Source organism: Mercenaria mercenaria, chromosome 12 (assembly GCF_021730395.1).
Source record: "Mercenaria mercenaria strain notata chromosome 12, MADL_Memer_1, whole genome shotgun sequence".
NCBI classification, from domain to species: Eukaryota; Metazoa; Mollusca; class Bivalvia; order Venerida; family Veneridae; genus Mercenaria; species Mercenaria mercenaria.
In genome coordinates this window covers 28,914,871-29,023,227 of record NC_069372.1, presented here as the reverse complement: position 1 = coordinate 29,023,227, position 108,357 = coordinate 28,914,871, and the positions used below count along the sequence as shown (strand labels likewise).

Genomic DNA, 108,357 nt, shown 5'->3' with positions numbered 1-108,357 from the left:
TTGAGAAGATGTCGCACTTATGACCCAGGTCAAGGTCAAGGTCACAAAATAAAATTCTTCATACCTAAACTATTTTGGCATATATTGCGCAGACTAACATTCTTGGGCACGCTTCAGGGGGCATTTGTCACTAATAGTGACAGCTCTTGTTAGACTCACAAACCCCCAGTCCCCATCATGGCCTGTCATAGGTAACTAGTTCTGTAAGTTGTAGCCTTATCACCCAAAAAAATAGTGGAGGTCATCTACTGACCTGTTCTAATGACAAGGAATTTCTGGCCTAAAGGGCAACAATGTCGAGCCCATCATTTTTTGACACAACCTCATTGAATCAAAAATATTTCTGGAAATAGAACAAGAGTTGTCATAGGAGACAGGCACTCAACAATTTGAATGCTGGATAGTGAAACAAGGCACATATGAGGAAGCTAGAGCTATCACAGGAGTGTTTAATGAATGACTGTATTGGAAAATAGTTTCAATCCGAGTTAGTAACAGAGATAGAGTGAGTGAAAGTATCAGAACATCAACTATTGTATAAGCACACATTTTCGCTGGGTCAAAACTGAGGGATTTGAAATAATGGGGAATGTTCGCAAGGTTTTATTTTCACGAGATTGTAATAAAAGTTATCTGCCTTATTGCAACTTTTTACCTCGCCAGAACACAAAGTGCCCGGGGTGAGGTATTGTAATTGCTCTCTGTCCGGCGTCCGGCCACACTCATGTAAACAACATCTCCTAAATCACACAGCAAATTTTGATTTTCCTGGGGTCAAATAATGCCTCGTCCCTGTGGTCACATGCTTTATACAGATTTATATAGGGAAAAACTTCCAAAATCTTCTTGTCCAAAACCATAGGGCCTTGCGCTTTGATATTTGGTATGTAGCATCATCTAGTGGTCCTGTACCAAAATCGTCCAAACTATCCCCATAGGAACAAATATTGCCCGCCCTGTGGGGTCAGTTTGTTTATATGCACACTTATATAGGGAAAATCTTTGAAAATCTTCTTGTCCAAAACCATAGGGCCTAGGGATTTGGTATGTGGCATAATCTAGTGGTTCTCTACCGAGATCATTCAAATTATTCCCCTGGGGTCAAATATGGCCCCGCCCTGGGGTCACATGGATTATATAGACTTATATCTAGGGAATAACTTTGAAAATCTTCTTGTCCAAAACCATAGGGCCGAGGGCTTTGATATTTTGTATTTAGCATCTCTTCTACAAAAACACATTTGAATATTTTACTGAATAAAGGCACTGAGAGCCTTCAAGGTCAAAGCTATTTCTGTATTTAACAGTAAATAGACAATAAAAGCCTGACTGGTCCAAGGTATTAATATTTTACTGAATAAAGGCACTGAGACCCTTTAAGGTAAAAGCTATTTCTATATTTTACAGTAAATAGACAATTAAACCCTGACTGATCCAAGATATTTGAATATTTCATTGAATAAAGGCACTGAGAGCCTTTAAGGTCAAAGCTATTTCAGTAGTTTACAGTAAGTAGACAAGAAAAGCCTGACTGGTCCAAGGTATTTGTATATTTCACTGAAGAAGGCAGTGGGAGCCTTTAAAGGCAAAACTGTTTCAATATTTTACAGTAAGCAGACAATTTTCAATATTTTACTGAATAAAGGCACAGAGCCTTTAAGGTCAAAGCTATTTGAAGGTCAAAGCCATTTCGCCCCATGTGGTTCTGGGACGATCTGTGTATGAAAAGAATTGGAACCACTGCCTTACCCTTGCATGATCATAAGAGGCGACTAATAAGGTCTTAACACTTGGTTTTGCAGTAACTCTGTGATTCCAGCAGGTATGCAAATTTTGATTCCATACCTCATGTTTTTATTTCGATGTAAATGAGATGTGGAACCAAAATTTGAAGTCTTGTTTGGCACCATACAACCTATACTGTGTTGGTGCGCCGTAAAACCCAAATAAATCAATAAAGCTATTTCACTATTTTACAGTAAGTAGACATTAAAAGCCTGACTGGTCCAAGGTATTTCAATATTCTACTGAATAAAGGCACTGAGAGCCTTAATTTTAAAGGTACAGAGGGCCTTTAAGGGCAAATTCATTTCAATATTTTACAGTAAGTACACAATAAAAGCCTGACTGGTTCAAGGTATGAAAATATCTTACTGAATAAAGGCACAGAGAGCCTTTAAGAGCAGACCTTTTTCAATATTTTACAGTAAGTAGACAAATAAAGTCTGACTGGTCCAAGGTATTTGAATATCTTACTGAAAAAAGGCACTGAGAGCCTTTTAGGGCTAAGCTATTTCAGTATTGTATAGTAAGTAGACAAAAGCCTGACTGGTCCAAGGTATTTGAATATATCTCTAAGTAAGGACATTGAGAGCCTTTAAAGGCAAAGCTTTTTCAATATTTTACAGAAAGTTGACAATAAAAGCCTGACTGGTCCAAGGTATTTGAATACCTTACTGAATAAAGGCACGGAGAGCCTTTTAGGGCTAAGCTATTTCAATATTTATAGTAAATAGACAATAAAAGCCTGACTGGTCCAAGGTATTTGAATATCTTACTGAATAAAGGCACTGAGAGCCTTTTAGGGCTAAGCTATTTCAATATTTTATAGTAAGTAGACAATAAAAGCCTGACTGGTCCAAGGTATTTGAATATCTTACTCATAAAGGCACTGAGAGCCTTTTAGGGCTAAGCTATTTCAATATTTTATAGTAAGTAGACAATAAATACCTGAGTGGTCCAAGGTATTTGAATATTTCTCTGTTTAAGGACATCGAGAGCCTTTAAAGGCAAAGCTTTTTCAATATTTTACAGAAAGTAGACAATAAATGCCTGACTGGTCCGAGGTATTTGAATATTTTACTGAATCTAGACACTAAGAGCCTTTAAGGTCAAAACTATTTAGTATTTTACAGTAAATAGACAATAAAAGCCTGACTGGTCCAAGGTATTTGAATATCGTACTGAACAAAGGCACTGAGAGCTGTTAAGGGCCAATTTATTTCAATATTTTACAGTAAGTAGACAATAAAAGCCAGACTGGTCAAGGGTATTTCAATATTTTACTGAATAAAGGCACTGAGAGCCTTTTAAGGGCAATCTGTTTAATATTTTACAGTAAGCAGACAATAAAACCCTAACTAGTCCAAGGTATTTGAATTTTTTACCGAATCAAGGCACGGAGAGCCTTTAATGTCAAAGGTATTTCAATATTTTACAGTTAATAGACAATAAAAGCCAGACTGGTCCAAGGTATTTGAATATTTACCGGAATAAAGGCACTGAGAGCCTTTAAGGGCTAAGCTATTTCAGTATGTTATAGTAAGTAGACAAATAAAGCCTGACTGGTCCAAGGTTTTTGTATATTTCACTGAATAATGGCGCTGAGAGCCTTTTAAGGGAAATCTGTTTCAATATTTTTCAGTAAGCAGACAAGAAAAGCCTGACTGGTCCAAAGTATTTGAATATCTTACTGAATAAAGCCACTGAAAGCCTTTTAGGGTGAAGCTATTTCAATATTTTATAGTAAGTAGACAATAAAAACCTGACTGGTCCAAGGTATTTTAATATCTTACTGAATAAAGGCACTGAGAGCCTTTTAGGGCTATGCTATTTCAATATTTTACAGTTAGAAGACAATAAAAACCTGACTGGTCCAAGGTATTTGAATAGTTTACTGAATAAATACACTCAGAGCCTTTAAGGGCAAAGTTATTTAAATATTTTACAGTAAGTAGACAGAGCCAGACTGGTCCAAGGTATTTTAATATTTTACTGAATAAAGGTACTGAGAGCCTTTAAACGCAAACTTATTTCAATCTGACTAGTACAAGGTATTTGAATATTTTACTAATATATTTACTGAATAAAGACAGAGCCTTTAAAGTAAAAGCTATTTCAGTATTTTACAGTAAGTAGACAATAAAAGCCTGACTGGTAAAAGGTATTTAATTATTTTACTGAATAAAGGCACTGAGAGCCTTTAAAAACAAAATTATTTCAATATTTTACAGTAAGTAGACAATAAAAGCCTGACTGGTCCAAGGTATTTGAATGTCTTATTGAAGAATGGCATTGAGAGCCTTTAAGATCAAAGTTATTTCAATATTTTACAGTAAGAAAACAATAAAAGGCTGACTGGTCCAAGGTATTTGAATATTTTACTGAATAAAGGCACTGAGAGCCTTTAAGGGCAAAGCAATTTCAATATTTTACAGTAAGTGGACAATAAAAGCCTGACTGGTCAAAGGTTTTTGAATATTTCACTGATAAAAGACACAGAGTGTCTTTAAGGTTAATGCTGTTTCAATATTTTAAAGTAAGTAGACAATAAAAGCCTGTCTGGTCCAAGGTATTTGAATATCTTACTGAATAAAGGCACTGAGAGCTATTTCAATATTTTACAGTAAGTGGACAATAAAAGCCTGACTGGTCCAAGGTTTTTGAATATTTCATTGAAAAAAAGACACAAAGTTTTTAGCAATGCTCAGCTGAGTTTTTCTGATCGCTCGATGTCCGGCGTCTGTCGTCTGTCTGTCAACATTTAGCTTGTGTATGCGATAGAGGCTGTATTTTTCAACTGAACTTCATGAAACTTGGTCAGAATGATTACCTTGAAGAAATATAGGCCGAATTTGAAAGTGGGTCATCTGGGGTCAAAAACTAGGTCACTAGGTCAAATCAAAGAAAAACCTTGTGTATGCGATAGAGGCTGTATTTTTCAACTGATCTTCATGAATATTGGTCAGAATGATTACCTTGATGAAATCTAGGCCGAGTTCGAATATGGGTCATCTGGGGTCAAAAACTAGGTCAAATCTAAGAAAAACCTTGTGTATGCAATAGAGGCTGTATTTTCCAACTGATCTTCATGAATATTGGTCAGAATGATCACCTTGATGAAATCTAGGCCGAGTTCTTAAAGGGGTCAGCTGGGGTCAAAAACTAGGTCACTAGGTCAAATCAAGGAAAAACCTTGTGTATGCGATAGAGGCTGTATTTTTCAATTAATCTTCATGAATTTTTGTCAGGATGATTGCCTTGATGAAATTTAGGAGAAGTTCGAATATGGGTCATCTGGGATCAAAAAGTAGGTCACTAGGTCAAATCAAAGGAAAAGTTTGTATTTGCCATAGAGGCTGTATTTTTCAATAGATCTTCCTTAAATTAAGTCAAAATGATAACTTTAATGGAATCTAGGCCGAGTTCGAAAAGGGGTCATTTAGGGTCAAAAACTAGGTCACTAGGTCAAATCAATGGAAAACCTTGTGTATGCGATAGAGGCTATATTTTTCAACTGATCTTCATGAATATTGGTCAGAATGATTACCTTGATGAAATCCAGGCCGAGTTCGAAATGGGGTCATCTGGGGTCAAAAACTAGGTCACTAGGTCAAATCAAAGGAAAAACTTGTATATGCCATAGAGGCTGTAATTTTCAATAGATCTTCCTGAAATTAAGTCAAAATGATAACTTTAATGAATTCTAGGCCGAGTTCGAAAATGGGTCATCTGAGGTCAAAAACTAGGTTACTAGGTCAAATCAAGGAAAAAACTTGTGTGTGCGATAGAGGCTGTATTTTTCAATTGATCTTCATGAATATTGGTCAGAATGATTGCTTTGATGAAATCTAGGCCGAGTTCGAAAATGGGTCATCTGGGGTCAAAAACTAGGTCACTAGGTCATATCTAAGAAAATACTTCTTTAAACTCAAGAGACCACATTTTTAGTCCAATCTTAATGAAAATTGACCAAAATATTCGTTTTCATGAAATCACTAGCCTAGTGACACTAGGTTAAACATGTTTACACTGTTATAGTGTTTCTCAGGTGAGCGACCTAGGGCCATCTTGGCCCTCTTGTTGAGGTCAATGCTATTTCAATATTTTGAAGTAAGTATACAATAAAAGCCTGACTGGTCCAAGATATTTGAATATCTTACTGAAGAATGGCATTGAGAGCCTTTAAGGCAAAAGCTATTTCAGTATTTTACAGTGAGTAAATAAAAGCCTGACTGGTCGAAGGTATTTGAAAATTTTACTGAATAAAAGCACAGAGCCTTTAAAAACAAAGTTATTTCAATATTTTACAGTAAGTAGACAATAAAAGCCTGACTGGTCCAAGGTATTTGAATGTCTTATTGAAGAATGGCATTGAGAGCCTTTAAGGTCAAAGTTATTTCAATATTTTACAGTAAGAAAACAATAAAAGGCTGACTTGTCCATGGTATTTGAATATTTTACTGAATAAAGGCACTGCATGAGAGCCTTTAAGGTCAAAATTATTTCAATAATTTACAGTTACTAGACAATAAGAGCCTGACTGGTCTGAGTTATTTGAATATTTCACTGAATATAGACATTGAGAGCTTTCTAAGGTCAAACAATTTCAATTTTTACAGTAAGTAGACAAAAACAACCTTAATGGTCCAAGGTATTTGAATATTTTACTGAATAAAGGCATTGTGGGCTTTTAAGGTTAAAGATATGTCAATATTTTATGGTATATAGACAATAAATGCCTCTCTGGTCCAAGGTATTTGAATATCTTACAGAATAAAGGCACTGAAAGCCTTTAAGGGCAAAGCTTTTTCAATATTTTACAGTAAGTAGACAATAAAAGCCTGACTGGTACAACGTATTTGAATATTTTATAGAATTAAGGCACTGAAAGCCTTTATAGGCAAAGTTATTTCAATATTTTACTGTAAGTAGACAATAAAAGCCTGTCTGGTCCAAGCTATTTGAATATTTTACTGATTTAAGGCACTGCGAGCCTTTAAGGGCAAAGCAATTTCAATATTTTACAGTAAGTGGACAATAAAAGCCTGACTGGTCCAAGGTATTTGAATATCTTACTGAAGAATGGCATTTCGAGCCTTTAAGGCCATAGATATTTCAATATTTCACAGTAAATAGACAATAAAAGCTTGACTGATCGAAAATATTTGAATATTTTTCTCAAAAAAAGGCACCCAGAGCTTTTAAGGGCAAAGTTCTTTGAATATTTACAGTAAGTAGACAATAAAAGCCTGACTGGTCCAAGGTATTTGAATATTTCACTGATAAAAGAAACTGAGAGTCTTTAAGTTCAATGCTATTTCAATATTTTAAAGTAAGTAGACAATAAAAGCCTGTCTGGTCCAAGGTATTTGAATATTTTACTGAATAAAGGCACTGAGAGCCATTAAGGCAAAAGTTATTTCAATATTTTTCAGGAAGTGGACTATAAACGCCCGCGAGTCGAAGATATTTGAATATTTTACTAAGAAAAAGCACTGAGAGCCTTAAAGTCAAAATTTATTTCAATATTTTACGGTAAATAATATAAAAGCCGCTGTAGTCAGAGATATTTAAATATTGAAAAAAAAGACAAGAATGCATGAGAGCCTTTAAGGCCATGATATTTCTCAAGTATTTGAATAAATTTTCTGGAGAAAAGAAGCACTCAGAGCTTTAAGGGCAAAGTTTTTTGAATATTTACATAAAAGACAAAAAAGAGTAGAGCTGGTACAAGGTATTTGAATATATTACTGAAAGAAAGCACTGAGAGCCTTTAAGGTCAAAGTAATTACAATAAAACTGACTGGTCTAAGGTATTTGAATATTTCACTAAATATAGACACTGAAAGCCTTTAAGTTAAAACAATTTCAATTGTTACAGAAGGTAACAAACAGCCTTAATGGTTCAAGGTATTTGAATATATTACTGAATAAAGGCATTCAGATCTTTTAAGGTAACAGATATTTCAATATTTTACAGTAAATAGACAATAAATGCCTGACTGGTCCAAGGTATTTGAATATCTTACTGAATAAAGGCACTGAGAGCCTTTAAGGGCAAAGCAATTTCAATATTTTACAGTAAGTAGACAATAAAAGCCTGACTGGTCCAAGATATTTGAATATTTTACTGACTTAAGGCACTGAGAGCCTTTAAGGGCAAAGCTTTTTCAATATTTTACAGTAAGTAGACAATAAAAGCCTGACTGGTCCAAGATATTTGAATATTTTACTGACTTAAGGCACTGAGAGCCTTTAAGGTCTAAGTTTTTTCAATATTTTACAGTATGTACACGATAAAAGCCTAACTGGTCCAAGTTATTTAAATGTTTTACAGAATAAAGGCACTGAGAGCCTTTAAGGGCAAAGCTATTTCAATATTTTACAGTAAGTAGACAATAAAAGCCTGACTGGTCCAAGGTATTTGAATATTTTATAGAATAAAGGCACTGAAAGCCTTTATAGGTTAAGTTATTTCAATATTTTACAGTAAGTAGACAATAAAATCCTCACTGGTGCAAGGTATTTAAATATTTTACTAAATATAGGCACTGAGAGCCTTTAAGGGCAAAGCTTTGTCAATATTTTACAGTAAGTAGACAGTAAAAGCCTGACTGGTCCAAGGTATTTGAATATTTCACTGATAAAAGACACTGAGAGTCTTTAAGGTCAATGCTATTTCAATATTTTAAAGTAAGTAGACAATAAAAGCCTGTCTGGTCCAAGGTATTTGAATATTTTACTGAATAAAGGCACTGAGAGCCATTAAGGGAAAAAGTTATTTCAATATTTTTCAGGAAGTGGACTTTAAACGCCTGCGTAGTCGAAGATATTTGAATATTTTACTAAGTAAACACACTGAGAGCCTTTAAGGTCAAATTTTTTTTCAATATATTACGGTAAATAAATATGAAAAGCCTGACTGTGTCAGAGGTTTTTAAATATGAAAAAAAAGACAAGAATGGCATTGAGAGCCTTTAAGGCCATGGATATTTCTAAGGTATTTGAATATTTTTCTGGAGAAAAGAAGGCACTCAGAGCTTTTAAGGGCAAAGTTTTTTGAATATTTACAGTAAGTAGACAATAAAAGGTAGACTGGTCAAAGGTATTTGAATATATTACTGAATGAAAGCACTGAGAGCCTTTAAGGTCAAAGTAATTACAATAAGAGCCTGACTGGTCTGAGGTATTTGAATATTTCACTAAATATAGACACTGAAAGCTTTTAAGTTCAAACAATTTCAATTTTTACAGAAGGTAGACAAAAACAGCCTTAATGGTTCAAGGTATTTGAATATTTTACTGAATAAAGGCATTGAGAGCTTTTAAGGTAAAAGATATTTCAATATTTTACAGTAAATAGACAATAAATGCCTGACTGGTCCAAGGTATTTGAATCTCTTACTGAATTAAGGCACCGAGAGCCTTTAAGGCCAAAGCTTTTTCAATATTTTACAGTAAGTAGACAATAAAAGCCTGACTGGTCCAAGATATTTGAATATTTTACTGACTTAAGGCACTGAGAGCCTTTAAGGTCTAAGTTTTTTCAATATTTTACAGTATGTACACGATAAAAGCCTAACTGGTCCAAGTTATTTAAATATTTTACAGAATAAAGGCACTGAGAGCCTTTAAGGGCAAAGCTATTTCAATATTATACAGTAAGTAGACAATAAAAGCCTGACTGGTCCAAGGTATTTGAATATTTTATAGAATAAAGGCACTGAAAGCCTTTATAGGTTAAGTTATTTCAATATTTTACAGTAAGTAGACAATAAAATCCTCACTGGTGCAAGGTATTTAAATATTTTACTAAATATAGGCACTGAGAGCCTTTAAGGGCAAAGCTTTGTCAATATTTTACAGTAAGTAGACAGTAAAAGCCTGTTTGGTCCAAGGTATTTGAATATTTTACTGAATAAAGGCAATGAGAGCCATTAAGTGAAGACTTATTTCAATATTTTCCAGTAAGTGGACTATCAGTCGAAGGTATTTGAATATTCTACTGAATAAATTCACTGAGAGCCTTTAAGGTCAATTTTTTTTCTCAATATTTTTCAGTAACTAGACAAAAAAGCCTGACTGTGTCCGAGGTTTTTGAATATTTCATTGAAAAATTCCACAGAGAGTCTTTAAGGTCAAGGCTATTTCAATATTTTACAGTAAGTGGACAATAAAGCCTGACTGGTCCAAGGTATTTGAATATCTTACTGAAGAATCGCATTGAGAGCCTTTAAGGCCATAGATGTTCCAATATTTTACAGTAAATAGACAATAAAAGCCTGACTGATCGAAGGTATGTGAATATTTTTCTGAAAAAAAGGCTTTTACGGGCAAAGTCATTTGAATATTTACAGTAAGTAGACAGTAAAAGCCAGGATGGTCAAAGGTATTTGAATATATTACTGAAGAATGGCATTGACAGCCTTTAAGGTCAAAGTTATATCAATATATTACAGTTAATAGACAATAAAACCTGATTTGTCGAATGTACTTGAATATCTTACTGAATAAAGGCACTGAAAGCCTTTAAGGTCAAAACTATTTCAATAATTGACAGTTCAGAGACAATAAGAGCCTGATTGCTCTCTGGTATTTGAATATTTCACTGAATATAAATAATGAGAGCCTTTAAGGTCAAACTATTTCTACATTTTACAGTTATTACACAATAAAAGCCTCACTGGTCCAAGGTACTTGAATATTTTAATGAATAAAGGCATTGAGAGCTTTTAAGGTCAAAGCTATCAATATTTTACAGTAAGTAGACAATAAAATCTTGACTGGTCCAAGGTATTTGAATATCTTACTGAATAAAGACACTGAGAGCCTTTAAGGGCAAACTTTTATCAGTATTTTACAGTAAGTAGAGAATAAAAACCTGACTGGTGCAAGGCACTGAGAGCCTTTAAGGGCAAATTGATTTCAATGTTTTACAGTAAGTAGACAATAACAGCCTTTCTGGTCCAAGGTATTTGAATATTTTACTGAATAAAGCTCTAAGAGTCATTAAGGGAAAACTTATTTCAATATTTTTCAGTAAGTGGACTACAAACGCCTTACTAGTCGAAGGTATTTGAATATTCTACTGAATAGATACACTGAGAGCCTTTAAGGTCAATTTATTTTCTCAATATTTTACAGTAAATAGACAAAAATGCCTGACTGTGTCCGAGGTTTTTGAATATTTCATTGAAAAATTCCACAGAGAGTCTTTAAGGTCAAGGCTATTTCAATATTTTACAGTAAGTAGACAATAAAAGCCTGGCTGGTCTAAGATATTTGAATATTTTACTGATTTAAGGCACTGAGAGCTTTTTCTGGTCTAAGTTTTTTCAATATTTTACAGTATGTACACGATAAAAGCCTTACTGGTCCAAGTTATTTGAATATTTTACAGAATAAAGGCACTGAGAGCCTTTAAGGGCAAAGCTATTTCAATATTTTATAGTAAGTAGACAATTAAAGCCTGACTGGTACAACGTATTTGAATATTTTATAGAATAAAGGCACTGAAAGCCTTTATAGGCAAAGTTATTTCAATATTTTACTGTAAGTAGACAATAAAAACCTCACTGGTCCAAGGTATTTAAATATTTTACTAAATATAGGCACTGGGAGCCTTTAAGGGCAAAGCTTTGTCAATATTGTACAGTAAGTAGACAGTAAAAGCCTGACTGGTCCAAGGTATTTGAATATTTTACTGAATAAAGGCACTGAGAGCCATTACGGGAAAACTTATTTCAATATTTTTCAGTAAGTGGACTATAAACGCCTTACTAGTCGAAGGAATTTGAATATTCTACTGAATAAATACACTGAGAGCCTTTAATGTCAATTTTTTTCCAATATTTACAGTAAATAGACAAGAAAGCCTGACTGTGTCCGAGGTTTTTGAATATTTCACTGAAAAAAGACACTGAGAGTCTTTAAGGTCAATGCTATTTCAATATTTTACAGTAAATGGACAATAAAAGCCTGACTGGTCTAAGGTATTTGAATACCTTACTGAAGAATCGCATTGAGAGCCTTTAAGGCCATAGATGTTCCAATATTTTACAGTAAATAGACACTGAAAGCTTTTAAGTTCAAACAATTTCAATTTTTACAGAAGGTAGGAAAAAAAACAGCCTTAATGGTTCAAGGTATTTGAATATTTTACTGAATAAAGGTATTGAGAGCTTTTAAGGTAAAAGATATTTAACAATAAACAATAAATGCCTGACTGGTCCAAGGTATTTGAATATCTTACTGAATAAAGGCACTGAGAGCCTTTAAGGCCAAAGCTTTTGCAATATTTTACAGTAAGTAGACAATAAAAGCCTGACTGGTCCAAGATATTTGAATATTTTACTGATTTAAGGCACTGAGAGCTTTTAAGGTCTAAGTTATTTCAATATTTTACAGTATGTACACGATAAAAGCCTAACTGGTCAAAGTTATTTAAATATTTTACAGAATAAAGGCACCGAGAGCCTTTAAGGGTAAAGCTATTTCAATATTTTATAGTAAGTAGACAATAAAAGCCTGGTCCAAGGTATTTAAATATTTTACTAAATATAGGCACTGGGAGCCTTTAAGGGCAAAGCTTTGTCAATATTTTACAGTAAGTAGACAGTAAAAGCCTGACTGGTCCAAGATATTTGAATATTTTACTGAATAAAGGCACTGAGTGCCATTAACGGAAAACTTATTTCAATATTTTTCAGTAAGTGGACTATAAACGCCTTACTAGTCGAAGGTATTTGAATGTTCTACTGATATTTTACAGTAAGTAGACAATAAAAGCCTGTCTGGTCCAAGATATTTGAATATTTTACTGACTTAAGGCACTGAGAGCCTTTAAGGTCTAAGTTTTTTCAATATTTTACAGTATGTACACGATAAGAGCCTAACTGGTCCAAGTTATTTAAATATTTTACAGAATAAAGGCACTGAGAGCCTTTAAGGGCAAAGCTATTTCAATATTTTACAGTAAGTAGACAATAAAAGCCTGACTGGTCCAAGGTATTTGAATATTTTATAGAATAAAGGCACTGAAAGCCTTTATAGGTTAAGTTATTTCAATATTTTACAGTAAGTAGACAATAAAATCCTCACTGGTGCAAGGTATTTAAATATTTTACTAAATATAGGCACTGAGAGCCTTTAAGGGCAAAGCTTTGTCAATATTTTACAGTAAGTAGACAATAAAAGCCTCACTGGTCCAAGGTATTTGAATATTTTACTGAATAATGGCATTGAGAAGCTTTTAAGGTCAAAGATATTTCAATATTTTACAGTAAGTAGACAATAAAAGCCTGATTGGTCCAAGGTATTTGAATAATATTATCTTACTGAATACAGACACTGACCCAGCCACATGACTATATCGGCCCGATGTAGGTATAATGTCGGAATGTCGGCAAAATATGCCGATGTAGAGACGACGTCGGGTCGTTGTAGTGTCGCAAAGTATTGAAATCGGTAGATTTTTTTTTTGGTTGGATTTAACGTCACACCGACACAAGATAGGTCATATGGCGACTTTCCAGCTTTAATGGTGGAGGAAGACCCCAGGTGACCATCCGTGCATTATTTCATCACGAGCGGGCTCCTGGATAGAACCACCGACCTTCCGTAAGCCAGCTGGATGGTTTACTCACATGAAGAATTCAAAGCCCCGAGTGAGGCTCGAACCCACATCGATTAGGGGCAAGTGATTTGAAGTCAGCGACCTTAACCACTCGGCCACGGAGAGCCCTGAAATCGGTAGATCGACATCAATCAGTGTAACTATTTCGTACGTCGGATTGACATCGGGCCGATATTGGATTCTCCGATATAACTATATTTTTCAAACTACTACTGATAAACCTGAAAAAGTAATCTTATTGTTTGTATGTGCTAATTTATTAAGCAAATATGATGTATGCCAGAATAAATCAAATTAGGTTCCAAACAAAATTTGTAGACGGTATTTATCAAAACTTTATATGTAATAAAGGGAGGTAACAAATCAGATGCATTTTTATTTTTATGTAAAATGCCGCCAAAGAAATATTTATTTTTACAAAAAATTGAAAATATAAATATGTTTAAAATTCTAATTGAGCAATTTTGATAGTGTTAAGAATATACAGAAAGCTTACATAATTGTATAAAACATGCAAGATAAAGTTGTGATAAATATTATATCAATAAAATCAAATAAGCATCATACGCATGATGCGATACACATTAGTTCTCAAGAAAATTACTCTGAAAATCTAAAAAGTGTATATTTTAAGAAAACTTTGATAAAGCACTGCGTGTCACACAATTTCGCGACCACGATATGATCTGCCAATATCGGGCTGATATAATTTTGATGTTGGCCAAATATCGTTTGCCAATATCGGACCAATGTCATTATGATGTCGGCCCGATATCGTCTTCCAATGAAGACGAATGCTGGCTGGGGAGAGCCTTTAAGGTCAAAGTTATATCAATATTTTACAGTAAGTAGAAAATAAAAACCTGACTGGTCCAAGGTATTTGAATAATATTATCTTACTGAATACAGACACTGATCGAGAGCCTTTAAGGTCAAAGTTTTATCAATATTTTACAGTAAGTAGAAAATAAAAACCTGACTGGTCCAAGGTATTTGAATATCGTACTGAATAAAGGCACTAAGAGCCTTTAAAGGAAAATTGATTTCAATGTTTTACAGTAAGTAGACAATAAAAGCCTGTCTGTACCAAGGTATTTGAATATTTTACTGAATAAAGGCACTGAGAGCCATTAAGGGAAAAGTTTTTTCAATATTATTCAGTAAGTGGACTATAAACGCCTGACTAGTCGAAGGTATTTGAATATTTTACTGAAAAATACACTAAGAGCCTTTAAGGTCAATTCTTTTTCAATATTTTACAGTAAATGAGACAAAAAAAACCCTCACTGTGTCCGAGATTTTGAATATTTCATTGAAAAAAGACATTGAGAGCCTTTAAGGCCATAGATGTTTCATTATGTTAGATTTATAGACAAAAAACCTGACTGATCGAAAGGTATTTGAATATTTTTCTGAAAAACAAAAGGCATTCAAAGCTTTTACGGGCAAAAGTCCTTTTAATATTTACAGTAAGTAGACAATAAAAGCCAGATTGGTCAAAGGTATTTGAATATATTACTGAAGAAATGGCAATGACAGCCTTTAAGTCAAAGTTATTTCAATATTTTACAGTAAGAAAACTATTAAAGCCTGACTGGTCCAAGGTATTTGAATATTCTACTGATTAAAGGGACAGAGACCTTTTTAAGGTCAAACTATTTCAATAAATACAGTTACAGACAATAAAGCCTTACGGGTTTCTGATGTATTTGAATATTTCACTGAATATAGGACACTGAGAGCTTTCAAGGTCAAACAATTTCAAATTTTACAGTAAAGCAGACGAAAACAGCCTTAATGGTCCAAGGTATTTGAATACTTACTAATAAAGGCACTGAGAGCCTTTAAGGCAAAGCTTTTTCAATATTTTACAGAAAATAGACAATAAAAGCCTGAGTGTCAAGATATTTGAAAAATTGTACTGATTTAAGGCACTGAGAGCCTTTAAGGTCTAAGTTATTTCAATATTTTACAGTATGTACACGATAAAAGCCTGATGGTCCATGTTATTTGAATATTTACTGAATAAGGCACTGAGAGCCATTAAGGGAAAAGTTATTTCAATATTTTTCAGTAAGTGGACTATAAACGCCTTACTAGTCGAAGGTTTTGAATATCTACTGAATAAATACACTAGTCCTTTAAGGTCAATTTTTTCAATATTTTACAGTAATAGACACAAAAAAACCTCACTGTGTCCAGAGTTTTGAATATTCATTGAAAAAGACATTGAGAGCCTTTAAGGCCATTAGATGTTTTCATATGGTTAGAGTTTTAGACAATAAAGCCTGACTGATCGGAAGGTATTTGAATATTTTTCTGAATAAAAGCAGTCAAAGCTTTTACGGGCAAAGTCCTTTGAATATTTACGTAAGTAACAATAAAAGCCTGATTGGTCAAGGTATTTGAATATTTACTGAAAAATGGCATTGACAGCCTTTAAGTCAAAGTTATTTCAATATTTTACAGTAAAAACTATTAAGCCTGACTGGTCCAAGGTATTTGAATATTTCTACTGATTAAAGGACAGAGACCCTTTAAGGTCAAAACAATTTCAATAATTTTACAGTTACTAGACAATAAAGCCTTACTGGTCTGATGTATTTGAATATTTCACTGAATATAGACACTGAGAGCTTTCAAGGTCAGACAATTTCAATTTTACAGTAAGCAGACAAACAGCCATATGGTCCAAGGTATTTGAATATCTTACTAATAAAGGCACTAGAGCATTTAAGGCAAGCTTTTTCAATATTTTACAGTAAGTAGACAATAAAAGCCTGAGTTGGTCTAAGTATATGAATATTGTACTGATTTAAGGCACTGAGAGCCTTTAAGGTCTAAGTTATTTCAATATTTTACAGTATGTACACGATAAAAGCCTGATTGGTCCATGTATTTGAATATTTTACTGAATAAAGGCACTGAGACCATTAAGGGAAAGTTATTTCAATATTTTTCAGTAAGTGGACTATAAACGCCTTACTAGTCGAAGGTATTTGAATATTCTACTGAATAAATACACTAAGAGCCTTTAAGGTCAATTCTTTTTCAATATTTTACAGTAAATAGACAAAAAAAACCCTCACTGTGTCCGAGATTTTTGAATATTTCATTGAAAAAAGACATTGAGAGCCTTTAAGGCCATAGATGTTTCATTATGTTAGAGTTTATAGACAATAAAAGCCTGACTGATCGAAGGTATTTGAATATTTTTCTGAAAAACAAAAGGCAGTCAAAGCTTTTACGGGCAAAGTCCTTTGAATATTTACAGTAAGTAGACAATAAAAGCCAGATTGGTCAAAGGTATTTGAATATATTACTGAAGAATGGCATTGACAGCCTTTAAGGTCAAAGTTATTTCAATATTTTACAGTAAGAAAACTATTAAAGCCTGACTGGTCCAAGGTATTTGAATATTCTACTGATTAAAGGGACAGAGACCCTTTAAGGTCAAAACTATTTCAATAATTTACAGTTACTAGACAATAAGAGCCTTACTGGTCTGATGTATTTGAATATTTCACTGAATATAGACACTGAGAGCTTTCAAGGTCAAACAATTTCAATTTTACAGTAAGCAGACGAAAACAGCCTTAATGGTCCAAGGTATTTGAATATCTTACTAAATAAAGGCACTGAGAGCCTTTAAGGGCAAAGCTTTTTCAATATTTTACAGAAAATAGACAATAAAAGCCTGAGTTGTCTAAGATATTTGAATATTGTACTGATTTAAGGCACTGAGAGCCTTTAAGGTCTAAGTTATTTCAATATTTTACAGTATGTACACGATAAAAGCCTGATTGGTCCATGTTATTTGAATATTTTACTGAATAAAGGCACTGAGAGCCATTAAGGGAAAAGTTATTTCAATATTTTTCAGTAAGTGGACTATAAACGCCTTACTAGTCGAAGGTATTTGAATATGCTACTGAATAAATACACTAAGAACCTTTAAGGTCAAATTTTTTTCAATTTTTTACAGTAAATAGACAAAAAAAAAAAACCTCACTGTGTCCGAGATTTTTGAATATTTCATTGAAAAAAGACATTGAGAGCCTTTAAGGCCATAGATGTTTCATTATGTTAGAGTTTATAGACAATAAAAGCCTGACTGATCGAAGGTATTTGAATATTTTTCTGAAAAAAAGCAGTCAAAGCTTTTACGGGCAAAGTCCTTTGAATATTTACAGTAAGTAGACAATAAAAGCCAGATTGGTCAAAGGTATTTGAATATATTACTGAAGAATGGCATTGACAGCCTTTAAGGTCAAAGTTATTTCATTATTTTACAGTAAGAAAACTATTAAAGCCTGACTGGTCCAAGGTATTTGAATATTTTACTGATTAAAGGGACAGAGACCCTTTAAGGTCAAAACTATTTCAATAATTTTCAGTTACTAGACAATAAGAGCCTTACTGGTCTGATGTATTTGAATATTTCACTGAATATAGACACTGAGAGCTTTCAAAGTCAGACAATTTCAATTTTACAGTAAGCAGACGAAAACAGCCAAAATGGTCCAAGGTATTTGAATATCTTACTAAATAAAGGCACTGAGAGCCTTTAAGGGCAAAGCTTTTTCAATATTTTACAGTAAGTAGACAATAAAAGCCTGAGTTGTCTAAGATATTTGAATATTGTACTGATTTAAGGCACTGAGAGCCTTTAAGGTCTAAGTTATTTCAATATTTTACAGTATGTACACGATAAAAGCCTGATTGGTCCATGTTATTTGAATATTTTACTGAATAAAGGCACTGAGACCCTTAAGGGCAAAGCTATTTAATATTTTTACAGTAAGTAGAGAATAAAAGCCTGACTGGTCCAAGGTATTTCAATATTTTATAGAATAAAGGCACTGAAAGCCTTTTTAGGCAAAGCTATTTCAATATTTTACAATAAGTAGACAATAAAAGCCTGACTGGTCTAAGGCATTTGAATATTTTACTGAATAAAGGCACTGAGAGCGTTTAAGAGCGAAGTTATTTCAATATTTTACAGTAAGTAGACAATAAAAGCCTGAGTGGCCCAAGGTATTTGAATATTTCACTGAATAAACGCACTGAGGGCCCTTAAACGCAAAGCTATTTCATTATTTTACAGTAACCAAACAATAAAAGCCTGACTTGTCCAAGGTATTTGAATATTTTACAGAATTTTATAGACAAAGCTATTTCAATATTTTACAGTAAGTAGACAATAAAAGCCTGACTGGTCTAAGGCATTTGAATATTTTACTGAATAAAGGCACGGAGAGCCTTTAAGGGCAAAGTCATTTCAATATTTTACAGTATGTAGACAATAAAAGCCTGACTGGCCCAAGGTATTTGAATATCTTCCTTAATAAAGGCACTGAAAGCCTTTAAGATCAAAGCGTTTTCAATATGTTTCAGCTAATACGCAATAAAATCTTGACTGGTTCAAGGTATTTGAATATTTTACTGAATAAAGACACTGAGAACCTTTACGGGCAAAGCTTTTTCAGTATTTTACAGTAACAAGAAAATAAAAGCCTGACTGGTCCAAGGTATTTGCATATTTCACTGAATATAGTAACAGAGCCTTTAAGATCAAAAGTTATTTCAATATTTTACAGTAAGTATGAAATAAAAGCCCGACTGGTCCAAGGTATTTAAATATTTCACTGAATATATACACGGAGAGCCTTTAATGTCAATGTTATTTCAGTATATTACAGTAAATAGACAATAAAGCCTGATTTGTCGAATGTATTTGAATATCTTACTGAATAAAGGCAATGAAAGTCTTTAAGGTCAAAACTATTTGAATAATTTACAGTTCATAGACAATAAGAGCATGACTCGTCCCTGGTATTTGAATATTTCACTGAATAAAGACAATGAGAGCCTTTAAGGTCAAACTATTTCAAAATTTTACAGTTATTACACAATAAAAGCCTCACTGGTCCAAGGTATTTGAATATTTTACTGAATAAAGGCATTGAGAGTTTTTAAGGTCAAAGCTATTTCAATATTTTACAGTAAGAAGACAATAAAAGCCTGAGTGGCACAAGGTATTTGAATATCTTACTAAATACAGACACAGAGCCTTTAAGGACAAACTTATTTCAATATTTTACAGTGACAATAAAAGCCTGACTGATCGAAGGTATTTGAATATCTTACTGAATAAAGGCACTCAGAGCCTTTAAGATCAAAGCTTTTTCAAAATGTTTCAGTTAATACACAATCAAAGCCTGACTGGTCCAGGGTGTTTGAAAATTTTACTGAATAAAGGCACTGAGAGCTTTTAAGGTCAAAGCTTTTTCAGTACTTTACAGTAAGTAGACAATAAAAGCCTGACTGGTCCAAGATATTTGAATATATCACTGAATAAAGGCACTGAGAGCCTGTAAGGTCAAAGCTTTTTCAACATTTTATAATAACTAGAAAATAAAAGCCTGACTGGTCCTAGGTATTTGGACACTGAATATGGACACTGAGAGCATTTAAGGTCAAAATTATTTCAATATTTTGCAGTAAGTAGACAATAAAAGCCTGACTGGTCCGAGGTATTTGAATATTTCACTGAATATAAACACTGAGAGCCTTTATGTTCAAAATTATTTCAATATTTTACAGTAACTAGAAAATAAAAGCCTGAATGGTCCATGGTATTTGAATATTTCACTGAATATAGACACTGGGAGACTTTAAAGTTATTTCAGCATTTTACAATAGGTAGACAAAATAAACCCTGACAGGTCCGAGGTATTTGAATATTTCACTGAATATAAGCACTTAGAGCCTTAAAGTTCAAAGTTATTTCAATATTTTACAGTAAGTAGACAATAAAAGCCTGACTGGTCCAAGGTATTTGAATATTTCATTGAATAAAGGCACTGAGAGCCTTTGAGCTGAAAACTATTTCAATATTTTACAGTCAATAGACAATAAAAGTTTGACTGGTCGAATATTTCACTGAATATAGGCACTGAGAGCCTTTTAGGGGAAAGCTGTTTCAATATTTTACAGTAAGTGAACAATAAAAGCCTGACTGGTCCAGGGTATTTAAATATTTTACTGAATAAGGCACTGAGAGCCTTTAAGGTCAAAGCTGTTTCCATATTTTACAGTAAGTAAACAATAAAAGCCTGACTGGTCCGAGGTATTTGAATATTTTAATGAATAAAGGCACTGAGAGCCTTTAAGGTCAATATTTATTTATTTATTTGGGTTTTACGGCGCACCAACACAGTATAGGTTATATGGCGCCAAACAGGACTACAGATTTTGGTTTCACATCTCATTTACATCGAAATAAAAACAGCTGTTTCAGTATTTTACAGTAAATAGACAAGAAAAGCCTGACTGGTCCAAGGTATATGAATATTTTTCTGAATAAAGGCACTGACAGCCTTTAAGGGCAAAGCTTTTTTTAATATTTTACAGTAAATAGAAAATAAAAGCTTGACTGATCCAAGGTATTTGAATATTTTACTGAATAAATGCACTGACAGCCTTTTAAGGTCAAAGTTATTTCTATATTTTACAGTAAGTAGACAATAACAGTCTGACTGGTCCAAGGTATTTGAATATTTCACTAAATATAGACACTGAGAGACTTTAAGTTCTAACTGTTCCAGGTCACTGTGACCTTAATCTTTGACCTACTGACCTCAAAATCAATAGGCTGCTGGTCATGACCAACCTCTCTACCAGCTTGCATGATCCTAGGCCAAAGCGTTCTCAAGTAATCATCCAGAATCCGTTCAACTGTTCCTCAAGATTAACGTTCTGACCCTGTTTCATTAAGATATGGTCATAAATGTGGCCTCTAGAGTGTTAACTAGCTTTTCCTTTGATATGATCTAGTGACCTTGTTTTTGACCCTACATGACCCATATTCAAACTGGACCTTGAGATCATCAAGATTAACATTCTGACCAAGTTTCATGAAGATATAGTCATAAATGGGACCTCTACGGTGTTAACAAACTTTTACTTTGATTTGACCTGGTGACCTAGTTTTTGACCCCAGATGATTCAATATCAAAATCATCCAAGTTTTTATTGAGGGTAACATTCTGACCAAGTTTCATTAAGATTGGGCCAAAATTGTGACCTCTACTGTTAACAAGCTTTTCCTTTGATTTGACCTGGTGACCTAGTTTTTAACCCCACCTGACCCAGTTCTGAACTTGACCTATGGATCATCAAGATTAACATTCTGACCAAGTTTCATTAAGATATGGTCATAAATGTGGCCTCTTGAGTGTTAACTAGCTTTTCCTTGATTTGACCTAGTTTTTGACCCTACAAGACCCAGATTCAAACTGGACCTTGTGATCATCAAGATTAACATTCTGACCAAGTTTCATGAAGATACAGTCATAAATGTGACCTCTAGAGTGTTAACAAGCTTTTCCTTTGATTTGACCTGGTGACCTAGTTTTTGACCCCTGATGACCCAAAGTCAAACTCGTCCAAGAATTTATTGAGGGTAACATTCTGACCAACTTTCATTAAGATTGGGCCAAAATTGTGACCTCTAGAGTGTTAACAAGCTTTTCCTTTGATTTGACCTGGTGACCTAGTTTTTGACCCCAGATGAATCAATATCAAACTCGTCCAAGATTTAATTGAGGGTAACATTTTGACCAAGTTTCGTTAAGATTAGGTCAAAATTGTGACCTCTAGAGTGTTAACAGTCAAACTGTTGACGACGGACGGACGACGGACACAGGGTGAGCTGAAAAGCACATGTCTCCGCCAATGCATAGTCATGTAGGCAAGAAGTCAATAGGGGACAGGAGCAGAGGTCAAAGAGACGCTGATGGTTGGCTGCAATAGGGATCATCTACTTGGCATGTCCAATCACCCTACCAAGTTTCAACATTCTGGGCCTAATGGTTCTTGTTATGAAATGGAAACGGTTTTCCATGTTCGTGTTCAGGCCCCTGTGACCTTGACCTTTGCTCGAGTGACCCCAAAATCAGTAGGGGTCATGTACTCTGCATGTCCAATCATCCTGTTAAGTTTCAACATTCTGGGTAAAGTGGTTCTCAAGTTATTGATTGAAAAGTGTTTTCTATGTTCCGCCCCATGTGACCTTGACCTTTCATGGAGTGACCCCAAAAACAATACAGGTCATCAACTCTGTAAATCCTATCACCATATGAAATTTGAAGGTTCTAGGTCAAATAGTTCTCAAGTTATTGACTGGAAATGGATTTCCATGTTCTGTCTGCTGCGACTTTGACCTTTGTGACCCCAAAAACAATAGGGGTCATCTACTCTTTAAGTCCTATCACCCTATGAAGTTTCAACATTCTGGGTCAAGTGGTTCTCAATTACTGACCAGAAATGGATTTCCATGTTCTGTTCGCTGCAACCTTGACCTTTAATAGAGTGACCCCAAAATCAATTGGGGTCATCTACTCTGCATGACCAATCATCCTATGAAGTTTCAACATTCTGGGTCAAGTGGTTCTCCAGTTATTGATCGGAAATGGTTTTCCATGTTCAGGCCCCTGTGACCTTGACCTTTGATGGAATGACCCCCAAAACAATAGGGGTCGTCTACTCCATAAGCCTTGCCCCCCTATGAAGTTTGTAGGTCAAAAGGTTCTCCAGTTATTGACTGGAAATAACAGACAGGGCAAATACAAGGGGGGAGACATTATAATCCGGAACCCGTACTGTTCCTCAAAGTCAAACTTTACCTGTATCTTTTTATGTTACACCTGTTTACCAAAATTATTTTAAATCTGTCAGGCCTTTCACAATTTATTGTCCGAAAACCAACGAACCAACAAGCTCACTCCTATATACTCCCACCCTCCCCCCACCACACACACACATTCATTTTGTGGGGGTATAATGACCGGACACAGAATTGCAGTGGATAAAATGATAGACGGAAAAATGCAATCCTATAGCCTGGTTTTTAAGCTGAGCTATATGGCAGGACACACTTAATAATAAACAAAGTAGAAATTTATTTCATCTTTTATTTCAGATTTAATTGTGTATACACTTCATTAAAAAAGATAAAAAAATATTGTTAAAAATTTCATGTAACACGACACAAAAAAAACCACCAAATACAGGAAGTACCAGATATACAAAGGGAGATAATCATGCCTCAAAACAATATGCTGGGATGCAATTGTTCATGTTTAAGATCTTATTGAAAACCTGTCAGAATGTACTTGTGTAGCTAATACTTAATGATTTTCTTTCAAATTAATCTTTAAAAAAATTTTCTGTATATTACAAGGCATAAAATTAAGCAGTTAATAACCTTAAGATATTTTATTATGGTGTTGTAATCTTGTCTGTGCTAGACAGTCACTGTTCTGATAAAAAGACAATAAAACTTGGTTATCATTAATAAGTAGATTTATCAGCAAGACAGCCAAAATCCTTTGCTCTATAGTAGTGTGACCTGTCTACAGTACACGGCTGACAGGTCACTGGTTTCTATTATCTGTGATTATCATACAGAGGGACACAAACTGTGATAAATACCATCTAGTCCAACATGACTGATACATCACATCAAACAATCACAGATAAACCAACTTGGCATTCAACAAATTGTTACAGTAAAAGAAGTATCTTTTGCTCACAAGTAATTAATGAAAAGATTTAATAGTTATCAGGTGGGCCTAGCTAAGAAAAGAGATGCATTGGTCCAAAAACTTTATGCCTAAAAACCTGTGAAAGTTGTAGTCTACATTTTAGAGACCAGGGCCCAGTTGTTCGAAACTTTAACAGACTGTTAAACTAATCGCCTGTTAAATTTTGATTCAAAATACTAGTCTTGGTGGGAAACACTAGTAAGTTGTTTTAATTTTACTGTAAAGACGTTTCAGTCTTCATAATCCTTAAGTCATACATTTGTTTTTCTAAGTTTTGTAAAATGTCGAAATATTACTTTAAAAGTTAATCGACTGTTAGCTTAATCAACTATTAAGGTTTCGAACAACTGGGCCCTGCTGTTAATTTGTTGATGACAATATTTATTAAAGACTGCAGTAAAACAAGATGGACCCTGAATGCCCTGTTTCGCTCACCTGACCTAGTTTTTACCCCAGATAGCCTAGTATCTAATTTGGCCTATATTTTATAGAGACAAACGCTAACATGTTTCATGTAAATCAGGTAGATCATTGATTTTTTCAATAAATAGACATATATTTTGACTTAAGATTTCATACAGACATATATTATGACAAAGATTTATGATAATCAAGTTGAAAAAGTGGCCTCTGAAGTGTTAACGAAGTTTTTCTATGATTTTACCTAATGACCTAGTTTCTTCTCAAGCCCACCCGCTTAACTCAGTAGGGAGAGTGTTGGTCTACATATTGTGGGGTCGCGAGTTCGATCCCCGGGCGGGGCGTATGTTCTCCGTCACGATTTGATAAAAGACATTGTATCTGAAATCATTCGTCCTCCACCTCTGATAATTCATGTGGGGAAGTTGGCAGTTACTTGCGGAGAACAGGTTTGTACTGGTACAGAATCCAGGAACACTGGTTAGGTTAACTGCCCTCCATTACATGACTGAAATACTGTTGAAAAACGGCGTTATACCCAAAACAAATAAACAAACAAGTGACCCAGTTACAAATTTATCCAAGTTTTTAAACAGACAAACATTCCTACCAAGTCTTATGAAGATCAGGTAGAAAAGGTGGCCTTCTGAGTGCTTACAATGTCTTTCCATCATAAGATCTAGTGACGTAGTTTTTGACCTAGATAATCCATATTAAAACTTGACCTAGATTCCATTGAGACACACATACTGACAAAGTTTTATGAAAATCAAATAGAAAATGAAATTTCTATCAAGTTAACAAGATTCTTCTATGATCTGATCTAGTGACATAGTTTTTGACCACAAATAACCCAGTTTTAAACTTGATCTAGCTTCTATAGAGATAAACATTTTGAGAAACCTTTAAGAAGATCAAACAGAAAATGTGAAACAAGGTTTTTCAATTAAATGATGTAGTGACTTAGTTCTTGACCCCAGTTTACCCAACAAACTTGCACGAGATGGTAAAATTCAGACCAAGTTTCATTAAGATTGGGCTAAAATTGTGACCTCTAGAGTGTTAACAGTCAAATTGGACAGATGACAACTGACAAAGGGTGATCACAAAAGCTAGGACACTAGGTTAAAGGGAGAAACTTATGAGAGTATAGAGTAGAAAATGTAACATTCTGTCAGGATCAAAACAATATAAACATAAGGGTCATACCTCCACCTTGAACTGATTACTTCACTGTTTACAGCAATATAAAACAGAAAGGGTCACACTGTACTCAGTGAATTCTTGTAAAACTTCTCCCTATGATGACTGCTACCACTTTCTCTGGAAAAATGAATTTTCCTTTCACATTTTGCAAGTCATACATATTAATCAAGTTCAAAAGTTTCCCCAGAATTCACTGAATAAGTAACCAAAGTCAAGTTAATAAAAAAACTTGGTGAAAATCCTGATACATCAACATAAGGTTGGTAACAAAGTAAGTGACAGACATGGAATACGGCAAGAGATTATTAAATTACACATAGTATAATATGACTCTCTAATGCTGGTTTTATGAAGAACCATGTATCATACAAATAAGCAGTATCCATTGTCAACACTATAAATATTGCCTTGTAAGACCAAGTCATTAGGAATGAATCAATCTTGTACAATATATATATATATATATAAATAAATGTTTTGTCTTCACCTAAGCTGTTCCTCTATAATTCAATAAATTGTGACTTTTTTAGACGCAAGTTTATATCATATTGGAACAAGAGCTGTCTCCATAGGATGACACATGCCCCCGATGGCACTTTGAATGAATATATAGTTATGGCCGATGTTAGAGTTTAGGATCTTTGACCTACGGAACTGGGTCTTGCGCGCGACACATCGTCTTACTGTGTCACGCATTCATGCGTAGGTATTTTAAAATCCATATATGAATGACAAAGATATGGACCGGACACGCCTATCAATGCACTATCATGAAAAATGACCTTTAACGTCTAAGTGTGACCTTGACCTTTGACATACGGACCTGGGTCTTGCGTGCGACACGTCGTCTTACTGTGGTACACATTCATGCCAAGTTATTTGAAAATCCATCCATCGATGACAAAGATATGGACCGAACACGCCCATCAATGCACTATCTTTTAAAGTCTAAGTGTGACCTTGACCTTTGAGCTACGGACCTGGGTCTTGCGTGCGACACGTCGTCTTACTGTGGTACACATTCATGCCAAGTTATTTGAAAATCCATCCATCGATGACAAAGATATGGACCGGACACGCCCATCAATGCACTATCCTTTAACGTCTAAGTGTGACCTTGACCTTTGAGCTACGGACCTGGGTCTTTCGCGCGACACGTCGTCTTACTGTGGTACACTTTCATGCCAAGTTATTTGAAAATCCATCCATCGATGACAAAGATATGGACCGGACACGCCCATCAATGCACTATCCTTTAACGTCTAAGTGTGACCTTGAACTTTGAGCTACGGACCTGGGTCTTGCGCGCGACACGTCGTCTTACTGTGGTACACATTCATGCCAAGTTATTTGAAAATCCATCCATCGATGACAAAGATATGGACCGGACATGAAAATTGCGGACAGACTGACAGACCGACAGACAGACTGACAGACCGACAGACGGTTCAAAAACTATATGCCTCCCTTCGGGGGCATAAAAAGAGGAACAATTTTGTAAAAAGGTATGGAACATGTACAATGTAAGTCAGTTTATCACAATAAATAACTGTGTGAAGTTTCAATTCATTCACATTAGTGGTTACTAATATACTTGCTTACATACAAAAACTTAACCAAACTGGGACGCCAACAGACGGGCGAGTCCAACTGCTCTTACCTATTCTTTGAATAGTCGAGCTAAAAATATGCAGTGATTCACAATGTCATTGTTTTCAGTTACATAACTTAGAAACTAATTCCCTGGTATCAATCTATGACATTCAACTTTACTGTTTTTGGAAATTTTTCAAAAACGCATTCAGCATGCAAAAATCATAATCAAATTAAAATTTGCACTCAAAGTAAAAAAACCTCAGCAAACACAGTGTATGTTACTTTTCTATCCTCAGTCATCAGATTTTAAAATATAAGCACAAAAGTCTTGGCACAAAATGGAACTGAGAATCCCCTGTACAATTACATATAGAACAACTTGGAATGTGAAAACTACTCTTTCATATGACAGCACCAATGAGTTTCAACACTCATTGCAGCCAATAGTTTATTATAATCAAAGTAAACCATATTCTTTGGCCATATTTAAATTTGACCAGCATATTAAAATAATAAATGCTGGTTTTTATGAAATGTTTTGTCTTTTATTTATGATACAGTAAACAAAAGAAGCAAAGAAATTAAATTCAAAAAGAATGGCCTGTTGTGCTGAAAATACAACCCCAGCAGAAAACAGGTAGCTGTTTGAAGGCCAGATTCAAGTCTACTTCTACTAAAACAAGTTCAGTCCAACTTCCTCTCATTTACTGAGAAATATTCTGTCGTCATGCCACTGCAATAATGCAGGATCAGACAGATGGGCAGTTGTCTAAAAACAAAATCAACCAATATTGTAACCATGGTAAAAAAACTATGTCTAATTTTGAAAAGCACAGACATGTGTCAAAAGTGAAACAATTCTTTAATGTGCAATAAGAGAGAGGAATAATACAGAGCATGTATTGACTTTTCAGCAACTGACATAAACATTTCTGTTTGTCAATGAATAAAAACAAGATCCTCCTCTAAGTTGTCGGTAAAGATATAGAAGTTAGATAGTGTTACCATGGAAACATTACAGATAAATTTCAACAACACCAGTACAATAGTACTGAAATCGAGACTGTAACATCACATGACTTGAAATGTCAAACTTGCGCTTAACAGTTAACAACTATTCATACCACTTACACCATTTCAAAATCACAATCTTATTTTTAAAATGCAGTCCAGTTGTCACTTGGTACTAGCTCTAGCATCACCAACAAAGAGTAAAATTGGATTTCTACATTAAAAAACAAATACATATGCAACTGGGGATATTGTATGATTTAAACAAGAGTGCAAGAATGTCACAATATACGCCCGTCACAGCAAATTTCTTTACTCTAGCACCTGTATTTGCAAATGGAATTTTAATTTTGTGGTTGTTTAGTAATAACTAAGTGTTTTGTTTTTCTAAGTCCTCAAAAAAACTCCTTACCAGGTAGAGATACCTTAAAATACACCTAAAATTGGAAAGTAACATCTATGTTGTACCACAGAAAAGTGGTCTTGGTTTTTCCCTACGGTCAATTATAAAAAAGTTACAATATAAGTTATTTATAGTAACAACTAAGGGAAGTTAATCTTAAAAAAAAAAAAAAAAAAAAAGTCAAAAAAAAATATTGTAAGTCCTCACAAAAATCTTTACCAGGTAGAGACTGGTCAAAATACACCTCAAAATTGGATGTAGCATGCATGTTGTACTACAGAAAAGTGGTCTCTATTTTTCCCTACGACTAGTAATGAAAAAGTTACAATATAAGCTATTTATAGTAACAACAAAGGGAAGTAGTTCGAAAGAAGGGAACTGCGCATGACACTTCGTCTCATGATGATGTATAATTGTGTCAAGTTACATCAAAATCCCTCCATGCATGAAGAAGAAATGCTTCGGACAAAGTCATTCTTGTATCTGACCTTTGGCCTCTAAGTGTGACCTTGACCTTAGACCTAGGGACCTGGTTCTTGCGCATGACACTACGTCTCGTGGTGGTGAACATTTGTGCCAAGTTATATCAAAATCCCTCTATGCATGAAGAAGAAATGCTCCGGACAAGGTTTTCATGCTTGTATCCTTTGACCTCTAAGTGTGACCTTGACCTTAGACCTGGTTCTTGCGCATGACACTCCGCCTCATGGTGGTGAACATTTGTGCCAAGTTATATCAAAATCCCTCTATGCATGAAGAAGAAATGCTCCGGACAAAGTTTTCATTCTTGTATCCTTTGACCTCTAAGTGTGACCTTGACCTTAGACCTAGGGACCTGGTTCTTGCGCATGACACTCCGTCTCATGATGATGAACAATTGTGCCAACTTTCATCAAAATCCCTCTATGCATGAAGAAGATATGGTCCGGACAAAGTCATTCTTGAATTTGACCTTTGACCTCTAAGTGTGACCTTGACCTTAGACCTAGGGACCTGGTTCTTGCGCATGACACTACGTCTCGTGGTGGTGAACATTTGTGCCAAGTTATATCAAAATCCCTCTATGCATGAAGAAGAAATGCTCCGGACAAGGTTTTCATTCTTGTATCCTTTGACCTCTAAGTGTGACCTTGACCTTTGACCTAGAGACCTGGTTCTTGCGCATGACACTCCGCCTCATGGTGGTGAACATTTGTGCCAAGTTATATCAAAATCCCTCTATGCATGAAGAAGAAATGCTCCGGACAAAGTTTTCATTCTTGTATCCTTTGACCTCTAAGTGTGACCTTGACCTTAGACCTAGGGACCTGGTTCTTGCGCATGACACTCCGTCTCATGATGATGAACAATTGTGCCAACTTTCATCAAAATCCCTCTATGCATGAAGAAGATATGGTCCGGACAAAGTCATTCTTGAATTTGACCTTTGACCTCTAAGTGTGACCTTGACCTTAGACCTAGGGACCTGCTTCTTGCGCATGACACTCCGTCTCATGATGGTGAACAACTGTGCCAAGTTTCATCAAAATCCCTTCATGCATGTAGAAGATATGCTCCGGACAAGGTCTGTGGACGCCGCCCGCCCGCCCGCCCGCCAGGGGCGTTCCCATAATACGTCCCGTTTTTCAAACGGGCGTATAAAAGAGGAGTAATCCAGATGTAAAATGAGACTTTTTTCTTGGTCGGTAAGTACAAATAAATGCATATCTGGTGACAAACATGTACAAATGTAAGTTATGTGAACATATAAAGAAGTAAAAATACCACAAAATCCATTTAAAGTTCATTTTTGCTTGGCTGACCTGAGATGAAAATACCAGTAAAAAATCGTTTTTTGATTTAACATTTTGATGTGTTCACTAAATTACCGTAAAAACTCGAATATATGACGCAGTTTTTTTTACTATTTTTTTCATTCTCTCAAAGGGATGCGTAATATACAAATGTATACCATGGTAGAGCTTCAAACATGTTTTTCCTGCTTGAAAACCCGAAAATATCGGCAAAAATCGGACAATTTTGTCAACTGTCATGCTTTACATTTTGGGCCATGCTTTTTTAACCTCCTCTTGAAGAGCATTTTATTGGGCGGATCTAAAAACACGTACGGAACAGAATCTCTGATGCTATATGGTAAAGTTGATTTTATTTGTGAGTTGAAATTTTTTGTATTTGTAAATATAATTAATAAACATCGTACATATCCAGAGCAACGGATAATGTGTCAGTTTAATAATTAGGCAAAATACAAAATTTCGCGGTTCCGGGTTGTAGGTGTTTGATCAAAATCATTATCTTTCAAGGATGCTCAAATAAATTGCAATTAAAACCGATCGTTTGTTATTTCTTTATTTCCAGCAAATTATTACTGATCAATACAGCAGCTCGTACATTGTTAAACAAACACGCTAATTAGCCGCGATTTTCTTGTTTGATGTGCCCATAATTATGAGATGTTTGTTCGCACGTCTGTTAAAGTGTACTAAGGTGTTGACAGCTTGAGAAAGTTCTCAAATACTTTAGAATTTGTCTGTCAGTTACTGTCACTGTTGTCTGTAACCGATTATGCAGTAATTGCAATTTTCATGAGAAATCGTTTTTACGTATGCCGCTAATGGCCGATTTCGACTTTGTAAACAACATTTTTGACTGATTTTTCAGTGCGTGATATATACCGATGTAAGCATTTTTCCCAATATTTTGTTACAAGATGGGGGTGCGTAATATACATGCTAGCGTGATATATTCGAGTTTTTACGGCACACAATAATGATTTACTAATTTCACTAAAATGTGATTAAAAGTAAGTGAAATTTCTGTAAAAATTAAGCCCAGATTAATACTGTTCAACAAAATCACACAATATATAAATGGAAGCGTTGTTCAAAAAATGACAAAATCATTCTTACAGAAATCACTAGTTTTACTTAGCATGAACAATTTCGATCAGGAAAAAATCTAACATCAGTTGTATCATTTATAAACATATGCACATCACTAAATATCACAACTTCTGATTAAACATGACTTTTTCGAGTGTTTTGGGGAAAAGATCACTGGTCAAATCAGGAATTTTTACACATTAAATTGTCAAAATTGGGAAAGAAAGAATTGAAAAATAAAGTAAAAATCATTTTTCAGGTTTTTTTGTCCAACTGCTTTGTCAATGGACCTTGCAGCCCTATGTCCCTCACCTGACCTTGACCTTTGATTTTGAATATATGTATTACACACTAAATCATGAATGGTATCAACTGTATCAAGTATGCCTTTATTAGAATCTATCTTGTTCAAGTTCCATTTCCTGTTCTCTAAAAACAGGCTGTTATTACAGTTCTCATGCAGTTCCAAATTAATGATATAGAAGCACCATTTCCATATTTGTCAGCAACTTTTCAACTTATTCTTTAAAAAATAATCTTGTTATACAGAACAAGAGTGCCAGAATGTCACAATATACGCCCGTCACAGTAAATTTCTTTACTCTAGCACCTGTATTTGCAAATGGAATTTTAATTTTGTGGTTGTTTAGTAATCATTGTAATTCTTTTCTTTTTTTAAGTCCACAAAAAAACTCCTTACCAGGTAGAGATACCTTAAAATACACCTAAAATTAGAAAGTAACATCTATGTTGTACCACAGAAAAGTGGTCTTGGTTTTTCCCTACGGTTAATTATAAAAAAGTTACAATATAAGTTATTTATAGTAACAACTAAGGGAAGTTAATCTTTAAAAAAAAAAAAGAAAAATTAAAAAATTGTAAGTCCACACAAAAATCCTTACAAGGTAGAGATTGGTCAAAATACACCTCAAAATTGGATGTAACATGCATGTTGTACTACAGAAAAGTGGTCTCGATTTTTCCCTACGTCTAGTAATGAAAAAGTTACAATATAAGCTATTTATAGTAACAACAAAGGGAAGTAATTCTAAAGAAGGGAACTGCGTATGACACTTCGTCTCATGATGGTGTATAATTGTGCCAAGTTACATCAAAATCCCTCTATGCATGAAGAAGAAATGCTCCGGACAGTCTTTCTTGTATCTGACCTTTGGCCTCTAAGTGTGACCTTGACCTTACACCTAGGGACCTGGTTCTTGCGCATTACACTGCGTCTTGTGGTGGTGAACATTTGTGCCAAGTTATAATAAAATCCCTCCAAGCATGAAGAAGAAATGCTCCGGACAAAGTTTTCATTCTTGTATCCTTTGACCTCTAAGTGTGACCTTGACCTTAGACCTAGGGACCTGGTTCTTGCGCATGACACTTCGTCTCATCATGATGAACAATTGTGCCAACTTTCATCAAAATCCCTTTATGTATGAAGAAGATATGCTCCGGACAAAGTTTTCATTCTTGTATCCTTTGACCTCTAAGTGTGACCTTGACCTTAGACCTAGGGACCTGGTTCTTGCGCATGACACTCCGTCTCATGATGATAAACAATTGTGCCAACTTTCATCAAAATCCCTCTATGCATGAAGAAGATATGCTCCGGACAAAGTCATACTTGAATTTGACCTTTGACCTCTAAGTGTGACCTTGACCTTAGACCTAGGGACCTGGTTCTTGCGCATGACACTCCGTCTCATGATGGTTAACAACTATGCCAAGTTTCATCAAAATCCCTCCATGCATGTAGAAGATATGCTCCGGACAAGGTCTGTGGACGCCACCCGCCCGCCCATCCGCACCCAGGGGCTTTCCCATAATACGTCCCGTTTTTCAAACGGGCGTATAAAAAGGCAAAATCAACCCAGTTTACATATGACTGTTTTTGAGGATAAACTTTGTATTGCCTTGGGTATGGTCATGACGGAAAATAATGGAAGTACAAAGGAAATTAAGAATTTTACACACATAATCAACTTGTATACATTTCATACGTGCATAATTACTTATAGATACAAACATTTTGGTTATAAAATTGATCTTCTGAAAAACTGACTGAATATATTTCAAACTGCTTAATACTAATGCTCACAAAATAAATAATTTGAGATTCTAAGATTTTTTTTATTACTATTTGGTTATGTACAATTAATCTTCATTTTGCCACATAGGTGTGTTGACAAACTGACATTTACTAAACACTCACATTTAAAAAAAAAAAAAAAAAAGCCGATATATTACGGTCTGCAAGAGAAATACTGAACCTTTCCTCAGCTCAACTCTTTATATTAATTAACTATAATGCCAAGATAAAAATATCATCACAAGATAAAAGGGCAAAACTCGGCCATTTTATGAAACATTCTTGGCCATTAACAGATATGAAATTTGATTGGCTGATAAACTTGCAAATTAAAGAACTAGTGGGATTTTTTTTTTAAAAAAATACCAATATGGAAAAAAATACAAATAAATGAGGACGTACTAACTTGTGATTCACATTATATTATGTATATTAATTAGTTACTTTATAAAAGTGTTACCGTAGAAACTTTAATATATTACGCCAGCGTGTATATTACGCACCCCTGATCTTGTATCAAAATTTTAGGAAAACACATATATTGGAATATAATATGCATCAAAATTAGTCCGAGAATTTTGTATACAATCAGCCATTTTTGGCTCGCGTATCGACTTCGCATGAAATTCGCACTTGCATCTTACTTAACAGGTTACAGACATCTAAAAAAATGTCATCAATATTTTCAGGTACTCTGAGAACATGACACTTTCTCAAACTGTCAACACCTTCTCAGCAAGCTTTATACGTGCGAACAGCATTTCATAATTATTAGCACACCAAAGGAGTGTTTAACAATGTATGATCGACTGAACTCCTGAGTAATAACTTGCTTGGAATACAGAATTAACATACCGTTTTAATTGCATTTTATCTGAACATCCTCTGACAGAAAATGTTTTTACTGATTTTATACAAACCGCAAAAATTTCCACTTCCTAAGGTTTTATTATTTCTACTGGCCCATTATCCATCGCTGTTGGATATGTACGACAATTAACCGACTTCGTGAACACATGGCCACTTAAACGATTAATTACATCTAAAAAATTTTAAAAAAATTCGCAATTAAAAGCAACTTTATCCTAGGGCACCGTACCTGCTTTTAGACCCAGCCTAAAGCATTCTTAAAAAGTAGGTGTAAATAACGTAAACAGCAGACAACATACAAAATTACAAGAAACTGTCTGATTTTCGGCGATATTTACATGCTATGAAACTAAGAAAAAATGTATGAAGCTCTACTTTGGTGTATAATACGCACCCCTTTGTGAAAATGAAAAAAATCGAAAAAAACCTGCGTAATGTGTTCAAGTTTTTACGGTGGTAATATTAAAACAATATTGTTATCATATGGCAAATCACATATCATTTTAATACTGTGGCAAACTACAGAAGTGTAGTGTCCAAACTTACTCAAATTTTCCCTTTTCCAAAAGATGAAAGCCATATTATTACATTCCATTAGTTCTTGGCTGAGATAAATATAAAATGACAAATTTGGGTTTCCCCCCACCCCAAAAGCATATCCTTCATTCAATCAAGACACACATTCTACAGCTACTCTCCAGGTGTACTAAAAATCACAGTCTGTATTGACTTCATATCTCCTCTATAGTTCCTCCCCAACGTAACCTGTATTTTCGATGCCGCCACACAATCGCTGATGACATATGACCTTTCAATGACAGGTAGAATGAAGTACATTCTCGAAATAACCAAGCACACAGAAATTCAAACTTGCTGAATGGCAGAGGTCCATTCTGACATATGTTCAGTAATGTATAGTCTACAAGAAACCATACAAGCAAGTGCATCAGAAAAAATGCCATTGATGATATTCCAAACATGTACTCAACACACCATGATAGTATTAGACCTGAAAAATACAGAAAGCAATCACAGTTATGGGCATCAACATTTGGGCATTTAGTTTATAGGAGATCAACTGAACTGACATATTTCCCCTATAATAATGTTATCATTTTTAACCATATCAAAGACCTACATGTTAACTCTAAGCTGCAAGCAAACTAAACTAGAAGGTGCCTTTGTAGACAAGTGCATGTCTCCCCCATTGCATAGTTGTATAGGCAAGAAGTCAATAGGAGACAGGAGCGAAAGTCAAAGATCATCTACTTGGCATGTCCAATCATCCCACTAAGTTTTCAACATTTTGGGCCTAATGGTTCTCAAGTTATGAATTTGAAACAGTCTTCCATGTTCAAGCCCCTGTGACCTTGACCTTTGATTGAGTGACTCCAAAATCTGAAGGGATCATTTACTCTGCATGTCCAATCGTCCTATTAAGTTTTAACATTCTGGGTCTAGTGGTTCTCAAGTTATTGACTGGAAAGAGTTTTCTATGTTCAGGCCCCTGTGACCCTGACCTTAGCTCAAGTGAATCAGGGTCATGTAATCTTTAAATCCTATCATCCTACGAAGTTTAAAGGTTCTGGGTCAAATGGTTCTCAAGTTATTGATAGGAAATCATTTTCCATGTTCTGGTCCCTGTGAGTCATCTACTCTACATGTTCAATCATCCTATGAAGTTTCAACATTTTTGGTCATGTGATTCTGAAACTGTTTTCCATTTTCAGGTGCCTGTGACCTTGATCTTTGATATATTAACCATAAAAATAATAGTTGTCATCTTCTCTGTAAACCCTATCACACTATGAAGTTTGAAGGCTGTAGGTCAAATGGTTCTCCAGTTATTGTTTGAAAATGAAGTGTGATGGACAGATGGCCCTTGTGACCTTGACCTTTGATGTAGTGACCCCACAAAAAATAGGGGTCATCAACTCTAAGTCCTATGAAGTTTGAAGGTTCTAGGTCAAATGGTTCTAAAGTTATTGACCGGAAATGGATTTCCATGTTCTACTGTGAAATCATTAATATTCATGGGGGATTAATTTTCATTGATTTCGTGGTTGAGTCAATCCATGAAATTTAATCCTAACTAACAAGTAAAATTCCCATTAATTTTATGTTCAAAAGTTGAAATCCACGAATTCCCCCACGAAATTGCCATTTTAACCAAAACCAAGAAATTTCATGCCCATGAAATTAAATGATTTTACAGTATCCACTGTGACCTTGACCTTTGATTGATTGCATGTCCAATCATCCTATGAAGTTTCAGATTCTGGGTCAGGTGGTTCTCAAGTTATTGATTGAAACAGTTTTCTATCTTCAGCCCCCTGTGACCTTGACCTTTGATGGAGTGACCCCAAAAACAATATGGGTCATCTACTCTGCAAGTCCTATCATCCTACGAAATTTTAAGGTTATAGATTTTCAATGTTCAGGCCCCTGTGACCATGACCTTTAATACAGTGACCCCAAATCAACTCTGCATGTCCAATCATCCTATGAAGTTTAAATATTCTGGGTCAAGTGGTTCTCAAGTTATTGATCGGAAATGGTTTAATGTTCAGGCCCCTGTGACCTTGACCTTTGATGGAGTGACCCCAAAATCAATAGGGGTCATCTATACTGTATGTCTAATCATCCTATGAAGTTTCAACATTCTGGGTCAAATGGTTCTCCAGTTATTGATCGGAAATGGTTTTCCATGTTCAGGCCCCTGTGACCTTGACCTTTGATGGAGTGACACAAAAGCAATAGGGGCCATCTACTCATCCCTACTAATTCCTGCCATCCTATGAAGTTTGAAGGCTCTAGGTCAAATGGTTTTCCAGTTATTGATTGGAAATGAAGTGTGACGTATGGACAGAAGGACAGATGGACAGGGCAAAAACAATGTCTCCCTCAGAGGGGTGGAGACATAAATAAAGCTCCTAAGGGAAAATTTTCCCTAAGGGACTAAGGGAAAGGGACATAGTAGTGAAGATTATCAATAAATCTTATAAAGTTTACACTTTTCTTTTGTGCTATGTTGTTTAGGAAATTTTACACAGTTAAGGATTTTCTTAAGTTTTCTCCTTAGGAGCTTTATGAATACGGGTCCAGGTGTTGTCTGTCTAAGTCATATTGCCAAGTTTACAACAGTTTTCTAGAACTATTTCTCCCTGTACAAACCTTGTAAAATGCATTCCGAGACAGGTTCAAGAAAGAGAAGAGTTGGAACTGTAGCTACACGAAGTCGTCCCCAACGTGTCAAGCGCTGGTGAAAATGATTCACACTGTAAAAGCCAGAGTTCTGCATGGCCAGTTTATTACTCAGTTTGATCTTAAATCCTCTGTAAAAACAAACAGCAGGTATTCATCATGTTAGGCAATGTTCAAAAGGCAGATAAGGTATAGTTACTGCATCTGTGTAACCAAGCTGTAGACTTTATCATATTATCATACTACACACAGCTACAATGATTAACTGTTGTTTTCTTCTATATTCCTGACAGGGTTTTAAATCTACAGTAGTAAATGCAACTTATCTGGAGGCCCTTCAAGGATAAATTGTACAGCTGACCAAAGCACTGTCAGTCTGGTCAACTTAAACAGGGCTTATACCTTACACATAAGTTAATCTATTGTATAGTATCAAGATTAAATATTTAATTGATAGCTAACATAGAAGATACCTCATTTCATATTTGACAAACTACACAGTGCCTTTTATAAAATAGAAGATGCTTTTGTAGAATAGCGAATGTCTCCCCCAATTCACAGTCGTATAGGCAAGAAGTCAATAGGGGACAGGAGCAAAAGTCAAAGAGACACTAATGGTTGGCCGCAATATCATCTAATTGGCATGTCCAATCATCCCACTAAGTTTCAACATTCTGTGCCTAGTGGTTCTCGAATTGGAAACGGTTTTCCATGGTCAGGCCCCTGTGACCTTGACCTTTGATTGAGTGACCCCAAAATCAGTACGGGTCATCTACTCTGCATGTCCAACTATCCTATTAAGTTTCAACAATCTGGGTCAAGTGGTTGTCAAGTTATTGATTGAAACAGTTTTCTATCTTCAGCCCCCTGTGACCTTGACCTTTGATGGAGTGACCCCAAAAACAATATGGGTCATCTACTCTGTAAGTCCTATCATCCTACGAAATTTTAAGGTTCTAGGTCAAATGGTTCTCAAGTTACTGACCGGAAATGGATTTCCATGTTCTGTTTGCTGGGACCTTGACCTTTAATAGAGTGACCCCAAAATCAATAGGGGTCACCTACTCTGCATGTCCAATCATCCTATGAAGTTTTAACATTCTGGGTCAAGTGGTTCTCAAGTTATTGGTCAGAAATGGGTTTCCATGTTTGGGCCAGTGACCTTGACCTTTAAGAGTGACCCCAAAATCAATAGGGGTCATCTACTCTGCATGATCAATCATCCTATGAAGTGTCAACATTCTGGGTCAAGTGATTCTAAAGTTATTGATTGGAAATGGTTTTCCATGTTCAGGCCCTTGTGACCTTGACCTTTGATGGAGTGGCCCCAAAAACAATAGGGGTTGTCTACTCCATAAGCCCTGCCAACCTATAAAGTTTGAAGGTTCTAGGTCAAATGGTTCTCTAGTTATTGATCAGAAATAAAGTTTGACATACAGAAGGACGGACAGACAGGGCAAAAACATGTGGGGGGGGGGGGGACATAACACTTTATGATGATTATCAAAGTTGCTTCATAATAAAGTATTGATTGCTTTATGATTACTTAACATAGATGCTTTATGACAACATTGTATGGCTGTTTTATGACAACTGTAAAATGGGTGCTAATTATGATGATCCTAGCTGCTTTATGATAATATGCTTTATTATGATAACATACCTGCTTTATGATGTAACATGATTGCTTTATTATGATAACATAGCTGCTTTATGATGTAACATGATTGCTTTATTATGATAACACAGTTGCTTTATGATGATATAACATGGCAACTTTATGACGAAAATTGTAGTTACTTTATAGTAACATATAATGGCTGCTTTATGATGACATAACATGATTGATTTTTGGTGTTACATACTGCTTTATGACTGGTATTCACTTAAAGCCTTAAAAGAACTTACTGCTGAACGGTTTGTTGAGCTAGGAAAAAGTCCTCGGCAAGATATTGAGCAAAATGTTGAAGTCCTCCTGCATGTTCTATGATCTCTTTTCTCACCATGGAAGACATACCCGTGGAACAGTTTATACCCAATGCTATAGCTGTCAACATGTTACGGGCCTGCATTGTACCAAAAAATACCTGAAATACATCAATGTAATAAACATTATCAAAACTATATCAGGCATTATTTGAATGTTATATCACTTTCCCTAGAGGCTATTTTCCCATAATACTATTCTCTCTGTAAGAAATAGAATTCCAACTCACAACCCTACAACCCATAGATCTGTGCTCTCTCTATTTAGCTAACAATCTGTGTTTTGTGTAAGGCAAACAAGACGGTAATTGACCCTTTGAAAAAGGCTTCAGGCGAGTTTGTATAATGTAAATTTTTGACCCCACATGAGCCAAGTTCGAACTTCGCCTAAGAATCGTCAGGATAAACATTCTGACCAAGTTTCAAGAAGATAGGGTCATAAATGTGGCCTCTAGAGTGTTGAAAAGCTTTTCCTTTGATCTGACTGAGTGACCTAGTTTTTGACCCCTATGACCAAGATTCGAACTTGACCTGTAAGTCATCAAGATAATTATTCTGACTAATTCTCATGAGTTTCAAACTTAAAACTGTGGACTCTTAAGAGTGTTAATAATATTTTCCTTTCATCAAGCCTAGCGATCTGGTTTTAGACCCCACATGATCCAGTTTCGATCTTGACCTAGAGATCATCAAGACAAACATTCTGACTTAGTTTATCACAAATGTGACCTTCAGAGTGTTAACAAGCTTTTCCTTTGATTTGACCATGTTTCATAAAGATTAGGTCAACTGTGGCCTCTAGAGCATTCAAAAGGCAAATGTTGACAGACTATGCACAACATCGGACAATGACAGGTCACAATAGCTCACCTTGAGCACTGTGCTCAGGTGAGCTAACAAGAAATTTAACCAACGCCAACGATCAAGTGACAACAATACCTCATATATTTTTTTCAAAAATCAGAAAAACTAAAAGCAAGCAACATATGTTTCAGATCCAATCATTATAAATCCAGAATATATACATGGAGACTCATCAAGTTTCTCTCCCATATCTGAACCAAATGTACTGTTGTAGGCAGCTACAGTCTCATCTCTTATAAGCATACAGCTTCATGATTAAAACCCACACTTTTGTCAGACACCCAGAAAAATTTACCTTTTCATAGATTGCTGCAAATCCTTTACGATCACAGCAGTAAGGCATCTGTAATACAAGGCCAGTGTCTGCAGTCATGTGACCTACCATGTCCATGAGAACATCAGGTGGTGCTAAAATATACCAAGATAAAAACATGACTTAATAAGCTTAATACGTCACAAGCTTACTCTGTGTTTAGGATAAATTAAGTCTACCTCTCTACTTGCTCCCATCTGAAGTTGAGATTTATCTAAGAATATGCTCCCTCCCACCTGAAGTTGAGATTTTTCAAAAAATAGCGGCGCTTTCTCCCACCTGAAGTTGAGATTTTAAAAAAATTAGGGCTTCCTCCAACCTGAAGTTAAGATTTATCTAAGAATGTGCTTCCTCCAACCTGAAGTTAAGATTTATCTAAGAATGTGCTTCCTCCCAACCAAAGCTAAGATTTATCTAAGAATGTGCTTCTTCCCACCTGAAGCTATGATTATCTAAGAATGCGCTTCTTCCCACCTGAAGCTAAGATTTATCTAAGAATGCGCTTCCTCCAACCTGAAATTAAGATTTATCTTAGAAGAATATGCTTCCTCCCACCTGAAGCTAAGATTTATCTAAGAATGTGTTTCCTCCAACCTGAAGCTAAGATTTATCTAAGAATGCGCTTCCTCTCACCTGAAGCTAAGATTTATCTATGAATTTGCTTCCTCTCACCTGAAGCTAAGATTTATCTAATAATGCGCTTCCTCCCACCTGAAGCTAAGATTTATCTAAGAATGCGCTTCCACCCACCTGAAGCTAAGGTTTATCTAAGAATGCGCTTCCTCCCACCTGAAACTAAGATTTATCTAAGAATGCGCTTCCTCCCAACTGAAGCTAAGATCTATCTTTGAATGCGCTTCCTCCCACCTGAAGCCAAGATTTATCTAAGAATGTGCTTCCTCCCATCTGCAGCTAAGATTTATCTGTGAATGTGCTTCCACCCACCTGAAGCTAAGGTTTATCTAAGAATGTGCTTCCTCCCACCTGAAGCTAAGATTTATCTGTGAATGTGCTTACTCCAACCTGAAGCTTAGGTTTATCTTAGAAAGTGCTTCCTCCCACCTGAAGCAAAGATTTATCTGTGAATGTGCTTCCTCCCACCTGAAGCTAAGATTTATCTGTGAATGTGCTTCCACCCACATGAAGCTAAGGTTTATCTAAGAATATGCTTCCTCCCACCTGAAGCTAAGGTTTATCTAAGAATGTGCTTCCTCCCACCTGAAGTTAAGATTTATCTAAGAATGCGCTTCCTCCCACCTGAAGCTAAGATTTATCTAAGAATGCGCTTCCTCCAACCTGAAGTTAAGATTTATCTAAGAATGCGCTTCCTCCAACCTGAAGTTAAGATTTATCTAAGAATGTGCTTCCTACCACCCAAAGCTAAGATTTATCTAAGAATGCGCTTCTTCCCACCTGAAGCTATGATTTATCTAAGAATGCGCTTCCTCCAACCTGAAGTTAAGATTTATCTAAGAATGTGCTTCCTCCCACCTGAAGTTAAGATTTATCTAACAAGAGCTGTCCGTAAGACAGCGCGCTCCACTATTCGGAGATTTGACAGTAAAATGAATATATGTCTCAATAAGAGACCTCTACTTTAAAAGGAAGATATACCAAGGGGCATAATTCTGTCAAGAACACAAATTAGAGTTACTAGGGATTGTTACCACACATGCAGATGATGATGGTAAAGATATATTTTGAGTTTCAAGTCATTATCTTATATAGTACCAAAGTTATGTCCAGAAAACGAAGTTTGTTAAAAACAAGAGCTGTCAGTGGACAGCGCGCTCGACTATTCTCAGTGCTTGATAGTATAATATAAGCTATGAGTAAACAATTAGCATATTCTAAGTCGAAAAGGGGCCATAATTCAGTCAAAATGCTTGATAGAGTTGCCTCCTCCTTTTAACTGGCTGGGGTCATGATGGTAAACAAGTATGTAAAATATCAAAGCAATATCTCAATGGACTTTGAAAATGTTTGGGGTGGTATAAAAACTTTAACATTTATTCTATGTCGAAAAGGGGCCATAATTCAGTCAAAATGCTTGACAGAGTTGCCTCCTCCTTTTTACAGACTTGGGTCATGACGGTTAACAAGTATGCAAAATATCAAAGCAATATCTCAATGGACTTTGAAAATATTTTGGGTGGTAAGCACACTTTAACATTTATTCTAAGTTGAAAAGAATGTGCTTCCTCCTCCCTGAAGTTGAGATTTATCTTAAGATTGGCTTCCTCCAACCTGAAGTTTTATCTAAGAATGTGCTTCCTCCCCTCTGAGGCTGAGATTTATCTCAGAATGCCCTTCCTCCCACCTGAAGCTCAGATTTATCTAAGAATGTGCTTCCTCCCCTCTGAGGCTGAGATTTATCTCAGAATGCCCTTCCTCCTTTTATCTAGTTTCAACTTTCAAGTAATGTTATATCTAACTAGAGCTATCACTGAAGGTAATGAATGTTTCCCCCGCATGCACTGACACAGTACATTGCAATCTGACACACACAAGATTGCATAATTATGTGGACAGTATGTTTATAGTATAATAACAAATAAGAATCTGCGTTCAATAAACGCCTGATGTCCCCGGTGGCATCCTTGTCGATAAAAAAGCAGCCTAAGTCCAAAACGAGGTCAAGTTCAAGGTCAAACTGAGGTCAGGTGATGTGTGAAGATGAGGAATGGTCACCGGTTACATCTGCATTAGTATCAAGTCATTCTAGTAAGGGGTATTGATGCTAGACGAAACGGTCTCATTTGGTTAACCAAGAGATGGCCCACATAAAGCAACCTAAGTCCAAAATGAGGTCAAGATCAAGGTCAAACTGAGGTCAGGTGATGTGGGAAGATGAGGAATGGTGACAGGTTACATCTCATTAGTATATAGTCATTCTAGTAAGGGATATTGATGCTAGATGAAACGGTCCCTTTTGGTTAACCAAGAGATGGCCCAAATAAAGCAATCCAAGTCCAAAATGAGGTCACGGTCAAGGTAAAACTGAGGTCAGGTGATGTGTGAAGATGAGGAATGGTCACAGGTTACATCTGCATAAGTATCAAGTCATTCTAGTAAGGAGTATAGACTAGACGAAACGGTCCCATTTGGTTAACCTCGTACGGACGGACGAACAGACGAACGAACGGACGGACAGGACAATCACTATATGCCTCCCACATCAGTAGATGCTGGGGGCATAAAAACAAAATCCTGTAACTTTACAATTTTTTTTTCTGAAAGAACCTAACATGCACCATGCACAACTACTGTTGTTACTGATTACATAACTGTGTGAAATTTCATTAAATTGTATCAAGGGGATGAGGAGAGTTGGTACGCACAAGACTGTGTCTACTAGAGGCAAACAGATAGACAACCTGAAACCAGTCTACCCCAATTACAACTTCCTTGTTCCTCAGGGAGGTGGGATTAGGGCTGTCATTGATTGGGTCTTAGACGTATCGACGATACCGATATATCAGATGACAAATATCGACGATACATCGATATATTGATTATTAAGTTAGATTAACGACCTATTTGTTCATATAATACCATATACCTTCCTGTAAATGCTATTTTAAGTTTTATTGCCTACTTTCCATATTTCTGTTTGATTGTGTTGTATTTGTATTTATGAAATAAAAGAAATACATAAAAATTAATAACATCTTTCATTTTTATTTTGCCTTCACTCCTTTTTTGCATTCATCCAAATTTACAACTTTGTGAACTTAAGTTGTTTTTCAGGGTCTGAGTGTTTATTTGGGTAGTTTTTTCTCCCTGTAAAATATTGATTTTTGAAAATGGGAATCGATAGTCGATCGACCAAAAAAAATCGTTGATACATCGATATCGTTTCTATCGAAGACAGCCCTAGGTGGGATACAATAATGTCAGATTTACCTGAGAAACAACTATGAATTTTAAGATATACCACACATCAGTTTAATTAATTGATTAAGGAATATACAGTAACTATAAAATCTGCTTCTATATGATACAGTCCTAGGTTTATTCAAAACACAAATATCTGATTTCGTCTCATTATGGTAAACATTTATGCCAAGTTATTTCAAAGTCCTTTCATGGATGGCAGAGGTATGGAGCAGACATGAAAAGACCCTGTTAACTTTTGACCTCTAAGTGTGATCCTGACCTTGGCACTAGGGGTCTGGGTCTTGCGCATGACATGTCATCTCATTATGGTGAACATTTATGCAAAGTTATTTCAAAATCCCTTCATGGATGGCAGTTACAGCCCGTAGGTGAATTAACACAGACACACACACAGAAGAAAGGACTGATGGTTAGACAAACAGAGCAACTTAGCCATCTAACAGTAAACCTTCAATTCAGTGGGACTTCCCTGCGATTTTAATATGCCCATCTTTTGGGGCATAAAGAAAGAAAAATGCTGAAAAAACACTTTATTTATAAACATCAAACCAATCCCATGAACAGGAAGTATCATAATAGTAAGAGTTCTAACACAGGTGTCAATTTTTTCAAATTCCCTAATTTCACACATCTGCAATGTTTTCTACTGGTACTTTCTTAACAGCTGTTGTAAGGTTATACAGATATTATTTGTGTATAATTCTTCTTTATATGTGTGTAAACATTTTACGAGATAAAATATTTTGATAGAAGTAAAAACAAATAAACATTACTGTTTTTAGTAAATTTTGTGTTTCTCTTGCTTTAACCTGTTACATTTGAAAAGGTATTCCAGACAGAAAAACAAGAGCTGTCGGAGGACAGCAACACTCGACTATTCAACAGCCTTGTCAATTGAATGAATATTTAAATCCAAAAAGGGTCATGATTTCAAAAAATTGCAAACCCGTACAATGCAAATCAGCTCATGACAATGGACAATTGTGGTAAGTTTAAATGCATTCCCAATAGTGGGTACTGAGATACCAGCTTACATACAAAAACTTAACCAAAAACTGCCAAGTCGAGAAAGGGGGATAATTCAGTAAAAATGCAAAGTAGAGTTATGGTACCTGTGCAATGCCTGTCAGATCATAATCAGTAAACAAGTGTGTGAAGTTTCCATCCATTCCAAACTGTGGGTACTAAGATACCAACTTACATACAAAACTATAACCGAAAATGTCTAAGTCGAAAAGGGGCATAATTTTGTAGAAAAGCAAAACAGAGTTATGGAACCTGTGCATGTCAGATTATCACAGTGAACAAGTGTGTGAAGTTTCAATCCATTCCCAATAGTGGGTACTGAGATACCAGCTTACTTGAAAAATTTAACCAAAACTGCCAAGTAGAAAAGGGGGCATAATTGTGTAAAAATGCAAAGTAGAGAAAAAATGTAGAGTTATGAAACCTGTATAATGCCTGTCAGATCATCAAGGTGAACAAGTGTGTGAAGTTTCAATACTTTCCCATTAGTGGATACTGAGATACCAGCTTACATATAAAACCTTAACCAAAACAAATATTTCCAAGTCGAAAAAGGGCCATAATTTTGTTAAAAAGCAAAATAAGAGTTATGAAAGCCAGTTTATCACAGATAATAAGTGTGTAGTTTCAATCCATTCCCACAAGTGGTTACTGAGATACCTGCTTACATACAAGAGGGTCATGATGACCCTGGATCGCTCACCTGAGTAATATGAGCTACATGTTTCAAATGTAAAACTGATGCTAAAATATTAAGAAAGTAGGTCAGTAGGTCACATTCATGGTCACTGAGTCAGTTTTAAGAACCGTGTGCAAAACTGTATATGTCATTCAAATTTCAAGACTGTATCTTAAGAAACAAGAAAGTAGGTCAGTAGGTCAAGGTCACAGTTAAATGACCCCTAAATACTTGGGTTCATCTGGTAATTATAATTAAACAGTCTAGGAAGTATGATCAGATAATTTTTGAAGTATTTTTTCCTATATAACTCATATAAAAACTAAGTGACCCTCAGGCGGGGCCTCTTTTCATCCCAGGGGCATAATTTGAATAATCTTGTTAGAGGACCTCAAGGCAATGCTACATACCAAATATCAAAGGCCTAGGTCTTATGGTTTCGGACAAGAAGATTTTTCCTATATAAAATCTATGTGAAACTTGGGGCCACTGGGGCGGGGCCTCTTTTCACCCCAGGGGCATAATTTATAAAGGATCATTAGATGATATCACATGCCAAATATTGAGACTCTATGCCTATCCAAGAAGATTTTCAAAGTTTTCCCTATGTAAGTATATGTAAACCATGTGACCCGCAAGACGGGGCCATATTTGATCCAAGGGGGATAATTTGAACAATCTTGGTAGAGGACCACTAGACGATGCTACATACCAAATATAAAAGCCCTTTGATCTGTGGTTCTGGACAAGAAGATTTTTAAAGCTTTTCGTTTCCGTTGCCATGGCAACCAGAGTTCTGCATGGAATTCAATTCTTTGAAAAATTTTGAAAGGAGGGCACCCAAGGATCATTCCTGTGAAGTTTAGTGTAATTCTGCCCATTGGTTTTCAAGAAGAAGATTTTTTTTTATAAAATGTTGACGGCCGGACGACGCATGATTGACGATGGACACTGAGCGGTCACAAAAGCTCATCAGGTGAGCTAACAAGAGCTGTCTGATGACAGCGCGCTCGACTATTCGAAGAATTGATTGAAGAATGGGGTCAAAATATTTCCACGGATATTCAGACAAAAGAAATAAATAGATAAGACAACAATGTTCCTGTATTACTTTGATTTTGATAAGTCTTGCACTAAATGGCAATATATGAGCCAATTTCAAAGTCTAAAAAGGGCCATAATTCAGTCAAAATAGTTATGTACTCTTGCCCACAGATGTAAATCATAATGATAAGCAAGTGTTCAAAGTTTAAAAGCGATATGTCAAATAGTTTTGACAAAAATGGACTTGTATGAAAACAGAGCCAATTTCAAAGTTCAAAAAGGGCCATAATTCAGCCAAAATAGATGACAGAGTTAATATGTTCTCTTTCCTACAGATAGAGACTATTATACTAAACAAGCGATAAAAGTTTCAAAGCCATATGTCAAACACTTTACAAAAAATATGAACTTGTACGAAAAACTTAACCAAGATTTCTAAGTCAAAAGGGGCCATAATTCAGCCAAAATCCTTGAGGGAGTTATGTACTCTTGCCTATAACTGGACATGGTGATGGTAAACAGGTGTTGAAAGTTTCAAAGCTTTATCTCAAAAGACTTTGTCAAAATATGAACTGGTACGAAAAACTTAACCATGATTTCTAAGTCAAAAAGGGCCATAATTCAGCCAAAACCCTTGATGGAGTTATGTGCTCTTGCCTATAACTGGACATGGTGATGGTAAACAAGTGTTGAAAGTTTCAAAGCTTTATCTCAAAGACTTTGTCTAAATATGAACTGGTACGAAAAACTTAACCAAGATTTCTAAGTCGAAAGGGGCCATAATTCAGCCAAAATCCCTGATGGAGTTATGTACTCTTGCCTATAACTGGCCATGATGATGGTTAACAAGTGTTGAAAGTTTCAAAGCTTTATCTCAAAAGACTTTGTCAAAATGTGGACTGATACGAAAAACTTAACCAAGGTGTGACGCCAATGCCGACGCCGACGCCGTGGTGAGTAGGATAGCTCTACTTATTCTTCGAATAGTCAAGCTAAAAACTGAAGGGTTATATCAGAGGAGGACAGAAGCAAAATTTAATGGGAGGTTGGGTGGGTGTGGGTGAAAGGAAGCTGGGTGTGTTTGTTTGTGCATGTGATGGTGACAGGACACTGAAGGGTAAGAAACAAAATGATTTTTATGGGGGGTGGGGGGTGCAATGTAGATTACTGCAGTGACAGAATACAAACGGGCAAGAAACTAAATGAAACATGGGGACCATGATGGTCCTGAATTGCTCACCTGTCCCCACATGACCCAGTTTTGAACTGAGTATGATGTCGTTTTTTCTATTATTTGACATAGTGACCTAGTTTTTAAGCTCATGTAACCCAGTTTTGAACTTGACCTAGATATCATCAAGATAAAAATTCTGACCAATTTTCATGACGATCCATTGAAAAATATGGCCTTTAGAGAGGTCACAAGGTTTTTCTATCATTTGACCTAATGACCTAGTTTTTGACCACACGTGACCCAGTTCTGAACCTGACCTAGATATCATCAAGGTGAACATTTTCGCCAATTTTCATGAAGATCTCATGAAAAATATGGCCTCTAGAGAGGTCACAAGGTTTTTCTATTTTTATACCTACTGACTTAAGTTTTTGACCACACGTGACCCATGTTAAATTTTAACTAGATATCATCAAGGTGATCATTCTGACTAACTTTTATGAAGATCCATTGAAATGTATGGCCTCTAGAGAGGTCACTACGTTTTTCTATTTTTAGACCTACTGACCTAGTTTTGGACCGCACGTGACCCAGTTTAGAACTTGACCTAGATATCATCAAGATGAACATTCAGACCAATTTTCATAAAGATCCCATGAAAAATGTGACCTCTAGAGTGGTCACAAGCAAAAGTTTACAGACGCACGGATGCTGTTTATGGGTAGGAGTGGGGTGTTATGTAGATTCTTGCAGTTTGCACATCTCATCACCACCTGTCTATATTCCAAGTTTCAAGTTATGCTCTGGACACAAAAAATGATGGGGGGCAGATTTGATCCTTGCTGTGACCTTGACTTCTGACCTACCATCCTGGTTCATGCACTCTGTACATTGTCTCATCACCACCTATCTATATTCCAAGTTTGAAATCAATACCTTGAATCAGGGTTCCCACACTTTTTCGTCTATGAAATTTAAGGACTTTTCCAGGACCTTGTTGCGATTTTCAAGGACCTCTGTACGACGATCGGGTTGTACGTTCCCGTCAATTTTTCTAGATTCAGTGTAAAAATATAAGAACAAGAGGGCCATGATGGCCCGATATTGCTTAAAAATTTCTACTTAATAAATACAGGCTCTGCAAATTCTTTTTTTTTTTTTTTTTGTCTTTTTTTTTTTTATTTTGTTTCCTTACTGTCCTCAAGTTTTGTTTCTCAAGGAAACTATGAATCATTTACTTGTCTAGCATGTTGTGAAGAATTAATCAACTCCTTCATAATAACTACACCTCTGGTGCCACCTACATTATTTATATAATCTTTGATACACTTCTAGCAATTAAATTATTTTCAGTCAAGTTGTTGTTTGATCACTGAATTCAAGCGTGTCACTAATCACAATTTTCACAATTGTTCTCGAAAAATAATCGAATTTCACAGGGCTTCTTAAAAATCGACACAAAAATGACCAAAAGCCTAAAATTACTGTTTAAAAATTCAAGCATAGCTACCTATATAGGCCCATCAACCACAAAAACATCGGTATTTTCGAAAAAGGAAATTGAAAGACATCCATGTCCGCCATTTTGAATCATGAATTACTTCCCTTAGCAAAATTGGATAATTCCCGGTATTTTCCCGTACCTTTAACATTTTCTCGCCAAATTCCTGGTATTTTCACGGCCGGGAGTCAATTTTTGAAATTCACGGACTTTTCCTGTTTTCCCGGTAGCGTGGGAACCCTGTTGAATGGTTATTAAGTAATGTTCTGGACACTAAATACAACGGAAAAAATTTGAACTTTGAGCTAAATTTGTGGCCTTTTACTTAAGGAGGTAGGTTACCTTGTTACAAGGGTAAATTCAAGTTAGTTTAACCGCAGCATTTGTTTGTATTTCATGTAATATGAAGTTTTACCTGCTACAATCTCAATTTCGTTTGTCTCTGTCCCTTCAAGTTCAATTTTTATCCAGGTTTGAAGAACATGACCTTCTAAAGGTATTTCATATTGAAAGAAGAAGGAAAATACGAATATTTAACACTTTTCAATGTATTATAGTTTCATTGATATCCGTAGAAGTCTGCATAATTGATAATTTTACTAGTATGCACGTTAGCTTTCTAATATAAGCTTTAAATGTATATGTCGCGGGGCTCGTGTTTCCATGGTAACGCATTTTCTTTCATTTTTAAACAACTATGTATAAAAATAGGGTTTTTCGACGGCTTAAGTGGCATTTTGTTAATGACCAACATGGAATATTTGGGAAATATTATAAGCAAAATACCAAGCACTTTTCGTGGTACCCTATTTTTCTTAAAGTTTACAGTAACCATGGCAACAGAGATGTTTAAAATAGCTTAAATCTTGCTTTATGTCATAATTTCTTATAAAAAGTATTGAATAAGATTATCCTTCTAGTTAGTGTAGCTTTAAAACATATTATTTCTAACGTAAGATATATTTTCTTGTTATTCGCATTGATTCAAACAAATTTCACAACTTAGAATACATACGGCAGTACCCCTCATCTGGCATTTTTCATGGAAAAATCGTTCAGCATGCTGCTATTATTCTCATGGATATTGTTGAAATGAAAATAAAAAGCCGAAGCTGTGTTTCTTAAATAGACCAGTGAAATTTGAACAATTTTAGATCTTAGTTTTAGTATATAAGTAACAAATTATCAACGGAACCTGAAAAATAGGTATTACAAATCAAACTGCTAGATTTTTTATTTGAAAATGGCCGTTACAAGTAACCTTTCATCCAACTATATTCCAAATAATATTGTTTACCATCATCCATTATCTTACAATCCGCATAACGTTTCAATATAACTACATAAAAGAAACAAAATATTGATGATTATTCAGAGAAAAAGATTCATAACAAATATTTCGGCAAATATTTGTTATTTGAAGATAGTTAAGATAAAGAAAATGCACAGAATTACGTACTTTCAAGATAAAGCTATTAATTTTGCGCGGTAACTGACACGTAACGTCATGACGTCATGACGTCATTTGAAGGCAACATTGTTTTGAAGCGTTTCTGCGGCCATTGATGCATTATTTCTGCATTATTAAACCATAAAGTATCAGATCGGAGGCAGGTTCATGATTTGTTTTCTGGAGAATGAATATACAAACACATTCAGCTTGTCGTAAACGTCGTCATAAATCGTCACGTTAGCTTCCGGTTGGACATGCGCACATACAAATATTAAGGTAACCTACCTCCTTAAATCTTAAGACCAGGTTTATGTGCACATCATCTCATCGCCATCTACCTAAAAGCCAAATTTGAAATCAACACCTCGCATGGTAATTTAGTTATGCCCCAGATACGAAATATGACGGCCAATTTTGACCTTTTAGCTCAACTTGCGACCTTAACCTTTTGACCTACAGAGCCGGTTCAAGCGCTCTGCACATCCTCTCATTGCCATCTACCTACATGTATATCCAAAGGTCACAGTCAATAGCTTTAATGGTTATTAAGTTATGACCAGACACAAATTATGACGGACAGACAGACAGACAGAAAGATGCACGCACCATCACATAATACTTCAAATTTTTCCGAAACGGGTTGAACTCATCTGAATGAAGTTAATGCCTCAACTTTGTGCTCGGATAAGCAAGCTAGAAATGAAGGAGACAGCATCATTCTTTCAGGAAATGAAAACAAGTGCCAATATAGATATTTTAGTCTGTATAAATGTTGGACTTCATGGTATTGTTTTAAATTTTTTGATAATTGTTTTATATGCGATATATATATAAGGAAAAGTGAACATGCCCTCTGACGGTCATGTTTTTTGATGTATCAAAATAATTCAGTCTTGGTTAGGTAGAGGGTCAAACAAGGACCATTTGTGTGAAATCATTTTAAAATCGAGCCAGCAGATTCACACAAGAAGATTTTTAAAGTTTCCACTTTAAACGTATCGGGAAAGTGACCACGCCCTCTGGCGGCTATGTTTTTTAAATGAATCGGAATAATATTATTAATCTTGATAGAGAGTCACACAAGGAAAATTTGTGTAAAATTATTTTAAGTGACCTAGTTTTTGAGCTCATGTGACCCAGTTTTGAACTTGACCTAGATATTATCAAGATAAAAATTCTGACCAATTTTCATGAAGATCCATTGAAAAATATGGTCTCTAGAGAGGTCACAAGGCTTTTCTATTATTTGACCTATTGACCTAGTTTTCGAAGGTACGTGACCCTGTTTTGAACTTTACCTAGATATCATCAAGGTGAACATTCTCACTAATTTTCATGAAGATCTCATGAAAATATGGCCTCTACAGAGGTCACAAGGTTTTTCTATTTTTATACCTACTGGCCTAGTTTTTGATTGCACGTGACCCAGTTTCAGAACTGACCTAGATATCATCAAGGCGAACATTCAGATCAATTTTCATGAAGATCCATTGAAAAATATGGCCTCTAGAGAGGTCAAAAGATTTTAATAATTTTAGACCTACTGACCTAGTTTTTTACCTGCAGTTGACCCAGTTTCAAAATTGACCTAGATATCATCATGATGAACATTCAGACCAACTTTCATACAGATCCCATGAAAAGTATGGCCTCTGGAGAGGTCATAAGGTTTTTTTATTATTTGACCTACTGACCTAGTTTTTTAAGGCATGTGACCCAGTTTCAAACTTGACCTAGATATCATCAAGGTGAACATTCTGACCAATTTTTATGGAGATCCATTCACAAGTATGGCCTCTAGAGAGGTCACAAGGTTTTTCTATTTTTAGACCTACTAACCTAGTTTTTGACCGCACATGACCCTGTTTCAAACTTGATCTAGATATCATCAAGATGAACATTCAGACCAATTTTCATACAGATCCCATGAAAAATATGGCCTTTAGAGAGGTCACAATGTTTTTCTATTATTTGACCTACTGACCTAGTTTTTGATGGCAAGTGACCCAGTTTCGAACTTGACCTAGATATCATCAAGATAAACATTCAGACCAACTTTCATACAGATCCAATGAAAAATATGGCCTCTAGAGAGGTCACAAGGTTTTTCTATTATTTGACCTATTGACCTAGATTTGACGGCACGTGACCCACTTTCGAAATTGACCTAGCTATCATCAAGGTGAACATTCTGACAAATTTTCATGAAGATCTCATGAAATATATGGCCTCTAGAGAGGTCACAATTTTTTTCTATTTTTAGACCTACTGACCTAGTTTTGACCGCACGTGACCCAGTTTCGAACTTTACCTAGATATCATCAAGATGAACATTTAGACCAACTTTCATACAGATCCCATGAAAAATATGGCCTTTAGAGAGGTCACAAGGTTTTTCTATTATTTGACCTACTGACCTAGTTTTTGATGGCACATGACCCAGTTTCGAACTTGACCTAGATATCATTAAGGTGAATGTTCTGACCAATTTTCATGAAGATCTTGTGAAATATATGGCCTCTAGAGAGGTCACAAGGTTTTTCTATTTTTAGACCTACTGACACAGTTTTTGAAGGCACGTGACCCAGTTTCGAACTTGACCTAGATATCATCAAGGTGAACATTCTGATGAATTTCCATGAAGATCTTGTGAAATATATGGCCTCTAGAGAGGTCACAAGGTTTTTCTATTTTTAGACCTACTGACCTAGTTTTTGATGGCACGTGACCCAGTTTCGAACTTGACCTAGATACCATCAAGGTGAACATTCTGACCAATTTTCATGAAGATCTTGTGAAATATATGGCCTCTAAAGAGGTCACAAGATTTTTCTATTTTTAGACCTACTGACCTAGTTTTTGACGGCACGTGACCCAGTTTCGAACTTGACCTAGATATCATCAAGATGAACATTCTGACCAACTTTCATAAAGATCCCATGAAAAATGTGACCTCTAGAGTGATCACAAGCAAAGGTTTAAGGACGCACGCACGGACGGACGGACGACTGACACTGCACGATCACAAAAGCTCACCTTGTCACTTTGTGACAGGTGAGCTAAAAACAGAAATGTCAAGCACAGTGGCCAGATGGACGGACCAATGTATGGGCATGTGTAACTCCAATATAGCCCCAATATGTATTGTTTCTGGGAGTATGAAAATTAAAGTAAAACAAGAGCTCGTAGAACACGAAATGCCCCCCTTGATGCATTCAGTAATTGCACAAGGAACAGAAATTATTTGGTCACTGTACACAAAAGTTCTACTATTCTGGGTCAATGTGACCTTGACCTTTGACCTACTGACCTCAAAATCAATAGGGGTCATCTGCTGATAATGATCAACCTCCCTATCAACTTTCTTGATCCTAGACCCAAGCATTCTCAAGTTATCGTCCAGAAACGGTTTAACTGTTCAGGGTCACTATGACCTTGACTTTTGACCTACTGACCTCAAAATCAATAGGAGTCATCTGCTGGTCCTCCCTATCAAGTTTTGTGATCCTAGGCCCAAACATTCTCCAGTTATTGTCTGGAAACGGTTTAACTGTTCCGGGTCACTTTGACCTTGACCTTTGACCTACTGACCTCAAAATCAATAGGGGTCATCTGCTAGTCATGACCAACCTCCCTATCAACTTTCATGATCCTAGACCCAAGCATTCTTGAGTTATCATCCGGAAATCGTTTAACTGTTCCGGGTCGCTGTGACCTTGACCTTTGACCTACTGACCTCAAAATCAATAGGGGTCATCTGCTGGTCATGATCAACCTCCCTATTAAATTTCATGATCCTAGGCACAAGCATTCTTGAGTTATCATCCGGAAACTGTTTAACTGTTCCTGATCACTTTGACCTTGACCTTTGACCTAATGGCCTCAAAATCAATAGGGGTCATCTGCTGGTAATGACCAACCTCCCTATCAACTTTCATGATTCTAGGCCCAGGCACTCTTGAGTTATCATCCGGAAACCGTTTAACTGTTCAGGTCACTGTGATCTTGACCTTTGACCGACTGACCTCAAAATCATTTGGGGTCATCTGCTGGTCATGACCAACCTACGTATCAACTTTCATGATCCTAGGCTCGAGCGTTCTTGAGTTATCATCCGAAAACCAATTTGTTTACATACCGACCAACCTACATCTGCAAAACAATATACCCCTCCTTCTTCGAATAATAACTGACAAGCACTTGCTGATGAACCTATCTAGCTGATATGGTCATTATAAAAATTTACCTTTAATTGAACTGTCTGATATGTTTACAAGGTCATATTTACATGCTTCAAAAGGTTTCATCATATTATTTACTTTCCCATTCGGTCCAACATACTTCATTCCTGAAAAAAAAAAAAAATCACTGTTTAACATTCAAAGTTCAAGGCCCTAGACTGCTCACCTAAATTACTTGGCTTGCAATAACAGCTTTGGTAGACGGTTATGCAAGGCAAATGTCTGTGAAATTATACTGAACAAGAGTGCCAGAATGTCACAATATACGCCCCGGTCACAGCAGATTTCTTTACACTAGCACCTGTATTTGCAAACTTTTTTAATGGAATTTTAATTTTGTGGTTTATTGTAATTCTTTTGCTTTTTTAAGTCCACAAAAAAACTCCTCACCAGGTAGAGATACCTTAAAATACACCTAAAAGTTGAAAGTAACATTTATGTTGTACCACAGAAAAGTGGTCTTGGTTTTCCCTAGTCAATTATAAAAAAGTTACAATATAAGTTATTTATAATTACAACTAAGAGTAGTTAATCTTTAAAACAAGAGGGCCATGATGGCCCTATATCGCTCACCTGAGTACCATTGCCATTGATAAGATCAAGTTTTGGCATAGATCACATAGGCATACACATTAAATATCATCAGGATAAATATTTACATAATATTTAAAGGAGGTAATTTGTCATACATTCACTCAAAAGTTTTCTACCCTGATTGTCCCAGTCCATCTGATGGCATAAATGAAATTTCAGATCAGTATCTTCATTGGTTACTGAGATATATCCATTTTTAATTTGAAACAAAGGGAGGTAATTTGACATAAAATCAGTCCATAGTTATCTAACCAGACTGTCTCTGTCCAACTAATGACAACAATAAAATTTCAAATGAGTCCTGTAAGCACTTACTTACATTATAAATCCATTTTTATTAAAATCATGGGAGGTAATCATATATTAGTATATGCATGTAGAAGATACAGAGTACAAGCCTTTACAACAATATACTAGAAAAGTATTCATATTGATAAACGTTCAATCAAGAGTTATCTAACATGACTACTTCTTACCATGGAAGATGTACATATCATTACAAACCAATCTCATTAGAAGTTGCTAAGGTATATTCATTTATATAAACAAGAGGACCATGATGGTCCTGAATCGCTCACCTGTCCCCACGTGACCCAGTTTTGAACTGAGTATGATGTCGTTTTTTCTATTATTTGACAAAGTGACCTAGTTTTTGAGCTCATGTGACCCAGTTTTGAACTTGACCTAGATATCATCAAGATGAACACTCTCACCAATTTTCATGAAGATCTCATGAAAAATATGGCCTCTAGGGAGGTCACAAGATTTTTCTATTATTTGACCTAATGACCTAGTTTTTGACCGCATGTGACCCAGTTTCAAACTTTACCTAGATATCATCAAGATGAACATTCTGACCAACTTTCATAAAGATCCCATGAAAAATGTGACCTCTAGAGTGGTCACATGCAAAAGTTTACGGACACACGCACGGCACGGACGACGGACACCGCGCGATCACAAAAGCTCACCTTGTCACTTTGTGACAGGTGAGCTAAAAAAAACATTGGATATAATGACAATATAGATGTCCGGCACAAGTACAATGTAGTTCCAGATAGTCGATATCGTTACGTCGAACTTCGGATACGTCGATGCAATTTTTACTGTCCCTTGAATATCGAGGTAACGGTATTCGACTGTATTTTTCAGAGGCTTTTAAAGATATGTTGTACTGCAAGAATTGAGGTCTTACCAATGAAAAGTTTGGCATCTACTTTAGGGTATCTCTCAATGAGTTTCTGGACTATCATAATGGCAGGATCTTGTTCATCGTGTACCGAAAATAACAGCTCAAACTGAAATATAATAACAGCTTAAATTGAAATATAGTAACAGCTCAAACTGAAATATAACAGAAGAAAAATGAAATTTATTCAAGAACAAAATGTAGCATTTCAATTATCACATGATTAGTATAGTAATCATTCTCCATCATGCTTTATCTACTGCATATTCATTAATATTTTGTTAGGTTATAAATATATAGAATTATGACTTGTGTATCATATTATGTAATTATCTGTTACTTTTGTGGCTTAATCACAAACAAAAGCTGTCTGATGACAGCGCGCTCGACTATTCGAAGAATTGATTGAAGAATGGAGTCAAAATATTTCTACGGATATTCAGACAAAAGAAATAAATAGATTAGACAAACAATGTTCCTGTATTACTTTGATTTCGATAAGTCTTGCACTAAATGGCAATATATGAGGCAATTTCAAAGTCCAAAAAGGGCCATAATTCAGTCAAAATAGTTATGTACTCTTGCCTACAGATGGAAATCATAATGATAAACAAAAGCCATATGTCAAATAGTTTTGACAAAACATGGACTTGTATGAAAACAGAACCAATTTCAAAGTCCAAAAAGGGCCATAAATCAGCCAAAATAGATGACAGAGTTATTTTCTCTTTCCTACAGATAGAGACTATTATACTAAACAAGTGATAAAAGTTTCAAAGCCATATGTCAAACACTTTACAAAAAATATAAACTGGTACGAAAAACTTAACCAAGATTTCTAAGTCAAAAGGGGCCATAATTCAGCCAAAATCCTTGATGGAGTTATGTACTCTTGCCTATAACTGGACATGGTGATGGTAAACAGGTGTTGAAAGTTTCAAAGCTTTATCTTAAAAGACTTTGTCAAAATATGAACTGGTACGAAAAACTTAACCATGATTTCTAAGTCAAAAGGGGCCATGATTCAGCAAAAATCCTTGATGGAGTTATGTGCTCTTGCCTATAACTGGCAATGATGATGGTAAACAAGTGTTGAAAGTTTCAAAGCTTTATCTTAAAAGACTTTGTCAAAATATGAACTGATACGAAAAACTTAACCATGATTTCTAAGTCAAAAGGGGCCATAATTCAGCCAAAATCCTTGATGGAGTTATGTGCTCTTGCCTATAACTGGCCATGATGATGGTAAACAAGTGTTGAAAGTTTCAAAGCTTTATCTTAAAAGACTTTGTCAAAATATGAACTGGTACGAAAAACTTAACCATGATTTCTAAGTCAAAAGGGGCCATAATTCAGCCAAAATCCTTGACGGAGTTATGTGCTCTTGCATATAACTGGCCATGATGATGGTAAACAAGTGTTGAAAGTTTCAAAGCTTTATCTCAAAAGACTTTGTCAAAATATGGACTGGTACGAAAAACTTAACCAAGGTGTGACGCCGACGCCGACGCCGTGGTGAGTAGGATAGCTTTACTTATTCTTCGAATAGTCAGCTAAAAATGTTCCTGAAAGTCTGTAAATGGGTCAGTCAACCAAGAGACATGCTATCTAGCTTGACTTCCCACATGCCATAAATAGATTTCTGGAACCTATGTTCTATTTCTGGGACCTATGTTCTATCAGTAATTTGCTTAAAAAAAAGATTTCTTAACAATTTGTGTAATTTTGCTGCCTGGAGGCAGTCAATGAGACATAAATGTTCAAGGACTTTCACTGGAAAACCTCAAGGGGACCTTTATGTCACTGACTTCATAAATGAACAAAGACCTGATTTGTTAGTGACCAGTTGTTTTAATTATGAACTAGAGCTATCACTAAAGGTGATGAATGTACCCCCCCCCCCCCTCCCCCCCCCCAATGCACTGACACAGTACATTGCAATTTGACGCACACAAGATTGCATAATTATGTGGCCTGTATGTATATATAGACTGTATGTATACAGTATAGTAACAAAAAACAAAGTCCAATAACTATGCAGAATATCTATCTAAAAGAATGTAACATGCACCATGCACAAAAAGGGTTGGTACTGATCACTTGTGTGAAGTTTCATTAAATTGTGTGCAAGGGTTTGGTAGATTAGGCACGCACAAGATTGCATATGCAGACTGTATGTACATAGTATGTTAACAAGAAACAAAGTGCCATAACTCTGCAATTTTTGTCGCTGAAAGAACCTAACATGCCCCATGCACAACTACTCTTGTTACTGATCACTTGTGTGAAGTTCATTAAATTGTGTCAAGGGAATGAGGAGAGATGGTGCGCACAAGATTGTGTCTATGTGTATAGTATAGTAACAAAAAAACAAAGTCCCATAACTCTGCAAATTTTTTTTCTGAAAGAACCTAACATGCCCCATGCACAACTACTCTTGTTACTGATCACTTGTGTGAAGTTTCATTAAATTGTGTCAAGGGGATGAGGAGAGATGGTGCGCACAAGATTGTGTCTATGTATATAGTATAGTAACAAAAAAACAAAGTCCCATAACTCTGCCAATTTTTTTTCTGAAAGAACCTAACATGCCCCATGCACAACTACTCTTGTTACTGATCACTTGTGTGAAGTTTCATTAAATTGTGTCAAGGGGATGAGGAGAGATGGTGCGCACAAGATTGTGTCTATGTATATAGTATAGTAACAAAAAAACAAAGTCCCATAACTCTGCCAATTTTTTTTCTGAAAGAACCTAACATGCCCCATGCACAACTACTGTTGGTACTGATCACTTGTGTGAAGTTTCATTAAATTGTGTCAAGGGGATGAGGAGAGATGGTGCGCACAAGATTGTGTCTATGTATATAGTATAGTAACAAAAAAACAAAGTCCCATAACTCTGCCAATTGTTTTTCTAAAAGAACCTAACATGCCCCATGCACAACTACTGTTGGTACTGATCACTTGTGTGAAGTTTCATTAAATTCTGTCAAGGGGATAAGGAGAAATGGTGCGCACAAGATTGCGTCTACGGACAGACGGACAGATAGACAGACAGACAGACAACCTGTAACCAGTATACCCCCCTTACAACTTTGTTGTCGGGGGGTACAATAATAATGTAACTGTGGCTGTGTTTATTAAACACAGTTTAAGTTTGTTGATCCATCGAAGATTAATACGAGGTGACAAAGAGGATCAAAAGTTGTCAAACATAGCAAGCATGTTATTGTGTTGACTATCCACAAACACTACAATGTTTAAAACAATAAAAACAGACAGAAATATGTCATGTCCTAACATCTTAATAAATTTAACATATCTGCTGAAATACTCCTCGGCCAACTTAAATCAATGCTCAATCTCAAGTGAAACTATCTTTTCTTTAATGGTGGTCAATCAAATCTGAACACATTTTATGGCATTTTTTCAGTTTTCATATATTCTGTTAGAGATATAGTCTTAACAGTCCAAAAATTAACTCATATTAGTATATTTTTTTGTAGTATGCTGCCTCAAAATTATCAAAGGCTTCTATTCAGAGTAATGCACAAATATAACTGGTTCCAGCAGTACACACTTCGGCCTCAATCTTACATGGACTAGTTGTAAGCTTGCCTTATAGATACCATAATTTTTTTTATCGATAAATTTTTATCTTGACCAGTTTTTCTTGATAAATTTCAATGATGGTGGGTGTAGAAAATATGACTGTGTAAACAAGATATGACTCATGAATCTGAACCTCCATGATTAAGTTAGACTTTCATGTATCTACATAATTTATCATATTATGTATACACATCCATAACTCTTCAAACATTTTACATCAGAAGTAAAGTACACTATCTGACACTTGAAACGCATCAATATGTCATTTTAACACATTTCTGTTATATGGACAATGCCCTTTCAATTCTCCTGTCAATTTATTAACCTCTGGATACCTTAAAATGTTTGTTGGTTAAGCAATTGTTAATAAAGTAGTTTTTGATCCCAGATGACCCGATATCGAAATCGTCCAAGATTTTATTGAGGGTAACATTCTGACCAAGTTTCATTATGATTGGCTCAAAATTGTGACCGCTAGAGTGTTAACAGTCAAATTGTTGACGACGACAACGGACAACTGACGACGGACACAGGGCGATCATAAAAGCTCACCTTTGAGCACTTCGTGCTCAGGTGAGCTAAAAAGTACTTACTTTGCATGTAAGAATCATGCCATTAAATATTCAGTTATATTCTTTTAATCATAATGCCATATATCCTTAAATCCTTCCAATAGATGTCCAATGCATAATTTTCAAAGTCAAAAGTTTTACACAGAAAATCCATCATCCGAAAATTGATCCAGTCAATCTGCTACGGTGTTTCGAAGAATTTCAGGCAAATAACTGAACTATGCATTTGAAACAATATCTTTAATCACAGTATTTTCCAAATGCATAATCCAGGAAGAAACCTGTATGATACAAAGTTGTCAACTGATTCAGCCTTCTTGGAATATAGCCTTCTACACATTTATGCTCGCCATGACACAATAACTTTTATAGGCGGCACGATGTGGGCTATACGCATAGCTACCCCAACGACAATTAATTTAGTAAATTTATATTGAAGCCGAGTCCCAAATTTAAAGAGGGTAAAGTCAGCTGTCGACTGTGCCAGTCCGACTGCGTGGATAAAATTTAAGTCAAAGTCAGAATTGTTCAGTTTGCTTTAAGTTTAAGCCCAAACCTAAATCTGAGAAAAAAAGTTAACATGTTACCTTTATAACATATCGACACTGCTAATTTAAAAGAAAACGTGTAAAAGGGATTTTTCTATCACCGACAAAAACAAACAACCTTCACGTTACCGGTTACGGAAGGTGCGTTTTATTTATAAATTTGAACTTTCGACTTCTTGTAAAGTGTAGATGATTGTTAGTTAGAATACCCAAAATTATTAAGGACAGTCGAAGATCATCAAAGGATATTGGCTCACATTCAATTCATGTTTACACCGACTCACGTAATACAATTGGACAAATAAATGTCATAGATCTACAGAAAATTCAAGAATGATACAAAATGGTCTGTATTAATAGTTGTATCTCACAAAAATTTAACTATTTGAAAAATATAAACATTTATAAATACAGATCAATTCAAACTTTAGTTTCGAAGATTATTGAAATTTCATCAAATATTTTAAACGGCATTGGTGGTATAAATAAGCCACAGTGAGATTTATATGCCTTTGAATTAGAATTTTAACAGTTTGGGAGTGTATTTCAATTGGCTGCTGTTAAGGGGTCTTCTCGGCCATGTGGTTGAGGCTGCTTACTTCAAATCACTTGCACTTACACGCCGGTAGCTCGAAACATCTCTTAGTGTGTAGAATTCTTTCATGTTAGAAAGACATCCAGCTGGCTTTCAGAAGGTCTGTAGATCCGCTTCGGTTCTCGTCTGTGATGAAATAATGCCCAGTGGGAAACCTAGGGTCTTATTCCGCCATCAAAAGCTGGAAAGTCGCCAATATGACCTAAACTGTGCGAGTGTGATGTAAAACCAAGCGTAAAAGCAACAACACGAAAACCAACAAATGTATCGCTGTTATAAGCATTTGGTCAACATAAGGTCTGAAGTTTCATGAGATTCCGTGTGATATATACAATGAAAATCCATTTGGCATGTGACTATATCAAGGCATACACATGACCGCAGTGATATTCTGTGCATATTTTGCAAGCTGTGGCAATTGATACCGTCATTTTTGCCAGAGTATATTTTTGTAATGAAATGGGTAGGTCCTAGATGTATTTCATAAGCTAATTATACACTGTACGGCAAAGTTCCTGCAACTACGAAGTTTTCAACTGAATTTCTATATAAATTTTGAATTACTACAATTCATTTTTAACAGAAACAGTTTTATTTATTTATTTTTTTTTTTTTTTGCGTCGAGTTTTTGGTGGAATTTTCAACATAGCTGTGTACTGCCCCCGTTTGTAATAGAAGTAAATGTTTCGTATACATACTTTTTGGCGAGAAAAAACTCGTGTTTTTCATACCATTGAAAATGAAAGTAACTAATGCGCTTGAACATGCTTCTTTTATCTAGCTGAGGAACAAAATACCCCTTCAAAATGTCATATTTTTATTTCATCTACAGATCTACCATGCCTAACAATAGCACAAACATGTTTAAACATGCCCCACTCTACAACGGCCTAGCATGAGAAATAAAGACGCGAGGACAGAATTGATAAAATAAATATTATGTTATAATTAAGAAATAATAAGTTCCCAAACATGGTTTATCGTAGAATAACCCGAGTTTTGAGTTCTTACGCGCAAAAATATAGGCCGTAGGCCTGAGTGATATATTGTTTCACATAAGAACAAATAACTTGGGTTATTTAAGATAAATCACACTTGGGAACTTATTATTTCGATTCTAACACGACATACTTGTATCAACAATGATAGAAACAAGAGCTGTCTCCATAGGATGACACATGCCCCCGATGGCACTTCGAATGAATAGTTATGGCCGATGTTCGAGTTTAGGACCTTTGACCTACGGACCTGGGTCTTGCGCGCGACACGCCGTCTTACTGTGCCACACATTCATGCATAGTTATTTTAAAATCCATACATGAATGACAAAGATATGGACCGGACACGCCCATCATTGCACTATCATATGACCTTTAACGTCTAAGTGTGACCTTGACTTTTGAGCTACAGACCTGGGTCTTTGATATGATTGTAAACAACAGTAACCCGTAATGAAAATGAATTATATTGTACATCCGTATTGTCGCGGCAATTGACATGCCACTTAACAACATTAAACAAGAAACAACACAACAGAGTATTATTTGTCTTTACCACAATATTTAATGTCATATGCATCAATTACTGTGTGAAAATGAGTCGTATTTCATTCAAGAAACATCCATGTGCACTTTGAACAACAATAGTCAGCCATTGTCATCGTGTGACGTCACATCACCAATTTCGCGGTAAAGGTCAACAATTCTGGCAATCAAACTATCATAAGTTAAAACAAGAGGGCCATCATAGCCCTATATCGCACACCTGTTATCATTGCACATAAGGACAAGTCTTCAAGGTCAAAAGATCATAATGAAGATCAATCAAAAGAATTATGAGAAAATATAGTTGAAATTTTCTTAAAGTAACTTTAAATAAAATTATTCTCAAATCAGGCCAGAAGTTTCATACAAGAAGATTTAATTTTAAAGTTTTCTATATGGCCATATAGGGATAATGAGTGTCTCCTGCGAGCCCCCATGTTTTTCGAGGAATCAAAATTATCTCAAGGAATTTGGTAGAAGGTCAACCAAGGCACATTTGTGTAAAATTATTTTGAAAACGGACCAGTATTATTATTATTATACCAGATTGATATAGCGCCCTTTTCATGATCAATTTCACGTTCAAAGGCGCTTTACATAGTTCAAATGCACCCACACAGGGCGCATAATTCATCCTCTACTAGTACAGACACAGAGTGATCTGACCAGAGGGACAGAGTGAGACAAAGCCCCCACAACAGAGACATCAGAAATCAGATACAGGCTTGTCCGGCTAACTTGCCCAGGGTATAGCACTGATACACGCAAGGATTGCCTGGGTTCCTGACCAGTACACCTCTAGTTGGGTGGGAAACACTGAAAAGCGTTTCTGAAAATTCCCGAGTAGCTGCCGGGAATCGAACCCCCGACCTCAGGATTGGAAGGCCAGTGTGCAAACCACTGAGCTATCCGTCCACCCAGTAGCTTTTGAGAAGATTTTCAAAGTTTTCTATATAGCCATATAGGGAAAACAAGCCCCATCCCCCTATCAGGGGCCATAACTACAGAACCCATGATGGGATCTGGCCTGTTCAAGAAAGGAAGCAATATCTTGTGGTGATACAAGTTGTGTGCAAGTTTGGTTAAAATCAAATCATATGTGAAGCTGCTATTGTGCAGACAAGGTCAAAATAGCAAATTTTGGCCCTTTCAGGGGCCATAACTCTAGAACCCATTAAGGGATCTGGCCGGTTGAAGAAAGGAACCAAGATCTTATGGTGACACAAGTTTTGTGCAAGTTTGATTAAATTCAAATCATAATTGAAGCTGCTATTGTGCAGACAAGGTGAAAATAGCTGATTTTGGCCCTTTCAGGGGCCATCACTCTGGAACCCATAATGGAATCTGGCCAGTTCAAGAAAGGAACCGAGATATTACGGTTATACAAGTTGTGTGCAAGTTTGGTTAAAATAAAATCATAAATGAAGCTGCTATTTTTGCAGACAAGGTCAAAATAGCTAATTCTGGCCTTTTCGGGGGCCATAACTCTGCAAACCATAATGGAATCTGGCCGGTTCAAGAAAGGAACAAAGATCTTATGGTAGTACAAGTTGTGTGCAAGTTTGGTAAAAATCAAATCATAAATAAAGCTGCTATTGTGCAGACAAGGTCAAAATAGCTAATTTTGGCCCTTTCAGGGGCCATAACTCTTGAACCCATAACGGGATCTGGCCGGTTCAAGAAAGAAACCGAGATCTTATTGTGATACAAGTTGTGTGCAAGTTTAGTTAAAATAAAATTACAAATGAAACCACTATCGTGCAGACAAGAAATTGTTGACGCACGCACGCTCGGACGACAGACGAAGGGTGATCACAAAAGCTCACCTTGTCACTATGTGACAGGTGAGCTAAATATTATTCAAACATTGAAAAGCTATCTAAGTCAAACTAACAGGAACACTCAAACGCCATTAAACGCCAGTTTAAACATTTTATTTGAACTGTTTACATTGGCACTATCGAAAATATTCTCCTCTGTGCAGTGGACACACCAGATATTTTGCAAGTAAACCACAAGGTCATGGGCGTAGTCATAATGTATCGGAGCCTAAGAATTTTACTATTACTGAATATATTCTATCTGATACTTATCTAACATGTTCCAATTCACTGCAAAGTATCATGGGTGTATTTTGAGGAGATGGTCGCGGGGCCCCCATGCCCTCCTCCCCATTAAAATCCGTCGAGTTTAGACGTTTTGATGTTTCGTCTAATTCTGATATTTCATTCATTTTTTCTAGCTAGGGGATGTTACGTAAAATTTGGTGTTCTCTTACCTACGGGCGGGACCTAATTTAGGGATTTTTCTAGAGCGGAATAGCAGGGCGCAGCGCCCTGCCCTTTTCTAGTGCCGCCCTTCTGCCCGAAATCGCCACCCTTTTGCCTTTCTTCAGCGCCCCTTTGCCCTTTAAGCACCGCCCTTTTGACCATTAACTAATTATTTCTAAACAAACTGCCCGTCAGTCATCTGTCAAAATATCGTCCAAAATAGTTGTCAATTGATACGCAGTTAAGTATGATACGCGCCGACTATACACAGGTGCTGTGTATTTGCCCGAGGCATGTATGCAGTATATAACTTTTAGATGACCGACCGAATCATAACAAATAACAATAAGATAGGTCTGCAATTAAAGCAAACGGCAAAACAGAATAAAAAGGGAGAAAAAAATATTTTTGAACAGTCTGCTGCTTATTAAATGCTGATTAATGGCCAATTATCGGCAATTAGCTGACATCTCGTGTCAGTTTTGTTGTTCACAGTTTGATCTCAGTTATAGATAATAGTTGATTTTTAATTAGTATCAGAATATCTATAATTTTTTATATTTCTTTCATCAAAGTACTATTAAATTTATATGAAATTAATTTTGTTTAAAAGAAAATAAACCACTCGATCTTTTACAAAACGCAACGGCAATCTCAGATTTTAGTGTAGACAGTTCACGCGAAGAGTAGTTTCCCTTTACCGAAAATCGTAAACTAAGTTATTTTGAAGTTGGATAATTTTCTATACCTGTGTATAATATGCACACACAATTCGGGGGTGGTACCGGGGATAAAAAAAAAAACTGTGCATTATACATGAGTATCAACAGTATGTTCAGTAATATAATGAATGTATAATGACATTTATTAAAATATTCAGATTTGCACCAGAAAGACTTGCAATGAATTTGAATGTCAGAAAAACCATTATACCTGTGTGTCTATATAAAACGCTTATCATTAATAAATACATGCAGTTTGTTTTATGTTTACATACATTACTTTGTCTTGCAAGTTTTCTTGATTAGAAATACCATAAAATGTTAAGTTCTGCAAGATTGTAGTTTAACCTACAATGTAGTAACTTACAATGTAGACATTATAACCAAAACCATGGAAATCTACCTTATGATTTTTGTAGACACAGGTGATTTTTGTAGACACAGGTGCGCAATGCGCAAAATGCCCCCTGCCCCTTTTTAGCAGCACCCTGCCCTTTTTAGAGGTCTAGAAACATCCCTATAATTTGCATAATTACTGAGGAAAAATGCCGATCAGCTGGTAGACAAACTTGTAAACATTGCAAATATTTGTTTAAGTAATGGATTTTATTTATTTTTGCAACAGATATGTGAAAAATACGATTTTAATAAATATTGACAGATATTTAGCAAGGTATCTGCAGGTAAGAACATTTTCCGCTAGCATGCATAAAATAGGTCACTAACTTGACATGTAAACACCACGTAGGTGGTGCAACTCAAATACCGCGAAATTAGTGATGACGCGAGATTAGTGATGTTGAGAATAAATGCGTTGCGCGCATCTCTGCTGTCCCCACCTCTATTATGATATCTATGGCTGAAACAATGATACACACTTGACTTGAGACATTAATGTATTTTACGTCAAACGTGTTTTCAGAAAAAAAAGCTGAAAACCTGAAATGGAAATACAGTTGAATATTGTTACCTCGATATCGGTTAGCTCAATACTCCGGTTAGCACGATGTGTTTTAGTCGGTCCTGATTTTTCCCTATCTATCTTAATGTAGTTATTTACCATTACCTCGATATGATTAGCTCGATATTTTGTTTAGCTCGATGAGATTTTTCAGTCCCGTCAACTTACCTGTACTGTTTTTACACCTGGTTTTGTCGATATCACAGCTTGTCAAAAATATCCATCATGTTATTTGTAAGGTGTGAAAATCAACCTATTGGTGTCCGGCGATGTATTAATCATAGTCAAGTCAGTTTGTGTGTTTGTTTTGTTTGTTATTTAACCTTTAATCGAATTTAAATGTCAGGAGTTTGCATTTAATTCCCAATAATTAGTGTTATAAAACACTGTGCAAGCAGGAAAGCTGTTTTTAAATATAAAAACTAATTTGGATAAAATATTTTCTGTTTGACGGAGTAAAAATCTGCCATTTAGGATTGAGTAACAATATGCGTATTTAACTAGCAAATTTTTGTTATTGAAGCATAGTCAAAATGACTACTCAACTAAGAACGTTACGGCTGCATTCAGGCTTGTTTAGGGAAGGAATGAAAATGCTAATGTTTAAATGTATATTTTGAAAAATTAAAAAGTTGTATGTATGTATTTAATTAAGATATTTATTTGTAAATAAAATTAAAATCGTATTTACGTTTTATATTATTTCTTTCCCCTTTCAAACTCTCTGAGGAAAAAGGCACTGGATAATGACAATATAGACGTCCAACACAAGTACAAAGAAGTCTCAGATAGTAGATATCGTTATGTCGAAACTTCGGATAGGTCGATGCAATTTTTACAGTCCCTTGAATATCGAGGTAACAGTATTCGACTGTAACTGCTTAATTTGAAGCACAATGTTAATTTAGCACCTTCCGTACAAGTAAATCCTACAAGTTTTGGACAAAGTTTGTTTTAATTTTCCATGTATTTTATTCAACAATAAATATATCAGACGTCGCCAACTGTGAGCAAACCCCCAAATGACATTTGTATGGACGCCGCCATCTTGGAATGGATGTCACGTCATTTAACAACGCAAGTCTATGGGGAAAAACATAAAATCTTGATTTTTAACTTCATTTTACATTTTTTCAAAAAAATGAAAAAGGTGTCTAGAGATATTAACCTTCTGGTATTAAAGATGCCATTTTTGACAATTTTACATACAGTATAAATAAATTATCGCAGTATAAATAATCGGAGGTCCAAAATTAGGTGGGACTGACTATAGTACCATTTTTAAGTCTTTGGTATGAGGCTACCAGGGATTGAACCAACGCCCTCGGCACTCAAAGCAGGCGCTCTTCAGTGGTAGAGGCTATCATGAGGCATAATCACCTTATCTAGTGACCGGCAAAAATACAGGACTCAACTTTTTCCAGGGAGTCCAGGACTCCTACTTTAAAATATAATGAGAACCCTGATGGAACCGAAAAACAACAGGGATCCTCCTTAAGTGGTGCTTCGTCATCCTGTAAAGTTTGAAAGCTGTACCTACAATAATGTCTGACAAAAATATGGAATGATCGAAAAATCAATTTCAGTTTTCAGGTCATTTTGACCTTTGACTACTGACCTCAAAAACAGGGATCCTCCTCAAATGGTGCTTAATCATTATCTGAAGTTCAAAAGCTATTATAGTTTCCAACTTAATAGTCCTTAAACAGAAAATATTGACAAAGGAATGGACAGTGACATTCCAAAATACATCCTGTTGTTTTTATATAAAAACAACAGGGCTATGATGGCCCTATATCGCTCACCTGTTATCATTGCACTTGAGGACAAGAAGGTCCTCAGAAAAAATATCTAAGTCCAAAGGACAGGAACAACAAAGGAAAGAAATTTAACCAAAAAGAAAAACAAATTTCTTACAAGGTACAGATATGTCAAAACACACTTAAAAATTGGAGGTACCATCCATGTTGTGTCACAGAAAAGTGGATTGTTTTTCCCTACGGCCAATAATAAACAAGAGGACCATGATGGTCCTGAATCGCTCACCTCTTCCCACATGACCCAGTTTTGAGTATGACATCGTTTTTTCTATTATTTGACATAGTGACGTAGTTTTTGAGCTCATGTGACCCAGTTTTGAACTTGACCTAGATATTATCAAGATAAAAATTCTGACCAATTTTCATGAAGATCCATTGAAAAATATGGTCTCTAGAGAGGTCACAAGATTTTTCTATTATTTGACCTATTGACCTTATTTTTGAAGGTATGTGACCCTCTTTTGAACTTTACCTAGATATCATCAAGGTGAACATTCTCACTAATTTTCATGAAGATCTCATGAAAAATATGGCCTCTAGAGAGGTCACAAGGTTTTTCTATTTTTATACCTATTGGCCTAGTTTTTGACCGCACGTGACCCAGTTTCGAAATTGACCTAGATATCATGAAGGTGAATATTCAGATCAATTTTCATGAAGAGCCATTGAAAAATATGGCCTCTAGAGAGGTCAAAAGATTTGAATAATTTTAGACCTACTGACCTAGTTTTTGATCGCAGTTGATCCAGTTTCAAATTTAACCTAGATATCATCAAGATGAACATTCAGACCAACTTTCATACAGATCCCATGGAAAGTATGGCCTCTAGAGAGGTCACAAGGTTTTTTTATTATTTGACCTACTGACCTAGTTTTTGATGGCACATGACCCAGTTTCAAAATCGATCTAGATATCATCAAGCTGAACATTCTGACCAATTTTTATGGAGATCCATTCACAAGTATGGCCTCTAGAGAGGTCACAAGGTTTTTCTATTTTTAGACCTACTGACCTAGTTTTTGACCGCACATGACCCAGTTTCGAACTTGACCTAGATATCATCAAGATGAACATTCAGACCAATTTTCATACAGATCCCATGAAAAATATGGTCTTTAGAGAGGTCACAAGGTTTTTCTATTATTTGACCTACTGACCTAGTTTTTGATGGCATGTGACCCACTTTTGAATTTGACCTAGATATCATCAAGATGAACATTCAGACCAACTTTCATACAGATCCCATGAAAAATGTGGCCTCTAGAGAGGTCACAAGGTTTTTCTATTATTTGACCTACTGACCTAGTTTTTGTCGGCACGTGACCCACTTTCGATCTTGACCTAGATATCATCAAGGTGAACATTCTGACCAATTTTCATGAAGATCTCATGAAATATATGGCCTCTAGAGAGGTCACAGGGTTTTTCTATTTTTAGACCTACTGACCTAGTTTTTGACCGCACGTGACCCTGTTTCGAACTTGACCTAGATATCACCAAGATGAACATTCAGACCAACTTTCATACAGATCCCATGAAAAATATGGCCTTTAGAGAGGTCACAAGGTTTTTCTATTATTTGACCTACTGACCTAGTTTTTGACGGCACCTGACCCAGTTTCGAACTTGACCTAGATATCATCAAGGTAAACGTTCTGACCAATTTTCATGAAGATCTTGTGAAATATAAGGCCTCTAGAGAAGTCACAAGGTTTTTCTATTTTTAGACCTACTGACCTAGTTTTTGATGGAACGTGACCCAGTTTCAAACTTGACCTAGATATCATCAAGGTGAACATTCTGACCAATTTTCATGAGGACCTTTGAAATATATGGCCTCTAGAGAGGTCACAAGATTTTTCTATTTTTAGACCTACTGACCTAGTTTTTGAAGGCACGTGACCCAGTTTCGAACTTGACCTAGATATCATCAAGATGAACATTCTGACCAACTTTCATAAAGATCCCATGAAAAATGTGACCTCTAGAGTGGTCACAAGCAAAAGTTTACGGACGCACGCACGGACATGAGTATCAACAGCGCGATCACAAAAGCTCACCTTGTCACTTTGTGACAGGTGAGCTAAAAAGTTACTAAAAATAAGCTATTTATAGTAATGTAAAAAGAAAATTATTGTAAGTGAACAAAAGAAGGATCTGCCAAAAAAATCTGACATAAATGAAATTTCAGATCAGTATCTTCATTAGTTATGGAGATATACCCATTTTAATTTGAAATAAAGAGAGGTAATTTGACATAAAATCAGTCCATAGTTATCTACCATGATTGGATCAGTCCACCTAAAGACAATAATGAAATTTCAGATAAGTCCTATAAGTACTTACTGATATAAATCCATTTTGACTACAATCAGGGGAGGTAATCAGACATAAAATAACTCCGGAAACTATGATTGGATATGATTTGTCATGGAATCCAAGATTTATTGTTGTTGAAGATATTTTGGAAATTTGTATCAAATCAAACCATAAATGAAGTCTCTATATGGCTGCAAAAGCCAAAATAGCCAATTTTGGACATTTAAGGGGCCATAACTCTGGAACCCATGATGGAATCTGGCCAGTTCAAGAAAGGAACCAATATCTTGTGGTGATACAAGTTGTGTGCAAGTTTGGTTAAAATCAAATCATAAATGAAGTTGCTATTGTGCAAACAAGGTCAAAATAGCAAATTTAGGGCCTTTCAAGGGCCATAACTCTGCAACCCATTAGGGGATCTGGCCTGTTCAACAAAGGAACTGAGATCTTATGGCAACACAAGTTTTGTGCAAGTTTGATTTAATTCAAATCATAAACAAGAAACGCGGCAATGCCACGAAACCAGGTTTTCAACACTTTTCATAAGAATAAACAAGAGTGCCAGAATGTCACAATATACGCCCGTCACAGCAAATTTCTTTACTCTAGCACCTGTATTTGCAGATGTAATTTTAATTTTGTGGTTGTTTAGTAATCATTGTAATTCTTTTGTTTTTCTAAGTCCACAAAAAAACTCCTTACCAGGTAGAGATACCTTAAAATACACCTAAAATTAGAAAGTAACAACTATGTAGTACCACAGAAAAGTGGTCTTGGTTTTTCCCTACGGTCAATTATAAAAAAGTTACAATATAAGTTATTTATAGTAACAACTAAGGGAAGTTAATCTTAAAAAAAAAAAAAAAAAAAAAAAAAATACAAAAAAAAAAAAATTGTAAGTCCACACAGAAATCCTTACCAGGTAGAGATTGGTCAAAATTCACCTCAAAATTGGATGTAACATGCATGTTGTACTACGGAAAAGTGGTCTCGATTTTTCCCTACGTCTAGTAATGAAAAAGTTACAATATAAGCTATTTATAGTAACAACAAAGGGAAGTAATTCTAAACAAGGGAACTGCGCAAGACACTTCGTCTCATGATGGTGTATAATTGTGCCAAGTTACATCAAAATGCCTCTATGCATGAAGAAGATATGCACCAGACAAAGTTTTCATTCTTGTATCCTTTGACCTCTAAGTGTGACCTTGACCTTAGACCTAGGGACCTGGTTCTTGCTCATGACAATCTGTCTCATGATGGTGAACAATTGTGCCAACTTTCATCAAAATCCCTCCATGCATGTAAAAGATATGCTAACCCTAACCCTAACCTAACCCTATTTTTAGTAACAATGACCTTGACCTTGATCCCAGAAACCCCAAAATCAATCCCAAGCTACAACTTTATATAAGTTTTCTATACACCAAGTTTCATCATGATAGCTCATTCCTAAGTTAAGTTATTGAGCGGAAACCCTTTTTCTATTTTAAGTAACAGTGACCTTGACCTTGACCCCAGAAACCCCAAAATCAATCCCAGCCTTTGTCTTGATATAAGCTACATACATACCAAGTTTTATTCAAATATCTTTACTGAAACAAAAGTTATTGACCGGAAACCCTTTTTCTATTTTAAGTAACAGTGACCTTGACCTTGACCCCAGAAACCCCAAAATCAATCCCAGCCTTTGTCTTGATATAAGCTACATACATACCAAGTTTTATTCAAATATCTTTACCGAAACAAAAGATATTGACCGGAAACACCAGTTTGACGCCGCCGCCGCCTCCCGCCCGACCGACATCTACCCCAATCTAATAACTCAGGTTTTCGTTGAAAACCTGGTTAATGAAGCTGCTATTGTGCAGGCAAGGTCAAAATAGCTAATTCTGGTCCTTTCAGGGGCCATAACTCTGGAACCCATAAAGGAATCTGGCCAGTTCAAGAAAGGAACCAAGATCTTATGGTGATACAAGTTGTGTGCCAGTTTGATAAAAATCAAATCATAAATAAAGCTGTTATTGTGCAGACAAGGTCAAAATAGCTGATTTTGGCCCTTTCTGGGGCCATAACTCTGAAACCCATAATGGGATCTGGCCAGTTCAAGAAAGAAACCGAGATCTTATGGTGATACAAGTTGTGTGCAAGTTAGGTTGAAATAAAATCATAAATGAATAAAAAAATCATTTTTTTCTCAATACTATCTACATGACATTGTGTAGATCGGCAAATGTTGGATCTACAGCCAATTTATAGAGATTAGGAGCAGCCCTTTTTTTGTTGTTTTGGGGAAGGGTGGTGGGTACTTTCAGAAGGGGAAATTTGCGTCGTAAAATACCAAATTCGGGAATTTTTTATATAATGTAAAAAAAAAAACAAAAAAAAAAAAACAGATTAAGATCATGATTGATGGCTGTTTCACACTTTTAGCCATGACTTAAGCCAATTGCAAAATCTTGGGACCATTTCATACCCTAAAGTGCCAGAATTAGAAGCCATTATTTTTTTTAAATCTCTATTTCATTTTATACTTTAACCAAGCAATTTGTCCTTCAACCATTTCATCCTAGTATCACATTGAATCAAAAATAGTTTTTAATCTTGTCATTAAAATGTTTAAATCATTTTTCAAGAACAATTTCAAAGCTAAAGTAATTGCTCAATGTATGAAATTATTCCTTTAATAGTTTGCAATTTTTGAATTATCTCCCTTTAATGGGCATTTTTCACTACTTAGATGTTTATAAAGCATTAATATTTAGTTCTTTATTTTTGACCTTTGTATTTCAAACTTAATATAAGGTCATTCATCAAAAATAGAGTTGTCCTTTTTTATTTTATGACTTTTAAAAAGCTTTTTAAATGCTTTTAATTGCATTATATATAAATCTCAATTTACAATCTAGTCCAGACATCTTCTCCTTCCCTCCGGAGTGTGCACGTCGCGGATAAGGCACAGGGCATCGACAGACATGAAGCCAAGACAGTATACAACAAGTATATTATTTTGCCTGGGGAATGATCGGCCCCAAAATCGGCGAGGAGGTAGATATCGGATCCTTAAACATTTCCATTTTTAACGGATTTATCATAATTCCTACCTCTAGTCAAACCTAGTATCATTAGGAGAATCTATGTCTGGAGAGTAGATTAATAACAGCATGACATTTCTATACTTACGGCTGGATACTTGATATTGAAGAATGTCTCGAGATTGTAATAGAGATTAGAGTCAACTCCTACAAGGGGTTTGATGATGGAAACACCCTGGAGGTCTTCCGGGGAAGTTTGAGGAGACGGTTTGTGAAGTTTTCGCAATCTGCAATAAACATATATTGAATTAACTGAAATATAATGTATAAATCTAAAATGCATTCAAAACTGCTTGATGTAGTTATTAGGGGTGGGCGATATACCGCTTCAGACTGGTTATTGCGATGTTTTTTCCGACGATACGATATTGCGATATGATTTTCGAATACCGGTTATTTTATAACATTAAGTAACACTAACGTAAACCAAGAAGATTCACAAAAAATCCTTTTCTTGCCAGCACGATTCAACTTTGTTTTCATTTTTCTCCTTTCATTTCCGGTGCAGGTAGCAGACTGGTTTACAGCTATTTTACGGACCCAATTCCACATAATAAAACCAATAAGAAAATTTAGATAAATATAATTTGGTATTTGTCAGCGACTCATTAGTAATTTTTCTATCAACTAGAATTTATTATTCATACAACAGCTATACCACTTTCCTCGTTTATAATCGGTGAACTGAGCAACCTGTGTTATATGATTGTATCCGTAATCCGAATGTAGTGCCGCACAATAAACTAAATAATATTTTGACACAGTCTACTTTCGCTTTTGAATATCCGGTAATCGACGTCATAGCAACTCCCCATAATCTAGTTAAAGCTTTATTTTTTTGTTTACTGGTATTTTTATTTATTGAGAAGGTCAAGCAAACACTCGTGTTGTTGATACTCATTTTTAATTGAATAAATTTGAAAAAAAAAAACAGTATGATTCGTCATGTTTTTGTTCATTAAATAACTGGTACAATATATTGCAGTATATTGCAATATCCACATACGATATTGCAATATATCGCAATACCAATTTTCGTGGCAATACCCACCCCTAGTAGTTATAAATAACTAGACGATGCTTTTGTAGAAAAGCACATGTCTCCCCCAATGCATAGTCATATAAGCAAGGAGTCAATAGGGGACAGGAGCAGAAGTCAAAGAGATACTGATGGTTGGCTACAATGGGGATCATCTAATTGGCATGTCAAATCATCCACCTAAGTTTCAACATTCTGGGCCTAATGGTTTTCAAGTTATGAATTGGAAACCGTTTTCTATGTTCAGCCCCTGTGACCCTGACCTTTGATCATGTGACCCCAAAATCAGCATGGGTCATCTACTCTGCATGTCCAATCATCCTATTAAGTTTCAACATCCTGGGTCAAGTGGTTCTCAAGTTATTGATTGGAAAGCATTTCCTATGTTCAGCCCCCTGTGACCTTGACCTTTCATGGAGTGACCCCAAAAATAATAAGGGTCATCTTGTCTGTAAGCCCCATCACCCTATGAAGTTTGAAGGTTCTAGGTCAAATGGTTCTCAAGTTAATGACCGGAAATGGATTTCCATGTTCTGTCTGCTGCAACCTTGACCTTTAATAGAGTGACCCCAAAATCAATAGGGGTAATCTACTCTGCATGTCCAAAAATCCTCTAAGGTTTCAACATTCTAGGTCAAGTCATTCTCAAGTTACTGACCGGAAATGGTTTTCCATGTTTGTGTCTCTGTGACCTTGACCTTTAAAGAGTGACCCCCAAAATCAATAGGGGCCATCTTTTTTGCATGTCCAATCATCCTATGGAGTTTCAACATTCTGGGTCAAGCGGTTATCAAGTTATTGATTGGAAATGGTTTTCCATATTCAGGCCCCTGTGACCTTGACAGAGCGACCCCAAAGTCAATAGGGGTCTTTTAATCTGCATGACCAATCATCCTATCAAGTTTCAACTTTCTTGGCCAGGTGGTTCTCAAGTAACTGACCAGAAATGGTTTTCCATGTGCGGGCCCGTGACACTGACCTTTGATCGAGTGACCCCAAAATCGATAGGGGTCATCTACTCTATATGTCCAATCATCCTATCAAGTTTCAACATTCTGGGTCAAGTAGTATTCTAGTTATTGCTCGGTAATGGTTTTCCATGTTCAGGCCCCTGTGACCTTGACCTTTAACAGTGACCCCAAAATCAATAGGGGTCATCTGCTCTGCATGATCAATCATCCTATGAAGTTTCAACATCCTGGGTCAAGTGGTTCTCAAGTTACTGATCGGAAATGGTTTTCCATGTTTGGGCCCCTGTGACCTTGACCTTTAACAGAGTGACCCCAAAATCAATAAGGGTCATCTACTCTGTATGGCCAATCATCCTGTAAAGTTTCAACATTCTGGGTCAAGTGGTTCTCAAGTTATTGATCGGAAATTGGTTTCCATGTTCAGGCTCCTGTGACCTTGACCTTTGATGGAGTGGCCCCAAACATAATAGAGGTTGTCTACTCCATAAGCCCTGCCATCCTATGAAGTTTGAAGGCTCTGGGTCAAATGGTTTTCTAGTTATTGATCGGAAATGAAGTGTGAAGTATGTATGTACAGACGGATAGGGCAAAAATAATATGTTTCCCGGTGGGGAGGGGGAGACATAATAATAACGTATAAGTTCTGTACAACCTAAACAAGCTGCCAGAGAAGACAGAACACAAAGCTATCTGGATGCTGGACAGAATTAAATTGTTTTCTTTTGTAATTTTAACATTGATGGCTCATAAATTATTGAATTTGTTTTACTACTTTAGTAGATAACAATGACTACTGGAAATCGCTTTTAAAATTTCATATTCAACATGGAGAAATGGTACCTAAGGCTACGTATTCAACAACAATAACAACAAATCAAGTGCAACTGAAGTGTGTATCGCTTATCTCACACTAGCAATATCTTAACATAGCACCATGCAGTAAATACGGGAACTTTTGGTGAAGTAAATACAAGAACTTTTGACAGCGACATCGGCTTCGTTGTTTTGGTGGATTAGCTAATGAAAGGCAATTGTCAATTCTTTTGATCTAACACAGCCATTTTATTTGTACTAAAGAACGTCTGCATCATATTAATGGCAGATCCGCAAAGTCATGTTGCATTAATCAGGTCTTTCATCAATATTTCATTAACAGAAAAGTGCTATTATAGTCAAGTTAAAGATTACTATAACGCATATCCAAAATATACTATCTGGATACTGGTACACTTTCCGAATGTTGTCTGAAAGTAGTTTTTTCTCAGTTTACATGACCCACTAGGGTAAACCAGAGATAGTTCCTCAAATTTTGATGTTTCTCATCTTAAAAAATACACCAACAGTCAGCCTTTTTGAAGGAAATATGGAAAAATTGCATACGACATGGTGAGTAATAAGACTCGTAAACAGACATCCTAATCTTATTTTTACTTTCGATATTCATTAAAATTTGTGCATTTTCTAGTTGAAATTACAGTAGAATCAAACTGCATTGATATATACTTGTTATTATATTAAACAACGGTCTAATTTAAATTTTGACCAAAGAAATCTAGGGCACTTTTCATGTGCTCAGTAATCAGCTGGCTGCTTACGAACACCTTTTTGACATTACACAGGATCCATACTCTTTATCAATTAGTTTTAACACTTCATTGATTCTCATTACCTGTGTGCACTCGCCATGACGTAATTTGCTGATCAAAAAATCGTCGAGGCATGGCAACAGTAAAGAAGGGCAGGCGGGGCGCCCCGCTGCGTCGCTCTAGAAATAACACTACAGCTATCAATGTAGATGTGACACCTAGGTTCCCTTGACCCGTTGTGCCTATAATATTTGTTTGTTTGTTTTGGGTTTAATGCCGCTTTTCAACAGTATTTCAGTCATGTAACGGCGGGCAGTTAACCTAACCAGTGTTCCTGGATTCTGTACCAGTACAAACCTGTTCTCCGCAAGTAACTGCCAACTTCCCCACATGAATTATCAGAGGTGGAGGACTAATGATTTCAGACACAATGTCGTTTATCAAATAGTCACGGAGAACATACGCCCAGCCCGAGGATCGAACTCACGACCCAACGATCCGTAGACCGACGCTCTACCTACTGAGCTAAGCGGGCGGGTTTGTGCCCATAACATTGTTCCTTAGATAATGCACTAACTATTGCCTGCCATTTACTATACTAGGGGTGGGCGATATACCGCGGTAGACCGGTTATTGCGATGTTTTTTCCGACGATACGATATTGCGATATGATTTTCGAATACCGGTTATTCTATAACATTAAGTAACACTAACGTAAACCAAGAAGATTCACAAAAAAAATCCTTTTCTTGCCAGCACGATTCAACTTTGTTTTCATTTTTCTCCTTTCATTTCCGGTGCAGGTAGCAGACTGGTTTACAGCTATTTTACGGACCCAATTCCACATAATAAAACCAATAAGAAAATTTAGATAAATATAATTTCCTATCTGTCAACGACTCATTAGTAATTTTTCTATCAACTAGAATTTATTATTCATACAACAGCTATACCACTTTCCTCGTTTAAAATCGGTGAATTGAGCAACCTGTGTTATATGATTGTATCCGTAAACCGAATATAGTGCCGCACAATAAACTAACGAATATTTTGACGCAGTCTACTTTCGCTTTTGAATATCCGGTAATCGGCGTCATAGCATGATAGCAACATGTCGGACTTCGAGATTGTTGAAAATAAAGGCAAAATCATCAACAGTTAATAGTATTTGTGTATGACAATTTGACAATACTCCCCATAATCTAGTCAAAACTTTTTTTTTTTGGTATTTTTATTTATTGAGAAGGTCGAGCAAACACTCTTGTTGTTGATACTAGTCATTTTACTCATTTTTAATTGAATAAATTTGAAGAAAACAGTATGATTCATCATGTTTTTGTTCATTAAATAACTGGTACAATATATCCCAGTATATTGCAATATCCACATACAATATTGCAATATATCGCAATACCAATTTTCGTGGCAATACCCACCCCTATACTATACCCTACCTCCTGTAATCTAGCTGCCAACTGAGGCAAGTGTGCCTACAGAATATTGATCTGCTATGTTGGTTATGGTCAGAGACCACCAATTCAAACAAGAGCTGTCACAGGAGACAGCGCGCTCGACTATTTCGATGCTGGATAGTGAAACTGGGCACATCTGAGGAAACTAAAGCTGTCACTGGAGTGTTTAATGACTCCAATTGTGGATGAAGATATTGCACAATAGCCCGAGTCTATGTCAAAAATATCAACTTAAAGTAATAAGAGAGGTAAAGATAAAATGTATCAAAACACTATATAAGTATATCCTAAGCAAAAAGGGGCATAATTCATTAAATATTGGTGCCAGAGTTATGCATCTTGCGTCATATGGTGCGGGTGATGATGTTGAACAACTATTTTAAGTTTGAATTAAATCCATTCAGTAATAGCAGAGACTGAGTGAAAGTGCATCAAAACTTTAACCTAAAATTCTAAGTAAAAAGGGGGAATAAATCATGAAAAATTGGTCCCAGAGTTATGCACCTTGTGTAATATGATAATGGTAATGCTGTTGAACAATTGTTTAAGTTTGAATCAGATCCATTCAGTAATAACAGAGATAGAGTGAAAGTGCATAAAACTTTAACCTGAAATTCTAAGTAAAAAGGAGAATAATTCATGAAAAATTGTGCCAGAGTTATGCATCTTGTGTCAAATGATGTTGGTGATGATGCTGAATAACTATTTTAAGTTTGAATCAATCCATTCAGTAATAACAGATAGAGTGAAAGTGCATAAAACTTTAACCTGAAATTGTAAGTTAAAAGGGGAATAATTCATGAAAAATTGTGCCAGAGTTATGCATCTTGTGTCATATGATGTTGGTGATGATGCTGAACAACTATTTTAAGTTTGAATCAAATCCATTCAGTAATAACAGAGACAGAGTGAAAGTGCATCAAAACTTTAACCTGAAAATCTAAGTGAAAAGGGGGATAATTCATGAAATATTGGTGCCAGAGTTATGGCCCTTATGTCAGATGATGTGGATGATGATGAGGAATAAGTATTTCAAGTTTGAATCAAATCCATCAAGTAATTACAGAGATAAGTTGAAAAAAAGAGGAAGTGCACCAAAACTTTAACCAAGGTGGGGATGCGGAAAGACGCCGACGCCGGGGCGAGTAGGATAGCTCTCCTTATACTTTGTATAGTCGAGCTAAAAAGTACAGGAAACTTACTGGGAATGAGGTAAGTGTATACCTAGGAATAAGGTAACATCTGTGCGTTCTGACTGGTCAGTCATGTAAACAAACCCAGGAAGTGAGTATTTTTTCAAAATTGATATTTTTTCACCGCATTTACAGTATTTTATTATACATTTTGACAACATTTGCTACATTTTATGTGTATTGAAAAAAAGTTTTATCAAACGAATTTCTCCCACCATGTCAATGATGTAAACTGGGGGTCATCTCATCCACACGAAAATTACTTAAATAAAGTATCACTATTCATATGTTTTTCGTCCGATATTTTGGTAGAACTAAGACAGTTCTTGAAAAACTTGTAATTAGATATACATGTTTCGATGTATGGAAGGCCGTACACGCCATAATGTTACAATGTAGGTCTATGGGAAAACAATTGGTGGTCTCTAACCTTATGATGTTTGTTACCAGTCTTGATTTATGGGTGTTCTATGTTTGTCATGGTGAAATGAAACTGCAGCAAAAGTTTAGTGCTGTTTCTTTTTGTTGGAGCAAAAATACCACACACAGTAGGATTTAGGTTGTAAATTTTCAGCACGACTTCCTACTGATGACTTTCAAAATTACATAACCTGCCCGGAATTCAGTAAGAAGAATACAGGCTGACTCGGACCCTGGCTGATTCGGACCAAATTGTCTAGTTTTCCTGACACTGATGTCATGAGTAAAAATAAAGTTTATGAGTATTAAGTTTAATGTCTGATGCAAAGAATAATTAAAGTCCTTATTTAAATGCATAAATGATGCATTTTAGTTTGTCAAAACTTCTTCCCTGCTTGTACGGTGTATATTTTATGTCCTTTCTTCAAGTTAAACCTCAATATAAGCTATAATCAACATTATTTTCTGAAAATTGCTGAACCATCCTAAATTCATGGTCATTATTGACTGTTAATTAAAAGTTTGAGGTCTGAATCAGCCAAAAAGCATTTATGTTGACAGAAAGTGTGGGGCAATAAACCAAAGACTGAAAGAGTTGCACTTGCATTTTAGCAAAACTGGACAGAAACCTTGTTAAGCGGTCGGACCTGGTACTGGTTGTGCCGGAAAATCACACGAAATTTTGTTTTCAGATAAGTATCGATATCTTTAGTAAACAACAGGTATCATTACTTAAGATCTATTATCAGACAGCTAGAAAATCTCCTGAGGATTTTCTAGCCATCCTAGGGGTGTAAAATTCCACTCGCCCGCTTGCATTGGCGAGTTCAAGTCTGAGCAGCACGAGTGGACCTCACTGTATACTCGACCGATCGGGCGAGTGTTTTTTTTACGTCCTTACTTTACCAAAGTTCACAAATTACATCTCCAAAACGTCAACAAACTTTGAGATGGTTCAGTCGCTACCTGGATTGACTGGAATTTACCCGCGAATCGTAAAGATATCAAAACGTCATGCCGGTAATTTTCCATTCCACAAGCACATGCGGCCTATCGTAATATCTAATTTACATCGACACGTACACAAAAACTGTGTGTAGTGCATTCATTTTTTAAACATTTTCGCTTCAATTTTTCAACACCCCTTGAGAAATAACACAATTTGAATTTCATAATGATTTTAATAAGGTATCAACATAAATGTAGGCAAAATTCTATAAAAAACGGTCGAATTTTGATATAATCATTTGTAAAATTTCAAATAGCACGATCTTAGTTACTTATTTCTTTCTAAAAGTAAATAAATGATAAATACTCTGGGCATAAAATTCAGACTTTTGACCAGACAGTACAAAAAAAAAAACAGAATAAAACAAGAGCTGTCTGATGACAGCGCGCTCGACTATTCGAAGAATTGATTGAAGAATGGGGTCAAAATATTTCCACGGATATTCAGACAAAAGAAATAAATAGATTAGACAAATAATGTTCCTGTATTACTTTGATTTCAATAAGTCTTGGACTAAATGGCAATATATGAGCCAATTTCAAAGTCCAAAACGGGCCATAATTCAGTCAAAATAGTTATGTACTCTTGTCTACAGATGGAAATCATAATAATAAACAAGTGTTCAAAGTTTAAAAGCCATATGTCAAATAGTTTTGACAAAACATGGACTTGTATGAAAACAGAACCAATTTCAAAGTCCAAAAAGGGCCATAATTCAGCCAAAATAGAAGGTAGAGTTATGTTCTCTTTCCTACTGATAGAGACTATTATACTAAACAAGTGATAAAAGTTTCAAAGCCATATGTCAAACACTTTACAAAAAATATGAACTGGTACGAAAAACTTAACCAAGATTTCTAAGTGAAAAGGGGCCATAATTCAGCAAAAATCCTTGATGGAGTTATGTACTCTTGCCTATAACTGGACATGGTGATGGTAAACAGGTGTTGAAAGTTTCAAAGCTATCTCTCAAAAGACTTTGTCAAAATATGAACTGGTACTTAATATTAACCCAGATTTCTAAGTCAAAAAGGGCCATAATTCAGCCAAAATCCTTGATGGAGTTATGTGCTCTTGCCTATAACTGGACATGGTGATGGTAAACAAGTGTTGAAAGCTTCAAAGCTTTATCTCAAAAGACTTTGTCTAAATATGAACTGGTACGAAAAACTTAACCAAGATTTCCAAGTCGAAAAGGGCCATAATTCAGCCAAAATCCCTGATGGAGTTATGTACTCTTGCCTATAACTGGCCATGGTGATGGTAAACAAGTGTTGAAAGTTTCAAAGCTTTATCTTAAAAGACTTTGTCAAAATATGAACTGGTACGAAAAACTTGACCATGATTTCTAAGTCAAAAGGGGCCATAATTCAGCCAAAATCCTTGATGGAGTTATGTGCTCTTGTCTATAACTGGCCATGATGATGGTAAACAAGTGTTGAAAGTTTCAAAGCTTTATCTCAAAAGACTTTGTCAAAATGTGGACTGGTACGAAAAACTTAACCAAGGTGTGATGCCGACGCCGACGCCGAGGTGAGTAGGATAGCTCTACTTATTCTTCAAATAGTCGAGCTAAAAATCTTAAATAATGAAAAAGCGGCAGCAATTACAATACATGGAGTAAAACGATTTTTGACAAACAGATTTCTGTTAGTGCGGCAAAATAGGTTACGTGACCTCGTGAACGTAAATAGAAATGCGATTTTAAAATAAAGCAATGTGATGTCATTGCAGTTTTTAATAAGTTTTAAATGACTCTTTGTACATGTATTCTTTGACACGACAATTAAAATGTTTTTCTTGTCAAACAATAATGTAAATTCCTTGAGGGCAAATAGGTTACAGAGGTAGGATATCCACTACTATCAAAGTTTGAGACATTTATCTTTTATACAGGATATAGCACATTCGCTTTTGATAACAAATTAAAGAAGAAACTTTTTATTGATTTCTACTTCTCAGTAATTTTAAGAACCGAGGCGGTATGATCAGACAGTGATGTGTCACATGGCGCGAAAACATGACGTTATGCCATGAAAATCTCAAGCAAAAATACCGTTTTGATCTCCACTTCAGAAAATACCGACACACTTGTTTTAGCTCATTGAGGGGGTGTAAATTGATAATGAAAACAAGGTCAATTACTTAGTTTATGAATTGAATAATTACCGATAATTGTTAACGTTTTTTTTTCTCTTTCAACACGGATGGATGGACGATGATTATTGTGTCCAATTTTTTTAGACACTTTTCAAAATAAATATTTTTCGGGAAATAATACTCAGGTCTAGGAAAGTGGAATATTTACAGATTATCTGTAAATTTACAGATCAAGTGTTTGAAAACTGCTAAAATTATAATCAGAAACAAAATCGCAGCTTGAAATTAATTGTTTTACATATGGTATGTATAAATAAAGGTCAGTTGTAACTTTCAGTCATTTCTGTTGACTTTGATTTTTCTTAAAATGCCAAAAACTCAAAGTCAACAAAAATGGCTGAAACCCACAAATGACCTTAATTTATGCATGCTGTAAATAAACCAATTAATTCCAAGCTGTGGTTTTGAGAACAAATGTAATTTCATCAGTTTACATACACACAATCCGTAAATTTACAGACTGCAAAATCTGTAAATTTATAGATTAGCTGTAAATTTACAGATAATCTGTAAATATTCCACTTTCCTAGACCTGATACTATTGTACATAATATCCTCCCACCACGTAATTTTACGCACACCTATTTCGACGCCATTTTTGTTTTGACCTCCTTCTCGATTAACTTGGGGTTTCCGATGACTAGTTACTCGGTGTAATGACAGAAAACATCATGGTTACTTTTACCGATAAAAAAGTTGGAAAGTTCAGGATTTGAAGATATTTATCAACTTACATTTACCCTATACATGATTTTTAATGTTTCTACTAATGCAAATTTTCATCCATTTTAAAAACGTCCCTGTGGAAGCTTAGATTAAAAAAGTTACTGGAAATGTTGTTGTACGTCTGCAGCGGACTTTGGTGCCATCAAGGTCACATCACTGCCATGTGACATATGTAGTCGCACTATTTTATGCACTGTTTTGGAAGGTGTAAGCATTATATATCAATGCGACCATTACTACACACTTTATTTTTTTTTCTCTTAATTGTCAAGTAGGCTGCGAACACTGGGTTCATCTAAAGTCAGGGGTCACGCTGTCGATCGCCACTTGAGCCATTTGCGACAAAAAATTAAATGTGGCTCCGAAATTTTCTAATTGGCGGAAATGGCTCGAAGCCATGTCTTTCTGCAAAACTAGAATATTGCCAGTTTTACAAACCAAAAGGTGTGAAAAATCGATAATCTGTGTAGACACAACATCCGTTATTGAAAGGGAGGGAGCCAATTTGCAAATTTTCTATTTGATCAGGCAGTTAATTGGCGATAATTAGAATATTGAATTGAAACTGGATAATTATAATCATCATTTTGTGCACTTGATATGATTTTATGAGCAGTCGGCCGTTAGACAAATTTTCTATGATTGCCTAGGGTTAGTTTGGGCAAAATCAAATAAAAATGCTTTAGACAAGCAGAAATTGTAAGTATTGAATAGCTATGATGATAGAAAAGCAATAAAACATAGATATTTTATCAAATATTTAATTTTAACTTACGTTTTCCGAATTTGTCACCCATTTTCGCGACCGTGATTTTCAGATATTTCTGTCATTTCTGACGAGATTTTTTAGTGCAATCTTAATAAAAAAATCAATAAAAGGTCTTTATTTAAGAAAAATATGACAACTGTTGCAAAAGGAGCTCTTATTTTGAAGTATTTTTCGAGAATAAAACATGCGAAGGCATCGAACCCCACTCACTTATAGGCAATGTGCAAAATGAGACACCGTTTTTTTTAAACATTTTTTTTTCTTTTTTGACATCAGATTCTTTATTTTAAATGTGATTTTCAGAATTTTTTTTTATTAAATGGCAGATGTTTATAAAAATGATAATTTTAGAAATTAACCCAAATTGATTTCCTAAATAGCCTTTTAAAGGGTTACTAAGAAATATGAAATAACTACATTAATCTCCTGAGTAGTATGAGTACTTTGGTACATATAATGTAGTTCTACAAGAACGTCAATGCTATGCGCTTCGCCGTTGTTGGCCTCATAATTTTATCTTCGGAAAAAGCAGTGGCTCAGAGAAAAAAATTCCCAGTGTGACCCCTGAAAGTTTTGTATAAAACAAAATGTGCCAAATTCCTCTGTAAACACTGCAGTCCAGAAAAATGAAAGAAAAAACATCAGACAGTGTGTATTAAAAAAGCAGAGTGATTATTTATGTTCTTAGCCACTTATGTTCATGAATGTTAAAATGTTTTCAGATTTATTTATATCATTTGGCCTTAATATTGATTATCTACTTGCATCTGCTTTTGTGTCAAGTTTTATTGCAGCATCCATGACAGTTATGGTGTAGCACATTACTTACAGTGAAATATTTAAGCCAATCAAAAGCTTCGTAACAAGTATCATGAAAGATGCGTCGAAATACGTGTGTTAGAAAAAACTATGGCCGACCACACTAGTTGTTGTTTACCTTTTGATTTCTGGCCGTCAGTTGTTTAGAATAAGATGTTATTGGTATGATTCAATGCATAAAAGGTTAGTGCACATGCAACATCTAATAGAGTCATGTATGTTACTGAACGAAAAAGCGTGGCCATGTTGCTTGTTATGTGCGTCGAAAACTGGTGAGTCTGGGATACATGTACTCCTTTCATAAAAGTGACAGTATTAAAGGTGTCAATTATTAGGGCGAGCGACTGTTCACTAAGGGCAAGTAGATATTACTGGCTACTAGTCCTGCAGGACGAGTGGTGTGAAAAATTTTTTTACACCCCTGCATCCAGTAACTGACTGCTATCCTTCGATCATCTGTTTTGACGCCCATGAGTTTTGGCGCCCTTATTTATTTTGCTGTCAAATAGGTAAAAGTGACCTTTTATGATGCCAAATTACACACGTTTGCAAAGCAGGCAATATTTTACCATGCTCAAATAAAACATTAATGCATTCAACAGATTTACAGTAAGATTATATTATTTTTTCGTACTTTGGTGTATTTTTATGTCTTTTTAATAATGCAAAAATCTCCAATCCTTTAAAAACCTAATTCTTACAGAAGCAACTGGTCAGGAATTCAGATCTTGGTTTTCTCTTTCCCCCAGCTATTTTTCGAAGTCCCAAGACAGTTCTTTGACTGAAATTTTGAATAAATTTTAGATTTTTCACTCTCCTGTAGGCTAAACACCTTGTATCATTTGAAAACATTAAATTAATTTAATTGAATATGGTTTTGCTGCTCTTTGGCAAATCTTGTTGTAAATAAAGAAGGTCATGTTTCTAATAGGTTTTCACTGAAAGTACCAAAGTTAGAGCTGTTAGAAAGGGTTATATATTTTTGTGTTCTCACTGTTTTGATAATGAATGACTGCTATTAAGGCCAGCATTTTTTATTTTTCTGGTTTACGGGAGCGCCGACCCTATTTTTTGACAAAACAAAATAAAAATAAAAGTCATTTTCAGTATTTTTATTTTCATTTTACCCGCCGACCGTCCGTAATTGCTGCTGCCAAAAATAAAAGTTTAACTGTATGGTAGAGGTTTTTAATCTAGATCAGTAGACGCATGAAAAATGGTGGCCTGCATAAATGTAAATTGTGTGAAATTAATTGGAAAAATATACAAGTTTACAGACAATAATCTTTGGAATGAGTTGGCAGAGATAACAAGTGTTGTAAAGAAATTGGATCTGAGTAGAAATTACGGCACCTAAAGCCCAACATTAGGAGTAATCACCTACGAAAAATGGCCTTCACTATCAGTACAGAAGTTGAAAAATCTGGCGTATCACATGTACAAGATTTGTTGTCTGTATATTATAATTGGACAACGATCGAATTCATGTGGGACTGTCAGAAAAATACCACAATTGATAAAAAGGAAAGAAACCAAAGAAATGGCAAAATGGGAGAGCAAAAGTGAGTATCAACTTGCTAAACATATTTTTTTTTTTACTTTGAACAGGTCGGAGACATCCCCTGGATTGAGAGACATTCTCTCGATCTAAACATTGTCTCTCGTTCGAAAGACAAAATGTCTTTCGATCGAAAGACTCAAATTAGCTTAAGCAATGAAAATCATTGAAAGAGTAATTAAAACTCTCTTTTTAGAATGCGCAAATTTATTTCAAATATAGAAAAGTATCTTTCTTTTATCAAATTTTCAACATCAAAATTATTTTGGGAATTTTGTTTAAGCATTAAAATGCTTAAGCAAACTTCTATGACAATGTGTTTCTTGTAAAGTTTACTTGAAATAACAAGTTGTTTCAATGAATAAATAATGCGACTGTAATGAAATGATTGTTTCAATAATGATTTCATGTTTTTTCAACACTTAAGCTAAATACAGTCTTTCGATCGAAAGACATTTTGTCTTTCAAACGAGAGACAGTGTTTAGATCTAGAGACTGTCTCTCAATCAAGGGGAAGTCTCCGACCTGTTGAAGTCTTGAGGGTTAGAGAAGAAAAAATACTAATACCACAATTTTCAGTAGTTCTGTTCAAAACAAAGTGCAATTTCAATGTAAAATGACATGTCCCTGCAAATGCTTGACAATGATACATGTGATAAAAGATTCAAACTAGTCAAAATAATTGGACCGTCAGATTAACGGTTGTTTAATGTTTGTGACAGGCAATCTAATCCAGTGGAGATATTGGACATATATAAAAGAATATCTCAATATTTCCTAGGATCAAGTTCTAGCCAGGTACTATAACTCAAAAGATAATTACAAAACATGAAACTCCGAGCAATATATTGTCATGTTCACTTAATAAAGTATATCAACAAAATCTGTAAGAAGACCCTTTGAAAGTATGTTTGGGACAAACATTCAGACACTGTATGCCACATGTGCCTTTGACACTGAGGAACACATAATGACATATCCAGTAATAAATGTTTTTTTCGGACTCATAACGTATTAATTCCAAGTCCCATCTCAGTGAAGGGTCTTATAAATCTCTGATAATGTTGTCTGAACATCGGCCAATAAGGTTGTTATTTTGTACATATTTTAGCTGAACCAAAATTCAGATTGTTTTGGCTTGTCGTACAATATAGGTGGCACTGACAGTCAGCAAAATATAAAACAATATTCAAGCCACTGAAACTTAATCAAAGCAATTTAATTTTAAAGCCAGTGTTACTGAGTGTGCATAATATTTATCAATTCATAATTTTTCATTTCTAGTATGACAATGCCTGTCTTTTAAGACTCCATCTCCAGCCAGTCAATATGCATATATGCAGGATGCAGACCTAAAGTAGTCACTGCATATACCCATTTTAAAGCAGTTTTTATTCATGTTTAAATAATAAACATTATGCAGTGGTCTTAAGATATGATAATGTCAACTGTGATATATGTATATTTAATAATGAAAAATGTTTCCACAAGTCTATTTTTACTTCAAAATAGATACATACAAAAACACAAATAGTGCATATCCTTGGTGTCAGACTTTGAAAATGGCATTATTCATACAAGCTACACATAAAGAAAACAACAGTATACTGAGATGATGAGATATAAACCAGTTCAGAATAGGTCATTTGTGAGTGTGTATGCAATTTAAGCTTGCAAGCTTTCGTTTTCTGTGGTTTACAAAAAATAAAAAAATTGTATCCTTTTGGATGTTTTATTTTTATTTATTTGGTCGACTGCTCAAAATTGGGACTTTTATTTTTATTTGTCCCCCCCCCCCCCCCCCGACCCTAATTTTTTGAAAAATCTCCCGTAAACCAGAAAATAAAAAAATGTTGGCCTAACAATATGTAAAGTGAATAAAAAAGATAACATTTTACAAAGAAATAGTAAAAAGGTCACTTAAAAAGATTAATATTAATTTGTTTATTGTCCTTTTAAGTTTCAGGTCTCGATTACATTCACATAGAATTATACCAGCCAAATATGATTTTGGCCATACTGGTACTGATTATAAACCCGGACAGATGATAAAGTCGACCACCTTGGAAATATTCGATTGCAATCGGTTATTTATAAAATTGAACACACCATTTAATAGTTTCCACTTAAAACACCAACTGGTGTAAACAAAAACAAAATTGGTAAATATTCTGTATAAATAAATGACTTACATTTATTTGTATAAAAAATATTTATCCAAAATTACTGGGGAAGAGGGTGTTTTTTTGCGCATGCTCACTGTCGAAACATGAAGGCCTGACATTTGGTTACTTTTCATTACTTGATTGGGAATGACTGTTGCAGCTTTTTGGGGAAAGTTTCAATATAATAATACCAAGAAAATTTTGTAAATGACAAAGTGTTCGAATTTATCATAACTCAACGTTCGTACAGTGCCCATTTTACATACCCCTTTCAGGGCCTCACTTCATGTGAGTTTGCTTACTAAATATAAATTTGAATTATGTAAAGTTTTCAGCAAAGGTTAAGCATTATTTTGATACCGACCATTGATTACAGTTCCCAGAAATAAAAAAGCTACAGGTAAAAAACCTCATTTTCTGTTCGGGTTTATCATCAGTACCAGTATAGGCTCCAGAAAAGTGAAGTTTTGGTTAAGAGAGCCAGCCAATCAAAAGGCGTCATTTCTCATGAGCCTTAAAAATATGGATGCCTCGATGGTCAGTCAGCAATAATACAAATATTGACACCTTTTTGCAAACAAAATTCACAAAACAAGAATAAAATAAAGGGAGACATGCCATAGTTTATAACAACATTATTTATTTGTTTAATTTATCTATATTACTAATGAAATACATGTTAGACTGCTTAAGGGCGTCAAAACTACTGACTCTAGGATAGACACTTCCTTCCTTGAAGCAAATCTAATGGGTATCTTGAGGTAAACAGGTCTACGACGGAGTGAAAATCTAGAAACTGCATCAAAATTGATCTGAAGCAGCTAAATTTTAAATGAAACAATAAACACTTTCTTCTTTTGGTAATTTGGTATAGCTCGTACCCCGCCCACTATAACTTATTATTAAAATGCACTAATATCCTTATTCGCCGGAAAAACATTCTCTGTACGAGTTAATTATGGTATTTTTTTATTACTTACCCATAAATTAAAGCTACAGTGTGTATAAACCATGTCAGTAACCATCCTCCAATTGCTGCTATTGAGATTGATAATAATATAACTTCTACTACTGACATATCTTCATGGTGAAATGCTAATGGCGACTAATCCGTCTGAATAAATATTTATAACTGCGCATGCGTGAGACAGCATAGGAGTTGGACTGAGATCATAGTCACCCGATTTTTTGGGCTACACTCCTGCATTTATTGTTTAAAACTACATTAAATTTAACTATTTTAAAATCATTGCCGTGTGACTAAAATATAATTATTTAAACATGTCAAATCACATAATCAAGAATCTGATCGTCTATATCGCACATTATACGGAAATGTAGTGATAGTAGGTTTATAGGCCACTTCCAACAGCCTTGCTGTAGGGTTAACCCTTTAGCGACGTGGTTGAGTGTCCGCCTACAGATCTCGAGGTCCGGGGTTCGAGCCCCAGTAGGGACCTTGGTATTTTCTCTCCCAGGGTTTACTTTAATGGTGTCAGAAGTGTTTGACGGACTCATGCGGTGAGCATGGAGTGTCATTCTGAAGAGCTGGTAAGCACTGAAAAGTAAAGGGGGAGAAGTGTAGTGATAGTAGGTTTATAGGCCACTTCCAACAGCCTTGCTGTAGGGTTAACCCTTTAGCGACGTGGTTGAGTGTCCGCCTACAGATCTCGAGGTCCGGGGTTCGAGCCCCAGTAGGGACCTTGGTATTTTCTCTCCCAGGGTTTACTTTAGAAATAAGCAAGCCACGGAAAAATGAGGATTTATGTTTCATGGTCGTAGGAGCGAGTTTAACTTTGGGGAGGGGGGGGACAAACCTTTTCGACAGGGGGGGGGGGGGCGGCAAGGTATCCCCGGTGCATTATTCATGACAAAGCCTTGTACAGGGGCCAAATGGGCCATAGGCCCCCTCAAGCCTCTGTTTTAGCAATCATTGAGTTATTCTGATGATACAGATACGACTAGGCACTGAACTCTCTTAATCAGTCATATTATGTATTGTTCTAATTAAGTGTGCCATTTTTTAGCTCATCTGATTTTTTGAAAAAAAATGATGAGTTATTGTCATCACTTGAGCGGTTGTCAGCGTATCATTATGTAGATAATGTAGTATACTCACAGCGCATGCGTATATTTTATACACACCCAGTTTGGGATGTTGTTTCAGCAGTTGTTAAGGCGCACTCATATAATAAACATATACTTATAGTAAGAATACTGTGTTGGTCATTCTTTACAATAAGACATGGTGTCAGAAAATTAACGATTTTAATACATCCGCATTTGTCAGGATTATTAACAATCATTGTGCATATAGTGCATATAGTGTATCGGATTCAAATTATGGATTTAACCGGTGTACCGACGCCTACAATGGACTGGGACAGTCCGAATTTGTTGGAAACATTCAAAATCTTTAGAGGTCACGCGGAATTGATATTCCAGGGTCCGTTAAAGGGGAAAGATGAACCAGTACAAATCACATACTTGCTCCTATGGATGGGACAAAAAAGGAAGAGAAATTTATAAAACTTTAGTGTTGACAGCTGATCAGAAAAAATCAGTAAAAGCTACCGCCGACGCATTTGAAAAACACGTTCAGCCGAAATCAAACCCAGTATTTGCGCGGTTCAAATTTAATAATGAAGTGCAAGGTGAAAATACCATGGAGCAATTCATCACACGACTTAAGATACTTGCAAATGACTGTTCTTATGGCGAAGCCTACAAGGAAGATTTGATTAGAGATCGAATCGTGTTCGGTGTAAAGTCGTCCAAAATTAGAGAGAAGCTTTTGACAGTAGGTGAGAAACTAACATTGGCGAAAGCTGTTGACATATGTCAAACTGTAGAATATGCACAAGAGCAAATGAATAACATGCAAGAATCGTCTTCTATTAACTTTGTACGGAAAACTACTCACAAAAAAGAGGAATCGAGAAAACGAGATATAAAGTGCAAAGGCGGGTCGCGGAAATCAACGGAAAACAAGCCCGATGTCGCGCACAAATCGTGCCAAAACTGTGGTCAATTCCATGGGGACAAACAGTGTAAGGCGAAGGGAGTGCAATGCCGAAACTGTAAAAAATGGAATCACTACGCGAGGGTGTGCAGGAGTAAACGTGTCAATGAAGTGAGGGCTGATGATTCATCTGAGGATATTTACATTGATACAGTAATTAGTGCTGTGGACAAGATGTGCAATCAGGCATTTGTGGATATTAAAACTGGACCTCTTGGGAAACAAATTTCTTTCAAGATAGACACTGGCGCACAGGTGAATATTTTACCTCATTTTGCATTGCAACAATTAGGTGTAAAAACCGCACTCTGTTCCTCTGTAACGAAGCTCACAGGTTATAATGGCAACCCTTTAGTATGTCTAGGTTCCATTACCCTGCAGTGTACCCATGAACCTTCTGCACAGACCAAGTATGTAGAATTTCATGTAGTAGACACCCAGTCACCACCCTTGTTTGGTTTCCATACGTCCATAAATTTTAGCCTAGTTAAACTCGCACATCCTGTTACTTCCAATTATGTATCTTCCCGCTTAACAAAACAACAGTGCCGAATGAATATTCCCAGGTTTTAAGGGCATTGGCTCCATTCCAGGGCAATGTTTTATTTATCTGAAACATGATGCTAAACCTGTGGTTCATCCTCCACGTAGGATTCCTGTTGCATTACGAGATAAATGCAAGAAGGAGCTAGATAAGATGGAGAAATTGGGGGTCATTACAAAAGTAAGTGAGCCTACTGAGTGGGTCAATTCAATGGTGACAGTACAGAAAAAATCAGGTGACTTGCGAATAGTACTTGATCCGGGTGACTTGAACAGAAACATTCAACGTCCTTATCATCCGACAAAAACACTGGATGACATACTTCCCCAGCTAAACGGTGCTACATTTTTAGCTCACCTGTCACAAAGTGACAAGGTGAGCTTTTGTGATCGCGCGGCGTCCGTCGTCCGTCGTCCGTCCGTGCGTCCGTAAACTTTTGCTTGTGACCACTCTAGAGGTCACATTTTTCATGGGATCTTTATGAAAGTTGGTCAGAATGTTCACCTTGATGATATCTAGGTCAAGTTCGAAACTGGGTCACGTGCCATCAAAAACTAGGTCAGTAGGTCTAAAAATAGAAAAACCTTGTGACCTCTCTAGAGGCCATATATTTCACAAGATCTTCATGAAAATTGGTCAGAATGTTCACCTTGATGATATCTAGGTCAAGTTCGAAACTGGGTCACGTGGGGTCAAAAACTAGGTCAGTAGGTCTAAAAATAGAAAAACCTTGTGACCTCTCTAGAGGCCATATTTTTCATGAGATCTTCATGAATATTGTTTAGAATGTTCACCTTGATGATATCTAGGTCAAGTTCGAAACTGGGTCAGGTGGGGTCAAAAACTAGGTCATTAGGTCTAAAAATAGAAAAACCTTTTGACCTCTCTAGAGGCCATATTTCTCAATGGATCTTAATGAAAATTGGTCAGAATGTTCACCTTGATGATATCTAGGTCAAGTTCGAAACTGGGTCACGTGGGGGTAAAAACTAGGTCAGTAGATCTAAAAATAGAAAAACCTTGTGACCTCTCTAGAGGCCATATTTTTCATGAGATCTTCATGAATGTTGGTCAGAATGTTCACCTTAATGATATCTAGGTCAAGTTCAATACTGAGTCATGTTGGATCAAAAACTAGGTCAGTAGGTCTAAAAATAGAAAAACCTTGTGACCTCTCTAGAGGCCATATTTTTCAATGGATCTTCATGAAAATTGGTCAGAATGTTCATCTTGGTGATATCTAGGTCAAGTTCGAAACTGGGTCACATGCGGTCAAAAACTAGGTCAGTAGGTCTAAAAATAGAAAAACCTTGTGACCTCTCTAGAGGCCATATTTTTCAATGAATCTTCAGGAAAATTGGTCAGAATGTTTACCTTGATGATATCTAGATCAAGTTCGAAACTGGGTCACGTGGGGTTAAAAACTAGGTCAGTAGATCTAAAAATAGAAAAACCTTGTGACGTCTCTAGAGGCCATATTTTTCATGAGATCTTCATGAATATTGGTCAGAATGTTCACCTTGATGATATCTAGGTCAGGTTCGAAACTGGGTCACGTGGGGTCAAAAACTAGGTCAGTAGGTCTAAAAATAGAAAAACCTTGTGACCTCTCTAGAGGCCATATTTCTCAATGGATCTTCATGAAAACTGGTGAGAATATTCAGCTTGATGATATCTAGGTCAGGTTCGTAAACTGGGTCATGTGCGGTCAAAAACTAGGTCAGTAGGTCGAAAAATAGAAAAACCTTGTGACCTCTCTAGAGGCCATATTTTTCATGAGATCTTCTTGAAAATTGGTGAGAATGTTCACCTTGATGATATCTAGGTCAAGTTTAAAAGTGGGTCACGTGCCTTCAAAAACTAGGTCATTAGGTCAAATAATAGAAAAAGCTTGTGACCTCTCTAGAGGCCATATTTTTCAATGGATCTTCATGAAAATTGGTCAGAATTTTTTATCTTGATGATATCTAGGTCACATGTGCTCAAAAACTAGGTCACTATGTCAAATAATAGAAATAACGACGTCATACTCAGTTCAACACTGGGTCTTGTGGGGATAGGTGAGCGATTCAGGACCATCATGGTCCTCTTGTTTACAAAATTAGACGCTAGGTCAGGTTACTGGGCCATGCATTTGACAGAGAAGTCTTCCATGTTGACTACATTCAATACCATATTTGGGAGGTACAGGTATCTGAGGCTTCCAATGGGTATTTCGTCTGCCATGGATCTGTTCCAAAAGAAAATAGACGAAATATTTGAGGATCTCCCAGGGGTAGCTGCCATAGTAGACGATATTTTAGTATATGGCAAAACAAGGGAGGAGCATGATGCGAATTTGAGAGCAGTGCTCCAAAGGTCACTAGAACAAGGTATACGCCTTAATCCAGATAAACTGGAGGTTGGGCAGTCCCAGATTAGTTATTTCGGTCATGTGATATCTAAACAAGGTCTTAGCCCAGATCCAGACAAGGTGTCTGCAATTCGAGAAATGCCTATCCCGGAAAATAGGTCACAACTCGAAACGGTACTTGGCATGAGTCAGTATCTCGCTAGATATGCACCTAGGCTATCTGAGGTCACTTTGCCCTTACGAGAATTATTGGCGAAAGATGTAGAATTTCTCTGGGGTGAATCACAGCAGCAAGCTTATGATCAGATGATTGATATCATAACGCAAGCTCCTGTCCTTGCTTTCTATGACCCGCCAAACCCTTAGAGTTGCAAACCGACGCAAGTAGGTCGGGACTTGGGGCCACACTCCTTCAAGAAGGTAGACCTATAGGTTATGCCAGTAAAAGTCTTACGCCAAGCCAAATGAACTATGCTATGATTGAGTTAGAGTGTCTTGGACTGGTATTTGGCTTGAAGAAATTCCACCAGGGGGTGTATGGGAAAAAAGTCAAAGTAGTTACAGACCACTTACCATTGATAGCTATATGTAAGAAACCCTTATTTGCTGCACCTGTTAGGTTACAGCGGCTGCTCTTAAACATTTCACAGTATGATATAGATGTCACTTATAGGCAGGGAACTCAGATTCCTTTACCAGATACTTTGTCTAGATTTCCGGTAAAGGATACAGATCCGTCCTGACGGAAACTGTAGAAGTCCAGGTTAATATGGTCAAAAGAAGCTTACCGGTAAGTGACCGGAAATTACAAGAAATCAAGGTCAATACTGACAGGGACGAACAACTTTTGTCCCTGAAGCAAGTCATTATTGAAGGTTGGCCTGATGAAAGAAATCACTGCAAGTCAGAACTGCTAGATTTCTGGGATTACAGGATGAGCTTACCGTCATGGATGGGTAATAATGAAGGGTCACAAAATTGTTATTCCTAAATCCCTAAGGGCAGACTTATTGTCAAAACTACATTCTTCAAGTCATATGGAAAAGAAAAACAATAAGTAGAGCAAGTGATATTGTTTTCTGGCCTAGAATCACCCAGGAAATTAAAGATCTTGTTCTGAAATGTCCTGTTGCTTGCAACACAGAGACTCAAACCAGAAAGAACCGCTTGTCTACACCCAAGTTCCAGAATACCCATGGCAGGTAGTTGGCACAGACCTATTTGAGTTCAATGGCAAAGACTTTTGATAGTCGCTGACCATTATTCACATTACTTTGAGGTCAAAGAGCTGCCTAACTGTAGAAGTTCGACAGTTATAAGTAGGCTCAAGGGCATATTTGCTAGGTTTGGCATACCAGAAATTGTAGTATCTGATAATGGGCCATGCTATGCATCTCATGAGTTTGCAAACTTTGCAAAGCTCTGGGATTTTACACACCAGACCACAAGTCCTTACCACAGCTCCGGTAATGGTTTTGCGGAAGCGTACGTGAAAATTTGCAAGTGCATTTTCACGAAGGCCAGAGCATCAGGCACCGACCCAATGATAGGAATACAAGAATATAGGGTTACAAAACTTAAAATAGGTTTTTCACCCAGTGAAATTATGTTCCAACGTCAAATTAGGTCAGTGTTGCCAGTTGCTAAGTCACAATTACTTCCCCGGCAAATCTCACACAAGGTCATTCGTGAGAAATTGTCAGCAAACAAGGAAAGGGAGAAAGTGTATTATGATATGACAGCCAAGCATTTACCACCATTAGAAATAGGAGATTCGGCACGAATTCAGCAAGCAAATAAAAATTGGAGTCCTGCAGTAGTAGTGCAAAAACACCATGATAGGTCATACTCTGTTAAAACACCTGACGGTAACACATATCGTCGCAATAGGAGGCATTTGTTACAAACCAATGAATCAAAAGAGTGCATACCTGAAGCTGACATGCAAAATGTGGAAAATAACAACCTTTCGGCGCCTCAAGAAAATTCTGACTGTATTTCACAATTCTCTGATAAAAGCAATAAAAGGTCAGATAATGAAGCAAGTGAAAAAACATATATGAGTAGATCTGGCAGGGCAGTTAAACCTCCGACAAGATTAATTGAAACAATGTAATATGATAACATTAGATAGCGGAACACGCGTGCTATGTAAACAGTGAACAGAGATAATTAAGTGCTGATAGCAAAAATATGCCATTCATGGAGAAACAGACTTTATGAAAGAAATTTTACGTTATAGTAAATTTGGAGTATTTTGATTTATTTTATTTTAGCTTTCAGAAATTGTGTTCCTTGTTCTTTGCCAAAAGGGGAGATGTATCATTATGTAGATAATGTAGTATACTCACAGCGCATGCGTATATTTTATACACACCCAGTTTGGGATGTTGTTTCAGCAGTTGTTAAGGCGCACTCATATAATAAACATATACTTATAGTAAGAATACTGTGTTGGTCATTCTTTACAATAAGACAGGCGTCGGCGTTGCCTGGTTAAGTTTTATGTTTAGGTCAGCTTTTCTCCTAAACTATCAAAGCTATTGCTTTGAAACTTGGAATACTTGTTCACCATCATAAGCTGACCCTGTATAGCAAGAAACATAACTCCATCTTGCTTTTTGCAAGATTTATGGCCCCTTTTGTACTTAGAAAATATCAGATTTCTTGGTTAAGTTTTATGTTTAGGTCAACTTTTCTCCTAAACTATCAAAGCTTTTGCTTTGAAACTTGGAATACTTGTTCACCATCATAAGCAGACCCTGTACATCAAGAAACATAACTCCATCTTGCTTTTTGCAAAAATTATTGCCCCTTTTGGACTTAGAAAATCAGTTTTCTTGGTTAAGTTTTATGTTTAGGTCAGCTTTTATCCTAAACTATCAAAGCTATTGCTTTAAAACTTGCAACACTTGTTCACCATCATAAGTTGACCCTGTACAGCAAGAAACATAACTCCATCCTGCTTTTTGCAAGATTTATGGCCCCTTTTGGACTTAGAAAATATCAGATTTCTTGGTTAAGTTTTATGTTTAGGTCAACTTTTTCTCTTAAACTATCAAAGCTATTGCTTTAAAACTTGCAACTCTTGTTCACCATCATAAGCTGACCCTGTACAGCAAGCAACATAACTCCATCCTGCTTTTTGCAATAATTATTGCCCCTTTTGGACTTAGAAAAATCATTTTCTTGGTTGAATATTATGTTTAAGTTAACTTTTCTCATAAACTATCAAAGCTATTGCTTTAAAACTTGCAACAGTTTTTCACCATCATAAGTGGACACTGTACATCAAGAAACATAACTCTATCCTGCTTTTTGCAAGAGTGATGGCCCTTTTTAGACTTAGAAAATCATGGGTAGGACAATATTTCTATTATACAAAAAAAATCAGATGAGCGTCAGCACCCGCAAGGCGGTGCTCTTGTTTTACATTCTGTTGAAGCCCTGGACATACAATCAATTAGCCCTGCATTTGTCTAATTGTGATATAAAGTTGTGGAAATATCATTTCCCTAGAATGGAAAATGAAAAACAAAAAAAATACATAACATTTACATGCGTAAACAGGCTTATGTGTTTACTACGGTCTTCTTATTCAATTACACCATGCAGGCGCGTAGCTAGGGCATTCTTCATAGTGCGCAGAGGTAATGCGTAGGGGTCTTGGTATGCGCCCCATGATTTTTTTCATCTGAGAACCGCAAATTAATGGTGCACTTTGGCGTGTATTTGAAGCTAAACATTACACAAAAACCTTATTCGTTCTTAATCTTTTATATAAAATGTAGAGTATGTCCTAGAATGTCAAGATGATCCGGATAACCCACAAAGAGGTCAAAATTTCTCTCGTAAGAAACTTTTCTCCCTTGCCAAAAATGCCAAGCAAGACTCCCAAGGCATTTCCCCACTCCTAGAAAACGGTCAAATTCATACGGATGATAAAAAGAAGGCCAATATCCTCAATTGTCAATTCCAGTCCGTGTTCACCCCAATGTCACCTCTCAAACTGGGCCAACTCTGTAAAATGAAAGTGCAGTCTCTACTCTCCATTACAACTGATTACCAACCAAATTATCCCAAAATGCCAAAGGTCACTATAGGCATAAATGGTGTTCAGAAACTCCTTTTGTCCCTAAAAATAGATAAAGCATGTGGTCCCGATGGTCTAAAGCCAATCCTTCTTAAAAATCTTAGTGAACAAATCTCACCACTAGTCACTAAGCTCTTTCAAAGGTCCCTTGACACGGGCACTACCCCAGCTGACTGGACCAAGGCCAATGTCACTCCTTTATTTAAGAAGGGCGACAAAAGCAATCCTGCAAATTACCGGCCTATATCCCTAACTTGCATCCTTTGTAAGTTACAGGAACACATCATAGCCTCTAATATTACCAAGCACTTCCAGGTTAACAATGTCCTCTATGACCTACAGCATGGGTTCAGAGAGAAAAGGTCATGCGAAACGTAGTTACTCGAACTTGTAGAAGATCTATCCCGAAACTTAATTCAAGGCCACCAGACGGAACTGATCCTTCTGGACTTCTCTAAAGCATTTGACAAGGTTAACCATCTGAAACTTCTGTATAAACTTCATCAACATGGTGTTCAGGGCACCACGTTGCAATGGATCAAGTCTTTTTTGATTGGCAGGCGCCAGTCTGTCCTTGTGAATGGTGAAACATCAGAAGAAGTTCCAATAACGTCCGGAGTCCCACAGGGCTCCGTGCTAGGCCCCCTTCTATTCTTACTCTACATTAATGACCTGCCTGAAAATCTGATTTCACAGGTTCGGTTATTCGCCGATGACACTGCTGTCTATTTAACTGTAAATAGTTCTGCCCAAGAAAACATCCTCCAGCAAGACTTAAGTAGGTTACAGATATGGGAAAGTAAGTGGGACATGGAGTTCAACCCCTCAAAGTGCACTGTTATGAACATAACAAGGTCAAAAACCCTTTTAAATCAAATTTCACACTCCATGGCCAAGTCTTGGAAACAGTTCCTGATGCAAAGTACCTTGGGGTCACTATATCCTCAGATCTAAATTGGAATAAACACATCAATTTAGTCACGTCCAAAGCTACCCGAACACTAAACTTCATTAAACGAAACATCCAATGCAAGAACCCAAAAGTTCGAGAAGTAGCTTATAAATCACTAGTCAGGCCACAGCTAGAATATGCTAGCTGTGTTTTGAACCCTTACACCCAACAAAACATCCACCAGATTGAAATGATTCAGCGGAGGGCAGCGCGATGAGTAAATCATGACTACTCCCCTTACAGCAGTGTCACAAACATGCTATGTCAGCTGAGATGGCGTACCCTTGAAGATAGGAGATCTGATTCACGCCTCCTTATGTTCTACAAGATAGTGAATGGTTTGGTTGCTGTGCCACTCCCCCCCTATGTCAGCCCCCCATCCCGTCTAACAAGAAATATGCATCCCCACTCTTATACTCAGACCCTCACTCCCTGTAATTATTATAAGTACTCTTTCTTCCCAGCCACCATAGTACTTTGGAATGCCCTTCCAGCACAACTTGTGCAAGCCCCCACCCTGAATCAGTTTAAACAGGGTGTGACCAAGCTTGTACACAATGCTTAACATGATAGACCTGTTTTTAAACTGCTTTTATCTGTAAATCCTTCTTGTTTTTAACACTATCAACTGTATTTATACTGCAATACACACAGTGTATTACTTTTATCCTCCTATCCAATCTACTTTTAACTTCTTGCACAGGCGCGCAGCTGCACATAATACTCGCAGAGAGGAGTGCTGCAGTATAAATAGATAGATAGATAAGAGTAACGGAGGCAGTTATCGACCCTTTAAGAATCATTTCACAAAATTCTCTCATTTGATTGGTTACTTTCACACTGCCTTTGGCCCAACCAAATTAATAAACCTAAGAGGAAATAAGTATGCCTAGTGATAGGTTACATATACCACTATATTCTACAAGATGACCTTGGGAAAAGTATTAGGTTAATCGGCATATATCGACATGTTTCAGCAGTTATCGACAGGGTGAAACCGTTTTAAAAAAAGTGAACAAACTTTACCAGTATTTTATTTAAGGGAGTGCAATTCCATTTCTACAGCTGCATAACAATACATAGTAGTACCACATTTACTTTTAACAGTCTGAATCAAATTAAATTCATTTCTATTTTACTAAATACCCGGCAACATCAGCCGCTAAGTGTTCTATTTGATTTCGTTTAAACAGTCGAAATCAAAATAAACAATTTATTCAGTCCTATTAACATTGGATTTGTCTAAAGACAATACTCGCAATAAAACGTGTAGTTTTTCAACTGCTGCACAGGTATTTCCAGTAAAATTGCATCGCCTGTGCAGCTGACATGCCACATGCGTGGACACTTTTGACACTTAATCCATTCATCGTCATCTCCGCTAACATCATCAGTATGACAGCCTGGACACAGTTTTGTTTCATCGAAACTATCGTCCGACTCCATGTACTCTATTTTCACTTTCCTGTTTACTTCTTCATCCGATGAAGAGCTGTCTATGTCTTTTCGTTGACGTTTTGCCTTAGATTTCTGTTTCCGCTTCTTTTGTTCCCATTCTAATCGTTTTTGTGCTTTCATTATTTCCTTTTCCTTCCTTTTCTTTTCCATTTCTTCTTTACGCTTACGTTTCCTTTCTAACTCTTCCTCCTTCTGTTTTTCCTTTTGTGCAAATATTTCTAAGGCTTTAGTCCCAGATATAGCTTTCGGCAACTTGCTTTGCAATGTTGCAGGTCGTTTCCTCTGTTTGGGCTCTGGCACTTTCAATAAAGCAAATGCTGGAGACACGTAGCCAGGACCAGACTGTGACACTATTCTGCTAGGCCCTGGTTGCTCAGAAATAGTTAGTTTGACAACTTCTTCACTGTTTGTAATTTGTGTTTGGTTTTTACTATCATTTAGTTCTGCTTTGGTATTCTCTTTTGAAAGAGAGGTAGCATTGTAGGATTCGTCATGGTCTGGTTCTATGCCATCCTGACTGTCTGGAACTGAAGCTGCATTGCCATTATCTCCAGTTGCAGTGACCTGATGGTTGTCCGCGTTAGTTTCCATACTTTTGATCGGATTAGCAACGTTTGACGGTTCTAACTTTGTTTTGTCAATAAGGTTCGAATCTAATGGAAATAATCCAGATCTGCTGAAGCCATGCATCGCAACTTCTGTGGTAGCAATACAATCCCATGCCTTTTTGAATACTCTCGGGAAGTCCCGTTTCGTTAGTGCTTCACCGATATTTTCAAGCCGCCATTCTTTTAAGCTACGTTTCCACGCCGATTTCATTGGGGAAAAGAAACCCACGTCACATGGCTGCAAGATGTGGGTTGCGTTGGCTAGCAAACAATACAATATGATACCCTTGTCAGCGCAAAACTGCGTTGCAGAGCGAGTCATATGGGTGGAATGACCGTCCACAAACTAAAGGACAGGCTTACTTATTTGTTTCTCGGTCACATACGATTCGAATTGTTGCAACCATGCAACAAATAGTTCTCCGTCCATCCACCCATTGACACTATGTCCATACATTGCCTGTGGAAAGTCTGCTAATCCCGTGTCACGAAAGCATTGTCCTGGATAAACAATAAGTGGTGGCAAATAGTCATCAAAGACGTTGAAGCATACCATGACAGTTATTTGTTGTTTATTACTTGTCGTCACATTGTACACATGCGATGCTCCTTTGGAAGCTAGCACTTTGCCAGTTTTGAAACACAAGGGAAAGCCTGACTCATCCGCATTGAATATGCGCCTCGGGTCTTTTACTAAATTTTCATAGTCTTGCACTTCACTCTTAAGGTACTCATATAACCCGGCGTACCAACCCTCAACCATTGCCAAATTGACTATAGCACGCTGATGACCTAAATTCATCGCGGTACGCTCGCTTACATCCGGATGGCGCTTTTTAAAAGAATAGAACCAGTCCTTTCCGGGCTTATTGTTCTTAAACAGATTACTATGGCCGTCAATATCTAGGATTTTTTTAACTTCAAGAAGGAGTTCTTCTCTAGATACTGGATAGCCTATGCTGGCCATAAGCTTCAAATAGTCCACCAATACAGTTTCCTCTGCAGAAGTAAGCACAGGCTTTGTTCCTGGGGAGGTTCGCTCTTCTGGTACACGTCCAGCAACCTTGTCTAAAAGGTTTGTCCTTGGGACACCATACGTCTTAGCAGCTTGTCGCTTAGACATCAAACCCTGCTTTACCATAGAAACTGCAGTCGCCATTTTCGTTGGTGAATATTTTAACCTCTTTCGTGCGTTTTGCTGACTCGACATCTGAAATAGAGATGTTTGCTAAACGATGTATTAAGATATGTTGTCATTATTCAATGTCAAATACGCACCCGGTCGATAACCCCAGAAATACAATATTTGATCTGGAGTTATCGACACCCTCGTTGCCATGTGAACGACAGTCCAGCAATATGAATTCGCAATCAAATTTTAAAGGCAGACATAGTTCATATATAATAAATGTCTACAATAAGCTCACTGATGTAAAAACTATACATAAAATTTATTTAGAATATTACCACTTCTTATGAAACTCAGTAACGAACGCATAATATTAAGTAGAAATAATACATACCTCAAAGTTGGTGCCAATACAATTTTGTATGGAGTGCGGGCATATACAAAAAATGGCGGAAAAAACTTCCGAGAAAAATTTTGACGTATTCGATGACGTCAAATATATTTGATTGACGCGAGGAAATTAGAAACTAAGTGGAATTTAATTGAATGTTGATAAGTGCCGACGGTCGATAAAACCCGCAATTGCTCTATTATTTTACTAGGTATGTATGTAATATTGCACGTGCAATTTGTGGTTCATTGATCCATGTTATATGTGTGCAGTATTCAAAACATATGGTTGGTGGTACTAATAAACTTTGATAATATGGCAGTTGACCTCAATACAATCGACACTGTTTATTTTCCAATAGAGGTAAATCCAATATTTGCTTTACAATACATCTATGACCGATTAGATTTCAACACCCCTGGACTAACACGCATTACCTCTGCGTACTATGAAGAATGCCCTAGCTACGTGCCTGCATGGTGTAACACACTTTCAAAACATCATTGATTGGGTAACAAGAGATGTGTGTATAAGTAACACTGTATATATTAGAGAGTTGTTAAAAGGAATTTTGCCATAACTCCAAAATGAATACTAGTCAACAAAGACATGCTAAGTTTCATGATATTGTTACAAATGTACCAAATTAGAAACTGATGCCTTGCATAGGAAAATATTTCAGGGGATGTCATCGACGTCTGCATTATGTCAGCTTCGTTAAAATGTATTATTATCTAAAATTTCTTCAGCTAAAACAGTATTCTGCAAAATGTTTCTTACTCCTTTTAAATTATTTTGCATTTTGCCATCATGATGTTGCGCTTAGCGCTTCATGCTTCTCTTTCTCTGGCGAGCTGTAAAGTGCGAGATAGTGATGGTGAAGCCATCGTGATTTCGCGCTGTGAACACTTTGCATATTGTGAAGCGTGAAGTGTGAAATCACGATGGTGAAGCTAAACATCACAATGGTGAAGCAAAAAATTTCGAGAGAAAAAAACAACTCAATTTCGTGCTTTGTCATTCTGATCTCGTGCTTCGGGTATCGCCTTCCCATGACAGAGAAGCGTGAAAGACGAAGCGCGTGATCACAACGGCGAAGTGTGAAACTATGAAAATTTCAGGCTTTAACATTAGCATTGGGCAGATTTCGTACCAACAATACTGAATCGTAAAACAAATATTTAAACGTAGCGGGATTGTTGATATAATAACTTATCTAAACGATGCATCTAAAACCAAGTATTATACTGAAATCTTCCCTTACAGAAGAAAAAGGCCTGCTGCGTACTCTTGCTGTGTACATACAGCGTATATGATGCGTACATGATGTGTACTGAAATCAAGGGCTTTAAATAGTACGCAGGATATACACCGCACATACACCGATAGTACGTTTGTAGTACACTTTTGACATGCAAATGAGCTCTGCCGCGTACTACTTGCTGCATACATGCTGTGGACTACATAGTACACAGGATGTACGCTGAAGGAATTTAGTATGCGGGAAATAGTATGCAGCATGTACACGGCACTTACACTTTTCACATGCAAATGAGCCTGCTGTGTACTACCCCTGCGGCGTACATGCTGTGTACCCCTGGCCCGAGTCCTGTGGCGTACATGCTGTGTACTCCTGCTGCATACATGCTGTGTACTCTTGTGGCGAAACTGCTGTGATAATGTAAATTCCTTACCCCACCAACTTTCGTATGCAAGTGCTGATCATTTGGACAGAAAAAAAACAGAAAAAAGATAAGTGACATGCATTAATAAGTATTTATCCTTACCAAAATAATGTAGATTGATGTTACCAAATAAATTAGTATAATTTTCTCCATCAACTTTTCAATGAAATAAATCAATTTTTGTAGCATGTAATTTGGTAAACATCTGAAGAAAATGGCGTAACTGCATCAAGGGGAAACAACTTTAATGCAACTAAATATAAGTGTTATGATTTATTATAGATGATGTGTGCGTAGTATGTATTTATTTTGATAAAAATCCATTTGAGAACGATCTAGGACTGGAATTATATAAGCATTTATACACTTTTACGTCCGTAAAAAGTAGAGCACCAAAAATTTTGGATTGATTTTTTCCAATGGGGCGAGCGCAATTAGCCAAAAACGTTCTGAAAATATACGAGCGGCAAATCCGATGAACAACTTTTTAATTTG

The 108,357-nt window shown here is 36.2% G+C and overlaps 3 protein-coding genes across 3 annotated transcripts; 1 reads left to right on the top strand and 2 right to left on the bottom strand.

The window, feature by feature from the left end:
* Positions 1 to 33,666: 33,666 nt before the first annotated feature.
* On the bottom strand, positions 33,667 to 92,765 carry LOC123533580 (ceramide glucosyltransferase-B-like). Its single transcript, XM_045315281.2, has 8 exons — positions 92,608 to 92,765; positions 75,829 to 75,967; positions 57,685 to 57,787; positions 55,901 to 56,002; positions 40,860 to 40,972; positions 39,623 to 39,801; positions 37,685 to 37,845; positions 33,667 to 35,519 (listed from the first exon to the last, which is right to left on the bottom strand). Exons 1-8 carry the CDS (start codon positions 92,703 to 92,705, stop codon positions 35,242 to 35,244), a joined length of 1,173 nt encoding a protein of 390 aa, XP_045171216.1. The 5' UTR covers positions 92,706 to 92,765; the 3' UTR covers positions 33,667 to 35,241.
* A 1,326-nt stretch (positions 92,766 to 94,091) lies between these two features.
* Positions 94,092 to 95,222, top strand: LOC128547526 (uncharacterized). Its single transcript, XM_053520498.1, has one exon. The coding sequence runs from the start codon at positions 94,092 to 94,094 to the stop codon at positions 95,220 to 95,222; it is 1,131 nt and encodes a 376-aa protein (XP_053376473.1).
* A 9,781-nt stretch (positions 95,223 to 105,003) lies between these two features.
* LOC128547525 (uncharacterized) lies at positions 105,004 to 105,816 on the bottom strand. The gene has a single exon (XM_053520497.1). The coding sequence runs from the start codon at positions 105,814 to 105,816 to the stop codon at positions 105,004 to 105,006; it is 813 nt and encodes a 270-aa protein (XP_053376472.1).
* Between the last annotated feature and the right edge of the window lie 2,541 nt (positions 105,817 to 108,357).

Coding starts and splice junctions, on each gene's coding strand:
- LOC128547526 (XM_053520498.1), top strand. CDS start 94,092: ATGAACCAGTACAAATCACATACTTGCTCCTATGGATGGGACAAAAAA.
- LOC123533580 (XM_045315281.2), bottom strand. CDS start 92,705: ATGTCAGTAGTAGAAGTTATATTATTATCAATCTCAATAGCAGCAATT. Junction 57,788..75,828: donor TCAATATCAAGTATCCAGCC/GTAAGTATAGAA, acceptor ATTATATTTCAG/TTTGAGCTGTTATTTTCGGT. Junction 40,973..55,900: donor ATCAGACAGTTCAATTAAAG/GTAAATTTTTAT, acceptor GGTATATTTTAG/CACCACCTGATGTTCTCATG.
- LOC128547525 (XM_053520497.1), bottom strand. CDS start 105,816: ATGGCGACTGCAGTTTCTATGGTAAAGCAGGGTTTGATGTCTAAGCGA.